We start from the raw sequence: 144,179 nt of genomic DNA on the forward strand, positions 1-144,179 counted from the left end.
AGTGCCAGACACTTGAAATCTGAGGAAAGCAGAGCATCACCGCCCATGCATCTCTAAGGTGCCTAGGTTCCAGCCGCCGAGATTTAGACAGGCTTGGCCTGCACATTGCCAAAAGCTGATATTCCCGACTATACATTGAACGGATGAAAGGACAGCGTTCAGTCTGTGGCCTTAAGGTTGCATGGCAATTTCTGCCAAAGACACATTCATTAACAGACAGAGGTAGCTTGATAACAACCACGCCCCCCAGTGTAAGACAAGAGGGCACCTGTGGGTCAGACCAAGGGCGTCGGCCACCACAGGCAGCCAACAAGGACCCCGGCCCATCACCGCGCACTCACAAAGAGAGCACGCAAGCTCCATATCAGCCGAGTGTGTCAATGGCACAAGGAGTGGACTGTGAACCAAAAGTGGCCCTGAAAATGTTTTTCGAAGTGGACCCATAATACACCATGCAAGCAAATGTAGAGCAAATGATTTCGTTTTAATTCTCACAATATGTTGCGGGGCAAATTTGAGCAGGGGTACCATCATGGGATACAACTGCCTAAATGTGATTGATTCTCCAGGTGCAGCATTGTAATTGCCCTCGCTGCTCTGCTTCTCCCTGCCCTGTCCGGTCTGTCCCACTGGCAGAACCTTGCATGGCCAAAGGGCTCCACTTTGCCCGTAAGGAAATGTTTAGTAGGTTTGCAGGCACGCTGCACTGCTGGGTTCAGACTCTGATACTGCCTGGAGGTTGCACAGCCAAGTGCCTCTATTCCAATGAGCAACAAAAACAAGGAGGCATTCGTTATTGCCTTTTGTGTATTACCTCACGGCTGCATCCTACAGTTACATGGAGGACACATTGTGTCAGGGGAATACTAGAGTAGCTCGACGAAATAGTGAAGGGCAGTGGTAAAGGAAGGAACACAAACTGCTGAATGTGATTGCTTTTTCTCCCTCTCTCACACCCACACTTTCTTGTACAATGCCGCTATCATCCTCTCTCTGTCTCACGTCCACACTCACTGGCACCCTTACTTACACACAGTCTCTCTCTCTTTCTCTCCATCCCAAACTTTCTTCCCTGCATCCCTTCTTGCATCCATCCCTGCATGTTTGGTGTCTCCCCTTGCTTCCAATGCCTATAAATGCAATCTGCAATGGAGATTAGCAAACGCCAAAACTATTGGCTTTGCCAATGATTGTTTTATCTGTGCGGGCTTTTTATCCTCAGTTAGACCTAGAAAAAGACCGAGGAGAAAGAGGCGCTAGGTCAGTTGTGGCATCACAAGACTCTAAAGTGTCACTCATTTCATCAGAGGGCTGTCTCTCCCTCCTGAAATGGCAAGGGACTTTCAATGTTGCCCCCCAGAGTGGAAGGGGCAAGTGCCTGGAATGCCTCCATCCGGGTCCTTCAGTCAGAATTCCATAGCAGCTATGCTCTTCAGGAGGATTGGCAAGATGACGGGGTGGGATTAGCATTTGATGGACAGGTCCATCATGTAACGCAAAGAACTGTCCCCCGTAGGGGCCTGTGTTAAAGCAGAGACCACTCAGGGGTACAATACTGCATGCATACCTGAGCATCCCCAAAGAGGCAAGTGCCAAGCCAAGCATGGAGACCCCCTGTGCTGAGTGACCCACATTGGCAAAGGGTGCTGGGTCACTCCGCGAACTTTCCCAGTCTCTGCTGTCTTGAAATGGGTATCTCGGGTCGCTGCACTTTGTATCGTGTTTACGTGAAGACTGTATAAATGTGTGCGCATGTCTGTATTTAGAGTTACGCGCTTCCTCAGTCTGTGTAATGCAACCTATGTTGTTACGCGTCACTATACTGCACCTTCCCTTGACACTGGCCAATTAGTGAATCTTAACGGGATGCAACCTAGCAGTTCGGTCTGAACTGCCCGTTTTGGGGTGCAACCAAGCCTGATTTGCTTATAATTTCCCCCCTTTTTCAATGGCACGGAAGGTTGACAAACAGTAGTTTGGCGGGTTACCCAGTGCAGTGATGCTAATTCAAAGCCTTCCATCCATCACTCTTGAGTGGGTCGTGCCCTGTGAACGCCTGGAAGCCGAAGCTTATAAGGCGACCACCCTGCGCCACTGATGTAAGGGGGCACCCCTGGCACTCCTCATCCTGAGCGTGACAATAAGGTGGGGTCGTAACGAGACTAATTAGGCAATGGTCTTCTAGAAGTCACTCATGGGGTTCTGTTCCAGGGCAAGAGTCTCACAAGGCAGTGCCAGCCGAGCCTAGAGACTGTGTCAACACATTCTCAAATTCAAATTCAATTATCTTTATTTAGGCAGCAACGCCATAAAAAATCATAACAAAACCACAATAAATAATACAAACACACCTATTAAAAAGAGAAACAAAAATGTTAATTAGATCTCAGACAATAAACCCCCAAATCTCCCAAAGCACTTACGATATGACCCCACCGAAGCAATGTAAAATGATTGAACATTGCAAGACAAAAGACTTCTCCTATTAAAAACAGACCTCATGAATACAGTAACAGCTTTGACAGCTGGCAAAGAAGAACAGCATTTTAAAACAGCAAGGGCCAGGGGGATTGACATGACGTTTCGCTGCGCCCATAATGGCCTAAGCCAACGCAGCCTCTCAGCTCGATGAGCGCGACAAAGGAGAAAGGAACGCGCCTCGTCTTCGATTACATCAGAGCAGAAAGTACAGCCCTTATTCCACTTAGCAGTGAACTTGGCCAACGGGAGGCTACCCAAACGGAAATTTGCCTGTCAACTTTTAAGGATGGAGGACAGCTGGTAATCCAAGAATGGTTCCAACCCCCATATCTTTTTGAGATACAAATAAACCTCTGATTTCTTCCCCTGCAGGCATTTATCATTATGCTCCAAGTCCATTCAATAAAACATTCCTTAAACTGGGCTTTATACCCTGCCTCAAACCTTTTGGGATTTTCCCATAAATCTCCAAACCCCAGATTATTTAGCATGATTCTAACAATACCCTGTGAACTCGGGCCCAGACCCCTGCCCACCCAGCTGCATTCCCTCACTGCCGCCTGGCTACCCTTTGCACTTGGGTCTGTATCTGCAACCCTGCAGTCCCTTAACTGCACTTATTACACGCCTGTTGTCTGCGCTTAATTCTTGCACTTACCGCTTGTTGGCTGCACTTCCCGTTGTGGTCTTGATCACGTGTCCAGCACTTCCCACTTGCGCGTTCTCAATGCCACTGTGCCTAGTAAGATCGTTGTTTTGTCATCCCTTGTTCCCCTCCATTGCCTCATTGCGCCTTTGAAACACTTGAGTATGGGCGCGATATAAATAAAATATCATATCCTATCATGCCTGAACCATGATAAATATTTCCTGTGAATTTAAAGTATGACGTTTATTTCTGTGGAGCCCCTCTATGTCCTCTTACACTCCTCCCAACAATATTGGGTCAGTACTATTGAGGAGAAGTGACTCTTTGCCTCCTCTTAGGCAATCAGCGTGGTCCCTGTCGCAGTGCATGTGTACAAATACAAAATGGATTCATTTGCTATATTCCCTGTTCCAAGGTAAGGATCTAATTTTGAGTCGGGGTCATCAGCACCAAGCTCAGGTAGCAGCTTTTCTGACTCTCTCCGGTGCAAACATGTACGGCCCTTTCTATGATCTTTTCTAATCACCTTATTAAACTTTTCCCAGCAGGCCTCAAGGGAGCCGTGCCACTCCATCACTTGCTTCTGTAAATAAAATCAGAAAGCATCATCAGTCTACCTTTCTGGGGCATCCTGATCTTCATGGAGTCGCCTTCACATAGAGCATGTCTCTTCACTGATCTTCTAGCATTTTGAATCTCTTTTCTTCTTTGCTCTTCTTTCTCTTCGGCCCCCACTTTTTTCATGCTGCCAATGGACCAGATAACTATGTGTTTGCCTGCTTTGTCTTCATCAGGTAGAATGGTGACACACCTCTGACTCTATTGAGCGCCATTCTATTTCTTGCTCTACTTTTGTCCACTTCTTTGTTGCACCTCCCCAATATGTGCCTTGTATGATACCTTTCACATATCTGTTCATCCTCCCCACCTGTCTGTTGCTTTGGGGTGGTACAACGTGGATCTATTGTGCCTGATGTCGTTCTTTTTTTAGGAATCCCCACATTTCATCCGAAGTGAACTGAAACCAGAACACATATATATTCAAAGCATTGCACAGTCAACATTGTTGTGATCTCTCCCATGAAGTGCACTTATGTCTATTTTGAGGCATAGTCTGCTATCACTGTTGCATACTTTTGGCTGTGGGTAAGTGTTCCATTAGTTCTAGGAGGTTTACTCCGATTTGGATCCACACTTCCTCCCACCATTCCACATTTACTAGTGCTGCAGGTCTCGTCGTTGGCCTCTTGTCACCTTATTTGCATATTGTGTCATTGGCTAGTAGTCTAGAAGTCCATTTGTGGCCACCAGTATGTACCCCTTCTGACCCAGCCATATTAGTCAGTTTCAAAGATTGGAGGGAGGAATTAGTGCTTCCTACTCATGATGATCCCATTGTGCACATGTGCCTCCGACTGTACTTTGCAGTTGCTTTATAAACTCAGGGATGGTGATCTGCATTGTGGGGATCCCATCCACGTGCACACTAATCAGCATTTTTAGAGTTTCATCTGTTTCTAGTCCATTCCACCATTCTTCCAGGTTTATTGCTTGATCTCTTGTTCGGTATTGTGCGTTATTGTCGCCACCACACATCCCTCTTTCAGGTAGGTGTCATTTCCCCTCCTTGCCACTAGCCATCTGGAAAAGCAGTTCATTTGATGGTTTTGCATCCTGGCTGTGCTCTATTTTGTAGCTAAGCTGTACTCTTGAAATTTGGAGGCCAGTCTGACCAATCATGGAGTCTCATCGCCTGCAGTCCGTGGTCCTAGTATATTCACGAATGGCTTGTGATCAGTCCACAATGTAAATCTCCTTCCCCAAAGTACAGTCTAAATTGGTTCACTGCCCATGTACACGCTAGCATCTGCTTTACTGTAACTGATTAATGCTGTTTCATCACAGTCATTGCGAACGGCACTGTGAGGGCTTCTTGCCACAAAGTTTGTATTAGTGCGGCCCCCAGTCTATGCACTGGCATCTACCGCTATTATTTTTTTATTGGCTGTGTTCAAAAGTTTCAGAATGGGCATCCTTGCTATGCATGATTTAATTTGGTTGAAGGTATCTCGCAATGTGCCATCAGGCTGCATTTTTTGCTCTTTCGTAAAAACTTGAATTTGGCGTAATACTGTGTCATTCCCATGAATGGCTTTATCGGTTCTTTGGTTTGGGGTTCTGGCGGTAGCTCGATTGTTCGGATGAGACTTTCCTTTGCTTCTACTGCAGCTGAGGTGGTATAACCTAGAAAGTTGAATTTGTCCTTGCCTATTTCACACTTTTCTTTATTTTACATGAAAACCATATTCTTTCAATTATTTTAAATACTCTCTCCCGTGTGTCATAATGTTATTTTTTTGGTGGTCCCCATAAAGCAGGATGTTGTCCTGGAAATATTTGATCATTTCTATTCCTTTCAGAATTTTGGTCATTATTCTTTGAAATGCTGAGGCCGTGGAACACAGTCCGCAGGGCATTCTCAAATATTGCTATGCACCAAAAGGCGTCACAATTTCTGGCAATTGTTTTGATTTTGGGTGCCCCTTCACCTAATGAGAGGCACTGGCTAAGTCCAATTTGGAAAATCTGTTTGATTTTTACAGTGACTGAATCATTTTTGTTATGTTGGGCAACAGGAAGTTGTCACTCACAACTTCTTGGTTTAATGCCCCATGGTCAATACACATTCTCAGCTTGCTCAACACATTTCTCCTTGTAATTGGTACGGGGCTCAGCCACTCTGAGGCTTCCATGGTTTCTATCATTTTGTCCTTCAAGTGATTGTTTCTCAGTGCCTGTAGCTCTTCTCAAATCCTTACTTGCATGGGTCTCACCTTCCATTTAACTGGTGTGCCCCCTTCCACGAAATATGATTGCGTGTACTCATCCTTTGAGTATCCCTTTGGAGTCTTTGAAAACGTATGCATATTTCTCTAACAGGTCTTTGTTCTTGTTCTCTTGCTTTGGGGTCTAGTTTGATCTCTAGGTCTACTTGGCACGGCCACCTCAATAGTGCATCTCTGACTCTGTGCCATATACCTTCCCTCCTATCTTCCTGTCCTTGAATTGTGTGTGTGTCTCGAAGTATCTGATCAACTTGATTCCGTTACCTCTCAAGATTCCAGGTTTGGCTTGTGTCTCTTTCAATCGTCTCTCATCTCCTTTCCACATTTGCTCAAACTGCTCATCAGACATGAGCAGCCAACGAGTGGAATTCCTATAGAAAATTAAATCTCCATTTTCAAATCAAATGAAACACTGAGTTCCAGACCCGACATTCGCCTCAAACCAAAACAATACTCGAAGCTGAAATTTGGTGTATCAGCATTCTCCTGCATTGCGGCAAAACTTTGTAACTTACTCCTGAAGTAAATATGAAGAATATAAGAACACATAAAATTTAGAAAACGATTAAAAACATGACTCTTTAACTCACTGAGCGAAACAGGAAACTCCTTTAGAGGGAAACAGCCATCACACATCCAAAGCACTATAAGCGTAATGACCCAAAACCTGGGTACCCAATAAAATATGGCACTTAAACTCAGGCTACCATAGAAGAATCTGAGCCCTGCCAAACCAACATAATCCTTGAAGAGAAGGGCACAGACCAGCCTCATCACTAAGCCTACTAACAACTTTCCAATATTCTGCATACTCACCCTCAAACATCAAAACAAACACACACATACATCTATCGGAGGAGAAAACTGAAACCACCACAAACTGCACACATTCTGCAATGACAACCGCAGATAAACAAACCACACCATACACACTCCTACACAACACATTGTCTAACCTTTGCCGACTATAAAACAAACCCAGCACACGGTGACTGTTTTTTCCGAACTGAAGCTACTAACACCACATCAAAGCTCTCTTGCAAGGGAAAGGGTTGGGGGGGCGCTGTCGCACAGAGTGATGGAGTAGATGCGACATCTGCTCGCTCTACTCCAACGAGGGGGGCTGCAGTGTATAATAAACGTTGCAGTGACAACCGATATGATCAAGGTGGCTACTCGAAGGGGGGAACCCAAGAAGCAGATGCTGATGAGAGAAGGGACCTCGGCACATCCAGGATCGTGGTGAGTCATGAAAAGACCAGCTGAGGCAGGTGAGGGGGTGTTTGACCCTGCGCTGAGTGGTGCAGAGGCAGTGGGGAGGGAGGAGTGGGGCTTGGGTCGGCATAGAGAATACAGTATTCCCTCCTCTCCACTAGGAACTAATCTGGGAGACAGCAGTTCAACCCCAAGGAGCCTGGAATCAGCGGGGAACAGTGTGGACCTACCCACACCATGCAGAACACCATGCATTGCCGCGACGGGGGAACCAACAGGCAACGCTTCTGCCATTTCGTCTGGCGGGGGGGTCACACCGCCCCAATCCCAGATGGGTGGTCAGAAATTGGTGCCACCTGGCACATGATAAGAGAGGGAAGAGCTACCGGAAGAAATTAGCCTGAAGCCCAGCAATGGTGGAGAAGGCAGGCCGGTACGGGTACTGATTGGCAAACATAAATAGGAGCAAAAAGAAGAGAACTGGGAACAAAGCAGAGGTGGAATTACCCCCCCGACCCCTCTTCCCGCCCTGGAGACATACTACAGAGGGGGCTGGAGCTTAGGTTGAGTTTCCACCCCCAATAATAACATTCAAAGACAAATCGTAAGTGACAAGGAGGGAAGGAAGAACATTTAAGTCAGGACAATAACAAGATATAAGGAGGAGCACAAAAATCGAGCACCCAGCCCAAAATAGACACTTACACCATGAGCGGACCTAGAGGCCCACAAGAAATGTAGGTGAGTAAACTGGCATCTCGAAGCGAAGGGAAGAAGGAGGCAAGCCAATCCACGCAGGACACCCTGAGAGCGAATACAAGAGGCAAGAACGATGCTAGAGCAAAGAAATGATGCAGTAGGTTTGGTCGTCAGACTGCTGAGACAGGACTTGCATAAAGTGTCAGCGAGAGTGAGGGAAACTAAGAAAAGAATTTCTGGCATCAAGGATATGGCACCTCTCCTGAAAGCTGAGATACAGCTATTGCTTAGGCATGGGACTGGGCGGAGACTGTAAACCCGAAAATAGAAGGAAAACTGGGCCCACCTCGAAGGGAGAATAAGGAAGTCAAGGTGTGAGAGGGAAATCTACAAGATGAAGAGGGTGGATACTGCATTGGTAGAGAGGGGAAGCAGTTGGAAACAGCACGTGGCAAACAATGACAATTATCAACTGGAACAGGTGCTAGTTTAAAAAGTTTCAAGTCAGAGTGGGCACGATTGAGTGCACAGGCCCCCCACGTAGCTTGACCCTCATCCACGGGTGATATGGTCGGTCTTTGGTTTAAAAGGGAAGACAGATACTTCAAATTGGGGGGAAGTATAGGGAGGGGGGAGTTCAAAGGGGTTATTGGTTGTTGAAATAGTTTAAATGCCAAGAATCACATCATAAAAGGGATCCCCTCGTCCCCAGAAATCCAAAGTGGTTACAAAATCGAATGTGCAACAATGGGACACGATACATATGGGCAATGGCTGATAGTAATTGCCGGAGGGAGTTGAACTACCTCACAAGGATTATAAACGGCTTGAACAACAAAATAATGCAGGTGCTTATCTCCAAATACCTAAACAGGCATAAAGCAAATACAGTGTTACTACAAGAGACACACCTGATGGGTACTTCATGCGGTTTCTTAAGAAGGGGGGGCAATATAGAGTGGTGCAACATGCAGGATATTACAGGGGATCGAGGGGAGTAGCCATCATGGGTAAGAACACTATCCCCCTGGAAGTCAAAGAAATAAAAAAGGGACCCGCAAGGGAGATATATCCTGGTCACAGGGGCACTATGGGAGCAAAGCATAGCAGTGTTGAATACATAAGCACCGCCCCCAAATTCAAATTTCTAACTCATGGGGCAGACTTGACAATACTGGGTGGACTTTAACGATGTAAGGTGCAGGCGACTACAGTGGACGACACGGGGGTGAGGTAACCCAGTACTCCAACCGAACCACACTGGCGTTTGCAGAAGTGGTAGGAATGAGAGCTGTCTGGAGGGAACTGCATCATGGGGGCAGGGGATTCTTGTTCTACTCTGGGGCGCATGCATTGCTCTCCTGCATAGACTATGTTTTTCTCCCCTGTACGGGGCTGGGCCGGGTCACAGAGGCAGAATACCTGCAAAAGAGTATCTCGGATCACTCCCTGCTGCTGGTAAAGATAACGGGAAGAGAATTTAAGGGACAGGTAGTGTGGAGGCTTAATGCATACTATTTGGGGAATGAGGACATAATGAAGGAGTTAAAAGAGGGAACTGAAGAGTTCTTTGCAATAAATGAGGGAACAATGGGAAGTAAATGCACCCTCTGGAAGGCGTATAAGGCGGTACTCAGGGGCAGGGCCATGACAGAGATCAGTCATCACCAGACAGAGAGACAAGCAAATTGGTGGAACTGGAAAATGCAGTTAAAGACAAGGAAGAGATTTACGTGAAGGAGACAACATTGGGGGCAAAGAGGAATTTACTGAAGGGCATGGCAAGTGTTAGGAAAGATTTCCATTTATGTGTAATTTTCCCTCCAGTTGTGTACCCCCCAACTTTTTTTGCTGCTGTTTAACACCATAGTCTGACTTTACCAGGGGAGCCCAGCCTTCTGCTGCAATCCTCTGAGCTTTCGTTCACTTTTTATGGGGAAACTGACATGCCTTTAAGACAGTCAGTACTGGGAGACTTTGTTTCCCTTAGTCCTTTCCAATGTTGCAACTTTTCTGCAACATATAACAAGTGTACAATGTACCTTCCAGTACAGTACACTTGGGTCTCTTAGCCATTTCCAAAGGCCCTAGATACTCTGGAAGGATTTTTTCGGAGATGTGCAGATGTGTCACGGACAGGAATGATGGCAGCTTGTCTTTTCATGTAACTTTAACCCTTTCCTGCCAGGTAAACCGTGATTACTGCGTTTGGCACGAATAGATGGCCTGGCTCCAAAATGGCCATGCCACGAGGTTCTTTGTCCTGTCCTTTGGCCATCTTGCCCCTTTGCCTTCCCCAGGTCGAGCCGATCGCGGTCAGTCCTTATTTGTGCATGCATTTTCCCACGAAACGCCAAGCTTTCGCAGGTTCTGCATGCCTTGTGTGTGTGCCTCCAGGATGTGGATGGGGTGTCTGTCCCCAATACAGATCCTGGATGCCAGAGAGTCTGGAGTGCTGTGAATGCATTGGACCACCGTGGTCCGTGATTGGTCCACGTATGGTATGCCTGTATGTGAGCAGATCTCTGATTGGGTCCTCTTCGTTTTGGCGTGAAGGAGATTCTGGATAAGAGAAGCCCTCAAACACCCCTACCATGTCGATCTCTGGAGTTCTCACTGAACGAAGGATAGGATGCACGTATCCTGAAACTAAGAAGCCGAGTCGAGGAACCCCTGGTGACCCGCTGGAAGGTTTGCCACCCTGAGCCCGCTGTCGTCCCGTGGGACCCCTCTGCATCTGGTTGTCCTAGAGGGTCTGCGAAGATGCTTCAACCTACTGAAATAGTGGGACCAACTATTCTCAGCACCTTCATCAAACCCTGCAAGTAAGCCTTCTCGGAAGTGTCCCTGGGCCTACCAGTGGGCTGACCAGTTTACGCAGTACCTTTGCTCTGTCTCTGCTACCGTTTTGAGGAGGCCCTCGAAACTTGGTAAATCGCTAGCTCTGTGTTCATGGCACCTTGACATCGAATTTCGTACACTTGGCATTCCCAGGTCTGAAGTGAGACGAGTGCGCCAGAACCGGAGCATACGCGGTTACCATGTTTCCCAGCTGAGGTGACGACCTTTGCAGGTGCACTACATTTGTGTCCCTCAAGCCTGCTGCAGTGAAACTGGTCTGATCCATCCACCAGGAGCAGAGAAATCGACACTGTTCCGTTTGGGAATCATTGCTGTATGTTCGTCGCTGAAAGCCGCAGATCCGCCAAATTGCAGCACTTGAACCTGCAACCAAAGTGGACTCGACTGCTGAAGTTTGGTCCGGAGTGCGCCGGAGGTCGGTGAGTAATCACAACCCTAGCCGGTGGCCCCTAGCGCTTCCATCTATTTTTACGCACGAGTGGCCCCTGGCGGCCCCTCTCCTTTCCACTGCTATTGCGAAATAGCGAACTATTCCCAACTCTTGGAATTGACTCTGCCCTCAAGTGGAGACCCTCATCAAATAGTGGGAACCTATTCTTCATCGCTTCACCCACCTTCCTGAGTTGCTACAGACCCTTGAAGAGACCCCGTTTTGCCCAATTGAACTGCCGTGTGCGCTTGCATTGCATGTACATTTGAGCATTAGGCTCCACTCTTCTTAGGGATTGGACTGCCTCTTAGTTAGGAGTGTGTTCTTAACAGCTAGTTACAAAACGGTGGCGACTAATGATGCCAAACAGGCGCAGTGGGCATCCAAGGCCAGAGTATATGAAACGGGTGACGAGGTGGGGAAAATGCTTGTCTGGCTAGAAAGAAGAGAAGAAGACTCAAGGTGGAATAGAGAGGTGACATTGAGTGGGGAAGGGAGCATTGTATGGGACAATCAGATTGTTGAGTAATTTGCCCATAATTATCAAAGGTTGTACGGGAAAGTACAGGGGCCAGATAAGAGGAAGACTTTGTAAAACCTCTGAAGGCTGAACCTACCACGGATAGGAGACTGGGAAAGAGAGGACATGCATAAGGAGATCTCTACAGAGGAACTGCAGGAGGTTGTCGGGCAATTTCAAGCTGGGAAGACCCTGGGACTGAACAGGCTCCCACTCGAATATTGGAAGAGATTAGGGGAGGACATAATGAAACAGATGCTGGAAATGTTCACAGAAAGCAGGGATAAAAGGAGCTGCCGGAGGACTTGAGATTGGCCACTATCGTGGTTATCCACATGCAAGGGAAGCCAAAAGAGCTATGTACCTCATACCGGCTGATATCTTTGCTGAATGGCAAAATGAAGATGCTGGCCAAAATTCTGGCAAATAGACTAATGCAATGGGATGCCAGGGGGTCATCACCAGATTTTCACTGCTTAGGGAGAACCCAACTGTTTCAGAAGCACATAAATTGGGTAGGCAGTGGAGATGGTCAAATAGCAGAATTATCAAAGTGGGAGACATCCTGAATGAAGAGAGACTTGCAGTATTTCCAGAATTATGTGAAAAATATGGGTTGACGCAAAGGGACCTGTACATGTACATTTGCCTACAACATGCAATGCAGACCATAGCCAGGAGGGAGAAGGACATGCCAGATCACACACTCCTAGAAGTTAACCTTCTCAATGATCAAATGGAAAAGAAAACAATCACAATATTGTACAACACGATTAAGAACTTTACGTCATTGAAGTTGGTCAGAGTTAGATCGAAGTGAGAACCGGACCCGTGGATACTAGAGGAGGAATGGGTGGATGCACAAATAGCGCTGAGGGAGGCCAATATGTCCACAAGACTGCGACTAGTGTAACTCAAGATAATACACAGACTGAACTGTTCTAGGGTTGGCTTGCACAAAATGGGGAGGACGGAGGATGACGTAGGTATGAAATGTAGGCGGGAGGTGGGGTGCTTCTTCCACCTGCTATAAATATGCACAAAGGTCAGAGAGTACTGGGAAAGAATATTGATAATACTGACCTGGTTGGTGGGGAATGAGATATCATGATGCCGCAAATTAACCCTCCTTCAGATTCTGGGGAACGATCTGAACTCAGGAGGAGACAGAAACCTCATACACACTGGACTGGTGGTTGCACAAAGGGATGCGGCGACCAAATGGGGGGTTGCAGAAGGGCAGACGGTGGCCAAGTGGAAAGAGGGGATGGATCACTGCAGAACAGAGCTCTAGAAGAGATGGTGTATAGAAACAGGGGCTGTCCAATGAAATCTCAATGAATCTGGGATAATGGGACGTGGAGAGTTGGCACAGGAACACACACCAGGCACTCTTAGAGGGAAGGGAAGATTTCACACGGAAGGGACTTCACATCAGACACTAGGAAGTAGCTTGGGGGAAGGAATAAGAGGAAGAGCGGGAGGAGAATGGGGGACGGGGGAACTTAGAGGGGAAAGGGACATGACTATGAATACTGCCGCCGTTATTGTTGGTGATGTACTAATCATTTTGAAATTTGTGTTGTGTTCTATTTTATCTCATTAAAAAATCAATACAAATGGTTTATTAAAAAAGGACTCTTGAGCGCTCTGTCTGGATCCCACTAATTGACCCTGCCGAGCCTTCCTTCCTTTTCAGATCTGGCAGAGCGCCTGGAGACCATGAAAAGGGCATTAGTGCGTGCTATAAATAACACCAACATAACATAACACAAGGGTGAGATTTGACCCTGATTCATCTGTCGTTCTCCTCTTTTTCCCATCCACCAGCACTTCGCAATATGGTTTCTCTTTCTATTTCTTTCGTTTGAGTCATTGTGCACTCAATACTCGTACTGGTCTTTGTTCCGATTCTTCTCCTGATTCCTCACTGTCCTTTCTGCTAGCTTCACTGTTGCGCTCTTGCACGCTCTGGCCAAGTGGCCCATATTTTGGCATTGGGGCATCTTTTTATTCTCTGTCGCTCACTGCATGTAGTGTATTCCGCACCAGAGACATTCTCTCTGGTAACTGCTTTCTTCCCCATGGTCATACCCTTTTTTCCTTGACTGTTTGTCGTCTTGTTTTTACATTCTAGTCCCTCTCTACTCAATGTATTTTTTTCTTGCATGTTTCCTTTCTCAGCATTTTGCTTGTGTTCCTTCTGTGTATGCAGTGTGCTTTCTTCTACACTGTGTGTTATCGTCAATACCACTTCAAGCGTGGGATTCTTACATTGTAGCATTTTGTGTTGCATTATGAAGCTCCACTACCAAAGAATCCCTAAGCATGGCGCCCAGCGCCTCTCCAAAAAAGTATCTTTCTCATCTCTTTGCGTTCCCTTAGCTCTTTTACCTCTGACCGTGATGCAGTTTCACTTTGTGTGATTTACTCTCCCTGGATCCCATCCTCAGTCGCTGTTAGGGAGTTTTACACAAGTTACTGTGTGTGACAGAACTTGGAAAAGCCCGCCTTAGGTGATAGGGCTGTACCCCCTAGGTTTAGCCTGAACCACCCAAAGGTTTAGTTGCAATGGCTGAGCAGCCAGGCTTAGTCTAGGAGGGAGAAGGGCTATAGCGAGGCACACAGTACTTAGAGCATACAATCAGTTCAAGGAAACACTGACACACTAGCCGGTGTATAGAAAATAGTCATTTATTTTATATACACTAAGCCTTTAGAAATAAGTCATGTAAGAACTATTCACACAATAATATCACAGTTAAGGGGACACTGGGATCCAGTGACCGAGGGCTTGGTAGGAAAGAGGCGTGTAATTAACAGACTGAGAAGAGTCGAGGAAGGTTGTCTTCAGGTTTGAAGGTAACAGTTTGTTAATTTAGGGCCCAATTGGTCGTTCACCCCAATGGGTCACAGGGTGCCCTGGGGGGTGGTGCAAGTAACAGCTTACCTGCAGCCCTCCAAGAACCCAAGAACAATGCAGCAAGACCAAGGTAAGTACCTAAGCTCGAGACAGTACTTTATCAATCAAGAACTTGGTCCATCAGGCTGGTTCCCAAGGTGAGGCAACAGTTGTCTCTGGTTCAGGTTTCTTGGCCTGGGCGGCTGAAGAAGGAACTTTGGAGGGATCAGATGGATGCACTCGAGCAGTGGGATGCCCAGCAGTGGATCTTTGTGGCACTGGTGCATTGGAGCCCTTCACAGGTTTCGAGTTAGTGACAGTTGTCTTTCGGTAGACTTCTCTTCGGTTCTTGGTCCATGACTCATCTGAGGGGATGTCTAGGAGCCAAACAGTGTCACTGTAGACCCAGAAGGATGCCCAAAAGGTTTCAGCTGGAATCAGGCTTCCCACGATGTTGTACTGCAAAATGGCACAGATCCCAGGGTATTGGGAGTTTGCAGCCCAGGACCGTTACAGCTCTATGGAGGATGGCACAAAATGCAAGAGATCTTTCCTGTCGCTCGGAATTCAGGGTTGGGTCTTCAGCGGTCACCCAACGGCTCTGGCGGTCGCTTGGAAGTTGCTGCAACGTCCTTCTATGAATTCCTCTTCAGATCTTCAGTCCAGTGGTCAACTGTGAGGTTCAGCCCCAGAACCCTTGCCTTTTATGTAAGGAAACTGGCTGAGCCCACCAATCACCATTCAAGCCTTTCATGCAAATCTGGGGTTGGCAGTCATGTGGAACAGACATGGGGATTTTCGGTTACCTCCCACACTTCCTGTACTTTCAAGCACTCAAACATCCTTGGCTGGCATTCCAAGGGAAGCCCGGCAAAGTCAAAAGACCTATCAAGACCTCCCCCACACAGGAAGGTAGAAGAAGGCTCAAGTAAGAACAATTCATCATGAACAGAGCTTTAAAAAGTACACCCACCATTTTAGGCAAATGGTGACCCCTGTCTCCCCTACTGCAGCGACAGCCTGTGGTAGAAGTCCACAAAAAGTTGTGCAAAAAGGTATCCTGTCTCCAGCCTGTCAGATGTACTTGTAACGGTAACTAAAAGTTTCTAGAACATTGAGAAAAGGGAGACAGTGGGCCTCATTGTGGGTCCAGCAGTAACTGTGCCAGTGATACCAGCGGGTTGCCGCCGGACCCTTAAATATTTACCGGCATCTGACTTCCTGGTAAAACTGAGGGATTACAACCCTGGCGAACAGGAAAGTCAGGCGCTGGCAAAATGTTGTTCCGCCACAGAAGCACCGGCACCTTTAATAATGGTGCCGGTGCTTCCATGACGGTCAGACCTGTCGGCCATGGCGGCTCCGGCAGGCAGGCCTGTAGTATGCCGGTCTGGAGCCAACAGTGCCGGTAAGCTTACCAGCACCATTGTTTCCAGACCGGCATACTTGTAATGAGCCCAATGTTTCTCCTCAGCACTCCACATATGGTGGGGTGTGCTGACCTCACAAAAGGGTGTTCTCCTGCTCTGGTAACAGTAGTTAACCCAGGTAAAATAAAAAGGAAAGCTACAGGAGCTTCTAGAAACACTGCACAGAAAGTGCTGGGTGCTGCAATAGTAAATGGTAGATGACAGAAAAGATGGAGGAAAGCATAACTCCATTAAAGAGCATCAAAAAAAGGTAAAAAGGGGTTCCCAAGGTTAGAGTAAAAGAATGAGTGAGTGTGGAAAAATATGTTCCCACTCACTCGGGAGACTCAGTCCAAAAGTCCAATAGTCCAGCAAAAATTTCTGGGGGGGGGGGGCTCCAAAAAGTGGGGAGAATTTCACTCAAGAAGGAAAATCTATCTAGCAGTCGCTATTGAGGAGCTGGTTATATCTTTCATACAAATGTGCTTTATTTACATCGATTCATTAATGCGCAGGAACATGCTAATGTTGCAAAGCTCTCTGACGCTGCTGCTCACTCTTGACTCCCCTTTTGGGCTGTCCATGCTCCACCTCTCTTTGCATACCCATTCCTCACGCCTGCTCCCCATGCTGCATGCAGTGTATGCCTTGCATGTGTCACTACATAGGCCAATGCGAAAAGAGACAGAGGATTGATGGCAGAAGGGGATAGACTGAAAAGAGAGATTGCGGGACACATAAACTCACTGAAGAAATTTGAGAATGGCCGTTTCAAACAAAGAGAGGGGGAAATTATGTATCCCCAGGAGGTAACTGCAGGTAGTAAGAGGGTGCCCCTGCCTGGCACCCTTTCAATAAATGAAATTTGTCTTCACAGGGTCCCTGTAGAAAGCACATGGGAGAGGGTTAAATGAAGGGTGAGGGGACAGGAAGGCCAGGCTTTGGCAGAAAGTTTGGTTTCTGAAACTCGAGGAGAAGGTATACAATATATGAAGAGAATGCCTGTGGTGTCAGGCAGCAGCACCCGCGATGAGGGCACCTCTCATACAATCAGTAGTGAGAAGTTGTGCTCCATTGGAGAAAATAAGGGTTGATTTTGGTTCCACAGGTGCAAACAGACACTTTCTGGTAGTTGTCAATCAGTGGTCAGGGTATCTGGAGGTTGAATCTGTGTCCTCCACGACTGCTAGTGATGTCATTCCTGTCCTGGAGAAGGTTTTTGCAACAGATAGGTATCTCACTGAGCTGTTATAAGATAATGGACCACCGTTTCAGGGTGAGAATGTACATATATTACTGAAAGAGAGGGTGATTTATCATAGGAAAATAACTCCCATCTGGCTACGGGCAAATGGCCATGCAGAAAGGTTTATGATGACAAGGTCTTCAGGATTGTCCACTGACAAAACGCCAGCCTTGACCGAGCACTGTACCAATTCTTGATGTCTTAAAGGCTGACACCTCAGTGGTCAACAGGAAAAGCCCCTGTAGAGGTGCTTTTGGAGTGTTGTCCCTGATGGCTCATCCCACATCATGAGTCCAGAGAAGCTAGAAAGATTGAGGATGTGGAGGCTGGGCAGATAAGAGAACACAGGAATGAACAGGAGAGCAAGTGCAGGACACTGCGATCAGAATATTCTTTTACACAATGACGTGCTGGTACGGACATGTATGCCGGCAGGAAAATGGAGTCTCATGTATAAACCTCACCCGTTTCAAGTGGTGAACCAAAAAGGGTTGATGATTACCTGCTACTAATGGGAAACAGATTATGACTAGGAATACCAGTGTCTTCAAGAAGGTAGGTGGATAATTCGAAGTTTTTAGCAATACCTAGGGGCTTCTGGTGAGGGTGATGACGACATGATGGTTGTCCAGAGTATACACCAGTAGAGGGTTCTCCAATGACTCCTATCTCAGGACAATGGAAGCCAGCTGAACATGCCAGAGCTTCCTACAGACATGTGGGAAGTGGAGGCGGCCGACTTCTTTGGCCCCATCGAGGGCAGAAAATATGTGCTTGCCATAATGGACGAATACTAGCGCTTTCCCGAGGCGCAAATAGTGTCATCCACTGCAGCGCATCATGTCATCCCAGTGCTGGACTGCATTTTCATGGTATATGGCATCCCCAGCAAGTCAAGACGGATAAGTACAAAACACAAAGTGCTATTAAGGGAAAGATTGCATTAGGAGACTAGAGGAAACACATTTTACATATACCATTAAATATGGAATAAGGAGCTCCATACCCACTTGACAGCACCCACTTATAAGCCAGGACTTCAAGACATTCAGGGAATAAAAGGGGTTCCGGCATCGTAAAATAACACCACTGTGGCCTCAGGCTAATGGGATGATTGAACGCTTTATGGGAAATCTGAAAAGAGCACTCCAAATTGCACATATCAAGGGACAACCCTATGAACATGTGTTACACCAAATGCTGCTGGACTATCGAAACACCTGCATGGATAAATGCCCTGTTGAGATGATGTTCGGAAGAAGCATCTGCACAAGGCTACAACACCATCAAGAGGACAGCAACCAATACAAGAACGATGGAGACCTGTGGGAAAAGGACACACAGGCCAAGGAGAAAATAAAAAACTATGCAGATGGCAAGAGAAGAGCCCAGGATTGCTCTTTGAGAGTGGGGGATGTAGTGATCGTAAAACAACCGCAGAGCAGCAAGCACATGACTGCATTCCATGAAGATCCACACAACATAACGGCAAAGAAAGGATTGATGGTCACTGCAGAAGAAGATCAACTGCAAATTACAATAAACTCCTCACATTTCAAAAGATTTCAGTTGATGGACCTTGCGAGAAGATGACACTCTAAGGAAGGGCTAGATAGTTACTCTTCAAAAGAATTATACCATGGTAACGGAAAAAACTCTGACATGGAGGAGTCAAACCAGCTGTTGTGTTAGGAGCCACATGCACTCCCAGAGAGAGGAGGCACAAGGCCACATCGAGCGAAGAACAAGACCCATTAGACTTATCGAAGAAATTAATAGCAACAATATGAAAATGTTTAATTTGGGAGAGGGGTGTCATGTTAGACAGCACAGGTCTAGCAGTTTGTGAGGGGGCGGGAGGGAAGTGATATTTAAGGGGGGAGCAGTCCGGGTTGGTGTAGGAATAAATACGTGTTACCAAGTTTCTCCTGCTCTGTGTCTTTTGTTACGTGCTCAGCTTGGCGGACTCGCTGTCGGCCCTGGGTGCCAGAACGATACAATTAGCAAGTTAAGACCAAAATATCCAGAGCTCTCAAGTTTCTCATGACCATGTGTGAGAGGAAGCCATCTGTGAGGTTTCTGGGAGGTCGGGAGGGGCGTACTGGGAAGGCACATCAGCATTGTGCTAAAGAGGTGACCGGACACCATGTAGGTTAAAAGGGATCTACTTTATTGGTGTGCGATGCACGCCCGCCTTGCCCCGGTCACCTGACCTGGCTCATGCATCAGCGCGTCCCAATATGGTGACATTGAGCGATGCTACTTCTCTCCCCAAAATAAATGCAGTCCTACCCCATTTCCTCAATCCATCATCGAGGTCTCCTGACCATGCGGCATGGTCTTCCTTGTCGGACGACTTAACATTTTTGACAGACGTTCCCCCACACATCTGTGTTCTTCTCTTTCTGGTTCATCTTCCTCCGCCGAGTATCCTGATCCTCCTCGTATCTTTTCTTCATCTTCGCTCCATTTTTCACTTATTCGAATTGTGTCCTCTCCTGCTTTTCAGAAGAAAGAACTGTTTCTTGTTATGACCCCTGTGTCTTTTTCCACCGTGACCATGGACCCTTGACATGGGAGACCTTCATGGGCCGTGGGTCGAAAGGTGGCATGTCCTTGTGGACTTGCGTTTGTCATACCAGTATTTGTTACCCTGCTGCTAGCTCTGCAGCTCGTGCTCTTCTTCTTTTGTTGGCGTCACCTGACCTGTGTCACGCATTGGCGCGTCCCGACATGGCGACATTGCGCGATGCTACTTCTCTCCGCAAATTAAATGCAGTCCTACCCCATTTCCTCAATCCATCATTGAGGTCTCCTGACCATGCGGCATGATCTTCCTTGTCGGGACGACTTGACATTTTCATCCAGACGTTCCCCCACACAGCTGTGCTCTTCTCTTTCTGGTTCATCTTCATCCGCCGAGTATCCTTATCCTCCTCGTATCTCTTCTTCATCTTCGCTCCATTGTTCATTTATTCGAATTGTGTCCTCTCCTTCTTTTCTGAAGAAAGAACAGTTTCTTGTTATGACCCCTACGTCTTTTTCCACCGTGACCATGGACCCCTTGACATGGGAGACCTTCATGGGCCTTGGGTTGAAAGGTGGCATGTGCTTGTGGACTTACTTTTGTCGTACCAGTATTTGTTACCCTACTACTAGCTCTGCAGCTTGTGCTCTTCTTCTTTAGTTGGCGTATTATTTCATATTTTCCTTTGCTCGATAGTCCTTTTCCCTTGATTCTGCCATTGCTTTGCTCTCTTCCACTTCCTGGCCCTCCTGGGGAATCCTCGTCCTGACGGGACGTTCAAAACATTAGTTCTGCAGGACATTTCCCTGTGGAGTCATGCACTGTGTTGCAATAGTCCCTGTTTAATAGGCATGCGTGTGATTGTTGCGATGTGGACGGCCCTCTTGATGTTGGCCATGAAGCATTCCACGACTCCATTCGCCTGGGGCCAGAGCGGTATGACCTTTCAGTGTTGGAAGCTAAGGTAATTAGCAAAGTCTCCAAAGTCTCTGCTGGTGAATGGTGGGCCATTGTCTGATTTGACCACCTTCAGTACTCCGAACGACGAGAATATGTGGTCTAATGGTGGTATTACTGCGGTGGCAGCCGTGGAGGTTACAATTTGTACTTCCAGGTAGTGTGAGTGTTCGTCTAGTACTACCAGCACGTTTTCCCCTGATCTGAGAGGCCCAAAACAGTCTATTGCCACTTCCTCCCATAGTCCTTTTGGGAGCCCTGATATAAGTAAGGGTTCCGGGAACACTGTACTTTGTAGGTTCAGGCAGATATGGCAGGATTTCAGTGTTTTTTCTATTAGCTTGTCCCTGCCTGGGAACCATATATTGCTTCGTAGCATGCATTTTCTGGACACAATTCCATGATAACCTTCATGTGCTATCTCTAGGATTTGTTGATGGAGTGCTGCTGCCATGATTATTCTGTCCCCTTTTAGTAGCAGGGATGACGGTGTAATGGACAATTCCTCCTTTGACCGTGCAAGCATTTTGAAAAGGCTTTCCTCCATTGCTTGATTTCCTTGAATCGCCTCTCCCGCTGACCTCCATCTTCCATTTCTAATGCAGGACGCTAGCAGGATGAGTGTGGCATCTTCAGCCATGTGTTTTGCAATGCCTGTCATGGGAACAGCAGGTGGAATTGCCTGGTGGATTATGTAGTTTAGTAAACATCTGGTCTGTCGCTTGAGGTCGTCCCTCCGGCGAGCGGATGTCGAAAAAAGAAGTCCGCTAGGTTTTCATATTTACCTGGTTTGTGCAGTATGAATTTGTATTCTTGGAGACTTAGTCCCCACCTTGTGATTTTTGCCAGCATTTGTGCTGTCAGTTTGCCATAGATTGTGATGAGGGCTTGGTTGTCCGTAATTATTGTGAAGGGCTCACCAAACAAGAACAGATGAAAATGTTCACAGGCCCACATGACTGCCAGGGCCTTCTTTTCATCCTGCGACTATCTCTGCTCTATGTCTGTGAGACTCCTGCTGGCATACAAGACTATTTTTCTTTGGGCATGTTCACTTCCCGAATGTTGTGCAAGTTGCCCCCAGTCCTACGGGACTGGCTTCCACAGTCAGTTCTGTTTGTAGATTGGGGTCAAAATAGGACATGCACACTGCCCCAGCAATGTCTCTCTTGATCGTGTTGAAACTCTCTTGTTGCAATGGTTCCCATTCGAATTTGGCGTCTTGCTTTGTGAGTGCACGTAAGGATGCGCTTGTGATGGGGAAATCTGGGAGGTATCTGATGCAATAACTCGCCAGACCCAGGAGTGACCGTACTTGGGCCACGTTTACAGGTCGGCGCATCCGTCAGTGCTTTTATCTTGTCGGGGTTGTGTTGAATTCCCTTCGGAGAGAAAATATGGCCAAAGAATTTAAGGGTACTTTTGTTGAAGTCGCACTTGTCTCTGTTCATTGTGAGATTTGCATCATTCAGTGCTGCGCATACTTTCATCAGTGTGGCAGCGTGAGTTTCCTAAGAGTGTCCAAGTATCAGAATGTCATCACTATAGTTGATGCAATGTGGTCTGTGACGAATGATCTTCCGTATCTCCTCTTGAAAAATGTTGGCCGCTGATGAGATCCCGAAACGTAGGCGTTTATATCTAAACAGCCCGAGGTGCATAGTGAAGGTTGTTATGTAGCGTGACACTTCACTGAGCTCGATTTGGTGGTATCCCCTGTTCAGATCAAGGCAGGAAAACACTGTTGCTCCGTTTAGAAGGTGCATCATGTATGTGATGCGGGGCGATTGATGGTGTTCCCGCAGGATTGCTTGATTCAGGGCCCTCATGTCAACGTATAACCTGATTTGGCCATCCACACTCTTCTTCGGCACCGAGACCCATGGTGTGGGCCCTGAGGCATGCTCTATGATGTCTCCTTCCATCAGTGATAGTAGTTCCTTTTCAACCTGTTGCTGAATGTTGGAGGGGATCCCTCTAAAATGTTGCGCGATGGTTTTCACCCTTGGGTCAATATGTAGTTTTATTTTGTGTCCCTTAAGTTTCCCTTTACCCTTGAAAAGGAGTGGAAAATTTGCTGCCACCTTGGCCGTCGGGCAAATGTATTTTCCTGCCATTATTTGGTATAAAATGTGGATCAGTCCCATTTGGACCACTGATTTGAAGCTTAGGATACAGCCACTTGTGGCCTTTGTTGCCAGGACATGCACTGTTAAGCTATCTTTCTTGTCTTTGTGGTTGCACGACGTTCTAAATGCCCCTCAGCACGGAAGGGGTTCTTTGGCCCCATATGCTTAGCTGTCCACTTGTGCCTTGCACAGTCTTGGTTTGCACTTGAGCTTCAGGTATTCCGACTCTGGCATAGTGTTGATTGTGTCTCCAGAGTCTACTAGGAATTCAAATTCCTGATTTTGCATGGTCAAGATTAGTGTGGGACTGTGCTCTGAGGCGGTTGGGTTGCCCAGAGGGTATATATAGCCTTTTTTCCATCTAACGGTGCTGGAGTGTGATTCCGATTCGCTGGTGGATGGCATTCATGTGTACAATCTGTGTATTCATCTTCGCCCTTTTCGCCGTCCTTCTGGGGACGGCGAGTGCTTCCCTCTGGTGTGGCATCTCTCCTTATGGTATCTTCTCTCTGTTCCTTTCACCCTGTCTTCCTTTGGGTACCTGGGTGGGGTCCTTTGACGGTGTAGTCCTCGATCCATGGAGGCGACCTCAGTTGATTTTGGATTTCGGCACATCACTCGATGGTGATCCTCGCCCACGCATGCTGAGCATATCTGACTGATGGCGGGCATGTTTCATCATTCGGAAGGTTGTATCCAAATCGGAAACACTGATGTTTTTCCTGCTTGGTGTCATGTGGCGTAAAAGGTTATGACGTCACCTTGTTTATACACTCCTCGTTGATGACTGGAGCCGTGATTTGTGTCTTGCTCAATGTGAATATCTGTAGGTCCAGAGCAGAAGATGTTCTGGCCAACATGAGTATTTCTGCCATTGAGTGTGACACCTGCAACAGTTTCTTTTTTAGTACCAGTGACTCACACCCTGCAATCACCTGTGATTTTATAGCCTCTTTGTTGTTATACAGGTCGAATTTGAAGTGCTTTACCCTTGCTCTTAGGCATGTGACAAATGTGTCCATGCTCTCCCCTTGGAGCTGTGTAGTGGTATGAAATATATGCCTTTCATAGTCAACGTTTCAGTGTGGCAAAGTGCTACTTCAGTATCTTTTTTAAATCATCATATTTATATTTCACATCCTCTGGCAATTCCAAAATGATATCTTGTACCTCTGGGCCGGCAGTGACTGAGAGTAGGCCGATGATACGCTTGTCCTCTTGTAAGCCCACCGCATCGAGGTAGGCGTCAAACTCCTTCATCCACCTGGTCCACCGTGGACCCAGGCTGGTGGTGTCAATTGTATCAAAAGGCATTATCAAGGGTACAGGGAACACATCTCTCCCTTTCTGACCTTGTGCGTGGACTGGTGCAGCCGGATTCTGCTCCTGTTCTGACATGATCCTTTGGCGCAGTGTGCGTTGGGCGTGTCGTGTGACTTGCTGTGGCCACTCTTAGCTGTTTGGCGGGTTCTTGCAGCCTTCCTGTACTGCTGCTCTCCAGTGGTGTCCCTCTTTCCAGGGCCGCCCAGGCACTCTGGAGGTGTCGTATGGGGCTTTGGGCCATGGCTGGGGTGAAACACTTGTGTATAGGCGCGTTATAAATGCCATATCATATAGTATCATTCAGGTGCACAGTGCACTCACCCGTGGGCCCACAGGCCTTGTCGGTCGTTTCCTGCTTTCCTTCGCTTATCGCTCTTTCCCCACGATAATTAGCATGCAGCGAGTGCAGCGGATGCTCTGCTCCTCCAGAGCAAGTCGGTCCGTTATTCTCGTCGCCAGTGTGAGGTTTCTGGGAGGTCGGTAGGGGAGTACTGGCAAGGCACATCAGCAGCGTGCTGAACAGACGACCGGACACCATCTAGGCTAAACAGAATCTACTTTATTGGTGTGTGACACTCGCGCGTACACCATCCAGTTTTGTTTTTCTTCCCTTTTGTCTTTCCAATTTTACAAGTGCCAGAATTCCAAACAAAAAGGGGACAGGGTGTCATTCTCACAGATGGCCACTGGACACTCGATAACTCTGTAAATGAGCCCTTTGAACCATCCCCAGTCCGGTGTCTCTGCTTACACGCCCTGCACCGAAAGAACAGTAACCAGATGCCCATGCACGCTCCATCGTTAGCCCAGCGCGGCATGATTTAATCCGTCCCGTATAAACCCATGGGAATAGAGTTGGGAGGGGACGAGTGTGCAAGACCGTTGCAGATGCAGAGCGCCTCTGCTTTGCCGTGGCTCAAACTGGTCGTTGAACCTTCTAGAACTTGCAGCATTAGATGTGATGGAGTGCAGAGAGTTCGGGTGGGGCACGGGGTGTTCTGCGGGTGTGCGAGAGGCTGCGCAGTCGCATGGCAACATGCTCCCCCCCCCACTGATAATACAGTAAAAACATGACATTGTAGAGACACACGCGGTATGAACATTAGAAAGCCTATGGCACTGATTAAACCTTTATCCTGATTGCTTAACGGGCGATATGCTGCGTCTGTGCACGCGATGCCGCATAATATAACCTAAAGTACGCTATTGCCGTGAGAAGTTCGACAGGTGTTACCACTGTAACTGTATTTTTTGCGTCAGCAAGGCATGCACTGTTCCTTTAAACATCTTCATATTCAGCAACTGGTAAATCCTCGCCCCTCCCCCACCTCCACGCCTGACGTCAAGGGGGAGGGAGGACCACTTGAAAAGATTAGATGCACAAATCAGTGAGGTGGAGGGGGAGGAAGGGAAGGGGTGGTGGACGGTGTGGAGGAAGAGGAGGAGGAGGGGGGAGGTGCAGGCAGGGAGCAACTGTGTGTTTGGCTGGTTCTGCAGTCGAGTGTGCCTGAGTATTGGAAAGAGCTTTTGGACCTGGCGTGGAGGAGGAGCTGTGTGCGCGCAGTGTCTGCTCGTCGCATTGTTGTATTTTGGGAGCTTGCCTGAAGGAATCTCAACTTTACTGCAGGGAGCGATCCTTGCCTTCGCAGGCTGAAGATAGAGAGAGCCTGTTCCTGACCCCCCTCCCCCACCCCTCAGATACCCAGCCAGGCCTGGAGCTGAGCCCGCCCACTCTGGGAGCCCAGGGAGGAAGAGGAGGAGAGAGAGGAGCTGGGCTTGGGATTAGTGCCCAGATACCGAGGGACGGAGCGCAGAGCACCAAAAAGCGCACCTCTGGTGAGGAGCACACACCCCCCGGAATATCCGCTAGGATCCAGGGAGTAACGCTGGGCCCGCTGATTGCACGCGCAGATATTGGATGGACGGAGTGTAGGGGGCACAGGCGCAGCACGGTGTCCCAGGAGCCGCTACCACACCCCAGAGCACCGGAGGACTGCACTCTATCGCGGCGTGAGGGAGCACCCGGACCTCGGCATCGGGAGGTATGATGGGATCACGAGCGAGTACCCGTGCGATGGTGCTAGAGTACCCCCACTCCCTCCCAGTGCCATGCTTCTCTGTGCTGGGGGGTGACCTGGGGAGGGTGGCCCCTCCCAGTGCCATGCTTCTCTGCTGGGGGGTGACCTGCGGTGGGTGAGTGGGGAGGGTGGTCGCACGCTCACAGGAGTATTTCCTGAGCCTGTGTGTATGTATAGGTTTATCCACTGAGCTGACCCCGTCCATCATCAGGCATAGGCGCTTAGACCAGGAGCTGCTTGTGGGTCCTGGTGTTGGTGGTGTTCCGGGGTTAGGATTAAGCTGCATTGGCATAGCTTCCCTTGGCCGGGTTTGTTTTGGTGGGAACTTGCGTTGCCAACTGGTGTTGAGGTACCATGGCGGAGCAATATGCGGGCCCTAATACTCACGTCAGTGCTGTGGTACGAATTGGTACAAAAACAGCACGTGCATTATTGTCATGGAGTGGGCCCCTGTGCTAAAATAGCAGGGCTTGGGGGGGCTAATTGGTTTTTTTTGATTGTTTTGAGATAGCACAGCGAGTAGAGCACTCGCTTTGACATCTGTGCAGAGCATGCTGACGTAGGTTCGAATCCCGACAGGGCCAAACTCCGCCTTTCATCCTTCCGGGGTTGGTAAATGAGCACCACACACCGTGGGTAATAATAAGCAGCGCTAGCGCTACAGAAATGCGAAATTATTATTATAGCGCAACTGGGGGGGTACCTTAGGCTCCGTGGTCTGTTTACGATGAGCTACAGGTGTTCTGTGGCGCAGTTATTTTGGAGGTTACCTGTGTGTGTGTGTGTGTGTGTGCTGAGTGGTAGACCCTCTGTCTGGTGGGTTATGTGTTTAGTGTTCACTGGCACCTTTTTTGTTTTCTCGCTGCCAGTGCTGGGGTAGTGATGCGTGCTGCAGGTGGGGATTGGAGTGCATTGGTGGAGCTGTGTTTCTCCCTAGAAAGGAACAGTTTAGGTTATTGCCATCGCAGTTGAGGCGCGTTGACAAATACCTGTGCACTCCACATCTGGAGTAGTGGGGACGCTGTTGTGCCGGGTTTATTTTGCAGCGAGGCTCTTGTACCAGAAGAGCATGGTGCGATTGTGGTTTGGTGGCTTAACTGTCCACAGTCCGAGAAGCACAGGACTGTCAGCGCACCACCGGAGTCTCATAATGTAGGTGCTTCGGGAGAGCGCTGGCATGTTATGGGGCGCCACGGGAGTCTCATAATGTAGGTGCTTCAGGAGAGCGCTGGCATGTTGTTGGGGGCCGAGGTCAGACCCGAAGTGCATTTGTTATTCCTTGTGACGTTCTGTGGTTTTGTGAGGCGCGATTAATGGCGGCCGCGTGGTGCCTGTTGTGCTGGCAGGGATGGGATGTTGCAGGTCATCATTGGGGCGGTTGGCGTCGCCTTTGGGTGTTGGTCCCAGTGTTGTTGCTGCATTCAGGGGCTGCATGCAGGTCGGGAGTAATCTGTATTTACATAGTGGTGGGTGTGTCCCTCAATCTTCCGGCAATGGGAGTTGTTGGCCAGTACTATATCATGCAATCATTTTCATTAGCTTAACATGCACAGATGGATCAAACTGAATTACACATGTGTTCGAAACATCATGATTGTTCAGGAAGTCGTGCAGGGTTTGGTTGCATGCCTCTGGTCTCCTGCGTGCCTTATTTTGGATTCTGCCTTTTCAGCTGTTCCGCGGCTCTCGTTCAATGAGATGCCCTCTAATGTAGGGACTGCTGGTGTCTCCAATCTGTGTGAGGTGGCAGTTGGTGTGGGGGTGAGAGGCGGCGCGCGAGGTTCATTGGTGGCGCTGAATGCTTGATTAATACTTCTTTCTGTCTGGCAGTTATCATGACTCTTGGCTCCCGGCCCCCTTTTGGGGGAGGGGCGCCGCGTGGCTCTAAGCCCAGGCCCTGCCCTGTTTGCAGATAGTGCTGGCAGAAGAGATTACCCCTGTTTGCACAGACTGCTTGGGCTGGACAGACTTGGCAGATAAACCAAATCGTGGCTACACGAGACATGTGTGCTGCGCCTGGAGGCAACTGCCCTAGCGCCTGAGATAAGCGATAGGGCGGAGCGCTCACTCTTGCGGGTAAAGTGGGGGAGGGCACAGACACAGAGGGTGACTGACTTTCGGGTTGGGAGATTTTTAATAACCCAGTGAAAACGCTTCTTTGGGCTATGCATCAAATAATGGCACTAAAGTACTCCAAATCGGTGTTCCAACACACGATACGCGTGCCAACTAAGCCAAATACATATGGCAATTGAACATCCCTCCCAATGGGCATTGGCACCCTACACCAACCCAAGAAGCCACAGCGGGTTGAGCTCTTGCTGCTGCGATCTGAGTGTGATCTGCAGGTCGTAGGTTCGGCAAGGCCAACTCAGCCTTTCATCCGTCGGAGGTCGATAAATTGAGTACCAATTTCGGTTGGGTGATATTGTATGTAAATATGTGCTCTGTAAAGTGCTTTGGGTTAAGGTGCTATATAAATACACATCATTATCATATTTCACAATCTCGACCATTGGATCCCTGCATTAGGGGCACACCGTGGCCTTAACCACATGGAAACAACCCCACACGGGCACTTCAGAACTGCATGTATCTAAAGAACAGCAAAGCTACATGGTTCGAAATTGCCAGGAGCTGGGTGCTTATTTAGTGCCTGGTTCACTTGAAGCTCCCATGAGCTAATTTTGACCTCCTTGGGCAAGTGTTGCCTTTCAAACGCAGCTGGGCGATATAAACAACGGTGTATCTTTAAGAATGTGTATAAAAGAGAATTAAGGACACACACAAGGGACATTTAAAGGATATTGTGTAATGGACAAAATGTTAGATTTGCTGCACACGTATGTACTAGCTCCTGGTACCCCAGTGGTGGCTCCTGCCTTACGGGTGATGCCAGGTACCCAGGAGGCCCCATTTCCGCATTTTAAAATCCGAATACGAAAAAAAGATTTTGTTTTTCCGGTCGTTTTTGTGTCGGCTTTAAAATGCCGACATATTGCATACTAGCCTGCTCCCTGCAAGGTGATCCCGCTCACGCCGGTTGTCTTGATAATTGAAGGGGGGTTAACCCCCCTCCCCATTCCCCAACCCGTTCCAAGCCAAACACACATTTACCCCCACTCCCCCTTCACATAAACCCTCACACATGAAAAACAAACATAGCTCCCTGGGTGCGCCCTTCATCTCCCGCACGCACTTGCTCGCGCGTCCTGCCTGTCACCCCCTGCACGCACTCGTGTGTGGCAGGGGCGTGGCGGTTTTTAAAGAGACCACTCTGCAGTCGTTCTACATTTCTTGTTTTTAGAAAAAGGTCTTTTGACCTAATACCTACCAGGAACTGCTTTTTGCTCCTGGTCAACAAATCCTCATTTCTAACCCTGAAGCTATCTTTCCCCCTCCTTATTTTCTCTACTAACCCAACCCCAGCTGCTTTTTTCAGATCTGCAGGAGCACTAGCAGAGCTTGCAAATGGCACCAGTGTGTGCTACAAATCCCAATAACCTAACATATTACAAGTGCGTCGTTCCGTGGAAGAGCTTGCAGTGTGAGGCTACTTAAAGGTGCACGTCCTCTTCAGGGCATTATGGCGCTAATTTCTGCAAGGGGCCGGCCATAATGAGATGGGCCCTGGGGAATGTAATGTAATAAGCGGGTAGAGGGAAACCAGGCTAGGGTTAATGTTCAGGGACGTGCCATTCAAGAGTTAATCAGGTGAACGAAGCTCGGCTATCGATCAAACTCTGAAGAGAAGCGTTCATCGGTGGTAATATTCCCGGAAACGAGGCAGCTTTTTACGGGTTCAGTCGTGGGGGCGTATAGGACGCAGAGACAGTTTTCGATCGATGGCGCTTACATTTCCTGATTTAAATAACGACAGAAGTGTCGATACACCACTTTCCATTGTTATGCACCCTGAACAAAGGCTATATTACTAAACAAAAGGAAAACTCTAGTCACGTTGTGAATCACGTTCATACTTTGGAAAAGACCTAAGGTATGCCTTTGACATGAATATAGACCTATAGCCAAAATAGAATGTTAAAAAATATACATTCTCAATTTTATCAAATAGTTTATAACATACTTAATATAAAAAATCTTCCAGTGGCTAAATGCCTGGACGAAACATGGCTTCCAAACGTTAAAAACACCTGCAAGATGGGTTTCTAGTTGGGCACCTAGAGGAGACCTTGTGTTCAGGTTGTCGAGGATTTCCGTGGTTAAAAGTGAATAGGTGGAAGTTCATTTTGTGTTTTTTGTTTTTATTTTTTTTTATTTGTTTTTAAAAAAATGTTTGCAGTTCTTGAAGCTTCTGACTAGACTCGGTTTAAGCTAATTCTTAGCAGGTTCTATCTCTAGAGCTTAATTGGTTCTATCGCTAGTAACGGAGCAACGCAAGCTCAAGTTTTTCATGGCTACCGTTTTATGATTAAACGGTGGCGGATGGATACTCCATCTTTCTCTGGGTGGCTGCTGTCAACTATGTGGGGATGATTTGGGCGTTAGGCACTGTTAGACTAGACGTTGCTTGGGTGGTGGTCTCTTTCTGTTCTGCTATTGGCCTCGCACTGTAAGGGTGACTGTGGCCGATATTGTTATTTGCTTCTGCACTAAAAAAAAAAACATAAAGTTGATGGGGGGAGTGTTTAGGCGTAGCTTTAAAAGTACCAAGGAAAGTTCTACAACAAGACTGCGTTACAGTTATATAACCCATTTATGTGGCGCTGTTCATGGAACATGTTTACATCCAATTATCACCTAACCAAACATTCCATTTATCGACCTCAAAAGAGGGAAAGGCCGAGTTTGCCTTGTCGGGATTCGAACCTCCGACAGACCGCAACAGCGAGCGCTCAACCCACTGAACTAGCCTAACCAGCACAAATGGCAAGAGAAGACCAGCATTTTGATTAACCACCCCGATTGCACTGCTTTTAAATGGTTATATCGTCAAAAGGATAGATGGCTTTGAAGGATTAAACACCTGAGGGGTCGTAGCATGTAATGGGGACGAGGCTGGGCCCTTCAGTGTTTAAATGCTAAGGGGAGATGGGTTTTCAAAAGCTGAACGTGTGCATGGCTGCACCGCATGGGTGTGATAAACCGCGCATGCTGCTTCTCCTGGCTGCCTCGAAGCTTTAATCGAGGACCTATTGTGTAGTGTGGGTCATGTTGACGTGGCTGGGTCTTTGCGATCTTCAAAGCCCGTTAAGGTTTTAATAACCCAAAGAAGCAAACTTTTTAAGAGGTGGGCACCGTTCAAACAGTAAAACACCCTTCGCGGCCAGTGCGTTCAATGGTTAAGTACTCGCAAAAGAGGCGAGGTAAATGTGGGCCGGTTTGATGAATTGGTACAGTGCAGTTTGTTGTTTGACACATGTTGCTGACCCAATGGGATTTAACAATACACTGCCAATTATTTTTACCAAACATGTACTAAAGATGTCAGTGCCTTAAGTGGCACTACAAAATGAGACGAGGCTCATCAAAGGGGCGTGGCCTAACGGTGGGGGTGATGCTGGCCCGTTGGGCGATCCCCCCCTCCCCCCACGAGCCCAGGCTCAATGGTCTACTGGCACCCCTGCCATGCAGCCTTTTGTAGGGATCAGCACCCTCTCCCCAGGGGGAGAGGGTGCTGATCTCTGCATTTATTTTCTATTGGCTTGCCTGGCCAGGGACAGCGCCTCGTCTATTCAGTCTTAATGGTGGCACTGCCCCGCCTCGCCAGGTGGGGAGGGGCATCTTCACCATTAAATCTGAAAGGATGAGGCCGCTGGAAGCGAAGAGTTTTCATGATTACTGAAACTCCCGCAAATGCGTGAGAGCTTCGGGATTTAGGAAACAAGGCTTCTTCTTCCAGCGGCCTCACGTTTTCTCCATAATGGTGGCACCGGCCCACGGGCATCTCTTGCTTAAAGTGATGCCTCGCAGGAGTGGCGACACCATTATGGCTGAAAGTCATTTTTTTCTGAAGCCTGAAGCTCTCGCACACGAGCGAGAGCTTCAGGCTATAGAAAAAAAAGCATTTTCATGTAGCGGCCGGGGCTGCCAGGGGAGATTAGTGGCCCCTGGCAGGGTCCCGCCTCAAAACGAGATTTCGGAGACTGCCGGGGTCCAGGCCCGGCACACTTAAAGCCCTGAAAGATGTACATAGAAACGTACAATAACCTTTTTGTTGCTGCTCCCGCCTATTGTGGCGAATGCTGTGCGCGCGCATCGTTGGTGCGCAGACGCAGAAAGAAGACACTGGAGCAGAGTATGCGCTTCTGGTCCGGGGTTTGGCCATACAGGGAAATATATACACACTAGGCCATGGGTGGAGAGAAAGCAACGAAGATAAAATGCTGCAGGGTTAAAACGCAAAAGAATATTTAATGGACAGGGCCGATCCTAGGAATTGCGTGCCCTGGGCGGCATAAAATGTGCGGGGACCCCTTATTTGCATAAATGGTGACCCGTGATATTACAGAAAATTATTTCACAGAATGATTCTTTAATATACAAAATATCATGGGCAGTTACATTGCAAACACATTGCCATTATTAAGGCAGTAGACAAGTACCATGTGAAGTTCAGTATACGATTTGTCACTGTTAACATTTACCTATGTGTCAATACCAGGAGCGAGTCTTTATTTTGTAGTAGCAGACATGAGAAGGGAGCCTCATCAATGTACCCCCTGAACCTTCCTTGGAGGGAGGGGGTGAGCAGGTTATAACGATTTGGGCGGGTGCAAGAATTTAAAGGGGAAGCAGGCAGGGATCCTATAACAGAAAGTTGCAATGGCAACTGAGCAGGTTAGGTCACTGTTGCTGAGATGATATGTTTGTCTTCCTAAAAATCACATGGCTTTTTTCCCCATTGCTGCTGCAAAATGTGCTGTGAAATGTAGTGTTTTGACTATGGCATGGGTATGGCTCCCTCGCTGAAGGTTTCCATCGTCCCCCGCCGGAGACCGCGGGATAGAAGGTAAGTGGGGTGAGGAGGGAGGAAAGGATTGGGGAAAAAAAATACAAATCTTACCCGAGTCCCCGGCAGGGGACGAAGGAAGCCTCCAACCATGGGGAGGCTCGGAGCGGGGATTGCCCCATTTCAAGCCTCCTCATTGGCTGAGGTGCTGCCACGCCCCTCGCCTGGAACAGAGTAGCCAGCACGCACGGCAATACCGTGTGGTATGGCTCGCAAATGAGCCAATCACCACAGAGTATTCCTGTTCAGCCGCGGGTGCTGGGTACTAATTATTTGTAACCTACGAGACATTAATTCATAAGTGCACACGATAAGTCAAAATAAAGTAGAAAGTAGGAATGTGAACTAGTGATCTCCTTCGTCCTACTACGCACATTGAATATCTGAACCGCCTTGGTCCATGTCCTAATGAGCTATTGCCAGTGTTGGCTTTGAGATATTGCCGGAGCAAATGGCTGTGTAGTTCCGCCTGAAAGCTTTTTTTCTTGCGATTTAAGAGGTCTGTACCTGATGGTTTGTACGGGTGGGGTTAAACATTGATGGCCCTTGCGTGTTCTCGGTTGCCTGCTCCTCTGAGAAGCTACGAGTATTATTCTCAGCCATATTGTTGTCTGAGATATGGGGGTCAATCCCCCCATACTTATGAAACAAATAAGTGTCGTATAGAGTCCAGGTCCTGGAGCCCGGCATGCATGTTGCGCGTGCAGCAGTGTTTCATCTCCGGAAGCACTGCTCTGAATACACTGGCGACACATGAGCTTGACCCAAAGACCTCTCTGGAGAGAATCTCATCAGCTCCCAACATGGCAGAACACACACCCAGTGTTTAGGCTATCTGCAACCTAATCTCCGCACTCTTCCAATCTCCCCCACCCCCAGTGGCAGTGCCTATGCCAGTGTCCAAAAGGGCCGAGACCTCTCCTACCAACCCCAGCTTGCACAAAGCTCCTGCTCAGAGTACTCTGGCCCCCACTACATCTCCGGACAAGTGTGACAAACGCTACATTGCTTCCTCTCCCTCCTCAGCTGGTGCAGAGCCCTGCGGTGCGAGCAGGGGACTGGACGTGGCTCTGAGTCACACAAGGATGGAACCACTCCAGCCCACATCCCCAGAGGATGTCTGGGATCCGGTGACATCATCCCCGCTGTCAGTTGCAACCTGCCTTCCTCCTTTCCTTCCTTCCTGGAAAGCATGCCCTGCAGCGGAATCCACAGAACCCCGCTCACCAGGGCAAGTCTGCTCTTTCATTGGACACCCAGCTCTGGATGAGCAATTACGGACCACCACCTCAAGGGTGGACATCCACTGGGCTCTGGTGCATCAGATACAACGGTGGACTTCCACTAGAGCCCCAGTCCACTAGGCCCAGGCCAGGCCACCACCTGGTACCAAGCCGAATGGAGCACCTGACGAATCCTGGCTCAGCAGCTCACAGCATCTGGTGGATCCTGACTCAGCAGCTCACAAGGCTCGATCACACAATTCAGCATCCAAAAAGGCAACTAGCCTGCCTTAAAAAGTCACTTGCCACCTCAATCCTACAACATTTACCAATCTCGCTACTCCTAACCTAGCCCAAAATTCAAACTGGAGCGATTCTCGTGTAGAGCGTTCTACAAATTCGATCTTGACTGCCAGGTTTGGCTCTAGTCTTCTCAAGGTCAAAACATAACGAGGGTTCAACTTCCCAGGTTCGATTTTTTTTATTTTTATTTATTTACAAATTGTGTCACATCATACCACATGACCAATTAACTTTTAAATTGTAAGAGCTTCGTACAAAGGGACCTCAGTATTTTCCCACTCTATAAAACCCATGTCCATTTCATCTTTTCACCACCCAGTCTTCTTTTTTCCCCACTTGACTACTTGTGGCTCGATTTTTATATCGCCCCTTAGTTCTAGCTCGATGTTTATCACCCCCTAGTTCTAGCAGGAACCCAGTCTTTTTGTACATCTTACACCACTAATTTTTTTAGAGCACATTTTTCCTTTTTGCCACAAAATGCAGGATGGTTTTCGGGTATGGTGTAAGCAATATGGAGCAGGTGGTATAAAGGGGGAAATGGGGTGTCCCCCCTGCATTTTGTGGGCAAGACAGGTAGTCAAAAAGAACAGTGTGCAGCAGAGAAAAAAAAATAAAAACCACACACTGAACCATTCCAGCATGCTCTGTATTATTTTCCTGTATCATTCTCAAGACTATTTGCTAGAGTACATCGGACATCCAGTTCTAGCATGCAATGTTGGTCTTTGAATGCCTCTTTGCCAAGGTGCTTAGGAGTTCTGACTCCCAATGCCAGCATGCAGTTTCTAATGGTGCTCTCCGAGTGTGGTATAGGAACTCGCATTTGCATTCTCTCCACTCTGGACTCTGGCATCCATCTACAGGCTTCCAATTCCATTCTAGTTTCGGGCGCCACCTCCTTGCTCTCAAGTTTGGGAACTATTGTTAGGACTGGCTCAGGTGACTTTGCTAAACCCCTACAGTGCATGCCTCTTTTGCTTCCCACTTTTACCTTCTCTCTCCATTGCCCCAGTCTTCTCCACTCGAGAGGTTCTAGCGTAGTTCATGCTGCTGTAGTCTCCAGGTCAGCCATTTGCCCATTTCACAAAGCACTGCTTCCATGCAAAAGGTCTCTGCACACCTGCTTATTAGCGGCCACTTGGACTGCCACAGCATCGGATGTTCCTTCTGCAGCAGACTCCACCCTGATAATGCATGGGGCTTTTCTTCCTAGCCAGATCAGCCCCCAGACATGATATCCCATAGTTGGCGAAGGGGACTGCATCACAATTCTTAGTCCACAGGAAAGTTGTTCCTAGTCTTTGGGACTATCGCCCCTCCCCCACCCCAACACTGCTTTTTCACCAAACCGATGTTGCCAGTGGTTTAGTCCGTAATGGACACTGTCACCACGCGCCTCTGCGACCAAAGGTTAGTGCAGAGTCCAATAAGCTCCCTACATTTTGGCTTTGTGCAGAGAGTTGTTTGCAGGTATTTAATGCTTGCATAGCACAAAAACCTCGCGGTCCACATAAAAAAACAGACAGGCAACCAAAATCCAATACCAGAGGGCACTAAGGGAGCCAAGGACTGCATTTAGAGCTGATGCGTCAATTTCTCTCAAAGTGTGGTCCACCTTATTTGAAGACCTTGTGCTCACTGATGATAGTGAGTCTATAGAGGTTTCCGAACTATACCCTGTCGGAAAAGGAGGAGAATCATCTAGTTTTGATACCTCCGATACTTCTATCGGGGACTCATCTCCATTGCTTGGTAGAGGTAATCTGTCCCCGTTCATCCACTGGATGGGTGGGTTTATGTTCGAGTCTTTAATCAATTTTAAAAAGCTATTATCCTCAATATAGTAACTTTCCTCCTGGGTCGCATGAGTGTCAACGGCTCCCCGTCGTATTTCCGTGTTGCATTCATATTCGGATAAAAATCTGTTATGACTCGGCATCCTTGATTATTTGCTGCTGTTTTCATCAAATGCTTGTCCTGCGGATGCAGTGTCTAAAGTGAAAGAAGGCATGAATGGATCTACACTCCGCCTCTACCAAAGGCGTTGTTTGGTCATCAGACTGCTGCGACTCTTTCGGTTCACCAACGGCTGGGACTATTTTTTGGTCATGTACTTGTACCACAGAAATGTTGTCCTCACTTTCTTCCCGGGGTAAAGTGCTAGGATGGTCAATACTGGAGCAATCGCTGGGGTCTGACTTGCTATGCAGCCCTTTCATAGTGCGTTCGGTTAGTCCTGCCGATATGAAGACTGGCAGGATCTCCGTGTCGCACGCACCTCCTGCTGCCGCCACCAGTCTGGCAGTTTCTCCGATGTCTTTTCACAACCTCCAGCACACTGCACACGCCTGGTCACACTCCTTGCCCATGGCCACTATGCACTAGCTCCTCAATATACACAGATGGCTCCTACTTACTGAGGATGCCCAGTAAACACAAGATGTGTTTAGCTTCTGCTCATCTACCTTTCTTTTGACCCCTGCAGTCTTAGTTCTTTGGAAACAAGCGTCTTTTTTTGCTGCATGGTTTTATAATAATGGTAGTTGCTTCAAAATTGTACATAATATTATCAAACCCTGACGGCACTGGGGCAAGTACTGGAGATCTGAGGTGGTCTACTTTGTGCCAGAATTCAAAGAAGGTCCATTTCTTCTTGAGATGTGTCTCGGAGTGGTCATTCTGTGCGATCGCATTGAGCTGGCACTGGCGTTTAGTCCAATAAGAGCCCTACATGTTTGGCTTGTGTATAAGTGTTGGTATGATCCCTAAGGAGCGATGCCCGGAGGTGGGGAATGCGCCGGTTTGGCAGCACCAAAGAATGGTAGCTATATCCAAGACATCTGATTTCCCTGAACCCTAGTGAAATGAGCTGCGAGTGGGGGGCCTAGACCGAGTGAAGTATGAATCACGGAAAGTTAGGAACTCCGTCCGCACCCTTCTGCGTGACCCTGGAGTAACCTCAAATCGTAGGGCTGTATGGGCAATTCACAACATTGTGCTGTGAGCAAGAACGGTAAAGGACTGTCAGAACAGGAAGCTGGAAGGCAGGCCTGCCAGCACGGGAAGTGGGATTACGTAGACAAGGGCTCGGGTTAACTTCATGGGTCACTGAACGCAGCTTTAGGCTTGTCAATAATTCTTATGACAATTGGGCTTTTAGCCGCTTCTTCATAGATCCGAAATCTGCATAAGTTGCTTGAAGCACTTGCTAGGCAAAAACATCACAGAACCAAACAGAGGGCGCCCCTGAACTAGGCAGTCAAAACGCAGGGGTAAACTGCGATAGAAATGAGGTCTTCAATAGTCCGGGCAAAGCGGGAACGTGATAGGCAAAGTTTGTATGCAGTACCCTCTGGGAACACTACAAACAACTATGACTAAAGGTATAGGCAGCCCAACCTTTGGTATAAGCTTGTACTACACAGTTTTGGTAGAGTGTTGAGCAGCCAGGCTTATCTCAAGTGGGGAAATGTGAGCTGGAGTGGAGTTACACAAAGATTCAGTTACAGGTATTCAAATAAAGTCTTACACTCAAGGTTTCTTGCATAAACAAATAAAGTATTTATCAGTCAGTTATAAAGCCTTCTTCAGAAGGGAGCAATATAATAGTAACACAAATATACTGAGTTTCTGGAACAGACGAGGCCCTTTTCGGATGGCCCACAGACATAACCTACACCCACAGGTGACTTCAGTAACAAGGGTGCTGGGGACATTAATACCTTACTGTTGGCATACAGAATACTCAATAGTTTGTAAAAGGCAAAGGTTATCTGAACACAAGAAATTACAAATATTCTTAAGCAGGGCAAATACTCAGATAGCAGAAGAGTCATTCAATTCAATAGGCTAAGCCAAAGTCAATGGGCAAAAGTCTTTGTATAGGATGCATCACTTCAGGTAAGTAAATGAACAAGTCTTTGCACACGTTCTTAGGAGTCTTTGATAAAATAAGAACCAAATGTAGGGCCACAAACGGATTAGACTTGTGAGTTGCAGAAGTTACAGGAACTTCCACAGTAAGAGGAAAGTTCTCTTAGGCTAGTTTTACAGTACTTTGGTAAAGAAGAAAAAGATGCAGCTGAAGACTTCTGTTCCTGAACACTCTGTAGATCTCACTGTTCCTGGGCCTCAGTCGTGGGGAGAAGAGAAAGGACGTCGGGGGACTCCTGCACTGTATTGGCACCGTCAAAACTGGCAAACTTTACATTCAGTGGCTGTTCGCATTTCTGCTCCTTGGGGTACAATAAATAGCAATAAGCGTGGTTCCTGGCTGTCAAGATGGACTTTCCTCACATCTGAGGACCGGCACTCAACTGAGAGGGGGGGCAGAGGGGAAAATCGGGCTTGGTCAGTCCTGCTTTGTGGGAGTCCGGAGGAGCTTACAAGCAACTCCAACAATCTAGTGTCTCTCTACGGTTTCCTGCAGCACTGAAGAAATGCAACCAACTCCAAGATGGGTGTCCAGATGGCTTACTTGGGAGTTGATTGGTCCCACCAACTCAAAGGGAGAAGTCATCCTTGCAGGGCTTCTCTGTCGATGCAAAATTGGCAATTCGGACCGGCAGCAGGGCTTCACCGGGCAAACCAACGGTCCAGGAGTTTTAGCAGTCATTCTCTTCAAGCTCTTCTTCGGTTCCTTCGTACAGTGGTGGACTCTGCCTTCCAAGCTAATAGACTCGCCTTTTACTCAGTTTTCTCCTATTCATTCCAGCCTAGCTGCCACCCACCCAGCAGGGTGGCTGTCTTCGCCGGACAGTCAGCCAGCCAATCGTCACAGAGTGCATTTGGGTCTCCTAGGAGACTAAGCACAGGGAGTCTCGGGCACCTCCCTCACTTCCTGCCTACCCCAGACACTTAGGAGTCAGAGGCGGGTTTCACTCCTGAAGCCTGTCAAAGGCGAATGAACAAAGAAACCAAACCTGGTTTGGCGCACAGAAAGAAAATCGAGAAGGACCTTCCCACAAAGAAATGGTGAAAAAAGAAGCCCGGGGACCATTTTAACAAAGGAGGCTCAGTGCCATTTTGAAAACCATGGCTCCCGCGATTTAACATTACCGGAGCTGCAAACAGTTTGCGGTCAGGGTAAATCATGGTAGTTCATTGCAAAACCACTGCCACCAGCCATTCTGAGAGGAAAGGGTAACATGTGAATGCTACATGAGTAACTAGACAAAAAGGATAATAAGTAAACCCCCCAGCACTTCTATTGTAAGATAGGGCGTGCTGGGTCTAGAATTTTACAGGACTCAGTGAAGTCAATTTCACTCCACTACTTCAGGAGACAGTAGTTGATCCCAGAGAAGGTATTTAAACATGGATAAATCTGACAAGACTCCCCTGGGTCACTGCACTGAAGGTGTTTTGTGACAATTGTAAAAGATGATGCCTATGGAGTTTGTTAGACTCCATAACCAAAAAGGCAAATGGTGCATAAAATCACATTAAAATACATGATAGAGTGGGAAAAAGGGTCTCACTCTACAGGTTAAAAAAAAATCAAGTCCTCCAAATCCAGCAAAGTTGCTGGGGGTCTCTAAGGAAGGGGGAATTAGCACATGTTTGAGAATTCTCCCTAACAGAAAGCACAGCAAAATAGTCAAGAGGCAGAAAAATAAAGTGCTGGTCTCATCTACACATCTACAGAGACAGGTGAACACGGATAAAAATAGTACAGGCCCCCATCAAAGACAAAATACAAACAAGTATGCACTTGCGTGATCTCAATGTCACCTGGCCTAGTAAGATCGTTGTCTCAGTCTTCCCGATGTTCCCCCCTCCCTGCGCTTTGAAACACTTGTGTATAAGCTAGTTATAAATGCCATATCTTATCAAGTACTGCCAAAGTTTGGCTGTACGTTATTGTGGGGCCAGCGGTGGTCACACGGCCGGCCTCACAAGTACTGTGGGTGCCAGCACCTTGGTAGATTGCCAGGATCACACAGACTTACGGTCATTGCAGGGCGGGACCCCGATAGCCCATGGGGAGACAGTCTTGGTGCCAGGGGCACCATGGTTCCCGGGAGAATCCTGGATGGAGGGTGGCCTGGGCAGACCAAGGGCACCAGGCTGATCCAGGGGGCGCAGACCAGCAGGACTTTGATCACACAGTGTGGGCCTGCAGGCCTGAAATGAGAGACAGAGTCGGCAATTCCATTGTTGGAGTCTGCAGCCGTTCTTAGGCACCTGCATGCAGGGGCTCCCTTTATTAGGTCGGGCCATGACGCAGTCATGGTCCATCTCAAAAGGGCAATACACTTGGGAGGGTCACACACAACATAGGCGACATTGGTTTCATATATTCACGCTAAGGTGCAGGGGGGGTGCTTAACGTAGCAAGGAATGCCTTGCAGATAATTGATGAGTCGGGCCCTCTTATTGTATCTTATCTGGTCCTTTGGATGCGTCATACTGTGGCGCTCCATATTCAGCCAATCAGGTTGGGAGGTAGATACACACCAGAAGTAAATGTTTCAAAGACGCCAGAGACACCGGAAGTAAACGGTCACTGACGTGTCAGTGACAGGCAGATACAAAATATACAGAACTCAAAGGCATTAACTTCGATGGTACAGCCTTACCAAACTTCTAAATGCCTTGAGTGCAGGACTCCGCTGACACTGCCCATTGAAGACAGGACTTGTGCACAAACACCAACAGGATGACAGAAATACTGCCTTGGCGACATATAGCAACAGGGGAACACAAGACACCAGAAGTGTCCCATCGCGAACACCCACTAACGTGGGCAAGATTGAAATACCGTTAAGCGCAGGCTTCACATATATTCAGCAGCGAAATGCTGAGTTGAACCACCAACAAAGAGCTGACGTATAAAGACGCTAATGAAACCCCTCTTGCTCTCAGACAGGAAGCAGCGATAAAACAATGCAGTACAAGCACAGGTCAAAACCTCAACAAGACATAGCTAGAGACCCTCCGTAAGGACTCGTCCCGCATACATGCTTAATGGCACAGTTACATTGCGGACGTGAAGTCCAGTCATGTTCTTTTCTTTGCCTTTGGAGATTTGTAGTTCTGGATGTCACCCGTATTAATAAATCCTGTAGTACAGAATGCAAAGTTAAAAAGATGACTGGCAGGATGGTGCGGGGGTAACGGGGGGAGGGGGTAACAGAGCCACAGAAGAGGTGCAAGCCCATGGTACAGGCAAGCCCTTTATTTAGGATTGGTGCTCCGCAGCATGGGAGCTGCATTGCGTCTACACACAGCCACCTCTGGTGTCACTACTGTTTCCTCTCCCACCCACCGTGCAGAGCATTCGAATGACACTCTCCATGGAGTCAGGTACAACACGGGCAACAGCGACCCAACCGACAGTGTAGCTCCCACAATCACATCCAGCTCCCATGATCACATCCAGCATGGCCCAAGCGCCACATGGGAACCCACTACACCCCTTAACCAAACAAACTCAGTACAAAGTCTTTGAACTTAGATGGAATGTGTGTTCCTTCTCCTCAACGAACTGCTCCACACCAATAGTTCAAGGATACTTGGTTTGAACATGACAGGCAGTTAAGTGAGCAAAGCCGGGCAGCTGCAGGCTGGCCTACACAGCGGCTTGAGGTCAGGAACATCTCAGTGCTGGTCGGCAGTTCTGAAGCACTGGCCGAGGCATCTCAGGCAACATGAGCGACTGCGCCAAAACAGCATTGGTGCAGTCGGTTGCAGCTCGAGGGGCTCGAAAATGTTCTTTAATGTACACATTGGTAGAGGCTTGTCAATGCACTCCTCCTAGCTTCTTCACCGGGCTCCTGTCGTCCTTGAAGGCGGACAGCCCAAAGCCGAGTATAGTGTTGCAGGCAGCTGCCCCATCCTTGGTTCAGACTCTCCGGCACTTCCCACCTAGGAAGCTTGCTGCAGAGAATAGCAGGGCAAGCCGTGTACTGGCTGGGTATCAGAGCTGCTTGGAGGATCCTCTGGATTCCATATCTCTCTTTGTTCCCTGGGAAATGTTTAGGGGCAGGATCTTGCTTCCCTTTTGGAAATCCTGGCCTTCCTTCTGGTGGAAGATCTAAGGGAGACTGTACTTTTCAGCCAGGGTACAATGCAGAGTTCTTCCTTCCGCTGATGGTGCATCTTTCCTCTAGCCTAGCTTTTAAAGCAGGAGCAATTTACACGTCATGGCTCATTTAAGAGGCCATTGTTTTGGGCAAAGCTTTTGTGTTAAGAAATGCAAAGGGTCATTTTTATTCTAAAAGCACACATAAAGCACCACTCAGCTGCCTAAAGTTACAACCTCCTCCAGACCACCCAATTATCTCACAGGGAAGTTTCAAAATAACATTTTCAGATGTTCATATTTTCATCACACCATTCATAACGCCTGTATTTGTCAAACATTGAAACACAAACAGGTAACCTTTTCTCACAATAGTCCAAGTCTTGAACGTGCATTTTCAAAAAAAGACTATGGTTTGCCTTCTGCTTAATTGCATTCTGGTATTTGTAGTCTCCCATTCAAGAAGAGGAGAATAATGCCACCATTTTATTTGTTGTGCCCAACATGTTTCTATAAGGATTTATTTGTGCGAATACCTTACTATGGTTTGAATAATGTTTAAGTCATATTTCTTTTTAAAAAGACAGTACTGTTCGAAGCCAAACATGGGAGTATGGGCAAACGCTGAGCAGGCAAGCAAGTCATTTATATATGTGCCCAGGGTGTGGTAAGAGGTCACAATGCTGGAGATGTTATTTTCCCTTATTTTGTCTAGGTGTTTTTAGGGCATATGTAGAGGATACTTTTTTTTAGTCTGGCAAACTTGCTCAGGCGTTCGGCTACAAGGATTTCACCCAGGTTGTCCAACTGCCGCCCTTACCCACACAAACACATAAAAGTCGTAAAAAGGGATTTTGTTTTCTTGGGAATATTTCACAATAAATTGTCAGGATTAAAAGGTGGCCACATTTTACACTTTGCCAGCATATTTATTGGAAAATCTCCCCTCACAGGTCATTTTTCTAGTGTTGATTCATGTTTTTTAAATGCAATGCTCTTTTGTCTGGTGCACTTTCTTCTAAGAGGAAAGGTCAATTTAATAAAAATATGTACACACACGGTCTATTCATAGGAGCCAGCTTTTAATTTTTGCTATGGGGCCAGAAGTTCCCACACCTATTGATGCTTGTGGAGCCGTGTGGAGACTCGGAGCGGGGCCAACCCCGCTCCAAGCCTCCACACGACTGGAGGCTTCCATCGTCCCCCGCCGGAGACCGCGGTAGGTTTATTATTGATTTTTTTTAAAAAAATGTTTCTTCCTCCCCATCCCCTCCCTTCCGCCCTCCCGACCCCACTTACCTTCTTTTTTTCTTCTGGTCTTGGAAGCGAACACGCTGGGAACACTTTTGTTCCCAGTGCGTCCGCTCCCGATGGCCGCCATTTCCCATTCCATGGCGGTGGGCATTTTATTTTTGCCTTTTTATAATTTTTTTATATTTTTTTTCTGTTCCGAAACATGTTTCGGAACAGAAAAGAATGCCATTAGCACCCCGATCCAACGGGCAGGGGTACTAATGGCAATAAGACTAGAGGCGGTGGGCCAATTCCGCCGCAGGTAATGCCCGGGGGCTTCGTTAAGGCCCTCGCTATGCTCAGGCCTATAACTACGGCCCCGGGCATTACCTGGGGCGGTACTAGCCTGCCGCCTCTAGTCTTATTGCCACAGTATCAGTACAGCGATGACTTCTCCATTTCCCAGGACACTTTGCAATCTTTTACGTTTCTTGTTTCCTCTCTCATTTTCTATTCTGAGGCATTTTAGCGCTATTCACCATACTTTGGGGCAAACACACGTTGGCTTTCAAGCTGGGAACTTACTATAGCCAACTCTGTAATAGGCCACACTGGTTGGGCAATGTTGTGATTTTGATTGCCATCTGTCCATTAGCCTCTAAATGAAATTTTAAAATATTTGTTCAGCATAAATTAAGCGTTTCTGAAAATGGATTTGTGTGGCAATGCCGTCCTACAAATAGGAGTGTAGGCATGCTTAAAACTATTTCACCGTAAATGGCAGGTCCAACTTTGGTTGCATGCCAGGGGCACCATTTGTAGTATTGCGTGTGCAACATTTGAGGCAGCCATTAGAGAAAAGGGTCCCGTTCAATCCGACACTGCAACAAATATGAGAAACCGAAGCCAGAGGCATGCGGCATGCCACTCGCCCCTCCTCTTTTTGGAAAGTTGCAACCCTCTTGGAACCTGATTTGTCCTCCGTACAACTTGATGCCGCCCCTTGATTTCAATAGGAGGGTCCCTTCCAGGAAACCTTCTCTTGCCTATAAAAATGTTCAATGCGGTCCCCCTCCGCTACCTCGGTGTGACCCTGGACAGCAAACTCAACTCGGAAAGCCACATCGGGAATACTCATCAGAAGGATGGCAGCGCTGTACCCACTCCTGAAGACCAAGTCCATGTCCTCTGGACAAAGATCAACGTCCACAAGGCGATCATCAGACCAACCCCTGACGTATGCCTCCCCAGCATGGATCACCTGCCATGAGCGACACCGGAAGAGTCTTCAGATAGTCCAGAACAAGACCCTGCGGATATCATCTGGTGCTCCATCTTCACAAGGATAGCAGACTTTCACAGAGACTTGGACATCGAGACGTTGGACGAACATCTAGTGAAGCAGAGTAAGAACTTCTGCCAAGGACTGGATCAGAACCCGAACCCTCTGATCAGAAGCCTCACTGCAAACCCCTTTGACCGCTACCCATGGCCCATCACTGCGAAGACCCTGTGAAACCAGCCCTACTGTGACATGACCACACAGACCAAGAAGAATACTAACCCACGACTGCATACTCAACCCGAGAAGATGGAGTAATGAGGCTCAAGCCTCGGTATCCAAAAATCACTGCTGATGGATAAAATCTATCAGTAAGAAGAAGAAACGGACCCTCCAAACGAACTACTACACCCTGCTTGAAGATTCGGTTGCGAGGTATGGTATGCCTGATGGGTGCAGGGGGGCTTTATCTCGGTTACGAATGCTGCTGAAAGGCTGTGGCTTGGGTGGTGCTCAGTGCCTCTATTATTCACTACAACCCCTCCCACCCACCCCCCGACCCGCCCCCCCGGGATCTTTGAAACCCACTGGCTTTAGGTTTGAATGCCTGGATCATTGCGTTATGACTGCAGCGGAAGAGGTGCTTGGATGCCGTGTGGGTGGAGGACTGGTTATATCAGGTGCTACTCTTCTGCCCAGTAGTTCCCCTTTATCGCCCGCTTCTACCCTGTAGAGTCCTGTTAGTTGGAGCTTTCTCCTGTAGCCTGAACAGTGTGAGCGTTTGCCCTGCAGTGCCCTCATTTTTGCTCTCCTCCCACCAATGCATTTCACTGTAAGCTGTCACCAGCAGCAGCACTTTGTTAGTGATGGGGACAGACTGGAAAGCAGAAATAACATAACATAATATAGCTCCTGGGCAACATGGTAGTATGTGGGCCAAGTGCTGGCCCAAGTCACATGGTTGTCTGGCAAGGGTAGAAATGTGATCTTGATATTTTGTTTTACAAGTGAACCGTCCCTACCTCTTTTCTATCCCCAGTGCCTCACACTCAACCCTCCGCCTTCTTTTTCCCATGACCTTGCCAAAGGCCGGCATATCCCCTTTCCGAGCCTGGCCTGCCTGCACGTCTCCAGTGGCGTAATTTAAACCCTCTCTCTCTCTCTCTCTCTCCACAGGTGTACCAGGCTCTCTACACAACGCATCCAGTTGCGTGGCTGGAGGACGAGACAGGAAAGTTTGCCCCCCCCCCCCCCGTCATCGCCTTATCTGACGTATAACCTATTTGGCGCCTACGGATTGTTTACTTTGCTGCTCAGATCTTGGCTTTGGAGAAGCGCTATATTTTTACCCTCAGACATGACCCATTTTGCAGCACAAGCCGTTCTATAGTTTGAGCCTTGGATCCACCAGAGTTTAACAAATGAACGATTGCCGGAGTCTGATATTTGGGAATTTCTGATGTTCACCTCTCTGGAATTGCTGTAGCGTGAGACCTGGGAATTGCCAGTGTGTGGCACGTGGGTTTTGCAATTGTTAAGTCTTCAGCAGTTACTGTAGTTTAATCCTTGGGGATTACTAGTCTTACGCTCTTTGTGGTTGCTGGACTTTGGGTCTACAATTTGAAGCCGGATATTAAAGATGCACTGGGGCCCACTTGACCTGTATCTTTTGACTGCATTATTGGGGCTGTCGAGGTGCACAGAAGCCACCTGGTGGGACTCACTGGCGAGGAAGACTGTTCGCTATCACGGTGAGTTTGATTTCTCCACCTGTGCATCTTTGTCCAGTTGCTCAGTAATTGAGCGGTGGCTGGGAGAGGTGGGCTGACACTGTAATGTTGGGGCTTGTCGAGTGAGTTGGGAGGAGTGTAATGATGTGTACGGAGTTGAGCGCTGTGGAATGTATATGTTCTCTTGCAGCTGGAACACACTCCTGACAGAGCCAAATTCTTTTGTACAGCTGCCCAAGTGGGCCATGGTGGCGTTAGGTGGGACACGGCCAGTGATCTCAATAAGGATGAGTAAACGCCCTCTTTCTGCACTGCCAGCATGGAGAGCAGCTGTGCCACTGGAGGTGATGTAAGCTGTTTGTGCCATGCCAGCGCCGTCCCTTGGTGCCCAGCATAATGATCTCACCCGATGACTTCATCCCCCTCCTTAAACACCCTACTCCCCAGGAATTACCACGCCATTCACATCCCAGACTCTGGCTTGCTGGCAGCCCACAGGGACCCCGCCAGCCTGCACCTGGGGAGTGGAGCTGAATTTGGCATCTGACGCTGCGTGCTGCCGCCTGAGGTATCTGTGCAGTCTGCCCGTGTAGAATCTAGTATGTTTCCGTCTCTGCACTCCTACTCTTTTCTGGGCCTCCAGTTTCTGCAGAAAACGCTGATTCCCCTGTTCCGCTCTCTGTATTGAGGTTCAGGAATTGAATGGGGATTTCTGTCCCTTTATGTTTGACTGGAACAACCTCATCCTTCCTCTCCGTCTTGAGTTGGATCTCCTCAAATTTTGGAAGCTCCTCAAGACTTTCCTTTTCACATCCTCCTTCCCCCTCTTCCTCTCTGGCTAAACCCCACATTCACTGATATTGGTGACCAAGGCCCTTATGTGGTGTTCTGGGTCCATCTTGAAACCACAGCAAAACCAACAGTAAAAACTAATTATCAGGGCGATGTGTCAAGCAGTCTTCCTGTGACGGTGCTGTTTTTAAGTATGAAAGTAACGACCAGCCCACTTGGCCTATCTTGTACAACGCCCATTTCCCTTAATAATGGTTGTTTGAGTTGTTTTCTCACCTGTGCATATGCAGGGCAAAAGAGAATCAGGTGTGCCAGGTCCTTGCATGGAGCTTTACTGATTGGGCAGGATCGGTCTGCACCCACCCTGGCCCATGCTGCCACCACAGCCATTAGGCGGATGCAGTTAAACCTTGCCCTGAATACGAGGACACAATCCTTGGGGAATTCAGCCCATAGTAAATGGTGCTGAACACCCAGGGACATGATGGTCATCAACACTCGATTCTTTGGCTTCATAATTTCAATGCTTTCTCTGTCCAGGTACACAGGCTCGTAGAGACAAGCAGTCCATCGATTAATTTCTCCCCTGGCGAGCAAGCTACTGGGTTGGTACAGGTGTGTACAATTCATCCCCCTCAGCTTTTTTCCTGATGTAGGCCAGCCACTGGATCTTATCTCCCGGCACTGTAGCTATCAAAAAGATGATCAATTCATGGGTAAGGGGTGCCCTACCAGCTGCTTTTCCCTTGTACAACTGAAGCAAAGGGGCTATTGGCTTTGTTTTGAACATGCCCATGGCCCAACGAACCCCACCAGAGCCTGCTTGAACTGCAGGACCTGTTTGTTTACGTGGGCTATAGTGCCCATGTTAGCGGAAAATCTAACTCCCAGACAATCAAAATGGTCAACCCTGGGGATAACAGTATTCCTACCATACATGGCCCTGAAGTTGATCCTTCGTCTCCCCTTGCAACAGGATATCACCACAGACTTAGCTGCATTTACCACCAGATCCAGGCCCTCCATAAAAACAGCGTATTCCGAGATGAGGGCCTAAAGGGCCCTCTGAGTACGGGCCATCAGTACGGAGTCATCTGCATACACCACGACTGGTGAAAGCCGGCCACCCAGTTTTGGGACATCAGGGGAAGGATTGGGGCACCAGCACACAACCCTGGCAATTTACCCCCCCTCCCCCCAGTTCAACTTTGAAGAAGTTTGTGCAGCGCCTGTTGCCACCACTCCTCACATGCTTGCCTGATACCATGCAGCCTCGCCATGAGGTCCACCAGTGCCCCAGGGCTATTCATGGACCTGAGCATATCCCAAAGCTTGGCACGGGCGACTTTGTCAAATGCCGTGCTCACGTCCATGAATGCCAGGTATATGGGCTCCTCCTTCAGATAAAGTGAGTGTGCCTGTAACAGCTGCTTGCAACTTACTCCCTAGCACTTCCCTCGACGGCACTCCTAGCACTTACCCCCCTCTGACCCACCCGCACCACCCGTCCACCTTCCCTTGTCTCTCTGCAGTTGCACATTCTAAATGCTCACAAGGCCTAGTAGAACCGCCTCTATCTTTCTTCATTGTTATTTTATTTGCCTTTCTGTCCTATGTTCCCTCCCCCTTTCCCTGTGTGTGCTTAGAAACACAATTTACTTGCTGTTTAAGCACCTTACAAATAGTGTTTGGTCATTGTGGGGAGCTGAGCTTAGTTTTGTTGAGCCTCATTCAATTTGGTGCAAGTGAAAATTCCAACAGCATTCAGCCGTGCCTGGCATCCAGGGCGATCACTGAAACCTCTTGAAACCGGCGTTGGGGGGAAGATATATGACGATATAATGGGAATGTTCTCCAAGGCCAAATACACTGTAAAAAATAAATAACATGAAAACGGGCTTGTTCTAAACAGGGGAAGGGCGGGTTAAGCAGGGGATGTTTGGTGACCCCTGTTTTGTTTAATGTGCACATGAGTGACCTAACTATAGCATGGGAAGCTTTAAACCTGGAGTCATCCCTTGCGGATACGGGCGGCCTCCTTCATGCTGATAATTTGGTCCTTCTGGCACCCACACAGGAGACTACAAAAAAGCCTGAATGTCCTAGAAAGATCCAAAGTAATAATCTACCCCAAAATCCCTTCTATTGGAATAAGGAAACCCTAGACCACACAGTACCGGAGAGCGGCAGTACATTGTTTACAGGCCTCTAAAGCACTACATGAGAGGGCACTTCAGGTATATTGTGCCTTAACATCCAAACTTACTGAACTGAACCCACCTGTAAGACTCTTGACAACTTCATTTGATATTAAGCCAATGCTCCTGTATGGAAGGGAAGTTTAGTGACTGACTTTTGACCAAGACCGTCTAAATCAGCAAAAGTCTCCCAACAAAAACTGGCACTTCCTATTTTGCTGACACATATGCTAGCAGACACATACGCTAACTAACTCTGCCCCTCCACACCGCTCACAAAAATTCAAAAAAGCTCAATCGTCAAAACCGACTCGGTCCACATGTGCTCACCACCTTATCACACAAAGATTTAGACCAGATCGAGCAGGCGGGACGAGTTTCCCAGTCGTCGCTGCGAAGCACTGGAGCTCCCTACCACTGACATTGAGGTCTGAGCAATTGTACTGGATCTTCTCAAAACACTGCTCTTCACCTAGGGGACCTCCCCTGTTAATCACCTAGCTGTTTTCAATGGCCTAACCCCTTTCCTGTAACCTACCACCTACTTTGCCACCAGCGCCTTGATGCACACGGGCTTGGAGCGCTTTACAAATGTAAAATAAATACAAATAAGCTCTCCAGAAACATACTCGTCAGTAAGTCATGCAGAGCAGAATTCCGAAAACCCCTCCTACTACCAGACCTAGAAAAGCAATCCATGAAGTTCTGGATTTTATTTTCGTTTTATTTATTTTTTGGTTACTGCGCCAGCTCATCACCGTACGATGTTGGTAAGGTGCAGTCTCACCCAGGGACAGCAGGACCATAGTTTGGATTGACTGGAAAATGGTGCAATACAATAAGAGATGTGTCTAAGTGAAAATGGTGTGGTGCGTGGGATTGCTTGCAGCAGGTGCTCTAGAAGGTCTCGAAGTAAGCAATGCAAGACCATTTAATTGTATAGAGAACGTCGATGCGAACAGGCAAAAAGCCATCATGTACAACCCCAGCTTAAAACGCACTATGAAATCCAGTGGCAAACCCATATAGAGATACATATATAACAAACAAAAAAGGTGTTCTAGACGATTGAAGAGGACAGGACATACGATCTTGCAGAACGCTTACTAACCATCACAGATCTCAAACCATGACCATGCAGCGGGTGAGCCATCGCAGCGTGGAGATTGGAACAGGCACAGGCAAATTGAAGCCTGCGGACGATGGTGGCATTTTGAAGACCGTGAAAAGATCTCAAACTTCCTAAAACTAAAAGATGAACATAAAATGCTAATTCTTCTTTTCAACTTGGCCAATACTTGTTAATTTTGACTATTAGGAGCGTCATCTACAAGGCGACTATTGCATTGGAGTACAGCCAGGGGAGATGGCATTCAAGGAGGGATGCAAACGTTATAGGTGTTGTTGTTCGGTTAGTTACTCACCAGTTCACTGCCCATTGCCGTGCTAATCCCTATGGTCATTCCCACACACTTCTTCCCACTCTCTGCCCAAAACACATCCTACAAGCCGTAGTGTCATAGTTTTCACACAAAGTGCCTGTCCGTGTTCTTCAAAGCAGTCTTCTGCTTATTTAGAGCTGTAAATGTGCTACTGCTGTAATACAAATGCCTTAAACAGGTATGCATTCAGTCATTTTGCAGCAATGTGCGTATCCTTCGGTGGAGTCCTGCAAAAACAAGCATTGGCAAAGCCAACAGTTTTGGTTTGTGTGTAGGCACTCGCCATTACGGCAATGCCTGGCAAATTACTTTCCCAGGCCTACACAAAAGCCGAAACGGTTGGGATTGCCAATGCTTGTTTTTATTTGGTTGTGCGGATAAGACCTTGTTGTGTTTAGTATGGCGTCTCTGGCCGCTTTTCAGAGGGGAGCTCCGCTTACTTTCGGTCCTGTGAACGCAGGGGCCTTTGTGGCCCTAGTGATGGAAAGCGCCACCTGCTGTTGGTGACCGTGGGGAGGCAATGCCACAGAGGAACTCGGCTTGGTGTCCTTGAGCGTGAGGCCTCCCTGCTGGTCACAGCCGGGACAGTGGTGGGGCCTTTTGTCAGCAGCGATCTGCGCATTTACTTTACCTGTGGCGTTTCCTCTTCGCTTCCTGGCAAACTAGCATCTGTTAAAAAATATCTGTTGGTTCGCAGGATACTGTCCTCGGGCCCCTCTCTTTGACCGATCTGTTTTCCCGCGTAAGTATGCATGTTAATGGTGTGTTGGTTCTTTCTTTTATGTGGACTGTCGCCCTCCCTGGCAAACACGCTCCCGCCTTCCAGCCATCCTTTTGACACCGAGTTGCGAAATCACAGGCCCAGGCGCGAACAGCTATTCCACATTCCTACGGCAGGCTTCGACTTGACTTCCTGAATTCATCTCTGGGATTTAACAGCAGGCCCTTCCCCTCATTTAGCTATCCTGGGATACGTCGCCACAGCCCCCCTCGTCCCAGACAGGTGAGAACGGCAGGTGGTGTTACCCTTTCATGCCACTGGCGTTAACGACTCTTTAAAGAGCAGTTTTTTGAGGTTATGTATGGCGAGCTGTGTGAAGATTTCCAGCTTTTAGGGTCGTCGTCTGCCCCCGCCCCCCTCCCTTCCTGCACAGTAAACCACCTGCCCACCGCGCCCTTATTTCTAACTCGCACCATCTCCCCTTTCAGGCCCTGGGGCATGAGGCGTGGAGCACACCATAAGACAAACCGTTAAGACGGAAAGTAAAATAAATATCTACTACTAGGGAAATACTGTGTCAAAAAAGCTCCCAAAAATCGAGTTCTGTTCTCTCAAGAACGGCTGTGTCCACATGGCCTGGCCCGCTCGATGAGTCATCACGCCACAAAATAAATTGCATTTCTACTACGCCAGTACCCACCGCAGTGAGCGATAATTGGCTTGAAGCATACACATACTGTGCCCACGCCTGGGGTTTTCCAGTCCTGGGTCTAGGATAGGAAACTGAATGCCACACTCCAGAAGCTAGAATTTGCCACGTTACCGTTTCCTATCTCGTTTAAGTTGGTGGAATAATGCAGTTTTACATCTTAGATTTGGTTGCGTTGACTCCTCCTGAGAGGTCAATCAATACAAATATTTATTATATATCGTAAGAGCAAAGTCCAGATTTTGTTTGTGGTATACCATTAAGTTACGAGTCCAGATCGAAGTACATTTATTTTGTGTGTACTCGGGCTGTGTAAAGTACATTCTCCAGCATGGGTTCTTGCATGGATTCACATGCTCATGAATATTCCCCTGTCGTCAGGCCGTGAATCCTTGATAAAAGAAAAAACAGTTTCACTTTCACTTACAAACTGTATTTCTCCTCTAACCCATTCACTGAACTCTGGGTCATACTGCCCCAGCCAATGACTGCCCGCTCCCTAAGCCCCTCATCTGGCAGCCATCTTCAGATTTTTACCGCACATTCAAGTGTTGGGAGTCCTCGATTTTTGCCCTTTGAGCTATTCTACATTTTTTGTGCTTTTTCAAGAAAGTCCTATTTTTGTCAAATGGAGCCCATGTGCTCTTTCTTTCCATTGGCTGACAAGCGGGGATCCGTTTGTGGGCGAATTTCAACGCCCCTCAAGGGCAAGGCTCATCGAGTTTCATTGAAGTTTCAAGAAGGCCATCGGGCCTACTCCGCACTCCGGACCATGTCGGAAGAGAAGAAAGAGGGAAGCTCCCTTTTTAAACTCTGCTCCAGCTGCGGACTGCGGAACGTGTTTGTGAAGGGCAAAAACCTTCAGTGCCTCTACTGTCTCCGACCACAAAGGAGGAGATTGCCAGATCTGCCTCAGGTTCACCAATATAACCATGATTAGATTGGTGGCGTGGCTCAGCACCAAGGCCTCTGCCCCGTGCAGGGGCATGCCTCACCCAGGACCGGTTAGTCCGAGGAGCAGGCTTTTAAGACCTTTTGAGGGCGCCCCATCTGTGGGGGCCCAAGACAAGGCCAAGCACTGCAAGTCTGTTTCTGTCTGCGTTGCCGCGCAAGCAGTTCCCACGATGGGCAGGGCACGATATACCTCCCCATCTGCCTCCATCTCCAGCCATCGATCCAGATCCTCAAAGAGGAAATCCGCCAAACCGGCTAAGCTGTGGGAGAAGTCTGAGAAGCCCAGGGTGCAAGAAAAGGCAGCTGACCTGCTGAAGAAGGGCCAGGTGGCGCAAGACAAATCGTCTACGTTTGCGATGGTGGCGGCTGCTCTCTCGAAGGCCGAAGGGGCTGACCCTGTGAAGGTAGCCCCGGCTGCGCCCAGAGTTGTGCTACCCACGAGGTGGGAGGCCTCGGCCAGGGTGGTGAAGAGGACACCAGAAAAAGGATGCCGTCTCTAAGACCAAATCCGACCCCTCAAGATGCAAAGAGGGGGAGGGGGCGATGCGGCCTCAGGGAAGGCCATACTCCAATGCACAGATGTTTCTTTTTCGGACGAGGAAGACCAGGCATCCAGACACACGATCCATGAGGACGTGGGAGACAATGATGGTGGAAACGACGGCGAAAATACAGACGATGCGGGGCTAGTAGGCCTACCGCTCCAACTCTGCCCAGAGATGTTTCGTTGGACATCCTGTCGACCCTGCACACGTTGGTGTCGGAAATTCGGAAAAGGATGCTGGCAACCCAGATCAGCTGCCGGCGAAAAAGAGGAAGCACCACCCAACACTGCCGCATCGCCACCCGCGCCACGTGCCTTTTCCCCTGTGAGGGACCCAGACAAGGGGACAGACACAGCGACGACAGACATCGTCACAGCGGGTGGATCACCTCAGCCGAGGGCGTCCCGACCTGATGAGGTGGGGTCATTTCATTCCATGGTCGCCAGAGCGTCCGAGCTCTTCCAGCTAATGCAGGAGGAGACCAAAAAGAAGGGTTTCTTTTACCAGAGACACAAGGTGAAAAGGAAAATGGTTGTGCCTCTCTTGGACGGCGCGTGGGAGAAAGGCCTGGCCCTATTGAAGAACACAGCCCCAGCTCAGCGGGATAGGCTGGAGGAAAAAGTACAGGGTGCCTGCAACCAAGTGCCTACGGTTGCACCCGTCGCCGGACTCAGTGGTGTCGGCGGCTGTGAGGAAGAGATTGTCTAATTCATTGTCCTCAGTCAGGCTAGGGGACCGGACATTGAGGGGAAGGAGGTACAGGCCTTGCTACGAAAAGGGGCGATAGACCTAGTTCCAAGACGACTCCAGAGTCTACTCCAGATACTTCTTGGTCAAAAAGAAGAATTGGCTGGAGGCCCATTCTAGACCTGCGACGTCTCAACAAGTACCTCAAGTCCCAAAAATGCAGGATGCTCACGTTGCAGCACATGCTCCGCCAACTGGAGGAAGGGGATTACTTGATGTCACTGGATCTGGAGGACGCATACTTCCACGTCCCCACCCACAGGAAGCATTGGAAGTTCCTACGCTTAGTGTCTACCTTGCACCACAATCAATTCAAGGCCCTCCCTTTTGGCCTGAAGTCGGTGCCCAGGGTGTTTACGAAGTGCCTGGCACCAGTGGCGGCCCATCTATATCTACAGGGGATACACATGTACCCGTACCTTGACGACTGGCTCATCTGGGCCAAGTCAAAGGAAGTAGCCGTCGAGCACACAACAAGGAGCGTCGAGCTGCTGACGGATCTGGGATTCTCTGCGAATTAACCAAAGTCCTGCTTGACTCCAGCGCAGCACTCCCCTAAATAACTCATCATTATCTTAACAAAACACCACGCTACCAAGTAAAGATGAAAATGACCTGCAAACTGATCTCCCTCCTGAATCCAAATGTTTCCACTGACCTACAAGGATGGATGAATTTCATCAAACTTGTTTTCCATGGAGCTGAATCGGAAGTCCTCATCCTAGCATCAGCTTGGCCTGCATGAAATGGCCACCGCTAAAGATCCATTTCACTTGGCTTGCAAAATCTTGTAACTATTTTAAGGATCTGACCTGTAACCTTACACCCTAAATAACTTTCTCACATGGAGCCACGCTTTTCTGAGCCATTGTCGCTAGACTTGATTATGCAAACGCCCTATGTAGTCCACCATTTGCCAACTCTATCAAGTAGAAAAACAAGGCAACCAGGCTACTCTACAATGACGATCACACCCTACAAAGCAGTGTCCCAACATCAGTGGTTCTCATCCTCCAGAACTAAACTCCGGATTCTCTGCCTCAACAACAGACTATGCATGACCATTGTCCGACCTGTTTCTAAAGGTCCGTCAGTGCCCATCGACCACAAAGATTCCCAATACCTTCCTGCGTCTCGCTGCTCTCGATCGCTACATTCTTCATGAAATGTCTGGGTAGTTGTCAGTTCACAGTCCAAGCGGCCTCTTTGCCATTGCGTCCCCAGCTGGTGGTAACCAATACACCTTCCGCTGCACCCTGGTGTTACACCTAATTGTTCCCCATCTAAGGAACGGTTTTGTCGGTGTGCCATCTTTTCCTTTACTTAGCCCATTCTTTTGCTGCCAGCCTTTCCTTCAAACTGGTGCACCTTCTTTGTAACCTGTCCGCTTCTGAAAACCATTAAATAAAATGAACGTGATGTTTAAAATCACGTGACCGCCTCTGGTCAGTGGGTGCCTCTCTGCATCTGCCTCAAAGCCGTGTTGTCATGGAGGCCCGCCTTTGTTGACAGTCTGCCTCGGTGGATAACTGATGAGCTGTAAACGCGTGCCTGCCTCTCAAAGCTCCATAGAACCCCCATGCTCGAGAGGGGTGTGTAGACCCTGATCTCACGGGGCCAACGTTAAGACCCTTCTGTTGGGCGAGTGTTCGATACTTAGGCCAAAAGTTACAAAATAGTTCATAATTCCACTAAAGTTGCGTTTTTCCCCCTCTTTTGGGTTGGAGCTTTTGAAGTCCCTCCTGTCGGCAGCTGGGACTAAGATGCTTACACTTTCCCTTGTTGCGCCAGTCAGTCACCCGGAGAGTGAAGGTGTCGTTTTCTAAATTTCCTGCAATCAAGGGTGCTAACACTGGCCCCTTTCATCCCTCAGCAAACACTTCAATCCTGTGATCTGACACGTGACACTGTTCTTGGGGATTGGTTGCTTCCTCTTGGGTCCGGAGTCCCGCCAGTCAGCATTTTAGCACAGGGAAATTAACTAGTTATCCTCAAATACCCTCCGCCCCTCCCCTCCAGAGGATACAGCCATCGTGGCAACGCCCTGCAGCCCCAATGTATGACCCTTTCGTCCGGTCGTAAAGTTCTCCACATTACCGCTCCCCTTTGCATGGACATTGCTGTGGGTACTCCAAAGAAATGCTCCTCACAGCGTCTGCTTTTAAAATATCCCTGCTCACTGCAGCAATCGCCTAACCGTATATGGGGAAGACTCAAAAAACTAAAAATCGCTGTAGGAGAAAAATAGAAAACCATGCAAGTAAAAAACCCTTTCAAACCGCCTTCGAAACCATTTGAAACTCAACTTTGATTAAAACAACCCCAGCGAATTACTATGGCTTCGTGATTTCATACTGGGTTTGTTGAATTGGCTAACTTCTACAATGGAGTTAAAAAAAATAATATTTTTTGGGCTTCATTTCTACATTGTTATTTTTGTTAGATTGGATCGTCTGGAAGTGACACAGAATGTTAATGGGCGTTTTTTGGTTTGGATTTCGTTTGACTCTTGAAAAGAATTGCCCAACCCCGCCATCTGATTGAAGAAATGTCCCACTTTTGTAGGGCTGTGTCAGTGGCGTGACTGGAAAGCCCACTGCAGCATGTTGGGCAACGGATGTTTGCTGCATTTACGCATGTACTTCTGGTGAAAGGTCATACTGCAGAGTCGGTGCAGTCCGTGCAGAAGCTTAATTTGTCAACACAAATTGATGCCTTTAAAACTTACAAAATAACTTAGGAATGATTGCAATTGATGAATTGCTATAGATTTTTCTTTGAGGCGCGTGAGGCTGTGCTTTTTCCCAAGTGGCCTCGCTGGTTGAAAGGATTGTCTGTTTGTATTCCTCCTGCCTGGTTTCGTGACCTGTTCGAATGTCTCTGAATATCTTTTCTGTTCGTGTGGAGAAATATGTAGACATATGTATAGATGGGGCTGATGTAGGCCAGGGATCTGCAATCTTTGGCTTTGAGGTACCACTCCCCTCTCCCCTAGCCAGCGTTGCCGGCGACGGGGGCGCGTGGGAGTCCTACTCCATAACATCTGAGAAATAGGTCGCAGTCTCCTGAAGAGGCACACCTGGTTGGCAAGGCAATAGAGGCGAGCCTATCTAACTCTACAAAGTGGCAATGTGGCCAGCTTCCTGCAAGCAGGTTCCAACGTGACTTCTTGAATTAAAAGGGGGGTTCAAACGGCCGGCGCCTCTCTCCTCAATCGTCCAGGCAGGGAAATGTTATGACCACCCTCCCTGACTCAACCTTTTAGAAAAGGGAACCAGTTACTGAGGGGCATTCCCGTGTCAAAACTAGCTCTCCCTTTTGCCCACGGCTTCCAGTGAGTTGGAAGGTTTTTAGGGGTCTGCCTTATTTAATGCAGTGATGCTGTGGGAGAGAAGTAGCTGGGGAGAAGTACCTGGGATGCTCCTATTGCATGCAGTGACAAAAAGGGCTACTCTGATGTGTTATTTATTTATTTTTTCACGTGTTAATCTTGGAAGATGGAAAGGTAGAAATATATGGGTTGTTATTAATTCCGGGTAGTGAGAAAGAAGGTGATGTTATTGCATACAATGGGCACAGATGTCGTGCAATGCTTTTTCGTTTTGGCTATAAGCAGACGATTGCATTGCAGCACAGCTAATGTCCTATAAGGGACACAAAGCTTACAGGCGTGACTGCCCATGGCCATGCTAACCCCTAAGGTCATTCACGTCCCCTTCTGGCCCCAAAAACACATCCTTCTCGGATCTCTTTGGTGTAGGGTGACCAGACGTCCGGGTTTTCCCGGGCCAGTTCGGGGAAATCGCCCTCGTCCCAGGGTCCCGGGAGTTTTTTCATTTTTGAAACCCAGTCCGGAGTTTGCATGTTTGGGGGGGCACAGTAATTAAAACCGTATTTTTACAAAACTTTCAGAATTTTGAAATTGGAGGTTTGGCTCGAACCCCCAATGTCTCAGGTACAAGTCAGAACACTTACTGACTGTGCCACAGAGACTGGCTTGGAAGTTGTTGTAAAGCAAGCCATGTAATATCAATTAGAGCTAACGCTCGTTTTGAATTGACATGCCACGATTCACAGACAAAACTGCACAAGTGAGATAATATACAGTTTATAGAAAGGGGAAGTGCTGGAAATATGGTTGGGGTAGTTGTGGGGGCGTGTTGGGGGAGGGTCGGTAATTGGTGGGCTGCGGTGGGGTAGTCCCTCTTTTATGTTGTTGGCCGTCCCGTTTTTTTGTTTTGAAAATCTGGTCACCCTACTTTGGTGTAGTTTATCAAGCTGTAACGTTATCCTTTGCATTTAGAGTGCCTGACTGTGTCATTTCAAAGCTCTCTCTTCTGAGAGTTAATGGCTTAATTGGAGCTGTAAAAGCGCAACTGGTGTAATAACTGCCGCCAGCCACTCCCATGTGTAAGCAGCCTGCACATCCTTCACTGAAATCGTGCAACATTTTGCAACTGTCAATAACGACCAGTTAGTACGATTACGGCAGTGCCTGACAAATGTTCCCAGGCCTACACAAAAGCTGAACTGTTGGCATTGCCAATGCTTGTAATTCCATGCTCTGGCCGTGAGATAGGAGGGTAGAGCTGTCCGTGGATGCTCTTCATTGCGTGCAGTGGCTCACAGGCTCAGTGGGGTAGGGATCTCTGGAGATGACCTTTATTGCAGGCAGTGAGATAGGACAGAGTGGCCCAGTGGGGGTGGAGATGGTTGGAGATGACCTTTCTGGCTTGCACAGTGAGATAGAAGGGTAGAGAGGCCCAGTGGGGTAGGGATCTCTGGAGATGACCTTTCTGGCATGCACAGTGAGCTGGAAGGGTAGAGCGGCCCAGTGGGGTAGGGATCTCTGGAGATTACCTTTATGGCATGCACAGTGAGATAGAAGGGTGGAGTTGCCCAGTGGGGTAGGGATCTCTGGAGATGACCTTTATGGAATGCAGTGGAGTGGAAGGGTAGGAGGCCCCGTGGGCTATAGATGTTTGGAGATGTACTGCAGGCAGTGGGGTAGAAGGGCAGAGATGTCAGGAGATGCCTATGTATTCCACGTCGCCATGCAGTGACGTTGCCTGGTTAGAAACGCCTGGGGTTCCACGAAGCGACACAGCAGCGGAGAATGCTAATGCACGGGATGTTGTTTATCCCATGCAGCGAGAAAGGAAGCCTTCAAATGCTGGGGGTGGGGGTGTTACCCAGTGCATTGGTGCAAGCACGGCGGCAGAGCCCCGATATCTGTTGCGCGCGCCGCCTGCTCCCCTGTGCAGGGGTTGGTAGCGTCCTGTCTGGCTGTGGCGGAATGGGTGCTGCGCGCGCTGGTTAATCCCGCCGCAGGCTCTTGTCAGCACATACGGCGGCCTCCACGCAGCTGGTATTTATCCCACGTCGAGTGCCTTCTGCTGAATATTCAGATTTTAAACCAATGTCAGCAGAAAAAAGGAACTTCTTCTGCTTCGTGGCCTGCTCGACCTGCGGCCTACTCGTTCCTTCTTCTACACAGTCGCACAGCAAACACTCGAGCGTCGGCCAGCAACCATCACCGTGAGGCCGCACCTCCAGAGACACCCTCTCACTCAACTGCACTTCCAGCCTTGGCGCCCCCTCTCCAGGGGCTTAAACCAACACTGCCCGAGCAGCTTTCTACAGCGCGTCTGCTCGAGGGGCGGGCTTAGGCTCTCTCTGCAGACTCCATGGCACAGGGGCCACTGGCATAGCCGTGCTTTGTTTCTCATCACTCCAAGGAACCCGCGGATTACTTGAAACCTTACAGGCTTACCTACCTTGCACCCTAGGTTTCGAGTGTTCTAACTTCCTGGCTCCCCCGGGAGAGAGCTGAGATTCACATGAACGTTTTGCCAAACGACCATGTGGCTTAAAAGTTAAGAGGCAGGGCAGTCGGTATCTAGCAGCACCGGACCCCCCCCTCCCCCCCGCCCCCTTCAAAAGCCTATCTGCCGGAACTGCTCGTCCTGGCCTTTGTAGAAGGGGGAATTACCTAGGTGTCCCTCCCGCGTGCTCTGTGCATTCAACAACAACCCCAACTCGGACCTCAGGTGCAACTCAGTCTCCACCCCACTCCCCCTCTCCACAGAGCAATCCAGGGTCCTTGTAAAGCAGATTTATATTAGCCCTCAATGGATTGTCCCTTCAACAGCACTATATCATCCTGTCCCAGGATGCAGTGGTCGAAGTGTACCCCAAAAAAAGCAGTGGAACGACGTTCCCTCTGCCCCAGCCCCTTTGCTCCCAAATACCCACTGCTAGTACCCCCACTCCGTGCCCTCTTCCACCCCCTAAATTCAAATCCCCAACCTGGGTGCCTCCTTTCCTCCCCTCGACCATACACCACGCTGTTTTTTAACCCAGTTCTCGCGCGACTGAAGAAAACGTATGCATTTAAATGACGACTACTGGTGTCATTGTCTACTACCCCGCAGCTTTATGCGGGTTCTCCCTCCGATTCACCCACCATTCGCACCTCCCAAATTCCATGCACAGGACTATAGCCACTGAGGCACCCCTCACACTACCTGTAAACCCTTCTACACACACACAAGCATCCCAGCGCCTACAGCAATTCCCAGATTGCTTCATGGCTGCTTGGGAAGGAGCTTCATGCACGAGCAGTCCATTGAAATAAGCCAAGCTTAGCCAGCACTTGTGAGATAGCACAGTGCAGTTTAACACAGGCTTGCTACCAGCAGAGCTTAGGTTCAACAAATCCCCAGCTGCTAAGGGGGAAGGCTGGGGGAGGGGGAATTATTGTCTTTTCTCCAGTCCTGGAACGGTACTCCAGGTCACATAAAGTAAGGGAACCTTGGCGGATTTCCCTGAGAAGTAAGGGAACGTCATACCCTTTAGTTCCCTCCCACTTTGACCTCTGCTATGATGTGACCTAGTCAATACCTTCCTCTCTGCCTCACGGGATGCCTTACTGAAGGAGTACCCTTAGCACTAGCATCAGGAAGCACCCGTTTTGCACACTTTCTGTGTCACCCTTCAGCCTGCTGCAAGCAGCTGGAGCGTGATCTACCCCTAGGGCGGCAGCACTGAGGCACGCCCTGTCGCTAGCCAATAGCACAGGCTGCCATGATGGAATGTATCACATTTGCTTGCTTGTCTGTCATGAATTCCAGTTGCTTTCGCTTTTGGGTCCTTTCGCGAATGCACGTGCTGCAGTCTGGCCAGCACCTGACCTTTCACTTCGGAGGCTGGGCTACTGTTGGGACGTCCTTGAGCCCTTTAGGTAAAGTAACTTCTGAGAGGGAGGCTTAAAGCAGTGCCGCGATATTATCCTCTGGGCACGAGTAACTCGGGACCTGAAAACGTCGTTTTGTGTCTTTGGAAGGTGAGAAGTTCCACTCACATAATCTTGCCGGTGTGTTTAGATAGCATGTTAAGCATTCCTCCTCACCTAGAGGCCACATCTATACACTTGACCTCCATGCTGGAGATGGATGTTTGGGTGTCATGTCGATTAGCCGTCGTGATTTTCTGATCTGTCAATTGCCTGCTTTGTATAGAGTTGGAAGAAGAGTGACCAGCAGATCCTCCCTTCTCTGATTGGCGTTGCCTGGGACCCAGGGCCCTCAAAAGAGTTGGCGCTTGCTCTAGGGCCTAGGCCTTCAGGAAAGAGACAAACCTATGCTTCACTTTTCCTCTGCGCCAAAAGTAGTAGTACTTGGACACTGATCGCTATTAAGGGCTGCGACAAACCTCTGCATTAGTATACTTCCAGAAACCTAAGGATGACATGCCCATACCTTATTGCACAAGTAGCCCTTATCATTCATTCTCATGACCCCCTCTTCCCTCACACACCTGCTGCAGTGCTCGAAATTGGGCCTGGATGAGCAGGAGCTACAAGCTGCTCATGGGTAACTAGCGATAACGGGGCACCAGGAGCTACCGCGGGGGAACGAGTATCCAGTGACTAGCGTTACGCAAATCTAGCTTCCACATAAAGTTCAAATATAGAATTGTATCCATTATTTATGACCCCTTATACTTTAAATGTCATATAGATGTGTCCTAATGTTTATTTGTCTATTGTCCTAAATGCACAGATTTAAATTCACGTAGTTGTGTTTATTCAGCACATGTTGGCCTGGGGAGCCAAAAGTAGCTCCTGGTAACTGTTGGTTTTAAGATAAGCTGGCTATATAGCTCTCCGCTCCCCTCCATTTCGAGCCTTGTGCTGGTTTGTTCTCCTGTTTGACTGAGACGTTCTTGTGAGTTCTTTGTAGCTTGCTGGGGAGGGACTGGCCACCTGTGGCTATCCGGGTGTATTGGGTGAGGAGCTTGCCTCTCTATGGACCTTCATTGCCCTCGGATCTCATTGAGCTAAGCATGTTCTGTCCCCTCTTCCTGATCCTAGGTGTTTCTACCTGCCCCGGAGTACATAGCTGCCCCGCCCACCCTTCTGCCAGTGTGCTACTCTCCCCTACCAGAGGCTGGGCAGTGTGACCATTCCTCAGCCGGGATGGGTTCTTCTCTTTTTGGACCTGTTAATGTATCCCCCCTCCCTGAGCTTGCATATTGTTATTCCTCCCTCCACCCCCACCCCTGTTTAGGCTAACTTGGGGACAAGCTGAATGCACTGCCTGTGTGCGTCTTTTCCAGGACCTGTGTGCTTCTCTGCTCTAGTGGGCCTGTGTGCTTCTCCTCTCCAGTGGGCCAGTGTGCTTCTCCTCTCCAGTGGGTCTGTGTGCTTCTCTTCTCTAGTGGGCCTGTGTGCTTCTCTCCAGTGGGCCAGTGTGCTTCTCCTCTCCAGTGGGCCAGTGTGCTTCTCCTCTCCAGTGGGCCCTTGTGCTTCTCTTCCTGGGCCTGTGTGCTTCTCCTTTTCCTGGGCCTGTGTGCTTCTCCTTTTCCTGGGCCTGTGTGTTTCTCCTTTTCCTGGGCCTGTGTTTTTCTCCTTTTCCTGGGCCTGTGTTTTTCTCCTTTTCCTGGGCCTGTGTGTTTCTCCTCTTCCTGGGCATGTGTGCTTCTCTTCCTGGGCATGTGTGCCTCTCTCCTCTTCCTGGGCCTGTGTCCTTCTCTTCCTGGGCCTATATGCTTCTCTCTAGTGGGCCTGTATGCCTCCCCTCTTCCTGGGTCTGTGTGTTTCTCTTCTCCCTGGGCCTGTGTGTTTCTCTTCTTCCTGGGCCTGTGTGTTTCTCTTCTTCCTGGGCCTGTGTGTTTCTCTTCTTCCTGGGCCTATGTGCTTATCCTCTTCCCGGGCCTGTGCCCTTCCCTTCCTGGGCCTATATGCTTCTCCCTAGTGGGCCTGTATGCCTCCCCTCTTCCTGGGCCTCTGTGTTTCTCTTCTTCCTGGGCCTGTGTATTTCTCTTCTTCCTGGGCCTGTGTGCCTATGTGCTTCTCCTCTTCCTGGGCATGTGTGCTTCTCTGCCTGGGCCTGTGTGCCTCTCCTGTCCAGTGGGTCAGTGGGCCTCTCCTCTTCCTGGGCCTGTGTGTTTCTATTCTTTCTGGGCCTGTGTTTTTCTCCTCTTCCTGGGCCAGTGTGCTTCTCCTCTTCCTGGGCCAGTGTGCTTCTCCTCTTCCTGGGCCTGTGTGCTTCTCCTCTTCCTGGGCCTTTGTGCTTCTCCTCTTCCTGGGCCTGTGTGCTTCTCCTCTTCCTGGGCCTGTGTCCTTCTCCTCCTGGGACTATATGCTTCTCTCTAGTGGGCCTGTATGCCTCCCCTCTTCCTGGGCCTGTGTGTTTCTCCTCTTCCTGGGCCTGTGTGCTTCTCCTCTTCCTGGACCAGTGTGCTTCTCCTCTTCCTGGGCCAGTGTGCTTCTCCTCTTCCTGGGCCAGTGTGCTTCTCCTCTTCCTGGGCCTGTGTGCTTCTCCTCTTCCTGGGCCTGTGTGTTTCTCTTCTTCCTGGGCCTGTGTGTTTCTCCTCTTCCTGGGCCTGTGTGCTTCTCCTCTTCCTGGGCCAGTGTGCTTCTCCTCTTCCTGGGCCAGTGTGCTTCCCCTCTTCCTGGGCCTGTGTGCTTCTCCTCTTCCTGGGCCTGTGTGCTTATCCTCTTCTTGGGCCTCCGGATTTTCTCTTGGGTTTCCAAGGGACAAAGCAGCTCTGGTGAACCAGCGGTTTTCAGTTTATTTTAAATTTAAAAAAGGATAAAAAATAAAGGTTTAAAATACAACCACCCATCTGTTAAAACTGTCAGACCGGGCCGCGAATGCGCGGATACCTGACAAAGTTGCAGCAGCGGGAAAGGAGATTGCGGGGGCTAAGGTCCTTTGAATGGGCGGCGTGTTCTAGAGGTACTGCAGCCTATATGGAAGCAGCAGGGCACCCCGGATCATACCTGGACCACGTATGCCAAATGAGGCCTGCGGACCACCATACTTTTTCTCAGGCTGTGTAATTCGCTGCCAGGAGTTGAGGGTGGGCCTGCCAGAGCGAGGAAGTGAGTAGGTCGAAGGAAACTGGAGGCTCTAGCGTTGATAGATGGGCCCCTGCCTACTGGAATACTCTCCCTCTTGCACTTAGAACAATTTCTTCAATAGCACAATTCAAAAAATGTTTTAAAACGTTTTTGTTTGACAAAGGTGTAGATTGATTCTAGACTTCGACTGGAGGGCTGTCTCTTTTTTGTTTTCTGTTCTTCTGTCTTGTGAGCGCGCCCTGCGACTTTTGGGTGAGTGGCGCAATATAAAAAATCTATAGATAGATTCCTTTGGTACGCCCCCTCTTCTCTTGGGGCGCCACACAATGAGCCCAGGCAAGGCTTTTCTCGTCTGTGCGGCACCCCGCTGCAGATTCTGGGTAGGAGCATTCCGGTATTGATAAAATAAGCGCAGTGCACCAGCTCGACCTTCTAAAGTGAGGGTCTGGTTTAACTGTATGGCGCTCTCCTTGTGCATATTCATATATCCACAATTGTTTTTTATTTGATTATTATGGTGTTTATTGAGCGCGGACCTGGCTTTGAGAAGCAGTGGAGTGCTTTACAGAGGAATACCACAGTACAGATGCATAACCAAGCACTTTTCAGAGGTAACGGCAGATATACAGCGGTCGGTAGGATACAGAGGAGAGGGGTACAGCTGTACCGGGTGGCGGGGAGGAGAGTGACGGGCGGCGTCTAGCGAGTCGGGTGGCGCAGGGGAGCGACGTGATGGCCTAGGAGATGAGAAGCATTGACTCCTTGAAGAGGTGCGTCTTGAGTTCTTTACTGAATTGTAGGAGCGTGGCGGCGAGTCTGATGCTGGCGGGAGGAGGTTCCATAGTCTTGGGGCATAGGCGGAGAAGGCTTGTTCTCTGGTCCTTTCCCTTTCGCTGCACACATGCTGAGGGACCCCCTGGCTGTACCTCTTAGAGTTTTTTGTTTTGTATAAGGATCTACCTCACAGAAAGCCCCTCTACCCCTTTTTAGGGGGGCAGGGGTTATAAGAATGTAGGTTGTGTCGTATCCAACTAATTTCTTGCATATGTGCGTTCCATGTGTATGACTGCGTCCCCCACTTTAGCTCTGATTCTGGTAACACCCCAAAGACGTATGATCAATAGATTTTGGGGCTCGTATTTTGACTGGCTTTAGGGGGGCTGTGGTCTCCTGGGTGAACTGGTGGATGTCAAAAGTTAGTGCTAAAGGGTGTACTTTTCAAGCTGATGGAGGCAAGTTAAGTGTCCATGGTCATGGCTGTGGTGTGTTTAAAAGGTTTTGTGTCCGCATTGCCAAGATGGTGGTCCAGTTGTCAAAACCAGGAGGCATTCCCAGGGGAGTCCCTAGGTTGGGTGGTGGATTTGGTTGTATTGCCACGTTTGGAATTGGGTTGGAGGGCAAGTAGAGGTAAAATTTGCATCGGCACTATCATAGTGGGGACAGGAAGTGTTGACCGTGTTTCTGCCTCCCTTGTTACCGCCCCCTGCTGTCGCCCCCGGAGATCCAGGTTAACCTGATAACTGGTGCAAATCGACCACAAGTTTAGATTTCGGCCCTGGTCAGCACTCAGTCCTGAATTCCTGGCTCTGGTCTTGTCTCGCCGCACCTGGGATTGGTAGCCTGTCCTCAGCAGCCCTGGCTAGAGGGTTGCTGGCCCTGCGTTTCACATCCTGGCTGGAGCGCCCTTATTGGGAACCCAAGTCACCAACTGTTATGTAAATGAGAGGAGTGCAGGCAGCACCAGGCTCCATCGACGTCTTTCCCATGTGCTTGTAAGGGTGGGGGGTGGCGGGGCATAGAGGTGACACAATGGCACACTTCAGGATTCCATGAATAACAAACACCCTGTTTAAATAAATGTAAACACTTGAATGGCAGCACACGGTTAACAGGGCCTGTGAGTTACCTTGCAGGCAGTCCCAAACCCCATAAAGATTTTCTTACGCAACTCTTAAGCTCCCTTACTGATCTTCTGCTGGGTCGAGCAAGTGCTTCTTGGACTTGAAACTTCTCGGTCATGCACTTACCTCTGGCATGAACTCTTCCGGGTCAAAGGTTGATGGCCTTTTAACCCTTTCACTTTAGGCCAGCCCCCACCATTTGTCTGTCAGTCTTTAAGGTCTGGGTTGCTGCCATGTTGGCGTCTAGGCCCTGTCGTAATGACTCCTCAATGATCAAAGGTAATGGATCCCAGGTTATCTTGGTGTAAAAATCGGCCTTCTTCCATGGGGTTCACCCCAGAACCAGTGGCACGTGCCACTACTAAAACCAAGATCCTTACCAGGGCTGAGAATGGCCACGAATGACCTCAGCCTCTCTAGCACCCCCTACAGGCTCGGGAGGATAACTCGGGGGCAACGGGCTCACCTTGGAAGCAAGACGACATGGAGCATCACGGGTTCGATCCCTGGGTCCGCGCTTAGAAACCTTTGGGTATTAAGCGGGTTATAAATAACCTATATCATATCATATACAGGCACCAGTGCAGAGAAGGGGGCAGTTTTCTGGAGAGGCACCATGCCGGGGAGGGCAGGGCAAGTTCAGGAACATTCATCCTGCATCCCTGGGCATACATGAAGTGTTACCATTTTGGAAGAAGTCTCCCATCACCCAACAATTTGTTAGCATTTTATTTCATGTGCTTAAAGAATGCTCCCCTCCAAACGCTCCATCCACGGGCTTCCTGGGTCTTTCGTCCGTCTACCCCAGCACACCCTACTGCATGCTAAAGACTGTTGCCTTTTAGAATGCCCCTCACTGGTAACCAACGTAACACTACAGCAGAGGTGGACATAGGTTTGCAAACACCATATCGTTCAATGTGGTTTCATCCTTCTCGTCCTTTCTCCCTCCCCTCCTCCGAGCCACACATACCTGCAGCAGAGCACCCCCGGCTAACTCCCAACCGATTCAATGTACCTTCTTATCTGCCTTGAACTTCTGATCCATGTACTCGCCCCCTGAACATATCGAAGCAGATACAGCAGTGAATAAGCACTCCACGTGATAAACCACCAACACAACCTACACACTTGCCAACATTCTCTGACCAAAAACACGTAGGATTTTTCAAGTTTAAAAAGAATACTTAGCATAACAATGACATCACAGGAAAATACAAAACATACATTGTTGGCACCACTGGAGCATTCTAAAATGCACAACCCATCAAACGGCACAACATGGAAAGATGCTCAGATTTAATAAATGTATAATTCTGAATAACACCGAATTCAGTAACCTAACTTCACAGAAGGTTATCGCACAGAGCTGGTAGGCAACTTTTGCCACTGCTCTGTAGCAGCAGCCTGGTTAATACATATTTATTTCTGCAGTGCAAGTTGAACTGAACGACATGGAGACTGATACCATCATTTGCATTTGTTTATTATTTATATCGCGCACCAAACCCTGAGGTAGCTGGGTGCTTACATGAGAAGGCAGGAAGATGCAATCAGAAGTGAAGACAGTAAATAGGGTTACATACATGAGTAGGCAGGACAAAAGTAGATAGGACCCTGGTTACATGTGGGTCGGCGGAAGCCTTGGGTAGCAGAGAGCGGTTACATGCAAAGCATTGGTAAAATACATATTCGATAAGTAGCAGTACAATAGCCGCATCTTAGTGTGATAGGCAGATGCTGTGTGATGGTGGTACACTCTGCCACTTCCTTCACCGAAGGCCTGTCCCTGCAAGAGTGCAGGGCAGAGTCATGTAGCTGTCAGGTCAGTGGATTGGTCTGAGACCATCACTCAAAGTAATCACCAGCCCACCTGACAGACAGACTAAATGTGCTGCGTGCTTTGTCCTGTGCCCAGTCTAAAGCAGCCTGCCCCAGAGTCACATAAATTACCTGCCACTGTTAAAAGCAGTAGGATCCGTCATCCAAATCTGTAGGTGGTAGGACTGCCTAAGCAGCAGTAGCCTACTGCCTAAATCTGTAGGGTTGGCATGTATGAACCTATTGGGGAACAGGTTGCGCATTCGTGGTCTCTCGGGCCACGTGGCATTGCCATCGCTCGTATAATGAGGCTTGCAATTGCAGCAAAGCTGGGTTTTCCCATATTGTGAAATGGAAAGGGAGGGGAAGGTGGATTTGGCGTGATAGAGGAAGGGGGGTGTTATTTGTCATGGCGAGGGGAGCTGAGACCATGGCAGGAGGCGGATCTTGGCATTGCCAGTGTGGTGTTTTCGTGGGATGTGATCCGTTTGAAATCCTGGCCGAATCTGCAGCGTTTCTCACAGACGTGGCCTCGGTTTCGGAGGCGGCTGCTTTTCCTCCTAGGCTTGTCCCGTGCTGACCGCTCGGTGACTTGGTGGGTGCTTGTCAGTGGGGGAGGGGCGCGCTAGGACTGCTCGAATACAGTGTATGCATTGCACCCCCACCCATGCTCCGAAATAGTCTTTTGGTGGTGGGAGGTGGACAAGACATGTTGAAAGAATCATTGAGCCCCCTCACGCTTCAAAGGCTGTCTCTTTTCCTTTGTCTGCGGTGTGACGCTGTCCCTCCTGAGGGCTACCTCTGCCACTTCGTGTGGTGGGGACGGTCCTTGCCAGGCCGCTCTGTGCCAAGCCACGCCCCGCTCCTTCATGTGGTGAGGGCGGGGGTGGGGGGCTGTGGGAGCGTGCTCTGATGTTTTCCAGATGTTGGGCCTCAGCCCAGTGCTTCTCTGATTCCCCTGCTCTTCAGCAGAGCCGAGGACCCGAGCTGTTCGGGGAGCGATGGAACAGGGTGAGGAGCGCCAGGGTTTCAGAAAGCCCCGTCCCTCTTAAGAGGAGGCCCAGGGGCAGCAACTCCCGCAATAACTACTCGCAGCAAACCCGCTCCACGGGGCGCCGCGCACCTTCTCTCCTCGGTGGAAGGGGAGCACACCGGGTTCATAAGGAGCAGGAGGGCGGCAGGCCTCCAGGACCAAGCAGGACACAGGAGAGTTTTATTAGAGGTTCACACGAATAATTTGGACAGCTCCACTTCCATGTGCAGTCACGGGATGCGTATGACTAGTCTCTCCCAAAACACAGGAGAGGTTCGGTGCTCGTAGGGAGCAGTAGGGCTCGCTATGCACCATAGGAACGACTGGGTGTTTCCTAGGCTCCTGGGGGCTGCCCTTCACTCCCTCACTCTCCAGGAGAGACCACTCAGTGCCTGCGCTGTCCTGGCTGCACTTACTCAGAGCAATACTGCCGTTTGCACTTCACCCTCCCTCTCCCTTCCCACTGCACTTTGCGTTCTCGCACTTGCACAATTTGAATGACACCAGACCTAGTAAGATGGTTTGTCTCCCCACCACAGTGTCTTTCCTCCCTTGTTTTGTCCTGCCTAGAAACACCTGTGTACCATGAATGGCCTATCATATCCAGCGACTCCATGGGCCAGGCTCTGGACTCGTGGCTGTGGTGATGCCATGGGAGCCTGGTGTAGATGGGAGAAGGAGCTCGAAGGAAGGAAGTCCAGGAGAGATTCTACAAGTTTGGAACTGTAATGGAGAGAGGACCCAGCCACTGCCGCCCTCTCCAGCCCCACCTATCACAGCAATTGGGTTCTCTATGACCTTGACCCCTGAGCGCCAAAGAATTCTGAGAATCCTTCCTGTGTGTCCTCTGCTCGCAGAGGAGTGGCAAGCTGTCCAAAGGGAAAGAGCCCTGGCATGTTCTGGGTGGGGCTGTAGCTGGGCCCAGGGTGCGAAGCTACAACCCTGCTAGCCCGTTTGACCAAGCCCTCAGTATCAACCTTTGGGATGTGTTTGCTCCTCTTCTCCAGTGCCAGGGCTCAATGAAGGAAAAGTGGGGGGGTTAGGAGGTCACAGGCAGTGAACGTAAAGTGAAGGAAAAGGGCATGTTTAGTGTTAGGGGGACTTTCCCAACTCGGTGTACAGGACAAATAGCATTTGCCAAGATAACATGCTTTCTTACAACATTGACTGCTAAATGGAAAAGGTACACACCACTTGTCTTGAAATATGTTCGAAGCCCTATGAGTGTTCCACTGCATTCTGCTTGGAGTTTCTCGTGGTCTCATGGCGGAGTTTCTTGACTGTGAAGCAAGGGATCTGGGTTCGACACGGCTTTCATCAAGTGGCAGGAGTGCTTTTTAAACATTGTTTTCTTTAATTGAAAGCACACAGGGAGGGCGGCGTCCACCCTCTGAAAAAAGTGGCCATTTGCCATCCACCTGCGTGTTCCCTCGGCGTGAGCCCTGCCAGTCGCCGCACACCCAGACTGTTCCCCTTTCTGTTAATTCCAGTTTTTGAATGTCTGCTCTCTTTTTCTGTCACTTTCGACCGAGAATATTCCTCGAGGGAAGAAACTTTTGCATTGATGTTATGCTGTGTTACTGGTACTTGTGCAGGGATCGAAACAAAGATTTGATGAGCAGGAGATTAAAGCATCTGCTTGGTGTGGGCGTCATCCAGTAAGGCAGCGGTCTGCAAACCTTTTAGGTCCACTCCTCCACCCCCCGAACAAAATGTGGGGAGGGTTGGGCCCCCCAAAAATGCTAAATGGACAGTAAGTCCAAATGGCTATGAACTATCACGCCCATCACCGCACCCTGCTCCCAGGGGCTCCCACCACAGTCCCTGGGCTCCCCCGCCCTGCTCCCAGCACAGTCCCAGGGCCAGTGGTGGCTGGTGAATTTTTTAAGTGGAGAGGCATACATATTTCCATCAGATATGCCATAGCGACCGAGGGCAGCGTGGGAGCCCGAACCAATCAAGGTGTGGTTCCGTTTTCCCCATGAATTTATTTTAAATAAGGGGTTAAAATGTTTCATTTTAGAGCATATTTTTAATTAAAAAAGTGTAAAAAGCCAAACAGTTTGCAATTGGCGCTGGGGGGCCGGCGTGATAATTATAATTTTTTTAAAAATGTTTTACTATACATCTATGTTAGATATCCTGTAAAACAAATACCATCCCTGTCCCCTGGGCTCTGCAGCGCCTCAGAAGGAGAGCTGATTTTGGCAGGTGGGTAGGGGGATTTTGCAACAAAGGCATTTTTAAAATGCCTTTGTTGTACAACCTTCCTTCCCACCTCTACCCCGACTCGCCAAAATCAGCTCAACGGACCAAAACACACACACATTCACACAGCAATCACTCTGTCATTGACACGAGCACCCATCACCATACACTCACTCATAACACAAGCATACACACACCCATACACATATTTAAATAAAAAACAAATGAGCACAAACGTACCTTCTGCAGGGGCCTGCATGTGGGTGCTGAAACGCCGCGCTCCAGGCTGCTCTGTCCGTATGTGCGAGGAGGCGCAGGAGCTCTCTCCCCCTCGCACATACAGACATGCAGTGCCCCAGCCAGCATTTCCAATGAGCAGTGCAAGGCTGGCGAAGCAAAACACCCCCTGCCTTGCATGGGTCAGTGAGCATATGTGGCCGGGGAACTGAACTGAACTGTCAAAGGGAAACAGTGTTTCCCTTTGACAGTTCAGCAAGCCCAGGAGCACTCCCTCAGCTGGAAAAAGCAGCAGAGGGAGTGCTCAGTGTTTCACTGGGCTGGCCCCTCGGCTCTGGGCAGGGGGCCACTGGGTGGACACCCCCTCACCCATTATGTATGAGCCACCTGGCTCGGACTGGGCAATAGGGCAATGCCTGTACCAAAAATGTAAAATGCTATTGTGGGCCAGTCAAAATGGGCCAATTGGGCCAGTTTGATGAGTTACTTCACTATGCAGCTAGCAGTTTTGACCATTGTTATTGTTGCTGAATAAATATTCTTTAAATATCACAATTTGCTTACATTTGAACAAAATACACCCACTTGGGTACTATTCAAACAGTCTGTGACTAAAGGAATGAATATCCATTTGCAACTGCGGGCCACTTTTTCATTGGTGCCTGAGTCAGTTTTATGCTCCAGTCCTCCAAAGTAAAACAATCTTTTAAAAAAATAAAACATTTTTTTTACATTTCATGCTCCCTTTTCCGGGATGCTGCTGCGCCCCACAGTGTGAAGACCTCTGCAGTAGGGCAAAGCTATCCCTGAGCGAGAACCTAATACATGGCACGCCACTGATTTAGCCTCCACGTGAGATGCAAACTATATCTTATTGCCCCTCAGGTATGACCCAATATGCTTTAAATGTTTTACCGGTGTGCTCTGGTGCTCCTTTTTATACACGTTCCCAAACACACAAAGTTAATGCCACAAACGTATCTTTCATGGGCGCCAGTTTGCCTGGTTGGTCGTAATCTGCTCCTGGCAAAACTAATGGAGCACTTTAAGGCTACGAACAGGAGTTAAATGGCTCAGAAAAATGGCGACCCATGTTGTATAGCGCACACATGACTTTCTTATAGCCTTGTATCTCTTTTGCTGTCTCTTCGGCGCCTCACTACCGCTTGCATGCCCAAGTGCATGCAAGCACACCTAGCATAGGTGCCTAGTTGCCAGTGTGCTAGATGGAGAATGGTGGGTGTCTGTGTGCTGTGCCCGTCTGTAGGTTCTATTTCGCCACTCTCGTTCTCTAGTTTTGATCTATCTGGCCAGTTGCTCTGATGACCCATTGTGTTCCTCTCCCTTCATTTATTTTCAGAGCTGACAGATGTGCGGTTGTTTTCGAGGCCCGGCATCTCCAACTACTCGACGCTGACCTTAAACGAGAGCACGGGCGTGCTGTATGTCGGGGCCAGGGAGGCCATATTTGCCCTGAGTGCGAGTAACATCGCCAAGGAGCTGAAGCCAATGGTAACGATTTCTCAAAAACTAAGGCTTGTAGGATTGTGCGAAGACTGGAGACCCCCTAGTATTAGTGGTGTTGCACCAGCAGGGGGTCTGGTCTGGAGGGAAGTGGTGCCTTTCCAATCCTGGTGCTTGCTGGGGGTGGTGGCATGGGAGAATACTTTGTGTTGCTTCATGAGTTGGAACGTGGATGGTAACACTGTCTTTTCTTTTTAGATCCTTTGGGAGGCCCCATCAGAAAAGAAGGCACAATGTGTCGTTTTTGGAAAAAATAACCAGGTACAGCTGGTGGGGGGAATATTTGGTGAAGGGGGCTCCTGTTGTGGGAGGGTAAGGAATTTTCTGAAATGTGGGCATGGGGCATGAAACTAGCCTCCTGTGTAGGACGCAGTCTATTTGCCTGAATGTATTGATGCTGTGAGGTCTGAAAGCCCCCTGCAGCTCCTGGTTGCGCCCTGAGATTTGTGGTCCCCAAAGTGATGTCTGGTCCAGAATCATCAGAGGTATCTCCATTTTCCTTCATATCCGCAAACAACCTGTTCCATACCCGTCCCCTTTCTATCTCTGGTTACAGGAAGCACTTTGCAACCACAGTTTGCTACATGTGGAAATGTGCCAAAACATAGGGGAAAAAACAGTTAATTGACTCTTGAGGGAGTCATCTGGGGATTCTACAATGAGCGCAGTTGTTTTGTCTTGATAACCCAGCAAGTTGTAAAGCGCATTATTTAAAAATGTTGGTTCTTGTGCACCTGGGTACTTATATTTTCTGCAGTAGAAAAAATGATGTTCTTTCGTAATGTGTTCCGGGAGCGGAGAGGGGTGTTTGGGATCTGTTTGGATATTTACACCTTCATGTTCCTCTCCACAGACCGATTGTTTTAATTATATCCGCTTTCTACAAACGTACAATGCGTCGCACCTTTACACCTGTGGTACCTACGCCTTCCAGCCAAAGTGCGCCTACATTGTGAGTATGAGTTGCGTTTACTCCCTTCTGGTTTCAACATTGGTTCTTTCAGCCCCACTATGGAGCCTCTGACAAACTCTTGGACAGTTCCCCTGTCCTTGTCGGCCACCCCCTGTGAGCAGGTTCCTGATCCTTGTGACCACCCCCTGGCCATTGTGATCTGCCTTTGTGACCTGTGCCATCGCTCTTTTGGTCCATGCCCTTGTCTTTGTTAGATACCTGAGCTTGGTACTAGCCCCCTTGCCCCATATTGTTTACCCCATGTCTCCAGGCTGGAGACCTGTACCATTCCTTACGGTTTCCTGTGCTACTGCACTGTTCCTTGCACCTTGGTCGCCTGCACTGTTCCCTGCAGCACTATAGCTGCCTCTCCTGCGTGTTTCCCCTGTGACAGCAGTTCTGTACCCTTCCATTCAACTAGTGCATTTGCTTCATTCCCTAGGACCAAAGCTTTTGCACTATTCCCTCCACCATGTAATCCTGCACTCCTGTGCTGTTCCTCCAGCTTGTTTCCCTGCCTTGAGCCCTCTAGCCTGCACCCCTAGATGGCTGTGTTTCTGCTGCTCTACTCCACATGCAGTGCTTCCGCTTGCTTTTTTCCCTGCTTTGAGCCCTCTAGCCTACACCCCTATATGACTGTTACAGCTCCTCTTCTGGTGCTCCTGCAGTGTTTCTTCTAGCTTGTTTCCCTCCACTGAGCCCTCTAGCCTGAACCCCTAGATAGCTGTTACAACTGCCCTTCTGGTGCTCCTGCAGTGTTTCCTCTATCCTAGCTTGTTTCCCTGCATTGAGCCATCTAGGCTGCACTCCTGGATGATGGTTTCCGCTGCTCTTCTGGTGCTCCTGCAGTGTTTCCTCTAGCTTGTTTCCCTCAATTGAGCCCTCTAGCCTGCTCTCCTGGGTGATGGTTTCAGATGCTCTTCTGGTGCTCCTGCAGTGTTTCCTCTAGCTTGTTTCCCTGCATTGAGCCCTCTAGCCTGCACTCCTGGATGATGGTTCCAGCTGCTCTTCTGGTGCTCCTGCAGTGTTTTCTCGAGCTTGTACCCTGCATTGATCCCTCTAGCCTGCACTCCTGGATGGTGGTTACAACTGCTCTTCTGGTGTTCCTGCAGTGTTTCCTCTATCCTAGCTTGTTTCCCTGCATTGAGCCATCTAGGCTGCACTCCTGGATGATGGTTTCCGCTGCTCTTCTGGTGCTCCTGCAGTGTTTCCTCTAGCTTGTTTCCCTCAATTGAGCCCTCTAGCCTGCTCTCCTGAGTGATGGTTTCAGCTGCTCTTCTGGTGCTCCTGCAGTGTTTCCTCTAGCTTGTTTCCCTGCATTGAGCCATCTAAGCTGCACTCCTGGATGATGGTTTCAGCTGCTCTTCTGGTGCTCCTTCAGTGATTCCTCTAGCTTGTTTCCCTCAATTGAGCCCTCTAACCTGCACTCCTGGATGATGGTTTCAGCTGCTCTTCTGGTGTCCGTACAGTGTTTCCTTTAGGCAGTGCTAATTCACTTTTTCCCTCTGGCAATCTTGCACTGTTCGGGGCGCTGACCCTGCACGGATTCTTTCAGGTAGCGATCTTGGACCATTCCCTTCTGCCAGCGCTCCTCCTCCTTTCCCAGTAGTCGTTCCTCCAGACCTCAACAAGTTCTGCTGTGTTTTCTTCCACAGGAGCTTCCTGGATTCTCTCTGGATCACGCTGGCTTGGAGGATGGAAGGGGGAAATGTCCCTATGATCCCTCGAAAGGTCATACCGGCCTGATTGTGGGTATGTCATCATTCTCCATTGTGATGCCTTGCAGGCTGGCTTTGTTTGTTGGGGAAGATGGGGTAAGGTCTTAAGGCAGTGGCTGGGTGCGATAAAGCTTTATTTCAGTGAATTCAAGCTCATTTTATAGCTGAAAAGATAACTCGGCGAGTTAAGGGCTTGCCTCCATTATCAGTGTTCTGCCTGCAGGATGCAAGTTGGAATCTTGCAAGGGTAGACTGAGCCCTTCCTCCTCCAGTTGTTAATGCATTGTGCTGTGAAAAAAATTAGTAATAAACCATTACTACATGAAGCCTCCAATATCTTTATAACAAGACGAAATGTTGAGTCTGGCAGCTACCCCACTACTCAACTGTTAAAACTGGCTGGCATGCACCCCTGTGCTGATTGCTAGTCGCCATCCTGAACGCCGTGCTGAATCCCACCGGTACAATTCGACCTTCCTGTAGGCATCTCCTTCTACCACCTGCTTTAATTTCCTGCCTGCTCACCACACACCCACTACAAGTAGTGCTTTAAGTGGGGTAAGGCATTTGGGGGCGTGGCTTGCATGGTGGGCGTGGTCTATGACTTGATAGGCGTCGCGTAAAGAAGAACATGTAAAAATGGTGTGAACTGCATATCGCAACACACTGCTTGGTACATTCCTTAAAGTATAACAAATCAAATCTCAACGTCATTTATTGGTCCTTTAACTGGGCCCATTGACAAAAGGTTAGGTGTTGAGGTACATTATCAGCTTCATTAGCATCCCAATACGTAGTTCGGGCAAGACAACCCTTCACAGCGTATACTAAGGGGGAGGGTGGGATACTATGTGCCCTCTAAAAAAAAAGAGATCTGACATGTCCACCCACACGTACCCTCAACTTGTGTCCTGAAAACCAAAACGGGGACAGAATTTGTATGCACGAGCCAAACCCACTGGCTTTGCCAATGCTTGTTTTTAACAGGACTTCAGTCTCTCAGACATCCCCATTATTCCCACGCCCTCGGCTCTCTCCCTGCAATGCATGCAGAATTACACAAAGCAAAAGTAATTCGTTATTATCTTTGAACATTTTTTTATGTGGCCTGGCTTGCTTATGTGCCACCAATTACATGTCATAAGTGCTTGCAGATGTGGGTGCCGTATCCAGGGCTGCCAGCTTAGTATGCAAGGGGCAGCCCTGCAACAGGAGCAGTTGGTATACCATGGAGGGCCCAGCTGTACCGGTCAAGGCATGAAGCAATATTTTTTGTGGCTGCCCCATAATAGATCTTTTACCAATGAAGGGGTGTGTTGTGAAACACCCAGTGCCCCTGCCTCTTCCTAAGCCCAGGCATGGCATTGTTGGGTGCCCCTGCATTGTTTTTGAGTGGGTTTGTAGCTGGGTGGCAAGCGATTACTGCTTGTAATACAAACTATGTACCACTTTGGCCCCAATTCGGATGGGGCAGAGGACATCAAAAACAGTGGAGCCATGCAGCGTCTTTTTATGAATCCTGCATCTTCCCTTTTGATGGAGCGCAAAAGTGCGGTGGTGAAGCCTGTGCGTTGCCAGCAGAGCACAGCGTGTGATTACCTTTCCAGGTACTGATTTGATCGTGTCCCATTAATGAGGCGCGGGGGCCGGCGTCAGGCCAGCAGTTAAAGTGTCTTAGGTTGCTTATTCATGAACATGGTAGTTTACTGGGGTCTCTTGTATTCCTGTTATCTTGCACAATTAAGCACATGGTAAAAACACCATTAGGTTGTTGATTTACACCTCCCCCTGCGGGCCCAGCAGCTCCAAATGAAGGCTTGGAATTAACTTATAGGTCGCCCTCCATACACTTATACAGAACGCTGCATTACAGTATTACATCTGAGAGATGGTACTGTGTGACCCTTTTCACAGATTATACAGCGGCGTCCTAGCTGACCTACAGAGCCGTGGCCTGACAGAACAGGGCACTTCTATCCGGCCACTGCTCTGTCGGTCAGCCGAGTGAACACAGCCCAAAAGCTTCTGAGGGGCTTCAGCCCGAGCTGCCCAATGGTGTTGTGCCACAGGCAACGAAGAGAAAGGAAAACATGTTGAGAGAGCGAACGGGAAAATGTGGGGTGCAGGGGTGGTGAAAAAACGAGAGGGGGGAAGAAAAATGGAGGCACACGCTGCAGAGATAGATGAAAGGAAGGTGCATAGAAAAGAAGAGCGAGAGCAACAGATGTAAATGTCTGTTGCAGTTTCAGCTGGTCGAGGCGAATGCTTAAGTGAAAAGTTTGCTTCGACCCGTTAAAACTGCAACGGCAGCCAGTGGCAGTCTGGAAGTTACTTAGCTTACCGTGGTTGTAGCTGTGGCTTCTCGTCGGGCGTGGCTTGGAGTCTTGGTGTTCGTCGCAGCAGTCAGGGGCTCATACTGCAGTGCAGCAGTTGAGTGAAGCAGACCAAAATGGCGCACCCTTTTTATCAGGGCTGGCCTGGCTGCCTGGGACTACAACTTCCTCTCGTGACCCCTCACAAGATTTGTAAGCCTCGCAAGGAAATTACAGTTTGGGGGCGCTTTGTGGCTGACTCACTTTCTGAAGCAGTGACTGACCGAAGTGCCAGCCACAAGATCACGCAAATGGCACCTTGCTCTAGCGACTCGTCGGAGGAAGTTGCAGTTTGCGCGACGCTGTGGCTGGCACTTCTGTCAGTCACAGCTCTCTTGATCATGGCGATGGGCGAGTGTCCCGCTGCGCGTGGTAGGACTGGGGGGCACTGGCAGAGCCCCATGTTTTGGAGACTGCCGGGGCTCGGCCCACTTACATCCATGCCCCCAGGTCCTCATCTGCATTTACCTGATGTCCTGACACCAGCACCCCTGCGTTGTCTGACTTTTTCCATGCTGCCACCATGGTTGGTGAGAAGAGACTCGCTCCTGAATCCCTCTTGGATATCCATAGCGGCCATCTTGAAATGGCCAGATCTTGCCTTTGGTGGATGGATGCACCACTGCGCGCACCCATCTATCAAAGGGAACATCTTGTTTTCACTTGAACGCTTTTAGCACCTGACAAAAAGAGTTGGGTGCCAGTACCATTAAGCACTTTGTTGCATGGCAGGCTTGTGCAGTAATTTTCCTCAATACTTGCAGGTCATCCTTTTGCTCGTGACAGCATAGCTCTGGCTAGCATATACGCACAAATTGGCCCTAGAACGTGGAGCTTAACGCTATATTACAGTGGAGTTGTGACGTCACAATACCTGCTTTTTGAGCCAGTGCAGAGCATAATTCCAGCTGCCACTGGAGCACTTGATTAGCTATTTTAGTAGAAGGGAAATGTGAACGTCTGTGACATTTTCCACCCTTTCATTGATAAGGATTCTTTTGTTGTAGTCGTTTTTATTAAATTGTATGCACTTCTGAAGTTTAGCATACGACAGCTATAAATCCTATTAGCATGTTATAATGTATTGTGAAACAGAAAAGCATTGTATTAAACTGCTTAAAATATTTGTGTACAACACGTGGCAATCTGCATATTGGTGTTTCTTCCCAATTGAACAGATTCTATCGTCTATATTGCAAGAGACCAGGTATAAATGGGATGACTGCATGCTAATGCATTGTATCGAGTACAATATCCCCGATCATTGGCAAAGGGATATGTAAAGTCACCTACAAGCAGTGTGATCTTCTAAATCGGGGCTGTCCAAGCCTCCAGGGCCGGATCCATTTCGGGTTTTCAGGGTACCCCTCATTAATATTCATGAGATATATTTGCATACAATGATTCCTTATGAATATTAATGAGAGGTCCTGAAAACCCATCAGGATCCCGGCCTGCGAGGCCTGGAGTTGGACAACCCTGTTCTAAATTAACTTTGTCTTCCAGCTGCATTCCTCAATTTAGTCGCAGAGCTCTTTGGGAACTAGCGATAGCCTTTAACGTGTGGTAGTGCACGTTTTATCCCATATGTTAGTAAAGCTCTCAGAATCTGGCATGAAGCTCTGTATACAAACAATACTGTTTATGTTTTTCTTGTATTCTGCAGATGGGGCTCTGTATTCAGCAACCCTTAATAACTTCCTGGGGACGGAACCAGTGATCTTGCGGAACCTGGGCCCACGCCACACCATGAAGACTGAACACTTGACTTCCTGGCTCAATGGTAAGCAGGGCTGTCTCCGTGGCGGGGAATTCTCTGGGCTCGGGAACCCATATCCCAATCACCTATGCTCCCTGCCATAGCACAATAAAAGGCGGGTTCAGGCAGCGGGTCTAGTCTGGACCTGCACCACTGCTGATATTGTAATTGGTAATTTATAACAAGGTTTCTAAGCGCGGGCCAGGGGATCGAACCTGTGCTGCTTCCAAGGCGCGTTGCCCCTGCGCTATCCTCCTTGACGCCAACATACAGTGCTCTTCAATCCTGGCCAGTGGCACTGCATTTGTTTGCAGCCGCTCAGTGCACCGCAAGCCTCACCTGCTGCACCTGCTGCTTTTTCAGAATTCGTTTAAAATTTAGAACGGAAAAGATTAAATTAACCAAAATGTCAAAGAAAAAAAAACTACAAAAAAACCTCGAATTTTTGAAAAGGCAGAATAAATATGTGGCGCCCCAGCTTAAACATCCAGAGGCTTGATAAGAGTTGTGAGGCGGCCGGGACCGTATTGTTGGGTTGAGGATGGGTGAGCGTAAATGGGTTCTGGGAGGCGACGTAGATCGAGCATTAAGTGGTTAAAAGGCTAATCACGTTCTCGTTTTTTTAATCCTCCGAATTGTGTTTTCGGTGGTCTTGTATTTTTAATTGATCAGTTTTGTCATTTCCTGTTTGACTATTTCAAATTAAAGATACATGCATTTTATCCTTAAGATTTTCGCATAGAAGCCGATTTTCTTTCCGGTGCCCTCACACCGCTGTAAAGAACCTCCAGTCCTGTAGTGGTCGTTGGCATTGGTGCCAGTGCCGTCATCTCTTGCCTCGCCATTCTCTCTCCACAGAACCCAACTTCGTGGGCTCCGCCTACGTGTCTGAGAGCGTGGGCAGCTGGGCTGGCGATGACGACAAGGTGTACTTCTTCTTCAGCGAGAGAGCCGTGGAGTACGACTGCTACACGGAGAAGGTGGTGGCACGCGTGGCGCGGGTGTGCAAGGTAAAGAAAGCAGGAAAAACTTAAGAAAATACCAAATATTCATTTCCAACTTCTTATTCTTATTCAGCGCTAGGATGAGTATTTATTCCTTAACATTCCAAATCTGGTCCCTAACAGCTTCACTCGAACATATTTTGAGGGGAATATCTATTCCACTTTAATACTTATTCATAAATCTAGAATCTAGAAATCGTTATTTTTTAACACATTCCCTTAAAAGAATACAAAAGTCTCCAAATAGAAGATTCCTCCAACTAATACAGAATACATTCAAAATGAGCAAAAATACAGAACAATTAATTTACAAAAACAATTGTGCATACAATAAAAATAATGAAACCATTCAACACTGCATTGGTTCATGTCCTAATTATTACAAGCACTGATATGATCGATTTATTTTACAACTGCTATTAGTACACGGCGGGGTTAGGGGTTGCGGCCTCACAACCAATCAGGAGGCTCAGAACTCCTTGGAAGCGGGAGGCCGCCATAATCCTGCACCCCTGCACTCTTTTTGCCACCAAGAGTACACATCGCAGTTTATCGGGGAATTCCACCTTGCAGTGCTGTATGGCACATTTTATTTGTCGCCAGAGGACCACAGCACACTGCATGTTTTCCTGTTACTCGCCTGTTGGATTTTACCGAGCAGCATTGTTGTACACACAGGCTGCCAAAATGGCAAAAGTAGGGCAATCCAGTCCGCTTTACATTACGTCACTTATAAACTTTGAACTTTATTCTCTACTACTGGACACTAGCCCTCCCAGAGTGCTGCCCTTAATGTGTCTCTCTCCTTTGACCTAGCTAGTCTGGCGTGCATTATAACAAGCTTTTCTCATACTGTAGTCAGTTACTTGTTTACAGGCTCCTTTTGTTAATCTTTCCTTCTATGTCCCCAGTTCTCACTGCACGCAGCCCATCCCTGCCTCCGACACCTCCGTCTGTGGGTTAGCTTTATCAGAACCCCATCCGGCTATCAGCAGGAGGGACTCTAATATGATTATCTGGTTAGGAGCCCTCGCAACACCTAGGCACATCCTCAACAAGACTTCATGCAATACCACCACCCTAGTAATGGCCTCAATGAAAGTTCTGCTGCCCAAGAAGTTCTCATTCCTTCTTTCGGTCAAAACACTGAAAGCTAATCATTAATCCCAACAATCCCAATGAGTCACCCTACATGTTGTTTGAGTGAAGTCTGTGCCTTGTTGTCTCCCTAACCTTTCCTACTCTTCCCCTTTCACTCTCTACTTGGCCCTATTTATGTTTGGCCCCAGCGATCACAGGTTGATTGCCAGGTTGGCGGGGACATCATTTGCCTCTACGCGGACAAGGCTCAGCACTTCGGCTGTGCTGTGCTCAGTATGAAAGACCATTAACGTGGCTTCCCATTGGCCTTTATTCTCTCTGCCTTTTTAAGGCTATTAATGGAGGTTGGGAACAGATTGCTCTGCGATGGTGACCAAATCCATCTATCCCACGTACCTAGGTTAGCCGTAGGTCGGACCTTGATATTGTATTATGCATTTTTGTTGCTTCTCTAACGTATGGCCATTGTGTATGACGTATCCTAGGGATGACGTATGTCACAATTTCTTTGGATTTAGCTGATTCCTGTATGCTTTTTATGGATCTACTTCTGATTGGAACTGAGCTTAACAGTGGTCATTGGCGCTAGTGCGGATGTGGAAGGTGGTAGCCAACTCTTGAGGTGGGTTGAAGGGACATTGTCTGACAATCTCTCGAGCACTATGCAAGTTGGGGATGGAATCCCGATCCAGGAGAGTAGGGGGCCCGCGTCTCGTTTGCATGGGTGCCGGAGTAGCTGCTCCTTCCAGCTCGGAACTAGAGTTCTTGGATAGCCGCCTGCATGGAAACGCTGCAGAGTGAAGATGGCGCTAAATCGTAGTAGCACCTCTCCAGAAAATCTCTCCCTGGTGGCATTTGACCTATTATAGGTATGGCCTCTGCAACCTCTCTGAGTGAATAGACTGCAGTGGCACCTCACCTGCCAAGGACTTGGCTGACCCCAAGGCCTTGCATGCCCTACTCCCCATCAGGACCCTTATTCACAGATTCCACACTGGAGAGTTAGGGGTTCGTGTTTCTGCAGCAGGGTCAGACGTTAATCCTGTCACAAAGAAGACCATCTGGACAGGATTGTGAATGCTAGCATGTGCCACACTTAGATGGAATTCTTAACTCTAGCTTCCGTCACATCTAGACAGGATTGTGAATGCTAGCATGTTCCACACTTAGATGAAACTGTGGATGATGACAAGTGACACACTTGGATAGAATCGTGATCACTAGCCTGCCTCACATCTAGACATGATATTGAAGATTAGCAAGTGCCACACTCAGATGGAACAGTGAATGATGGCAAGCATCACTCCTAGACACAATTGCAAGGACAGCAATACCAACTAACCAATCCACTAACAATTTCATCCCTCTTCATACACCTCTCAAACTCTAACCAAACACAACCACAAACCTAAAACACAGCAATCCGCACAAACTTCACTACACTGCAACAACAAAACAAATCACACATAGACTTGCACAACAGCACACAACGACTACCGACCGTAAAACACCCCAAGCCCAGCCAACGGACCCACCGGGCTGAGGCTGCCAACAGCACATCACTGCTCTCTTGCACTTTTCCAGCTTATTCCCACTAACTCACCCCTCCCCCCTTCTCCTTTTTTCAAAGTCGCCAGAGCGCAAGGAGACCACTCCGGTGGTGATAGTGCACGGTACAAATATCCTTTAACATTAACATCTAGGGTTTGGCCCGAAATGCCATCCTGAGTGCACTGCATGTGATGGTGTGCATTGTTTTGCAGTCACTTAAATGCACCCCAAGGTTGGTTAAGTATCAAAAGTTATGATCCCACTTATGAAGTAGTTTGACTCTTGAATTCATTGGGGCACTGGCCTGCATCTTCGGCTACCTCTGCACTGCGGATGCGGAACCAGGATGGCCATTGGACCCTGAGTGCTGCAAAGGCCACCTTGAACCTCCATTCCCCTCTAAGAGCTGTTGGGCTGGAAAACTCTAGTTTATCAAGTTTGACTCTAATCATACGGGCTAGTTTTTTTCTATTTATTTGCTTTTTATCAGTAGTTTGTTTTTACAATGTATGAAACCATTAAGGTACACGAGGTATAGAAATGTATTGTCTTGATTTTTCTACAGAAGCATTATAAGACTGCATTCATTTAATCCTATCTCCTTGCAGTCCTTCTTGTGCATCCCATGATGCGTTTAACCCATTCACAATCTATTTGTTCGTTCCTTCCCCAGCACAAAATATTCAATGTGCACACTGCGTAAGTCAAAGCACATAGTTAATTAAATTAGCCCCATATATATTAAAATGGGTCCCCTCTGTTTGCTTCATGTGCAACACAACCTTCACATGTCAACCTCCTTACAGCTGATGCACTTGTCCTGCCGCCAGATCGGATCGATCATTCAAAATAGGGGGGGGGGCAGACAGTCCCTTTCTCTTCACTTTCTTGATCATTACCACATCTACTCTATCCTGGACGTCTTTCCAAAAGCCTGTCACCCCACTACATTAACATAGCAAGGGGCCCAGCATACCTGCCCATCTACCCATATCCCCAGCATCCGTTGGTCTTCGCTGATGCGTTTCGCCCGATGGCCATGTGAAGTGGTAACCTGTTTTCTGCATTGTGTGTCAGGATTAGGTCTACTTAGTATGTGACGGGATCTCTTCCATGCTCCCATGGGAATATCCTGTGCTAGGTCATTGATCCATGGCTAATCTACAAACCTACCAACCCTCTCTTACCTTTCTCCCTTCTGCATAAAATGTAGAAACATTGAGGTGTGATGAGACGCCAGTCTAAACCGTCTACAGAGGTTTGCTACAACAAGGATAATGTATTCCAGCACCTTTGCAACCTTTTCCAATAAACCGTTTGGGCGAGAAGATCTTCTGAAGGCCGGTAAATTGGTCACAAACTTTGCCCTCAACTTAATTGAAAGGAATTCTAAGGCAGTCTTCCAAACCTCTTCCACATTCAGGATCATTGCAGAAATTAGCCACTTACAAAATAGTTTTTTGGTTAATTTGGAGGCTAAGGTTATCCCAAGTTGAACCGTTTGGTATGCAGGGCAGTGTCTTGACCATTTTCCATTAGCCAGCTTCTCAAGAATTTCCTGGTATTTCTTATCGGAGGGGATGTACGATCCGTAGAGTACATGGTGCCAGGCGTAAAGGGCCTCCCCAAGTGTACTTCAAAATCTTCCTACTCTGGTCATTCCCCTCCGCCACTGATACTTGTATCACTAAATCGGCTTTATTTAAAACGAGTGCTTTGAGGATTGTCTGATCTGGAAGTCCAAAATCCCCCCTCTGCCCTTCTCTAGCACTTTCCCAGAAGAGAAAGTGGGGAATCTTGGTACTGTTGCCCCTCCACCCTCAGACAAATCTATTCAGAGCTACACTTAAGGAAGTGCTTACATGCTTTTCTGCTTCTAGAATTTGGTAAGACATTAGGGACCTTTTACTCCCCAAGTATTTAAACACCCCACCCCCTCTGTACATTTAGCCCCCATATGCATAGTCCTGCTTGGTGCAAATTGTCAATAGTTGGAGCACCTCAGAGTTTGCTTTATGGCCAAATGTCTGCTCATATTTCGATATTCCCGCAACCTGAAGACTTCACACCCTCGCCATGTCTGCATTCATCATCCTTCTCTCGTAGATCGGTTGACCCCATAAAAGGATGGGGAGTTCAGTCAACTTGCCACAATGGCCCAGTGATAAGGGACCAGCTCTCGCGTGATAGTTCATGAGATCCCTTCACCTGACAGTCCGATCTGCACATCGTCCACCGTAGCCTGAAGAACATTAGCATTTAAAACTCCTGAGGGCAAACCCGGTGCTTGGAAGAATAACCATGTCAGCAAGTCTTTAAAACAAGTTATGAGAACATCCTCCCAACACTAACTCCATTGAAAGTTGTTCCCTTTGTCCTAAAGCCCACACGTGTTGTGCCCTATCCCATCAGCTCCTACCATTTAATCTCCAAATATTGCGCAGTGTGACTGGCAGGACTCCTCGGTCCCAATTAGTCGTTCATTCCCGCTCACGTTCACCATCTCTCAAGTGTACAGAACCACCTACACATTTCCACTTAGTTCCCTCATACAGCGCCCGTGCCTGGCTGCATATGGCACTATTTCTAAAGGCTTGCATTGTATCACTCGCTCCCTCCTGTCCGTGTGCTGCTGGCTCTCGAGGATGGGGGAAAGCCTGAGTGCAGAGTGCAGCTGACCCTCGGTGTCTCTTTCCGCGCAGGGAGACGTCGGTGGTGCCCGCATCCTGCAGAAGAAGTGGACCACCTTCCTGAAGGCCCGTCTCGTCTGCTCCGATCCCGAGCAGCAGCTGCACTTCAACCATATCCAGGCTGTGTTCACGCTGAGCGAGGATGGCTCCAACGGTGCCAACGGCACCAGCTTCTATGGCGTGTTCCAGGCCCGATGGTAAGGCGCGCTCTACCCAGCCCCTCTCCTCACACGGGGCGAGTCCCAGTCATAGGCGTGGGGGAGGCGGAGGCGCGTGTTGTCATTTCCTGAGCCGCGTCGTTTCCGTGACAGTGAGGAGGGACGATTGTTCTGGTTTTCTTTTCATTTTTTGTTTGGCTACCAATTTATCCTGCTTTGTTTAACGTGAGGGCTATGAGGCTAGACTTCCTTGCCGCGTAGGTCTCATGCCAAGGGGTGCCACACTTCCTGCAGTGCGATGCTTTCTTTATCAGTGTCCGCCTGGTCTCATCACCCCCTTATTTGTCCTGCAGGGGGGGCGTCAGTGTGTCTGCGGTGTGCCGGTACCGTATAGAGGATTTACAGAAGGTCTTCGATGGACCCTATAAGGAGTACCGGGAACAGGCTCAGAAGTGGTCAAGGTATTCGGACCAGGTGCCCAGTCCAAGGCCAGGGGCGGTAAGTCTTATGCACAGGGCTTTACACACACACCCACCCCGACCCCTCCTGCTTATCCGTACTGCTCACTTCAGACAGCCACGCTGTGTTATAGGGTGCACAATTAATGATTTCCCTCACTAACAAGGGAGGGGGTTTAGATTCTATTAAAGAAGGCGAGTATTATGCAAACTATCTTTACTACTTGACACCCCAGCAGCAAAGAAGCAAGAAAAACAAGTTTTGTTCAAATAAATAAATAAATAAGGTTTTGCTTGTTAGCATAACTTAAGGGCTTACCCCAAACCAAAATTGAGTACAGGTCATGCCCTGGCAACACCCAACCCTTTCCTCTAAGGTAACATCCTCTTTCTTTGCTGGAAGTTTGTTTCTTGTTTCTTTGCTGCTTTGGTGTCAAGTAGTAAATATAGTTTACATAATATGAAGCCTTGTGTCCTGAAATAGAATCTACACTCCATGCATGCTCGCGGCCTCCTTGTGGCCTTTCCTCAACATCTTGTGTGCATGGTGACTCAAGTCGGCTAGCGTCGGCTGGCTGCATATTGTAGCACCACACCCAGAGTAGCCCGTGCCACCCAATGTATCATGCCACCTCATGACCCGCCCCATGACTGCAACGACCCCTAGTTGCACTGCACCTCCTACAACACCAAACCACTTGACTTCCTGGCAGGAGCCCCGGCTTCCTCCGAGACTCCTTATGGAATGGCACCCGGTGAACACCTATGCAAGATGCCTTTGAGTTCACAGTACTTGGTTACCAGTGGCATGCTGCCACCAGTAAGTGCTCTTTGCCCCGGGAGTGCCTGCAGATCCAGACGGCCATTTCTCCACCATTCCCTGATGCACGGTGCCCCTGATAAAGCAATGCCCCCTTAGCCCCGAACTAGACAGTGCTCCTCTCTGGCGCCCTCTGATTTTCCCTTTCATCTTGACAGTGCATCACGGCTGAGCACCGGCGGAACCTGATGAACAGCTCCCAGGACTTACCCGACATGACCCTGAACTTTGCCAAGAAGCACCCTTTAATGGATGGGCTTGTGCTGCCGCACCACAACCGGCCCCTACTAGTGCGCAAGGATGCCAACTTCAGCCAGCTGGCAGTACATCGTGTGCGGGCACTGGATGGAGAGCTCTACGAGGTCCTGTTCATCGGCTCAGGTGAGGCTGCAGGGGTGGTCTGAGGAGCAGTGGTGTCTGGTCCGAGCAGGTTCAAGGGCTGCATGCCTGACTGTCTGAGCCGGCCCACACTGAATAAATTAAACCAGACTGGCACCCCATGAATCCTGGTATGCACTTATGGTTGTGTATTGTGTTTTTGAAAGTATTATTCTGTTATAGATTCGTATGTTTTGCGTAATCCTGCCATCTAGTGGCCGGATCAAGAAAAAGTTTGAAAGTTTCCAGACTGTCTCCAAGCAGATTCACCACAATGCTCAGCATCTTCAGAGTTCTTTGTTTATGGTGTTCTGTCCACCCTGTTTTGTTGCAAAACAGAGGTGATGCCTGGAAGGTTTAGAATTCATCTTAAACCTCTTGCAATTGCTTTGGGCAACCACAGAGGTGATGCCTGGAAGGTTTAGAATTAACATTAAACCTCTTGCAATTGCTTTGGACAACACCCCAGACCATTTTCTTTGCCTTCCAAGTCATTACAGAAAGGGTAAAGATGCATGCAAATCAAGCTTGGCCCTACGCCCAAAGGGGCAGTCCAGCCCGAACTGCTAGGTCACATGCCTTCTGCACGTGACCACAAGCATCCCCAGACATGGGTCCTGTGCCTGCTGGGCCCGGTGACCCAAGCTATTTCTCACTGAAGGCCGAAACATGTCTGGAGATGCTTGTGGTCGAGTGCTGAAGGGATGGGATTTGGCAATTTGGACTGGACTTCCCTTTTGGGGACGGACCAAGCCTGATTTGCATATGGCCTGTCCCCTTCTGTAATGGCTTGGCAGGCGAAGAACAATGGCCTGGAGGGTTGCCCAGAGCAATGCCAGACGTTAAGATTCATTCTAAACCTTCCAGCTATCACCTCTTGTGTTTTGCTATAGTCACCCAGTTCGGTGTCATGGTTTTTGGAGGAATGCAATGTCCCAGAGACTGTATAAATCTTGTTTTAATGTGAAACCTAGCAGTTGCTCACTATATCGGAGCGCAAGAACCTTGGTGGTATGGTTCAGCATGTTTTCCGGTATACCCCAGGTGTGGGCACACTACGCCCTGCAGACAGGCCTCTGTGTACGGAGGCCACTACGGTGTGCCCTGCTATGGAATAAATGTCGGCAATGTTTATGTCTGCAAGGATCGCTTATGGAACAGGGCTTCTTGGCGCTCAAGTGAAAAGAACCCGAACACAGCAATGAGCATAATGATGATATTGAGGTTCTTCTAAGGGGATTACACAAAGCTATTCTATGATTTGGAATATTTATATATACATCATGTCCCACTGAGCTACACAGAGGACCCGTGTGAATGCAGGCAGAATGAATACCACGAAAAGACCATAAGACACAAGAAGTCATAGCATTGAAGAGTTGCTCAAACAGTCTGGTTGCCATCAAAGCCCTGTTGTCCTCTTGACTCTGGGAGCGGATTGCTCTCGACTGTTCCCTGGCCTTCTCTGCATCTCCTTCTTGCTTCCCAGGCTTTGCGGTCTCTCGTCCTAGTTGGCTGCGTTTCTTCATCGGGCAGTTCTTATTTGTCCTTTATCGCGCAAGCGGGACCACGCCTCCACGGATATCTGTACCACTGCAGTTCCTTCTTGGCATTGTTCTTCATTGCTCCCGTGTCCCACCTCGTCCCGGTGCTTGGGGTAGCTATGTTCTTGATGTTCTTCTTCGTCTCGGTACTTTCTCAGATTTTGAGGTAGTTTACCTTGCAATAACATATAGACCTTGTCTCTACATAGGGATTAGCAGAGGAAGGAGAGGCTAGAGTGTATGTGTGGGTGAGATGTTTCAATGAGGGCTACACCTTAGATGGTCGTCGTCCTTCTCTGGGGCGGGGGGATAGCAGTGCATCATGATTCCAAATCGACCGGGACTCGCTGTAGAAAGGGATGGAGGGGAAACAATCTTCTGTAGAGAGCCATGAAAGAAAACTATACTGATAACCTGGGCAATTTAAGGGGTCATGATCTCTGAGGGCATATTGTGGGCCATCCAGATTTGGCTTCAACACAGTTTGTAAAATTTGTCAAAGAGGAAGTCGAATTTTTGATGGGGAGGCGGGGGATCCAAGATTTACAAGGAGCTGCATGTGACCCACCCCGTGACTGTGCACCCAACTAAGAATATGACCGACCTGGAATGACTGGACTCTCAGTTGGTGTAAGTCAAGTGGGGCATATGTGACTCATATGTACTTTGTGACATTTGTATGTATTTGGACAGAGAAGAGCTTCAGCAAGGAACACTATCCATACGTATGTATAGCGGAGTGGCACATCCCAGGTTGGGACCTTGCGGGTGAGTGAGATGCTAGGACAGATGCATCAACCAGTTGTAGTAGACGCTTTGGGGGAGCAAGACGGGATAGCACTGACACATACAGTGATTACACAAAGCTATTCTATGATTTGGAGTATTTATATATACCTCATTGTTCCACTGAGCTACACAGAGGACCGTGTGAATGCAGGCAGAATGAATACCACAAAAAGGAGACCATAAGACGCATGAAGTCATAGCATTGAAGACTTGCGCACATGGACACATTGACAGGGGCTCAACCTATGCGTGCTGTAGGACATTCCAACTGTGGCATCTGTGTTTCAAACGAGACAACAGAAAATGCGGAAACTGCAACTAGATACCCATGGCGGCTTGCTCCAGAATACCCTTTTTATTAATTGGTCAAAGACATCTGTGCATGTTTGTTTTTACTCACCTACTGCTAACTAGCCTGTTGACTTTCCCGTGAAAGTGGTCAACCAGATTACAACCACAGTTGCTCCAGCACCGGGGAGGCGATCATGTTTCAGACGTCCCGTTCAACAGTTGGTGTACCCCTGCTGTAGAGATCCTCCTTGGGGCACCCGATGAGCATTGTTGGCAGGATTCCTCACCTGAGGCCGAATATCCGGAACTTTTAAAAATGTCCTACCTAGCCCTAGACAAGGTGATGGCTGGAAGGTTTGGAATTAATCCCGACCTCTGGCATTGCTCTGGGAAATGTTTGGAATTAATCTGGACCTCTGGGGCGGGATCAAGCCTGATCTGCATATGGTTTTCCTCCTTCTGTAATGGCTTGGCAGGCTGAAGAACGATGGCCTCGAGGGTTGCCCAGAGCTATATCGGAGGTTAGGATTAATTCCAAACCTTCCAGCCATCACCTCTTTTCTTTTGCATACTTTAATCTACCACAAGAATATATTGGGTTGCCCGAGATGCCAGAAGGGCATTTATTTAGAAAAATGCACTCCCTTATATGGGAATATTTTAGTGTACAGGGAATTTCTGCTTTGTGTAAACTATCTCCCCACACCTCTCCAAATGGACTTTCCTATTTTATGTACTTTACTTGGTGCATGTGGGGCTTTAGCTCCTATCTGTACAAATTGCTTACAGAAAGCCCTAAACACAATATTTGCATATAAATCTTGTCTCCAGGCTGGCAGCAAGCTCCATCTTTGTACCTTCATGTAGAAATGTTTCGACTTCCGATGTATATATCGGATACCAGACATCTGTATCATGTTCTGCTGCATCAGCATCCTCCCGCTTCTCCCGTTGTACCCGTTACCTGTATTTCGGGGAATGTTGCAGGCCATGGCATTCGCTCGGGTGTTCCTCTTCAATAGTGCCTTTCTTGTTCCGCGCATTCGTCGCTCTCTCCCATTACAGGCTTCCCTTCTGCCGTATACAGGGGTATACCGGGAACTGTTTGCTCTCCCACTTGCCTTCTCTGATTGTCTCAGCGTGTTTCGTCGGGCGTCCTGCCCACCACCATATGGATATGGTCTTGCCACCACCTGACACAGTACTTTGCTTTCCTGTTTCACAACGGCTCCTCCGTTGTTGGGTTGTCGGGCCGGGCCTCCAGCATATCACTCTGGCGTTCTGCACCTCTTCGAAAGCCGTGGGCTCCGTTGCTCGTTTCAGGTCCACCTCTCCAAGGCATGAACACTTCAGGGGGACGTTGGGGGTTCACCTGCATACACTACCCTCTGCTTTTCCATGATAATGCACTCATCTCAGTTAAGTATGTCTCCTCTTAACAAGACATTCTCCTTTCCTTTTTCCGGCTGGTTGGTTTCAACATGACCTACAGCCAAATATGCAGATGTTACATTAGTCTTTGTAGCAGATAGTCCCATACATGCTACTATGCTGTGTGGCATAAGGAGTTCCTCGCAGGAACTGAAGTCCTTGTCCTCTGGGGGCAGGGGGCTGGGCTCTCCTTCCTAGCCTCAATGGGGGATGCTCACCCTTGGAGAGAAGGGACGAATACCTTTGATTCGTCACATATGTCACCACCCATCATTTATGCACATGGTACTTTTTGATTGTCGTATAACTGACTTCATTGAGCTCCCTGTTTTCTTTCTGGGGGGATGAAGCCAACGAGCAAAACTATTTGATCCACACTGGATGTTAGAAAGACACCATGATTCTACATGGCCCTTACCATTCAGAAAAAATGTTGATTCTGCGCTGCCTCAGTCCCCTGCTGTCCGAAGGCAAGCACTTTTAAGGGGATGCTTGATAGCTTGGTGCATATATTCACTAGTGCTAACCATCGGCTAATTTTAATTCACCAGTGGGACATTGACTACAACTGCATTTATGGGTAATACCCCAATAACCTACATAGCAGCATAGATTCTTCACTACTGTTATGATTCTGTGACCTACATTACGCAGCAAAATTAGTGTTAGGTGTAAGTAATGAGTGTCTTGGCAGGGTAGTTCTCAGTGATTTGCCCGTCATTGGTATCCCCAGTTCTTTGGCCATCATCTATGTGCGTCTCCCACACTTATCGCCACTTTCAACTTAGGCACTAGCCACCACGTGCCTGTGTATTCTGCTGAAGCACCAGGAAGGTATGAAATTGCTTAATTGGTTGTACTTACAATCACAGTTTTTCTGTGTATGGCTGGCAAATAAATAGTGCAGCGGCTGGCTCCCCTTTTTGTGTTGCGAAAGGCCTTTGTGCTCTTCGCCTCGCCTGTCATCTTTGGTCACTCTACCTCACTCTTGATCATTGTTCATTGTCCCTGGTCTGTAGTTTCAGTGCTTTGTGTTTATCCTGCTTGCCGTTTACCCCACCCAGCCCAAATCCTGTGTTTGTAGGTACTGAAATTCTTTACTTTTTTTTGCAGGGGATGGCTGGGTGAGCAAGGCGGTGAACCTAGGCACGCGTGTTCATGTGATCGAGGATCTGCAGGTTTTTGACCAGTCGCAGCCTGTGCAGAGTCTGCTCATCTCCCAGTCTAAGGTATTGAACTAGTGCAGGAAATTGTGGGGTGAGAGGGGCACAGCTGCTCAGGGGACACTTGAAGGAATTCACAGGGTGCTTGGGCTAATTTTTGGGAGTACCAATGGAATTTTATGGGGACCGGCTGGAATTGTAGTTCATGGGGTGCCTGATGGAATTCATTTAGTGCATCTTTCTTTACTGGGAAATGCTGATGGAATTTTTAGCATGCCCTGGTGGAACATGTTGTCTTTGACGTCATTTATGGTGCGCTCTCAATTTGATGGGTCCTCTTCTCTAGCTGCCATGTATTGCCGATTCCCACTTCTTCTCTCCCTCTTGTTCTGATGAGCCATTGTTGCCTCGCTTGCATTGATGTTCGTTCTCTGTTCTGATCATGTTTCTTTCTTCTTCATTGCAGAATATGATCTACGCTGGCTCTCACTCTGCAGTGATCCAGCTCCCACTGGCTGACTGCAGTAAGTACCGCTCTTGTGCGGACTGCATCTTATCTAAAGACCCATACTGTGGTTGGAGCCAGAACCTCAGCCGCTGCCTAAAGGCTCAGGAGCATGATGGGTAAGCGGAGTAAATATTTGTGGGAATAGCGGACCGGGAGAAATGGGTGCGTTGCTTTGGATAGGGCTACGATCGTAGGGGAATCTTGCCACACTTGTGCCGGCCTTCAAAATTAATGGGTTGGGGGAAGAGCAAGGATTATTTTTTGTTTAATATGATTTTGGGTGCAGAGGATCTATGGATGAAGTGTGGAATGGGGTATGCAGCTCGCTGTAGAATGACTGGTTGGTGTTTTCTGGCTATAGTTCTGGTCCCTGTGGCTCACTTCTGGCTGCAGTGTGATCTCGGGATGACTTATGACTTGTGATGGGTCTCATTCTGTGGCTGGAGCTGGAAGGCCCTGGCTGTGAGTTTGTCTCTACAAAGGTGAAGTTTGAGGACATGGCCTGTGGGAAAGGGGGCCGAGGGGCGCTGTGGCTGCTTCTAAATGACCTACAGGTGGCCTCTGGCTACATTTTCGCCTGAAGGTTGTCTTTGGCTGTATTGTGACTTTAGTTGGAGGCTCTGGCTATGGGATGGTTTCTGACTACCTAGTCGGTCGCACCGTCTCTAGTTGAATGCCTGTGTTAATGTCTGTTTTTGCTGTTACTGATCTTGCAAGTTCGTTTTCAGTTTTATTTTGAAAAAAAATGTGTATAGCCCCTTGCTTGCTATCTCATCATCTGTGTTGTGTTCTCCATGCAGGTTTCATTTGGTCCAAGATATCCTAGACTCTGATACAGCACGCTGCAACATTCGTGCTCCAAAACCAGGTTAGTGTGTGGTAGCACACATTTATTTTTTGCATTTTTAAAGCGCTCACACAGCCGGAGGCTATCGAGGCGCTGTTACAGGAATATGTCTTAGTTGCGTATTTATAACGCGCTTAATACCCAGAGGTTTTTAAGTGCGGACACGGGGATCGAACCTGTGTTTCCAAGGCGTGCACGTTGCCGCTGAGCTAGTCTCCTTCCAGTAATGCATCCCTTAACAGCAGGTCTCGGAGTGCTGCAGTATTACTTGATTGCATGTGTGTATGGAGGCGGTGTTGAAGCAAGCCTGGTTTTGTCCATGCCATGGCACGTTCAGTGAAATTATGATATGCTGAGGTCCTTAAGGCATTAGTAGTCTGAAGTCTGCGTGGGGCACAACGTAAAGGCGGTGGAGGGACAAGGCCTAGCCGCACCATGTTGCTGTAGGCCAGCATGCCCCACTAGTTCAAGTACACAATAGATTGGGTGCAGCCGTTTTCAGTGGGCAGAATGCACAAGTAGACTAAAAATGCAATGTGTTCGCTCTAAGATCTTTACAGCAGGAGTGTCACTACTGGGTCTCAATCTGTTTTCTTTTTTCTCTCATTTCTGCACAAATAGCTAAACCTCTGCCCAAGAACCTTACAGCGATGGGTGGCAGTATTGTGGCACTCCCCTGCGAACTCACCTCCAACTTGGCTCAGGCGCGGTGGACATTCAATGGCAAGGAGCTGACGCTGGACCGCGACTTGATGTGGTATGATACTGCCCTGAGGGCTTTGGTCATCCGCAGTGCCGACAGCAGGCACAGTGGATCTTACTGGTGTGTGTCGGAGGAGCAGGACACCCGGCTGCTTGTGGAAGGCTATCACCTGAGCGTAGTGGCCGGGCCAGCAGTCACACTGCCGGCTCGGGCTCCTTTGGACACCATGGGGTTGGTTTGGATGCTGGTGATTGCACTGGGGGCTCTGTGCTTGCTGCTGCTCCTTCTTGTCGTCTACCTGAGGCATAGACTAAAATCTGAGACCTCCAAAGGGCCCAAGGAGAGCACCCTGGTGTACCCCATTGAGCTACCCAAGGACCCCAAAAGCCCAAAGTTCATCCCCAGCACTACCTCGGATTCGGACGAGAAGCTCTGGGATCCGGCCAGCTACTACTACTCTGATGGGTCACTGAAGATTGTGCCCGGGCACGCAGTGTGCCAGAATGGAGGCAGCTCGCCCTCGCCACCGGCTAATGGCATCCCCAATCAGCCCATGCCTACAGCCGCGTTGCCGTCGCCCAACCGCATAAGCCTGGGAAACATTCGAGGCTCCTCCAGCAACGGCTACATCAGACTTAACCTGGGTACTTCCGAGGAGCGGCCGGATTACACAGACCTGGCGGAGGAGCTGCGATGGAAACTCAAGCAGCGGCAGGCCCTGCCAGACTCCAACCCTGAGGAGTCCTCTGTCTGACGTGGGTGATCATGTGTACAGCATCAGAAGTTTGCACGGATAAAGCTACCTCATGCCTTCCAGCAAAGTGTTGGATGGTATTGCGAAGACGCAGCTGCTCCTGTGGCCCCTGAAGGGCTTGTTGGACGGAGCTGAACAAGGGCCAAAGCAGGCGGGATGTGAAAACCCGTAAAAAAAATGTACATTTTCCGGACTCTTTCCAGCACTCCCTGGAAGGGTTCAGGAGCTTATGCTACAGTATTGGTTTCATGGAGTTGGACGGAGACCCCAGGGACCATTGAATTCTAAGCAGTGAGGCAATGTGGACCTCTTGTAAATGGCCTCGATACTGCAACACTGGGTGGGTGGGAGGGTGGGGGAGCTCGGTTCTTGATGACGCTTTGTGACCAAACGAGCATGACTGTCGTGTTGTGTCCTTCTGGTGGGGAAAGACTGTGGCAGGGAAAAAGTGTTCAGCTCTTTACTCTTCCAATCCATTTTTGCAATGACCCCATTGCGTTGGCTTTCAGCTACTTTTCCGGTCAGCTGTTGCATGACCATAAGAAGCAGTTCGGCTGTTTGCAGTCAGACGTCTACGCTTGCAGCACCCTGGCGCATCTATAGGCTGAGGCAGATTTGGTTGAGTGCAAATTTGCTTCTATCTAAAACAAAAATGCAAATTGTGCAAACTGGGTCCATGGGATGGCTCCCCCTTGCACCATACGCTTTCCACTGGTTAAGGGAGGATGGGGTTGGGTAGAAGACCTCTTTCTGTCCTAAAGGTTGTAATGGCCGTTGCTTGTGCTCCTGCTTGTGGTGGTCGGTCCTGCGTCTGCTCCTTCTGTCGGCTGCGTGCAGAGTGTGGGTGCAGCAGGTAATGAAGGCGGATGGTCAGGTTTGGTGCTTGCCTGGAACATTGCTATTGTGAGGCTGGTTCCAAAGCTTGTAGCGACTGAAGGGGTAATGCATATCCTAGCTCACTTTCAGGTCACTTGTGCACAAGGGAAGTGGTTCTGGCATACATTGCCTACTGACTTCTGTGACCGTTGCCTGCCTCCTTCTCCTCCCAGTCCCCTCTTCCAGCCCACCCCCAAGTGAAGCCCTTCCGCCTTCACCCCTTGTGTTTCGGTAGCTCTCTAGGCAGGGTCGGACTTGCCTGTTTTGGGGCATTCAGCAGCATATCCTAAAGAGTTTAGGGCCTTCCAGGAGCAGCAGCATTATATGAAATAGCCAAACCATTAAATCTTTCCAGCGCTTTCGGTGAAGGCCTATGTTTCTTCATTTCAGAGAATGCCCTTCAAAGACTGTACGCCCCTGGTGCAGCCTACATTCCGGCATCCCTCAAGACTTCCACAAGCATTCACCATGCCTTAGGAGTTCCTTTATGTGGTCCCCCGGATCTTTCTTGGGAATTCCTCAGGGGCTGTTTGGTGTTCCCTCAGAGACTATGGAATGTCGTTGTTGGTTACTTGGGGGTTCCCTCTTGGTTATCCCCAAGAGTTGCTCATGCGTTTGTTCATTTGGCATGCTTTTGGGGGTTCCTTGGCCATCATACATGCGTCCCTCAGAGTAAATTTGCCTTTCTTTGGGGGCTCGCCAGTTCTCCGAGTGATTCACACTTTGACCTCTTTTCGATTGCTTCCTAGTGTTCCTAGCCCACGCTGACCCCTGTCCAAATCTGTAAATGGAGGGGCTACATTTCCCATCTTGTTATATGACCCCACTACCAACGCAGTGCCCCATTTCAGCTGTGCATTGCTGGAACCCTCGCTGTTTGCCAAGTTGAACGTGGAATTGGAATATAGGCATCTCACACACACACACAATGGAAGTGTCCTGTCATCTGGAAAGTGGGGAATGTGAGTGGTTCACATATCTGAGAACAAAATGGATGCATCTGTAAATTCCATGTAACATGTCTGTTCATCCAGGGCTGCCACCTGGATGGCTGCGAGGGAACTGGGCTGGGTCTAATGACTCTGCTGTCTGAGATTGTTTGCTCTGCTTTTGTGTGGAGGGGGTGGGAAGGGGGCATGATGGAGCTTTGGGGGAAACTGAGTGACTGTGCAAAGAAGCGCATGAAGGTGGAGGCTCCAAGTACATCATAGGCCCAGAGGCATAGCAGGATTGTCTAACAAGTGGGGCCTGAAGCTAATGTGGTTGGGCCCCCCGCAGTGACATTAGCATCTGTAAGTACCCACACAGAGCTGCATTTGCAGTTTCTGGGTGGCCTTGCTCGGCCAGGCCCTACCCTGTCTACGCCTTTTGGTTAGGCTGCATTTATGTAGCACCCCGGAAGTTGGGGAGCGGTCCTTTTGATAATCATTCCAGGGCATGAGCTTTGCAGTGGCAGCCGGACAGGATTCATTTGCTGCCCCAGCGCTGCCCTGCATCGCCTGCAAGATCACAGTTTGCCTTGGGTTTCATCCACCTACAGAGTTCAGGAGTCTGTGGCAATCACTTCCTTAAAGGCTGAATGGGGGGTGGGTGGAGGGTCAAACTACAAGGTCTCGGTTAAGGGTGTTTTTATTGGAGTGCAGCTGAAGGAAATCTGCATGTAAGGTGTGGGATATCCAATTGGTAGGGTTGGGTTACCGCCTCCAGACAGACCAATCTGAGCTCTCTTTTACTGCCGGTGTTGTCTGGTCTTGCACCTCTTGTGCAAATGAACGAATTGTGGGACCAGAAAAAATACTGTTTCGCGTGCAAACTGTGTTTAAAAACTCCCTTGATCCGCCCCAAAATATCCCCGATTGTTGCTCGGAAACGGACACCCCTAGCCTGCTGCAGTAGCAGGCTCCTGTTAATGCATCACACTGAATGTCTTGGCTTTATTAAAGGTAAACCTTTTTTTTCTGAGGACCACCCCCTCCTTGAGAGGGCATGTAGTATCACGTATTACTCACGGGTGCCTGGGAGCTGCACCGCTTTCTAGCCAAAATGTCCAGCCTGGTTTCACATGCCACGCCAGTGTTTTTCCTCCTTATTCGCACAGTGTGTATAACTCACGCAGCTCTGGCGCTGTGTCAAGCATTTTCAAGGTCCCGTTTTTTCAAACATTGAGTGTAATTTATTTGTCTTGGTGGAAATAATATTTATTTGTTGTAAATATTTTGAGTATTTTTATATAAATAAAATAAAAACCATGAATTTAAAATTCCCAACTCTTTGCATCATTGGGATGTGGAGACTGATGAGCAATTGGTAAGTGTGTGCTATTGGCTGAGACCTCTTGGTCCGTCCCACTGGGCGGCTTACGCACGTCAGAGTTCCATGGTAAAGAATGCAATGCATCCTGGGTTTTATAAAAAATGAAATGCCTGTCCACCACAAACAGAAATTCATTCATACATTTCCAGAAGAGCACAACGGAGGAGGTGCTAGTGAAACCTCTCTCACCAAGTGGCCAAGCCATTTCTTCACCCCAGGCAGGAGGGAAGCCTCGTGGGCCAGCTCCAGCCCCCTACCATAGCCGAATGCTGCAGGAGCAGCGTGGCCATTCCCATCAACAAAGGTAAGCCCTGTTGGGCTTTGCAGAGAGTTTTTTGCAAAAAAGAAAAAAAAAAGGAATTTTCAAGCGCAAGCTCTCTGCACCTTCTACATTTAGCAAAATGTGGTTTTTCATTTCGTCTGGTGCAGTGCAAGTGTGCGGCACTATTCATTAAGGTGCACAACCCTGTTATAGCCGGTTGGCTATCTGTTTTACTTTGGACCAAAATGTATTCCAAGATGGCCGTCGCCTCCTTGTGTAGGGGAGCTCTTGCATTGCCTGGCCAGTCACCCCTTTGATTGGGCAGCCTCACTTACAAGAAGCCAATCCTGGTAGTCGACAGGCAAATACCGGCCCCCTCGCCAAGGCCCATCACTAAGGCGCCTGTCTGAAGCTGGATGAGCAACTCTCCTGTAACTACCTTAATATCTCCCCTAAAGGGTTCCTAAGGATTTCCACTTGCCCTGATAAGCAGCCATTAAGCACATTTCTCCATCCTCCTACCTTGGCACTATCCCTGTTGAAACTGTTGCCTGCTCCTTTCCCCACTGCCCATCTGTAACTTCTAATTTAGCACCAACAGTGTCACCTAGATGTTATGCCTCGTAAAGTCTGCTCATCTACTGCTCTCTAACCTCCCTACTCCAAAAGAAGATCAATACCTTACCTTTACTATACTCTCTACTTCCATCTGCGCAGTAATTTTGTTTTGTATGCTTTAGAGTGCTTTTCTGCATAATTAGAGTGTAGGTACGTTTACAAACTTGTCATTGATCTGTAAATTTGGGCACTTGCAGCGCACATATTTTCTGTCTGATTTAGCCACCTGGTGCGATCCTATTGTTGCATAGTGCCTCTGACCCTCCCCTCACTCCTCCCCCTGCCATCCTCTGACCCCCCCCCTCTTGTTCCCTTCCCCCTTGGTGCTCTCCGACTGCCCTATCTTTGCTAACTGTTTCTCCATCTCCTACCTTCCCTCTCTCACAAGGTCTGGAAGGAAGAAACTATAAAAAAGGAACTCATAGAATCCATCCCTATTCTGTCCATTGTAGAAACCTACATCAATGCTTCCTCCAGAAAGACTATCACTGACATCCTCTTTGCTGTTCCTTCAACTAACCGATGGGCCACCCATATGGTCTCTGTCCTCTCCCTTTTCTCCTCCTCATCCATTACTGGTGGTACTAGATGGGAAGTGCTCTTGCCTCTCTTTGCATCTTCCAAATGAACCATTCATGTCTATCACAATGGTACTATCGTGGCCCAGGGCTCGCAGCCCAACCCTCTCCTTCTGAACAAACCTCTTCCTTCCCTCTTCAACTTCCCAGCATCTCCTTCTTTCCTTCATACCCCACATACCCCCCAGGGGTAGCTCTGCAACCCTGTAACCCCCTTGCAAATCTTGACTTATCTACTTTAAATTCTCACTCTGCCACTAACACTCCTCTGACATCTGTCACCTCCTTGAGGACCTTGGCCTTGACATCCTCGCCCTCACCGAGGCATGGTTCAAGGCTAGCTCCATCACTGCTTTTGTCACTTCTTCTTGACTACTACAAGATCATATCCAACCCCAGACCATCCCGATCTGGTGGTGAAGTGGCTCTGATCTTCCCTGAGCGGGTTCCTGCCTCCATCCTCCCCACTCAATCCTATTCTTCTTTTGAAAGCCTAGTCTGCATGTCTCCCCTTCTTTCTCTTTTTCTCTCGCTACCATCTACAGACAAAGTCCTTACCTCCCTCTTACTCTCTGAATCGGCCAACCTCTCCTCCTCTCTTCTTGCCTCCTTCCACAAACCTATCTTCTTCCTTGGGGACTGCAACATCCATCTCAAATCCCCTGATGTGGCCACTGTTCTCTTCCGTGACCTCTGCAACACTCTCCTTCACTATCCTCCCCTCTGGCCCAACCCACTCTGCAGAGCACACCCTGGATGCTCTCATCTCAACCAACATCGCTCTTTCCAATCCCCTCACTACCCCTCTCTCCTGGTCCGACCACGTTCTCCAATCTTCCTTCTTTGACCTCTCAAGTCTCCTTCCCCCCCGCACTGCCATTCTTCTGTCATTCGACCGATGAAGCGTGTGTCAGTTGCTGCCTTTGCTTCACTCCTTCATCCCTCCCCCGCCCTCCTCTTTGGACTCTACTTGACTCTGTCCTAACTAACCTCCATCTCGCAATCACTAACACCCTGGACATCCTTGCCCCTGTCACGAGGATCCGTATGAAGCCTGCCCCCCAAATGCAACTCTTGGTATGACTCTGACTTAGCTGCTTTGAAACTAAAGTGCAAAGCAGCAGAGCTGAATTGCAGACATCTAGCTCATCCCTTGAAAAACTGGCCTGCCACTCCAAAGGCAATTCTGTCTTTCCATCTGCTTCAAGAAAAGAGCTCATGTCCAAACTCGCATCTCTGGAGCCTGAAATAACACTGCTGAACTAAAATCTGCAAGGAATTTGCCAATCCTACCGCAGTCTTCTCCCTCCCAGGCCTTATGTTCTGCACGGGCCTCCCACATTTCCTCCAAAACTCCTAACATCCTGACCTCTCTGTGATCTACCCAACCACTCTTGCCACAGGCTCTTTACCTCAACTCCTCAAGCACTCTCTTGTGCACACTCTCCTAAAAAAAAAGGCATCTGCTGACCGCTCTTGTCCGGCTATCCATTGACCTATCTACCACCCCTTTATTCGGAAAACTCATGGAGAAGCTGGTGATATCCCAACTGACCCTCCACACCAAAATGGATGTCTGCCTCCATGACCACAAGTCCGGTTTCAGGGCAACCAGAGTCACTGAAACTGCTTTCCTGAATACCAGAGACTCCTTCTCTCCTCCTCAATCTTTCCTCTGCTTTTGACACTGTCAACCTCTCCATTCTCATAAACTGTCCCTGTGATACCCTAGGCATCACTCCCCCCTCACTCTCCACCGTAGCGTCCCTCAGGGATCTATCCCATCGCCATGGCTCTTCAACATCTACCTGGCCCACCTGGTGTTACGCAGACTACACACAGCTCTTTCCGGCCGCCTTCCCCTACCTCTGCCTCTTCCTCCCTTATACCTGACTGCTATTCAGGCATGGTCCTCTGCCAATGATCTCTGCCTCAACGACTGCAAAAGACCGAGATCCTTCTCATTGGGACACCTGCTCCTAGTTTCCCCCCTCACTCTCTGGCCAGACTCCTTGGGTCCCCTGCCCTCCCCTCACCAACTTGTGAAGCAAAAAACCTTGGGAGCATTTCTTTATTATTTATTTTTGCATTTGTTTCAGCGCACCAATCCCTTGAGTATCTAGGCGCTAGTTACATTGTGAGAAGTAGAAATACAGAGCGGGGAGAAAAAAACAGAACACAGATAGGAAATACAGGAAGCAAACGTGAGTGCAAAGGGGTAGGAGGGGTGATGTGTCTTATCTTGGTTCGAGGAGCAGGGGGAGGATGGGGAGACCAGTATCAGAATGTCTTAGTCTGTTAGCTCGTGGAACTTTTAGTCCAGTAGGAGGATTTCTTCCTTGGGGTGATGGGGAGATTGCTCCAGAGATTAGCGGCCATGACAGGAAAGCTCTGTCTTCCTGCAGGCTTACTGGAGAAGGTGGGCCAGGGTGGTGCACTTGTGTGCGATGGTGAGGGTCTTAAATTTAATCTGTTCCCGATGGGCGTCTTTCCTGGATTTTGTGACATGGTCGTGCTTGGATAAACCTAGGGCTGCTAAGAAGGCATGGTTTTGGATGGTTTGCAGCTTTCAAAAGTTACTTTCAGATTCCTGCAAAGAGAGCATTACAGTAATCCAATTTAGCACTGGTGATGGCTCTGGCTATAGTGAGGCGGTTGGTTGTGGTGAAGAATGGCTTGCTGGTGTTGAGTAGTTATGTGGTGTGGGCAGCGGAGAAGACAATGGTGTTGACCTGGCGAGAGAGGTCAAGGGTTGCGTCTAGGTAGATGCCCAGGGATTTGGCGGCAGAAGATGTTTTGATCCGGTTGCCGTCAATGTCAAATGCTTTGTAAGCCGGGTCTAAGCTGTGGATGGTGGAGTGAGAGCCTGCAATGATGATCTCAGTTTTGTCGTTGTTGAGGCATAACTGGTGGGTTGCCATCCAGTTTTGGACAATGTCATAAACTTAGTTGAATGTTGAAGCGTCAAAGTGGTAGGACCCAGAGATAGGGAGGAGGATTTGAGTGTCGTCAGCATAATTCGTGTAGAATATGGCAAAGGCATCCAGATGATCAAAAAAGGGTTAAGAGTAATTGTTAGACAGGGTTGGGGAAATGCAAGATCCTTGTGGGACTCCACAGGTTACCGGTGTCGGCAGAGCAGCATGGTTGTCCATGAAGACATGGGAGGATATCTGCTAAAAAAAAGATATGATCCAGTCTGTTGCTGCAGAGGAAAAGTTTGCTGTTGTGGTTGCAGAGTGTCTGATGGTCGACGAGGTGGAATGCTGCTGATGGGTCCAGCATGAGGAGTAGGGCGAGTTTGCTTGAGTCTTTGATATCGTCTGTTTTTTTTTAGATCCAGTAGGGCAGTTTCGGTTCCATGCTTTGGTCGGAAGCCTGATTGGCGGGAGCCCAGGATGTGGTTGAACTCTGTATTGTTGGACCTGGGTATATGCTGCGCGGTGCAGGGTTTTAAGGATAAAGGATACAGTGGTGATGGGGTGGCAGTTGGTGGGGTGGGGATGGTGGGGTTAAGGGAGTTTTTTTTTCGTTTTTTTTTTTTTAAAGAAGCGGGAAGATCTAGGCTTCTTTCAGGGCAGTTGGCACAGCATTTGTAGCGAAGGAGGAGTTGATGATGGATGTGAAGAAAGGAGTCAGCGTCTCCTCTCACTCTTTCTCGCCACACATCTCAGACCTTGCCAAGAAGTCCACTTTTCTGCTTCCATCTCCTTTGGGGCATTCTACCTTTCCTCACCTTCTCTGAGAAGCTCAATGTCTCCAGAACCCCGGTTCTCTCTCGGCTTAACTGCTGCAATAGCCTCAGTCTTCCTCTTTCATCCCTTCACCCACACTAATCCAGAATAGGACTGCAAGACTTATCCTTGACCACAAGCCCGAGGACTGCATCTCTCCAGCCCTAAAATCTCCCCACTGGCTCCCAGTGACTTCAAGGATAAAATTCAAAACCCTTTGCATCATCCACAAGTTTGTCTGGGGTCTCGGACCTCTCTACATCCAGCTTTCTAGCCCGAAATACCTCAGAGCCAGAATCCTACAATCTTCTGGCTCCAACTCTCTGCAGGTCAAATGTTTCTCGAAGCAGAGAGTGTGGCCAGCACTTGCCCGCCCCCACCTGTGGGGGTACCCCACTCCTGCACTTCTCCCTCTACCTCCCCATCCCCTTGCACTCTTGTCATGCACTTGCACAGTTGGATTGTCACAAGGCCAATATAACAAATTTTCCTTTCTTTGTTGTTGTATACCTCTGATTTCCCATGTCCCCCCTCCCCCATCCACCATCTTGTCTTGTGGCTCCTGAAAACACCTGTGTATAGGTGCCATACAAATGACCAATAAATAAATAAATATGGCTCTTGGAGCTTCTGGCTTATCCCGGTTTCTCTTTCTCTTCTGTGATCCCCCTCCCCCGAAGGGCACCCTGCATTCACTTTTACAAGGCCAACGTTTCGTTCTGGCACTTTACTTCTGATTGGAAAGTCCACATTATCCTTCGGTTACCAAATTTGATATTAAAATGTCATCTTCTGAGATTGTATGCCTCCACCCTTCAATGGTATGCTTGAGCACATCTCTTTTTCAACTCCAACAACGTGTTGACTACCACGCATCATTATTTTACTTTATTGCATTTGTTACACGGCCAGACCCTCAGGTATCACGGCAAGGTTACATTGTATATTTTTCATGATGGAATACAGAATAATCACATGGTTACAGGTTCCATAGGATAATTTACATGATTGATTAATCCCATGGTTACAAAACATTTTTCATGATTGCATTCAGTATTATTGCATTATAGTAGAGGCTGCCCTCCCTGATGACTTTCTTCCTGATCAGCACTATGGTGATCCATACCAAGGATTATCACACGCATGCTTAATAACCTAATCGCACGCCCTCCTTTCACAACTTTATGTACGTTACCTGCCCTCTCCCTTCCCCCTCGCCTCGTCCCCAGACTAAGGTCTCGTCACACATGGCGAGACGCAATGGGTCACTCTCGGGACAAGGCTGCGCCGCAAGGCCCCTGTGGTGGTGATTGGAGCAGTATAGAAGCAGATGAACATAACTGAGCCCAGTGCTTTGCAGGTGCTCCATTGGGTGCTTGCAGGAAAGTCTGTTCCTGAAGGCCTACTTCCTCTTATTTACAATCGCCTGACGACCAATTCCGTTGGTGACAGTGCGCTATATAAGTACCTTTAACATAACAATCCATGTCTAGGACATTTTTCTGCTGCCAAGTATAGTTGTGGGATCCTAAGAGAGACGCATGGAGGCAGATAGATGGTGTGGGGACAGACTGGTGGCCAAACGGAGTTGTGGGGAACACAAATGGAAATTAAAGTGGTGTAAAGACCAGAAAAAGGAAGTTGGTGCATGTAACAAAGGCCGGGACAAATGACGAACAGGGAAAGGAAAGGCGTGTGGTAAACAGTATTGCCTAACCTGCGGCGATTAAGTGTGCATATATCGTAACTTGGTTATTTGTCTTCAAACCTTTCATAACTGTGCATATTGTAACATAAATTAGCCTCTTAATTCAGCCCATCACTTAATTTAATATATGTATAATACAAAACGCATTTGCAAACCATTTTCCATAAAATACCCATTTTAAGAACGTTGTTAGTAATTGAATAATACAGTGCTTCTACCCAATTGCAATGGTTTGGCCAGAATTTCACTACAGGGTGGATGGGCCTTTATCGAATTCGGGTGGCTCCAAGTTACGGGTCCGCATAATCTGGGGGAGATGTATTAATTTGAATATTTTATTTTTGGGCTCTCACGACCAGGTCGAAGCTTAAATTTTCATAGACTTTCTTCATTGCATTGAACATGAAATATGCTACTATTGCCCAGCTAAATGGTACTCCTTTTGATGACTGCAAGGATGAAAGGCAGAACTGACCGTGCAGGAATTCACATTTCAATAGGATCCACATGCTTTTGCCGCTAGTAAGTAATGAGCGAACAGCAGGAAAGAACAGTCTACTTCCAGGGGAGGAAGGCCAAAGAGGAACAGAGGATCCAACCTCCTCGAAATGCCACCCAAGTCAGGACTTCTGCCCAGTAGTCTTGCACAATCCCACCATATATGCCATTTGAAGGCACACCTGTTGCAATTTCTTCAACACCTTTAACTACACCCTTAGAAATTCTAGCTAGTGCAAAGGTAGCGAGCTGCCATCTGTGGATGAGTGTAATTCTATACTTTCTATATTGATTTGAAATTGACACGCTATAGCTTTTATCACAAACAAGTGACCATAGTTCGTCTGGCAACACCCCAAATCTTTCTTCCGTTTGTGCTTATTCTAATTTCAGTGGGCCTCAAGCCATTCCCAGGGATACGATATGGCCTTTGTAACGCGCCTGTACACAAGTGTTTCTAGGCGTGGATCTTCTAGATCTTAGGCATCAACCCTCTGCTACCGTCCTGTTGATGCAAGAGAAGGTAAAAATCAGAGTTTTCTGAATAGGTTTTCTTCCATTTATCTTGCAGTAGGACTCCTTTCAATTGGCGGTAGAGAAAAACGACTACTTTTACATACCGTCTCCTTTCATGCATACTTTTGTGACATCCCATGGAACCTACGGCTAAGCAGAATTTAGAAGATTCCAGCATTTACCGGCACGTGACAGCGGACACGCACGTCACCTCCCCTGCCCTGCCCCCTTAACCTTTGTGTCATAAGCGATGGACAATGCTCTGCAGCTGTGCATGGTTGCGCCCACATTTGTTTATATGTCTCCTTGTCTCATTGGTTCAGAGACCCGCTCAGTGGGAGGAGGCCTTTGGGATCCCTCCTCCACAGGACATTGACTTTAATGGTTTGAAGATCAAGGTAAGTGGTCCAGTTTTTAACAGGGCATTTCGTGGGGGACATCCACCCATATGGCTGTCCAAACGAGATGGATCCATATGACCCTCTCCAACCCGTTCAAGTGGGATACTTGTGCCGTGCTCTGCCCCACCGCACACTCAATTTATTATAGCACCAGCTGTGCACCATGTGAGAAACCAACCGCACAACAGGTCTACACCAAACTGCCAGGACTGATGAGTAACCAGGAACACACTAGCTACAAACAACCCTCTGCCACCAAACCCGCAGGGGAAGTCACACTCCAGGCCTGGAGAGGAGGAAAGATTGGCCAATGAACCACAACCAAAAACGTTGGTAGATTCCAACGAGCGGCAACCAAAGACTCACACCAGAGGCCTCATCAAACCGACCGACATACTAACCCACCTTCCTGCTCCTCCAACATAACCGACGCCACTATACATTATAACTAGAGGCTAGCCACTCTACACATAAACACACCAATATCTAATCTAATGTTTGCATCCTACCAATCTCTCTGAGAGTCTGGAAACAAGACTAGAGGGAACACCCTTGCACATAGACCATAAATCCATCAACATTACACAAATGCACAGCAACACAATATATTCATACACTTTAACAGCCAGGGGTAAAATGTGAAGATGCGGTGTGCACACAGGTGTACTTTTACACCTCTCCTCTGCATTGTCCACAAGGCCTTCTGGGGCCTGGGTCCTAAATACCTTCAACTCTCTCTTCCCAAATATCTTCCTTCCCGAGCCCTTCGCTCATCCGCCTCCAATTCCCTCAGGGTTAGCCGCTTCTCGAAGCAACGAGCTGGGGGTAGATCTCTCTCCGCGGCAGGGGCCTCCCTCTGGAACAGCCTTCCTGCCTCCCTGAAACTTGAGGAGAACCATCTCCGGTTCCGGAAGCACCTCAAAACCTTCCTCTTTGCTTCTGCTTTCTCTCTCCCTCTCCCCTGCTGAACAGCTAATTTAATTCCTCACTGAAACTGCACTGATCCTGCAACTGGACCACTCTAAACGGCCTCGGCCCTGGGCCCTGCCACTCTCCACTTGCACTGATGCCCTGGAACCCCTTTGCACTGCGGGACTGTCTCTGTATCCCTACAGCCCCTCCCTCCCCCAGCACTTGTTCTGCACTTACCTCACACTTGCCACCAGCTGGCCCTATTTATTTATTTATTATGTTACGCCACTTACCTTGTACTGCACTTCCCCCCCTCCCCTTCCCCTTGCACTTTTCCCCCTCCCCCACCCCTGCACTTGCGCGATCTGAATGACACCTGGCCTAGTAAGATCGTTGTCTGTCTCCCCTTGTCCCCCCCTCCCTGCCTCGTCGCGCCTTGAAACACATGTGTATAGGCGCGTTACAAATACCATATCATATCATATCTGTAACTCTGGACCCCTTCAGTGCTCGCCACTGCAAACCCCACCCTAACATCTCACTGCACACACAATCGCAAACACTAGCACACGTCTGAGGCACAGAGTCCTACCCATATGGTTACAACACAAGGGTCCTCCAGAACCAACACTCTCACACACTTCAGTTCCTCCTCGTTCTAAACCTGTTTTATCCCCACTTACGCATCCAGCCCTCTTCTCTTGCAGAACTACGTGAGTGCCTGGAGACTGCCCTTGGGTAGTAGCGGTGCATGGTATATATCAACATAACATGTACCTCCCGCTCAGGAGGGAGCAGCCTCCTCAATGCGCAAGCTTCGTAGAACCATGAATCGGCACACACCCGTGCTCTCTGACCAGGAGAGATGACAACCCTCCATGCAACATGCATAAAAGAAGGCTGATAAAGACTAGCCTGTGCTGCTTGTCCAGACACCGTCAGGCCCTGGGCCCATCGTTGGGGCTTAGCATGCGCGTTGCTACACCAGAGTCTTGCCATTGGACATGATGCTGCGTGCCACTCTGGGGTCGAAAGTTTCTCCAGGACATCGAAGCTTGAGGCAAGCTGTAAACTAATGAGGCTCTAACCATGCGACGCGAGAACCGCACCACAGGCCTGGGGAATTCACATACCCAATGTTGTAATAGGGGAGCCACGTAAAAACACAGCATCAGGCATACTTCTCCAGCATTGGATCTTTCATGGATTCACATGCTTAGAATATTCCCCGTCGACAGACTGGGAACCCTTGGTAAGCTTATATAGCCTTTTCCTATAGGAAAACTTTCGACACTTTAGTGTCCTATCTACGTCGTTTTGGGCCGCGCACGCACGCCCTACCAAGACGTAGCGGTATAAATGCCCCGCCCCCGCGGCTCCTTCCAGATTTCGACCGTCTCCAAAGTGGGAACACCTCGTGTATTTTCTACTTGGTTAGGTTGCACTCTTCTCCTGATGTCAGGAAAAGCACTTTTCCGCTCGTGCGCTACGTGCGGCCTAAAGGTCTACGAGGGGGATGCGCATATGGACTGCATTTACTGTCTGCACCCTCACCACTCGGCTGACGACTGCAACATTTGTAAGGGCTTCTCCCAGAAGACCCTTAAGGATCGGAGTCGCAGACTTGTCGCATGGTTGAACGATGGAGCAGGGGCATACCCGCCTTCAGAGGTGGGCTCAACACGCAGCGTGGCCTCAGCATCGAAATCTTCAGGGGCCCCACGCTGCTCATCGTCATCGGAGCCCCCGGTGAAGAAACCTAGACCGGTGGGCAAGGAGTCATCAGAAGGCCGCTCCAAGGACTCGGCGTCGAAAGGTGCCTCTTCGTCCTCATCTTCGACGAGAAAAGATAAAGACAAATCAAAATCCTCCTCAGGCGATCGTCATGGATCGACCTCGAGTCGAGAAAAAGAAAAACGCAGGTCGAGTTCAGAAAAGGCGGGAGCAACGCATAAACCTGCACGACCACCACCGTCGCCGAAGGTTGGTCGGTCGTCGACGACTTCTCTGCCATTGACGCAGTTAACATCTACCGCACCTGCATTGCAGACGTCGACGACGACGCCGACAGGACCAACTATGGCTTCGTCGACGGATATCCCTCAAAGGGCCTGGTGCCCAGAGGTCTACGACCCAGTTTTACCGGACACACTCCTACAGCAAGAGGCCTTGTCGGTGTCTTCGGGGGACAAGGTCGAAAGGGTAGCTGCCCCAGCAGACCTGGGGTTACAACTTACCAAGCCTGTCTCCGAAAGCTGTCCGGGTTCTACCCCTCTGCTGAATCCACAATCGATTCTATCGTTGGAAGTCTTATCCATGCTGCAATCTCTGCTACGGACACTGGACGATAGACTGCCTCGAACATCCCCGGCCGGGTTGGTTGTCGACCCGGGCCCGTCTCGCCGTCCTCCACCTGCAACCCCCGCTGCAAGGCCTCCGGAAGCAGTGCCTCTCGGTTCCACGCCGCGAGGAAGGGGAGCTGTTGGATTCGGAATCAGGCAGCAGGGCGTCGTCAATAGTCTCACTTTCCCCCTCCAGGGATCCGACCTGGGAGTCCGATATGAAGTTGGAAACGCTGAGGAGCCCGGCTCAGCCGTCTCCCCCAGACGATATCGGTCATTCCATAACATGATGGCTAAAGCCTGCAAGGAATTTGGGCTGGCACAAGAAGAGGAAAAGAAAGATTGCTTTCTTTTCGACCACATGGGTCAAAGGAGAACGTCAGTGTTTTCAGCACCCATCCTAGAACACGTGTGGAAGGAAGGTCTGCAGACCATGCGTCACCCTTTCTCAGAGCCAGCGGTTAAAGGTCGTCTGGAAAAGAAATTCAATGCCCCGGACTCTACTCCCAAGTGCCTTTCCTCACAACCGACACCTGACTCTGTGGTAGCGGCGGCCAGAAAGGCGAGGGCTCAGCACAAGTGTACGACCCCCCCGGAAAGTGATGCTAGACGCCAAGATGCGTTCGGCAAGAAAGTCCTGACGGTAGGTGCTACCATGGTTAAAACGGCCAATTCTCTTGCCATAGTCGCTAATTACGACAGGGAAATGTGGCACCGGCTGGCACCCATACTCGAACACCTTCCGGATGAACATCGAAAAGCGGCTATGTTGCTAGTCAGGGAAGGTGAGGAAGCTTCAAATCATGCAATTAACATCGCAGTAGATCTTGCAGAGTCGGGTTTCAAGCAGGTGAACAACGGTGTGGTCCTCCGACGGCAGGCGTGGCTGAAATGCACCAACTTCCGACCCGAGGTGCAGTACAAGGTACTGGATATGCCTTTCCAAGGGGACCTCCTTTTTGGCGAGAAGGTTGACAAAGCCCTGAAGGGCATGAAGGAGGACTTGGACACTGCGCATTCTTTGGGAGCTCTCGAGTGGTCGGGGTTCCCGGTCTTTTCGTCTCTTCAGAGGAGCTTCGGGGAACTCCAGGTTCTCTTCCAGGGACCGTTCCTTCAGTAGATCAACATATTCCTCTCAAGGATACAGACGAGCTTCACAAGCAGCTAGACAGCGCCGGGACTACCAAGCCCCTAAGAAAAGGGCAGGTTTCTCGTCGTCGACGAGGGATAAGCAAACTAAGAGTCAGCAATGACGGGCATCGGAACGTTCTGGGGGGCAGAGTATCATGTTACATCAAGGAATGGGAGCTGATAACCACAGATCAATGGGTGTTGGACACCGTAGAATACGGACATTCCCTGTAGTTCAAAAGCAACCCTCCGCATATTCCACCAGTGCGTGTAGCTCATTCCCATCTGAGCGTGTTGCTGCAGGAAGTAGCACTTATGCTACAAAAAGGGGCTATAGAACAGGTCCCGTCGTCGCAAAGGGGTCAAGGGGTTTACTCCCGGTACTTTGTGGTTAAAAAGCCAAATGGAAAATGGCGTCCCATCCTAGATCTGCGAGAACTGAACAAGTCGTTGAAGAACATAAAGTTCAATATGCTCACGCTCCAAGAGGTAATCAGGTCAGTTCAAAAAGGGGATTTTCTGGCGTCTCTGGACCTGCAGGACGCATACTTTCACATACCGGTGTGTCCACGACACAAGAAATACCTCAGGTTTGTGGTAGAACACAATCACTACCAGTTCACAGTTCTCCCTTTTGGACTAAAATCTTCCCCCAGAACGTTCACCAAATGCCTGGCTCCGGTCGCAGCCTGGCTGAGGAGGCAGGGCAACCATGTATACCCGTATCTCGACGACTGGTTGGTGAGGGGATCTTCCCCGTCGTCGACGCACGACAGTCTACAGGACACATTGAAGCTATTGGAACGATTGGGGTTTGCGATAAACTTCGACAAATCCTCATTAACACCGTCCAGAAGCTTGCTGTTTCTGGGTGCCCAGTTCGACACCCAGCTGGGATTAGTCAAACCATCCCTCGACAGGATCACCAGGCTCAGTCGTTTGGCAGGCCAGCTGAAGATCAATTCCAGGTTGTCGGTGAGAAAATATACGTCAATCCTGGGAGCTTTGGCATCCTGCATTCATCTAGTGCCCAACTGTCGCCTTTTCATGAGGCCAGTTCAACAGTTTTTGGCAGATCGTTGGACGCAGTCTCAGGGCCTTTGGTCAGACAAGTTGACCGTCGACGACGTCGAGCTCATGTCAACCCTACGGTGGTGGAGGAATCGTCGGAATATTTCCAAGGGAGTGCCTCTACAGGAACCGGAATTCCAGTTCACAGTGGTGACAGACGGTCCCTAACCGGCTGGGGAGCGCATATGGGCATTCTGCAGACGCAAGGCCGCTGGTCTCAGAAAGAATCTCTCCTACACATCAACATTCTGGAATTGAGAGCAGTCCGCTGGGCCCTGAGAGCGTTCCTGCCTCACATCAGGGGATCCACAGTGAGAGTTCTGACGGACAATACCATGACAATGTTTTATTTACGAAAGCAAGGCGGTACGCGGTCCAGGACCCTCTCCATCGAGGCTCAGAAGGTGTGGCACTGGGCGCTGAAGCACGATGTATCCATCATAGCCCATCATCTGCCAGGAGTGAAAAACGAGCAGGTGGACTCGCTCAGCACAAAGATGGACCAGATTCACGAGTGGGAAATAAACAACGATCATTTGGCGAAGGTCTTCAAGAAATGGGGACAACCGACACTGGACCTCTTTGCCACGAAGGCAAACAAGAAGTGCAAAATGTACGCCAGCAGATGGCCACAGGGAAATTCAGTGGGAGAAGCTTTTTCCTTCCCGTGGACGGACAAGTTCCTCTATGCCTTCCCTCCGTTTCCCCTGATACGGAGGACTCTGCAGTGGATACGCAGGTACAGGTGCCGAGTCATCCTGTTAGCGCCATGTTGGCCGAGGCAACCATGGTTTTCCGACCTCCTTTATCTGTCAGCGGACCACCCGATAACATTCCCAAAAGAGCCCAACCTCTTGTCCCGGAACGAAGGAACGGTGTGGCATCACGACTCAAACAGTCTCCACCTCACGGCTTGGCTCCTGACTTTTCGGAGTTTGGGGCCTTGACCATTCCATCGGACTGTCGAAAAATATTACAGGCTGCGCGGGCCCCGCCCACCAATAAATCTTACAGGTGTAAGTGGAAAAGATTCTGTGTGTGGTGCCAAGGGCAGGCGGAAGTGGAACCTCTGAGAGTTACTCCGGAACAGATCCTCCCGTATCTGTTGCATTTGGCGAGGAGTAGCTTGTCTTTTTCATCTCTAAAGGTTCACCTGGCGGCCATCTCTAGGTTCACAAGAAGGAGGAACTCTACGCCTTTGTTTAGTGACAGATTAGTTAAACATTTCATGAGAGGTTTGTTTCGGACGTTTCCCCCGGTTAAGCGTTTTCCACCAACGTGGAGCCTTAACTTGGTACTTGCAGGGTTGATGAAATCACCTTTTGAGCCAATGGCCACGGCGTCCATGAAGTTTCTATCTTGGAAAGTGGCTTTTCTAATAGCCATAAGGTCAGCTAGACGAATCTCAGAGTTACAAGCATTGGTCATAGACCCTCCATATCTCAGATTCTTCAAGGACAAGGTGATCTTGTCGACGAGTCCTTGTTTCATCCCGAAAGTTCCTACGATTTTTCATAAACACTCTACCATGGTCCTACCCACCTTCTTTGCAACGCCATCATCGGCAGCGGAAAAGGTTCTGCAGACCCTCGATGTCAAGAGGGCTCTAAACTTCTACCTGCATCGTACCCAGCAACTTCGATCGACACAGCAGCTCTTCGTTGCGTATGGCCCTTCAGCAAAGGGGAAAGCAATTTCGAAACAAGGTCTGGCTCGATGGGTCTCGTCGACGATTGCTTTCTGTCACTCGAAAGCGGGAAAGCCGCTACAAGGGCGTCCGAGAGCCCATTCGACCAGAGCGACCTCGTCGTCGACGGCATTATGGGCGGTAATCCCGCTGGCAGACATTTGCAGAGCAGCAGCATGGTCAGTGCCCCATACATTCACCCCCCACTACTACTTAGAACGACAGCATGCGGACGAAGTTCAAATGGGCCGAGCAGTCTTGCGGCATCTCTTTCAATAAGGTAAGCCCTTTCTCTTCGAGAGGGTTCTATGCTGGTTGGATATGTGTTTATACATGCAGATATATGTATATATATGTGTATATATATATATATATATATGCTTTTAATTATATGCACGAACATGCCTGTGTGGTTCCAATGCGTGCTTTATGTATCCTGTTTTAACTTATGTATATTGCGGTATACAGTACGGTAACAGGTGGTTAATTTCGAATCTTATGTATCTTAGGTTTGTTTTCTTTGGCAGAATGGGGTGATTGCTCGATTGCAGTTACACCTCCTTCATTGTTTCACGTTCACTGCTGTGCATTCTATTCTAAGCATGTGAATCCATGAAAGATCCAATGCTGGAGAAGGGAATAGTTTCTTACCTGTAACTCCTTTTTTCCAGCATTGGTATCTTTCATGGATTCACATGCGCCCTCCGGCCTCCCCGAAATGCAATCTTTGCATTTTTTCTGGTTTCACCCCGTTCCACTTGGAGGGGTCGAAATCTGGAAGGAGCCGCGGGGGCGGGGCATTTATACCGCTACGTCTTGAAGGGGCGTGCGTGGCCCAAAACGACGTAGATAGGACACTAAAGTGTCAAAAGTTTTCCTACAGCAAAAGGCTATATAAGCTTACCGAGGGTTCCCAGTCTGTCGACGGGGAATATTCTAAGCATGTGAATCCATGAAAGATACCAATGCTGTAGAAAACGAGTTACAGGTAAGAAACTATTCCCTTCTGCCGCACAGGGGCGGGTGCCAGGTAGTGTGGAAGATGAACCTACAGTCTCTCAAAATAATGACAAGAAGTACCCATCCCACCTCCAGGTAGACTGTTACAGGCCTCTTTCACACACTACTTTCTGGCTGCCTTCAATGAAGAGCATCCGCGCAGCAACTCTTCTTAAGCTCACCCTTCTGGCCTCTTCCTCCCAGACAACAGGAGCATGGGTCTCCTCCCGGGGCTTCAGCTTTGAGTAGTGAGACCTTGCCATAACGGAAAAAAAAAATTTCTTCAACTGGAGAAGGACAAATGATACATTCTGGCCAGGGTGATGAGTCTTTCATGATCAGTTCCCATCAATTCTTAACCAGACCGGATACAAGCTTCTTTTTAAGATAATCATCTGGCGGTCCTGCCTGCGTCCTTGGCTCCTTCCACAGCACAGAGGCCACTGCAACTACTAAGACTTCTACATCCCCTCTGGCCCTTTCCTCAATAATTATGGGAATTTCTGCCGAGCAGGCAACGGGTCTGAGCCAAAGCACAGCAACTGAGCATATTTCCCCCCCTAGAAGAATTTGCACACCAGAGGTGGGCTGCATGCACAGCGGACAGCCATGCCTTCTTTAACCACCTTCCCCTCAGTGCCTTTCTCTGCATCGAACGCCTGACGCAGTTTTGTTTCGCCACTTCCCTATAGTATTTAACTTTATTTTCCCCGCTTACCTCTGCTCTTTTCCGTGCATGATGGGTAAAGCTGAATTTCTGTGTGCTTAAGAGTGTAGCAGGTTCTTATCAGTGGTAGACCTCATGCCCTGCAGTGTTTGGCCTCTTCACCACTGCGACACCAGCACACTCACACACAAGTCACTGAAACAAAATAAATCTCTTTATGTATATCCACCTCAGAATCCATCTTTAATTAGAATATTTTTTATCCAATCCCATCCAGATATAACAGAAACCAAGCAGTTCATGAAAGGACAGTCCATTTCAGTCTTTTCAAAGTTGAGGTCCTCCTACTGCTTAAGTGTCCCTCAATCAAAATAGAGCTCACTTTCGCTGCCCGATTCCTTGTGTATTTAGTTTCTTGAATTTGTGACAGTGGGGCATCCCAAATCTTTCCCTGGATGTCGCTTAATCCTTTCTCTTTCCAGGGCCTTCTGAGGTACCTTCTCAGGGTGGGTTTTCTCAGTAATCTCCAACAGTGACTGCGTAATCTGTGTTAGCTCATCAAGGTGAGGTACAGAATAGGATTCCTTGCCAAGTTCAAATATGTGAGCAAAGTGGATGCCCCATCTGTATTTGAGCCACAAAATCAGGAGACGCCACTCGCCTCATTGTTAGTGTCAGAAAAGATAGGCCTGGGAAAATATCTTCCCATTATACTCGGTTGAGTTGGTAGCCCCCATTCTATCTAGGATACAGAATATATCAGTATGATAGTGCATTGATTAATCTGTCTCGTTCCATGCCCTGAACAACCTTACGTGTTTGTCAATCCTGAACTTGCTCCCAACCCCCCTCTTCTTTGGATAGGTGATTTGCTGTTTCTCTAACCAGTTGCTCGACCTTGACCAGTGTTGTTTCTCCCTAATCTCTCCTGAGTCAGAAACATCAAAAAAAGGTAGATTGCATAACTGTGCTTCCAACATGGTCAACTTTTTAAGCTCAAGGTAAGTATTTGGTGACTACAACTTGGAGATTTTATGATTCGTACCTTAGATCTGAGATGTCAGCTGACAGCTGGTTGTTTTTGGCCGCTTCCAGCCTATCTTCCACTTTGCCTCTCAACTCTGTGATTGACGACTGCACCTGTGTCCGAAATGCCCTGATATCAGCTATAACGTACTTTATATCTTGAATGGTGGCAGCTGTTTCATTATGCCAATACATCCTGGTCACTTCCCTTCCCTTTTCCATTGTTTCCTGTAGCCCAGCCATGTTTGTGTGATTTGTGAATGTTTGGAGTTTAAGCCTCTGCGATGGAACGTGGCGGGGCTTGTCCATATGTGGTGAGCACACTGTTCAAAACGTACTTCTGGACGCCTCTGCTGTAGAGTGATCCACCAAGGAGGAGGCTGCAAGATGGGATCGTACTGTCTCCGGAAGTGTGAACATTGACTGACACAATTCAGCACACGTGGGAGGGGAGGACATGAGCTGCTCACCTGGGCCATCTGCAAGCCTGCTGACAGGGATTATCTTTACAGCATCAAGGTGTCACCCACAATCAATCAAATCTAGCTCTATCTCAGCCTCTTCCAGACCCTGGCCATTGTTGCCCAATGTAACTGGCATTCAATCCAGTGCCAAAGCGACTGCCATTCATAAGCGCCCTCACTTAGTTGAATAGCATAGCTTGTAGAGTTTTCCGAAAGGACATATGTGAGGTCTCGACCCTGAGGGTGTTCGGAAGAGCATTCCATTGCTTAGGAGCCACGTGAAGGAAGCTGGTGCCTCCTACGTTGGTCCTTTTTAGTGTGGGGATGCACAGTTGGTTGGCGTGACTAGCTCTCTTAGGCCTGGAAGATGTAGCTCTGACAATTTTCTCTGATAGGTATGGTGGGGCTGCGAGCACAAGGCACTTGTGCGTGATGGCTAGTGTTTTGAACGTGATCCTTTCTTTGACAGTGAGCCAATGGGCTGTGCGCCTTGCATGTGAGATGTGATCTCTTTTGGGGATGTTTTTACGGCGGCTCTAAGTGAATTGTTTGATTGATATTTTATTTCTATCGTGCTCGTACACAAGTGTTTCATCCTGGAATGACTTGGAGTCTATTCAAGTTTTTTGCTGAAGTGCCCACTACAAGGACATTACAATGGTCTAATTTGACCCCGATCCTAGCTCTGGCTATTGAGAGGCAGTTTTCCTTGGTTAGGAAAGGTTTAACTGCGTTTATTAGTTTGGTTGTGAGTGAGGAAGATGAGGCGATCGCACTCACCTGGCGTGACATAGAGAGCGTGGAATCCAAGTATACCCTGAGTGTCTTTACTGTGGGAGAGACTGATGATTGAGTCATCAATAGTGAAGGCGCTGTATGGCTTACTAAATTTGCTGAGGATTTCTTTAGGGCCAACTATGAGGATCTCTGTTTTGTCTCCATTAAGACAGTGCCCGTTAGCTGCCATCCAGGCTTGGATGGTGGAGTAGATCTTTTGGAGAGACTTCGCGTCTGATTCATAGGAGCCGGAGAGAGGTCTGAGGACCGGAGTGTCATCGCATATTTTGTATAGGCTATGCCGAGGAGTCCAGTTTTTCGAAAAAGGGTTTCGTGAATAGATTGTACAAGGTTGGGCCCGTGCACGAGCCCTGTGGAACTCAGCAGTGGATGGTGGTTGGTGCTGCACAAGCCTGGTTGGAGAAGACCTTCATGACTCTCCCTTCTACGAAGTAGGTGATCCAAGTGGTAGCTTGGTGTGAGAATTGAGCTGCGTTGGTGAGATGATTGCTGAGAGTCTTGTGGTCCACAAGATCAAATGCAGCAGATAGATCCAAGAAGTGCTGGTTTGCCTTCATCCATGATTGTGGTCATTTGGTTTTTCAGATCGAGCAGCGCGGATTCCGTGCCGTGACCTTGGCTAAAGCCTGATTGCCTCTTAACAAGTATGCTATTGGGCTTGAGGAAGTCCTGGATCTGAATGTGAGCTGCCTTGTCAAGGATTTATTGGAGAAACGGGACCGAAGTGATAGGGCAGTAGTTGTTCGGGGAGGTGGGGTCTAGGGAAGTTTTTTTTTTTTAGAAGAGGGCGTACCCATGCTTCTTTGAGACAAGGCGGGACCAGACCGGATGTGAAAAGAAAAGGTGCAAGAGAATCAGGACAGTCTTGAATGATGATTGCTGGGCAGGTGTCACCTTTGCAAATGTAGCGGTTTTAGGTGTTTTGAGGAGGTCAATGACTTCTGTTTCAGTGGCATCTCTGAAGGAGAAGAGGCTTGTGTAGGTGAGCGTGATGTTATTGATAGTTGACAAGGGTGGGTCGTGCTTGGGCAAGGCCTTGTAGTAGGCTTGAATTTCTTTCTGTAACAGGTCTATTTTATTGATCAAAGATGATTGAATACCTGTGCACCATGCTTTATCTTCAACAATGTCATCTGAGCTAGAGGTAGGAGTGATTAGGTCTCTGAAGATGGCAAACATTTCTTTAGAGTGAGACTTGGCATTTGTTATTCTAGTGTTGAATGAATTGGCCTTGGCTTGGATGATGGCTTTTTATTTTGGGCAGATAATATATTGAATTCTACTTTAGAGGCGTCACTGGGGTTGGATTGCCATTTGGTTAAGGTGTTGCATTTGAGGGTGCGTAGCGCCTGAAGTTCTGCTGTGCACCAAGAGTTAATGTGCATGGATTTTTTAGGCTTTTCTTTAGTTCTAGTTGGGCGATGGCATCAATAGATTTTATGGGTGTTGTTGTACAGTTCCGCTAATAGAGCAGGGTCATTACCGATACCGAATGGAGGTATGAAAGCTGGAGCCTCATAAAAGGGTAGTAGGTTGGCTTTAGTAGGTTTTTGTGCACTTCTAGCCAGTGCAGGTGGTGCAGGAGTGTGTATACTGGAGGCTGTGGCTCTGGGAATGGTGAATTGAATGAGGTTGTGGTTGGTCCAAGGGCATGGGGTGTTTGCGCTGATGGTGGCAGTGCAGTTATGGTCAGCTAACCAGTCTAAGGTGTGACCTTTGCAGTGGGTAGGATTGGTGATTCTTTACACAAAGCCCAAATCCTTGAGTTCCTTTGCAAGTGCTTTGGCTGGTTTATCTTTAGGGTCATTAATGCCCAAGTTTAAGTTGCCAAGTCAAAGGGTTTTAGTGGAAATTTTAAGGTTTGCCCTACGAGCTAGAGTAGGTTACCCTGAAAGTCTGTGGCCGGGCCTGGAGGCCGGTAGACGGTGTGTATGGTAATAATGCAGTTAGGGGATGTGGAGAGTTTGGCAGAGATAATGTCAGCGTTTCCTTCCAGAGATGAATTGACTATTCAGAAGGATAGAGCTTCTTTGTCTATGATAGCCACTCCCCCCCTCGGTTGCACCTCTCCTGTTGCCTGTTGGGGGAAGCAAACATTTCACGATTTGTTGTCCTGACAGTCCCAAAATTGGGGTAGCCCCGGATCTTTTCCATACCTAGCTACATCCCTGTGTGTTTATTCTCTTTGGGTGTTCCATAACCACCTCTGACAAGCACTGCATTCAATGGTGAGCCATCAAAGCCTAGGGGCGCTCACAATTCAGTCTGAGGACTCCGTTGTGTGCCTCAATCCTGTGTTGTCCTCACCATGAACAGTATCGCCAGTGCCTTAAGTGGCATGGTAAAACGAGCTGGATCAAGGGGGCATGGCCTAACGGTGGGGAGGGTGCAGAGGGGGTCGCCTGCTGGCTCGTTAGTCTACACCCCCTTGATGAGACCCGGCTTAATGGTCAACAGTCAGGCACCCCCGCCAGGCAGCCCTTAGTAGAGATCAGCACCGATGTTTAGCTGCGACCGATTCGGCGCGGGAGGTTTTGGTGTGGCCGTTTCGCTGTGAGTCCCATTTCGGCCCTTTCGGCGCACCCTGTAGGCTGCAGTCGGCAGGGTGCTGGGCCATTTGGGCACAGGGAGGTTTTGGCGCGGAAAGAATTAACATTAAAATCCTGCACCTGTAACATGAATGAGTTACAGGTGCTGGTTCATAAATAAATTAACAGGAGCGCCAAATGAGAAAAAAACTAAAATAAAAACATGCAGACCCTGTGCCAAATGATCGCATTATACACAGTAGATAAAATCAAAAATGCAGTCTTGAACCCTGTTCCCGGAGAAGCATAGTTTCTATATGAGCAAAACTCATATTATTGTTCCCAACTTTACATAATCAATTGCAGGTCCATATGAACCTTGTCAATGTTGAAACCTACAGTTCTCTTTGTCCCAGTGGTTACATGCTGGGCCTTCAACTCTGCGCGACCAGGATTCAAGACTACCTGATGGTTTTTATTTGTTTCTCTCACTACACGGAGATTCCAAATTCCTGATGTGGAAATCGATGTGCACCAAGGGATCTGCTGAGAGGTTCCCCTCTATCACATATCAGTGCTCCTGAGCAGAGCTGGTGCTGTGGCATAAACATTATGTGAGCACTACTGACAAGGGCCATATACTCCTATTAAATGCACATTGGGCGGATGAAAAGGGCTGCTCTGCGGCAGAGCTGAGAGCTGTTCGCTCCTATAAGTGGCGCAGCAGCCCCGCCGAGAGATGATGCTGTTGTTGCATTAGAATCGTGGCAGCTCTTCTTTTGAAGGGAAATTACAACAAGCACCGTCGTGATATCATAAAGACTACTTTCCCAGTTATACTCCAGTCGCCTTGTGGAAGAGGATGCGTACTGTCCAGTAAGAAGCACCCCATCTGAGCGGGCGTGTCAGCACAGGTCTATTGAAGAAACTGCATCCCTGCTGAGAAGTGGAAAGCTGTGAGCAAGCATTCAACAATGAGAACTGCAGTTCACACATATCTCTGCAGCAGGTGCATTGACCTTCCAAACCATTTTACCCACATTGGTGAAATTGAGCGGAAGGCTAAAACATTGATTCTCTGCTGCAGGTGCTTTAATTATCTCAGATATATGTCCCCGGTGCTTCTGAAAAGGTGAAAGGGTTGGGTCAGTCTCTGAACATACAAGGCATACCTGCATACCTGACATATGGATGTTCTGTCACAGAACTACCATTTTCTGCAAGTGCCATGCTACTAGGAAATCATGAGAATTGAAAACCGGCTGGTAGGGCTTGCATAATGTAAGTCCCATGTAAAGTATGGGAAAGAGGGAGGTCATCAAAGGTGCCGGAATCGGAGCCCTGAGGCTCCAAGCACCCTACACTAATACAGCTATACCACACCGCCAGCCAATATGCATAATCCTTGCTCAGCAGGCCCATGGGGGAGTTCAGATACTGCCCATTCATTCCTTGGCCTCTCTGCTGAGAATGGCAATCATTTCTGGTTCTGTAAACGAATAGCAGCTCTTCTGAGACATGCGGGCCAGCGTGCGGGTGGTGCAACACTAGCATTTCCCTGGGATACTAACCTTACACCTGCCTGAGGTTACTGTCCCATTGCTGGGCGGGCCTACTCGCACAGGCTGGCACAGTGCTTACGATAATCGCAGCCCTTCTGTGAAGACCAGCTGCTGTGCCATAAGTATTGCAGCACTACTGATAAACGACGGTAGTGTACAATGAAGGGCATGGCAGGCCTGCTGCAGGCGTTCATGCAAAGTTATGGGAGCCCTGCTGTTAGCCTGTCGCATCAGCAGGCTTGGACTGGCCGATAGGGCAATGTCCAAACCCAAAACACAAAATACTAGTGTGGGCTCGTTTTTTAGGTCAAAGTGGCCCACTTTTTTACCGAATGTGCGCCAGTTGGATGAGTTACTTCACCATGCGACTAGTAGTTTTGATCAGGGTTACTGAATAAATGTTCGTTAAAATGCACAATTTGCTTCACATTTTATCAGACATGCCCTGGGGTACTACTTAAACAGTCTGTCACAAAAGGAATGAATTGCCATTTGCAACTGTGGGCCACTTTTTCATTGCTGCCCGAGACAATTGTATGCACCAGTCCGACCCGGGTCACATGGCACACCAAGGTACCATATACTAGGAAGTAAAATGTGGAGATTACACTTCATGCCCAGCAAATCCTTGCCCTCTCTCCTGAACCTATCAACAAGCACCTGTACCCTTCAAACACATGGTGGAACACATTATGGTGTATCACCCCTTCCTGGGAGCATGGTATCTCCCAGGGCTCGTGCCGTGGTCACATGGTGATGACCATGTGACTATCATAATAAAAGCTCGTCAGTTGCGACCATGGATCCCTGCCTGCTGCGTGTGTCATTGCAGCACGATGCTTGCGCCGCATAGCAGGTGGACGGTGCCGCTTCTGGGCAACACTGCCCGTGATGGGCTCACCCCCCATGCTGGGCAACTCTACATGGTGCTGCTGCAGAGCCCTTGCTGGCAACCCTGCATGCAGGCGCCAGTGCCCCTGATGGGCATCGACTGCGCCGTCTTTTGGTGTTGGCCTGGGTGTCCCAGGCCAAGGAAGAGCCTATGTACTCATGGGCTGGCAGGGGGCCCCCCTGTCAATCTGTGTTAGCTAGGTGCTCCCAGTATGTCGACTGGGGGCCCCCAGCTTTGGGCTGCCTGGCCTGCATGACCGCAGGCCAGGACATAACATTGGCTGTGCCCTGTGGTGAACCGCTTGTGGAGGAGGAGCCTGTGAGACCACTGTGACTGTGCGGCGCCGAGTGCTGGGCCCTGCAAGGGGTCTGTGTGGTGTTTTCTCCCCAGCACCCCTAAAGGAAAGGAGACGAGGTGCCGACGTAGAAGAACAGGAAGTGGCGTCGGCTGCCACAGAGGAGCGGCATAGCCGGCGTGATCTCGAGGATCTCGGTCCCACTGGCGGTGATGGTAAGAGGAGCCGCGTGGGTGCCGCCCCGGGCCCTCCCCCATCACACCTGGGCAGGGCCATCACAAGGGTAGTGCAGGGGGGGCAAACTGCCCCAGGCCTCGCGCTTGTGGGGGGCCTCACGGCCCCCTCTCCTAAGAAGAAGGCAGCACAGACTCCCGTGTCCTTTATTCACACAGGGGACTGTGCTGTCTCCTCTCTGCCCCTGCAATGATTTTGCTGTTTATTGCGAAGCCGGCTTCCGCAACAAACAGCAAAATAATGGGAGACAGCAGGGCTCAGAAGTGAGCTCTGCTGCCTCCTGCTATTCAGCTGACAACGTGGACATACTGCCTAACAAGTCAGTGTGTTCATGTTGCTCAGCATGACCACGCTGACTGATGGGAGAGGACTCCTCTCCTGTCAGTCAGTGTGTTCATGTTGTCAGCGTGATCATGCTGACTGATAGGAGAGGAGTTCTCTCTTGTCAGTCAGTGTGTTCACGTTGCTCAGCATGACCACACTGACTGACAGGAGAGGAGTTCTCAGTGTGTTCATGTTGTCAGCGTGATCACGCTGATTGATGGAAGAGGAGTTCTCTCTTGTCAGTAAGTGTGTTCACGTTGCTCAGCGTGACCACGCTGACCGATGGGAGAGGAGTTCTCTCTCATCAGTCAGTGTGTTCACGTTGCTCAGCATGACCACGCTGACTGACGGGAGAGGAGTTCTCTCTTGTCAGTCAGTGTGTTCATGTTGTCAGCGTGATCACGCTGTCTGTTTGGACGGGAGTTCTCTCTTGTCAGTGTGTTCACGTTGGTCAGCGTGAGCACGCTGACTGATGGGAGAGGAGTTCTCTCTTGTCAGTCAGTATGTTCATGTTGTCAGCGTGATCACGCTGTCTGATTGGACGGGAGTTCTCTCTTGTCAGTGTGTTCACGTTGCTCAGCGTGAGCACGCTGACTGATGGGAGAGGAGTTCTCTCTTGTCAATCAGGGTGTTAACATTGCTCAGCGTGACCACACTGACTGATGGGAGAGGAGTTCTCTCTTGTCAGTCAGTCTGTTCACGTGTGTGTCAGTGTGTTCACGTTGCTCAGCATGACCACGCTGACTGATGGGAGAGGAGTTCTCTCTTGTCAGTCAGTGTGTTCACGTTGCTCAGCGTGACCACGCTGACTGATGGGAGAGGAGTTCTCTCTTGTCAGTCAGTGTGTTCACGTTGCAAAGCATGACCACGCTGACTGATAGGAGAGGACTCCTCTCCTGTCAGCCAGTGTGTTTATGTTGTCAGCGTGATCACGCTGACTGATGGGAGAGGAATTCTCTCTTATCAGGCAGCATGTCTACGTGTCGGCTGCGTGGATGCTTTTTAAGGGTGCATGGAGGAAAGGTGTTTTTTTATATTTTAAATTAGAAATGTATATGTGTATTTAAATTAGTATGTATATGTGTATATATGAATGCATGTGTGCATGTTGGTGTTTGTGTCAATGCTGTGTCTGGTTTTATAAATACATGCATGTATGGAGTTGTGTAACTGGTGGATGAATGCATGGGTGAAAGTGTTTTTTGTGAGTGTGTGGTCAGCACCACCCCTAAATGTAGCCACCCTGGGGGCCACTTCATTAAGAGGTGGGTTCATGGCATCAGATGTGCACCTAGGCTAAAATGTCAGGGGGGAAAGGGGACTAGCACTTCAAATGTTGGGAGAGGCGCTAACGTCAGAGGCTGTGAGGAAGGGGCAAACTTCCTTGCGTGGGGGCACCTAACATCTTTCCACATTTCGAATGAGACTATTGTGGTGAAGCTTCAATGTAACAAGCAGCTACCTCTTGCCTTCATTTCTGAAACGTCACACTTAAGGACTGCTGTGAGAATGAGATGTCTCATGTCACCACTTCCCTTCTAATCACTCCCCTAGCATGCAAGTGCTAACCCCACATCACGATTTGAATTACCTAAAAATGTATGGATATGAATGCAGGTGCTAACAGTGAAATGACTTCCCATAGCCATGCTAATCCCTATGGCAATTCTCACTTAGTTCTTGCCCTCCCCACCCAAAACACCTCCTCATTGGAACTCTTTGAGCTAGCTTTAAACATGCCTTGCCATCAAACGTTGCCTTCCATGTGCCTGCAAGTGTTTCCTCAAAGGAGTCTTCTGAGAATTCATGACTTCATTGGAGTTGTAAACACGTAACTGGTGTAATGAAAATGTCTTAATCAGGTCTGCCTTTGGCCACTCAATTTAAAAACACCCTGCGTGTCTTTCTCTGAAGTTCTTTTAAAAATAAGCATTGGCAAAGCCAACAGTTTTGGCTTGTGTATAAGTATTAGACATTTACCAGGCACTGCTATTAGCTGCTCAGGTACTCAAACCATTTTGCACTGGCACCATCAATGGCCAGCTAATACCAATGCAGAAGTGCCTTTCCCATGCCTACACAAATGCTCAAACTGTTAGCATTGCCAGTGCTCTTTTTGCTTTACCCTTGTTGCACAGGACTATGCATCAAGGTTAAAGCAAACATACTAATTGGATAAATTGGCCCATATTGAATGTAGGCCAATCTAGCCAGTAATAACACTTATGGTACACAGTCAGCCTGGATATACTTTCTGTGGCATGGCATTTTTACTGGCTGGGGGTCCGTACATGGTAATAATGGCATATATTGATGCAGCCTGCATCGACATAATTAGAACAACCAGCATGAATATATTTTTATACTAGCATATCTCGCGTGGAAAGGCAGCATGAAATGTATCGGAAAATGTTCATATGCACAATTTGTGATTTGCAACTATTGGGAATTTCCATGTGCTTCCATACAAAACCAATTGCAAACTGTATGGATTTCTACCCAATTTTGCAAAGAAAGTGCTGTAAAATGCATACTTTTAACCCAATGTTTTCAACATTTTCTTGGGAGTGAGAACCCCCCTCAAGCAACCCTTGTTTGGTTTGGGCTCCCTCATTGTGCTCTGTTGATCCTGCCTAATTGGCACAAACATTTAAGCTTCTTAAGTTCAGAAATGTACCAGCCTCCACTGTACATCATTTGTCACTGTGTATGATGTGTGTTTTAATGCGCACACAGGGGCAGGGTGCTCCTTAATGATATGATATGGCATTTATAACGTGCCTGTACACAAGTGTTTCTAGGCGCGACAAGGCAAGGAGGGAGAAACAAAAGAGTAGGACAAAACACAGATCTTACTAGGCCTTGTGTCATTCAGATTGCGCGAGAGCAGCAAAGGGGGGAGGGGAGAAGTGCCGAGGGTGGGGTAGAATGCAGAAGTGCAGTAACAAAGGAGAAACAAGAGTGCAGGCAACGGGTGGCAAGTGTGGGTACTCATAAGTGCAGCCAATGGCAACGGGTGGAGAATAAGAGCAAGAGTGGGGACTGTACGGTTACAGATACAGACCACAAGTGTAAGGGAGCCAAGAGGCAGTGCGGGATTGCAACAGGACAGGCAGGGACCTGGGCCTGAATTCAGAGCTTGACCAGGTGACCAGTGCATGGATCAGGCAGGTGATCAGCAAGGGAGAGGAAGCGAGAAGGCAGAAGCAAAGAGACAGGTCTTGAGGTGCTTCCAGAACCGGAGATGGTTCTCCTCAAGTTTCAGCGAGGCAGGGAGGCTGTTTCCAGAGGGAAGCTCCAGCCGAAGAAAGAGATCTGCCCTCAACTCTTTGCTTGGAAAAGTGACTGACCCTCAGAGAATTGGAGGTGGCTCAGTGGAGAGCTCATGCCATCTTACATATATTCATTCATATGATAAAATAGTTAGTCTGGCGTGAACATTTCTTCAGTAGAGAAATCTAACTTTGCTGTAGTTGATTTGGAGTTGTAGTAATAAACCATATTTGGGATCCTGCACACAAACTCAAGGGTAGATTTCTCGAGTCTCCTGTTTGCGGATGTGCCACTGCTGGCCCAGTGCAAAAAATGTTAAAGGGGCCTCACCAAATGTTTTGCCCCAGGCCTCACCACATCATCTGACAGCCCTGCACCTGGGCGGGGCAGCAGTGAGTGTGCTGGTGCTCCAGGGTGGAGCCGCTGGCCAGCGGCTGTCAGCACCGCCCTGAGCAGAGGGGGGAAGAGCCGCCTGGCTGCCTGCGTCCCTCACCGGCTGTACTCGGACCACCAGGCGCTGAATGTTCAATGTGCTGCGCGATCGGAGCTTGCAGGCAAAATAACGAGGAGCGAGAATAAAATGCTGATGTGCTCCAGGCCGGAGCTAAATGGAAAGTAAAGCGCTCCATCACAGTGCTGTGAAAGTAAATGGTACGCTCCATGCCGGGGCATGAAGGAGGGGAAGATACAAAGCCCTCTGAAGAACCAGGGCCCATCGGCAGTGATTTGAAAAATAAACTGATGAAGGTGCGTGATCGCAGCTACAAACCCCCTGCAAGAGGTGTGAAAAGGTAAAGTGTAACCAGTGGAGGGTTGCAGCGCCACAGGAGTGCTTGTGCGCCCTCAGCTGTAGTGAATTGAAAACAACGTCACTGCCGCATAGGCAGTGGCAAAAGGATGCAATCTGTGTGGGCGAAGTGCCATCACAACCTTATGGCCTGCTGAAGCTCCTGGGCCCATTAGTGGTGACAGTAAAAGGGAAATAAATTGGGAAGGTGAAGGGGAACGATATGGGAGGGTTTCAGCTCCAGGTGAGTGCTTGTGCACCCTCTGCCGCTGTAGCATATGGACAGACTCCTGCCTGGAGAAGACCTGCCCCAAGTTCTGCCCCGCATCTCCAATGGACCAGACTGATGTGGTCCCTAGTGCCCCCTGGTGCTGTTTTGCCGGCCCCTGAACTGTAAACTGAGCTGTCCTGAATAGATGTCAACAGAAGTCGGACTGGTCTCCTGCGGACCCGCAATTGCGTAATATGAACTCAATAGCCGTCCCAATGATTTTGGAGTATATTTAAAAAAAAATAGCTTTGTAACTGCTGGATATGGGTGGCTGTGTCCTAAGAATCATTTGCCGCAGACCCTTTCTTTCACCTTCGTATCGTGCCTCAAACTGCCATTACGTCAAGTTGAAACATGTCCAGATTTTGCAGCAAGAAAAAAATAAGCATTGATCTGAATAATAAAATAATCATCAGTGGTTTGCTCCCCGGACGCAGCTTAATGAAAGCTGCAAATGCAACACGTTAGCAGGCACAGTACCTGTCAACGCGCCCATTTGCGAATAATTATGCTTTTAAATTTGGCGTTAGGGCGTTTAGGTGTGGCTGCAATGTCAGCCACGTACAAGCTTTCCTCGTGCCAAATCGTCTGCGCCAGAAAGCCTTCTGTGCAGAAATGGGTGTGCCAAAACGGCCGCTGCAGCGAACTAGCCGCGTCGAAACGGCGGCGCCAAAAGAGGGTGTGCCGTGCCCAGCGATGAGTTGTACCAATTTCAAGACCTCGGCACCCCCTAGAGGCTGTATGGCAAAGTCCCACTTGCACAGTGTTTTTTTTTGGGCTCCCAGGTGTTATTACGTTTGGGACAAAACTATTGGCACGAGAGTGTGGGTAGAGGAGATCTATACAAGTAGCAGTGCATTGCACTCACACACATGAATACAGACTGTCCCCAAGCACTGCACATAATGCTCCTAGCACTGCACAAATGCACTGCCCCAGCATTACACCACACACAATCTAACCCCAGCACCACATTGTGAAAACACACCATCTCAGGCCCAAGCACATTGCTCTAAGTTCAGCTCTGCAGACAGACACGCGCACGGTGCCCCAGTACTTCATACCCACACCCCCACTAACTAAGTGCTGTATTCCCACATCACCCCTGCACTGCATACACACGTTCCAAAGCAATAGACACACACACACCATCACTAACAATGCCCATATCACGGCACATATTACCCTGCAACACAAACGCGTAAACATTCACTATACAATATAATCCCTAGAATGTAAATTGGCATAAAAGTTGAACCTGTGATAACTATGCTTTCTGACATACTGATAAATGATTTCCCTATTTTTTGTATAATAAACTTGATATGTGCAAAACAAACTGGCGCAGATCCACTTGAGTGAACTTTGGTTCGCTATGAATATTAGAAGGTGGCTTTAATCTGCTTCATAACGCAATATGGCACTGCAGTTGTAATTGGGCTTAATAGTATCTGGCCTTATCACGCCATTTGTGCGAAATTAGGTATTCATTTCCTTATTGGGCATAATGGAATCTAGCCTATGCTATGCTGACAGGGCATATGCAATAGTCCACATACTTGGAGTATGATGGCAAAACTTGCCAATGATGTAAATCATTGGGCTTTTCATATCAAAACCTTGAAATGGTATGAATACCTGGCCCTTTGATGGCTGCACCTGGTATATCACAGATACACCCAGTGCTTTAAGTGGGCAGAGGCCCGCTGCAGACGGGTCCCGGCAGTCTCCAAAAAGTGGGGCTGAGCTGGGACCCTGCCGGGGCACCCCGGTCCCACCACACCACTGCAGGACACATTATGGGGTCGATTCATGGAATTAATGTGCACCGAAAATTCCAGCGCAGAGTTGCCAAAACGTGCGATTTGCAGCAATAGTGCGAAAATCGCAGTGCAAGTGCGAAAATCGCAGGGGAAACCAGCGCACATCGATTCATGGAAGTCCGTGCGCGAGAAAAACATTGTATGTGCGCTAAAAATGTGCGCCGCGCACGCCGGCGCACAGGTCATCCAACAGCGTGCGCCATGGCCACTGCGAAATGGCACATAGCGCGGCGCACATCACAAAAGTAGGCGGAACACGGGGCGTAACACTCGGAATGGGGAAGAACGCGTGAAAATATGGGCGTCACGGGGGAAGTACAGGAGGCAAGTGCGCGGAACGCCCACACGCTCGCCTACAACCCGTATTCATGGAATCGAATAGGGCAAACCAGCGCACGGTCAAAGACGCGCACAGGGCCAAACAAGTACGCCACAAGAAAGCAGGCGGTAGCGCCCCTGCGCCTGAAAAAAATGTGCGACAAAATGTGCGCTAACAAAAAGCACCCATATATAGCCATGATGAATGGTCCATACAGTGGCCCTGTAGGACAAATGAGGTGCAAAGGGGTCCCGACAAACACGGACACCCGCTGTGTGAAAAATAGCGTGTGCGTGTGTTCCTGGGTGCGCGGGAAGTTCCACACGCGATTAGCCTGGGTACGTGTGTTTCGGGGTGTGCGGGAAGTTCCACACGCGATTGGCCTGGGTACGTGTACTTCGGGGTGCGCGGGAAGTTCCACACGCGATTGGCCTGGGTACGTGTACTTCGGGGTGCGCGGGAAGTTCCACACGCGATTAGCCTGGGTACGTGTGTTTCGGGGTGCGCGGGAAGTTCCACACACGATTAGCCTGGGTATGTCTACTACGGGGTGCGCGGGAAGTTCCACACGCGATTAGCCTGGGTACGTGTGTTTCGGGGTGCGCGGGAAGTTCCACACGCGATTGGCCTGGGTACATGTACTTCAGGGTGCGCAGGAAGTTCCACACGCGATTGGCCTGGGTACGTGTACTTCGGGGTGCGCGGGAAGTTCCACATGCGATTAGCCTGGGTACGTGTACTACGGGGTGCGCGGGAAGTTCCACACGCGATTGGCCTGAGTACGTGTACTTCAGGGTGCACGGGAAGTTCCACACGCGATTGGCCTGGGTACGTGTACTTCGGGGTGCACGGGAAGTTCCACACGCGTTTGTCCTGGGTACGTGTACTTCGGGTGCGCGGGAAGTTCCACACACGACTGGCCTGGGTACGTGTATTCCGAGGTGCGCAGGAAGATTCACACGCGATTTCAGCAGGGTACGTGTATTTCGGTGGTGCCGGGGAATGCTACACGTGATCTGGTCGTGTGGGTCCTCCCAGGTGTTCCCTCTACACCCTCCACGGCCCCTGCAGGCAGCCCACACCACAGGGGACTTCCCTGCACCTCTGCTCATGTCCCACAGGCAACCCATCCACCATGGCCATGCCCACCAGCCAACCCACATGTCACCCTGCACTACTGATCACCAACACATGTCTCCCAAAACCCCCACCCCCCAGTATCCAAGGGCACCCTGCACCAGGCCCCCAAACATGTCTACCACCACCCCCACCCCCCAGCAGTGCAGGGCACCCTCCACCAGGCCCCCACACATGTCTACCACCACCCCCACCCCCCAGCATCCAGGGGCACCCTCCACCAGGCCCCCACTCATGTCTTCCACCACCCCCACCCCCCAGCAGTGCAGGGCACCCTCCACCAGGCCCCCACTCATGTCTCCCACCACCCCCAGCATCCAGGGGCACCCTCCACCAGGCCCCCACTCATGTCTCCCACCACCCCACCCCCCAGCATCCAGGGGCACCCTCCACCCGGCCCCCACTCATGTCTCCCACCACCCCCACCCCCAGCATCCAGGGGCAGCTTCCACCAGGCCCCCACTCATGTCTTCCACCACCCCCATCCCCAGCAGTGCATGGGGCAGCCTCCACCAGGCCCCCACTCATGTCTCCCACCACCCCCACCCCCAGCATCCAGGGGCACCCTCCACCAGGCCCCACTCATGTCTACCACCACCCCCACCCCCCAGCATCCAGGGGCACCCTCCACCAGGCCCCACTCATGTCCAACTCATGTCTCCCTGCGCCCTGACCCCCACCAGTGCAGGGGCAGCCTCCACCAGGCCCCCACTCATGTCTCCCACCACCCCCACCTCCCAGCAGTGCAGGGGCACCCTCCACCAGGCCCCCACTCATGTCTACCATCACCCCCACCCCCCAGCAGTGCAGGGGCAGCCTCCACCAGGCCCCCACTCATGTATCCTACCACCCCCACCCCCCAGCATCCAGGGGCACCCTCCACCAGGCCCCCACTCATGTCTCCCACCACCCCCAGCATCCAGGGGCACCCTCCACCAGGCCCCCACTCATGTCCAACTCATGTCTCCCACCACCCCCACCCCCCAGCAGTGCAGGGGCAGCATCCACCAGGCCCCCACTCATGTCTCCCACCACCCCCACCCCCCAGTAGTGCAGGGGCAGCCTCCACCAGGCCCCCACTCATGTCTACCACCACCCCCACCCCCAGAAGTGCAGGGCACCCTCCACCAGGCCCCCACACATGTCTACCACCACCCCCACCCCCCAGCATCCAGGGGCACCCTCCACCAGGCCCCCACTCATGTCTCCCACCACCCCCACCCCCCAGCATCCAGGGGCACCCTCCACCAGGCCCCCACTCATGTCTCCCACCACCCCACCCCCCAGCATCCAGGGGCACCCTCCACCAGGCCCCCACTCATGTCTCCCACCACCCCCAGCCCCCAGCATCCAGGGGCAGCCTCCACCAGGCCCCCACTCATGTCTCCCATCACCCCCACCCCCCAGCAGTGCAGGGGCAGCCTCCACCAGGCCCCCATTCATGTCTCCCACCACCCCCACCCCCCAGCATCCAGGGGCACCCTCCACCAGGCCCCCACTCATGTCTACCACCACCCCTACCCCCCCAGCATCCAGGGGCACCCTCCACCAGGCCCCCACTCATGTCCAACTCATGTCTCCCTGCACCCCCACCCCCCAGCAGTGCAAGGGCAGCCTCCACCAGGCCCCCACTCATGTCTCCCACCACCCCCACCCCCCAGCATCCAGGGGCACCCTCCACCAGGCCCCCACTCATGTCTCCCACCACCCCCACCCCCAGCATCCAGGGGCAGCCTCCACCAGGCCCCCACACATGTCTACCATCACACCCACCCCCCAGCATCCAGGGGCACCCTCCACCAGGCCCCCACTCATGTCTCCCACCACCCCGACCACCCAGCATCCAGGGGCACCCTCCACCAGGCCCCCACTCATGTCTCCCACCACCACCAGCCCCCAGCATCCAGGGGCAGCCTCCACCAGGCCCCCACTCATGTCCCCCACCACCCCCACCCCCCAGCAGTGCAGGGGCAGCCTCCACCAGGCCCCCACTCATGTCTACCACCACCCCCACCCCCCAGCATCCAGGGGCACCCTCCACCAGGCCCCCACTCATGTCTACCTCCACCCCCACCCTCCCAGCATCCAGGGGCACCCTCCACCAGGCCCCCACTCATGTCCAACTCATGTCTCCCTGCACCCCCACCCCCAGCAGTGCAGGGGCAGCCTCCACCAGGCCCCCACTCATGTCTCCCACCACCCCCACCCCCCAGCATCCAGGGGCACCCTCCACCAGGCCCCCACTCATGTCTCCCACCACCCCCACCCCCCAGCAGTGCAGGGGCACCCTCCACCAGGCCCCCACTCATGTCTACCATCACCCCCACCCCCCAGCAGTGCAGGGGCAGCCTCCACCAGGCCCCCACTCATGTCTCCCACCACCCCCACCCCCCAGCATCCAGGGGCACCCTCCACCAGGCCCCCACTCATGTCTACCACCACCCCCACCCCCCAGCAGTGCAGGGGCAGCCTCCACCAGGCCCCCACTCATGTCTCCCACCACCCCCACCCCCAAGCAGTGCAGGGGCAGCCTCCACCAGGCCCCCACTCATGTCTACCATCAGCCCCACCCCCCAGCAGTGCAGGGGCACCCTCTACCAGGCCCCCACTCATGTCTACCATCACCCCCACCCCCCAGCAGTGCAGGGGCAGCCTCCACCAGGCCCCCACTCATGTCTCCCATCACCCCCACCCCCCAGCAGTGCAGGGGCATCCTCCACCAGGCCCCCACTCATGTCCCCCTGCACCCCCACCCCCCAGCAGTGCAGGGGCAGCCTCCACCAGGCCCCCACTCATGTCTCCCACCACCCCCACCCCCCAGCATCCAGGGGCACCCTCCACCAGGCCCCCACTCATGTCTCCCACCACCCCCACCCCCCAGCAGTGCAGGAGCAGCCTCCACCAGCCCCCCACTCATGTCTCCCACTCCCCCCACCCCCCAGCATCCAGGGGCACCCTCCACCAGGCCCCCACTCATGTCTCCCACCACCCCCACCCCCCAGCAGTGCAGGGGCAGCCTCCACCAGGCCCCCACTCATGTCTCCCACCACCCCCACCCCCAAGCAGTGCAGGGGCAGCCTCCACCAGGCCCCCACGCATGTCTACCATCACCCCCACCCCCAGCAGTGCAGGGGCACCCTCCACCAGGCCCCCACTCATGTCTACCATCACCCCCACCCCCCAGCAGTGCAGGGGCAGCCTCCACCAGGCCCCCACTCATGTCTCCCATCACCCCCACCCCCCAGCAGTGCAGGGGCAGCCTCCACCAGGCCCCCACTCATGTCCCCCTGCACCCCCACCCCCCAGCAGTGAAGGGGCAGCCTCCACCAGCCCCCCACTCATGTCTCCCACCACCCCCACCCAGCATCCAGGGGCACCCTCCACCAGGCCCCCACTCATGTCTCCCACTACCCCCACCCCCCAGCAGTGCAGGGGCAGCCTCCACCAGGCCCCCACTCATGTCTCCCACCACCCCCACTGCCCAGCATCCAGGGGCACCCTCCACCAGGCCCCCACTCATGTCTCCCACCACCCCCACCCCCAGCATCCAGGGGCACCCTCCACCAGGCCCCCACTCATGTCTCCCACCACCCCCACCCCCCAGCAGTGCAGGGGCACCCTCCACCAGGCCCCCACTCATGTCTACCATCACCCCCACCCCCCAGCAGTGCAGGGGCAGCCTCCACCAGGCCCCCACTCATGTCTCCCACCACCCCCACCCCCCAGCCACCAGGGGCACCCTCCAGCAGGCCCCCACTCATGTCTCCCACCACCCCCACCCCCCAGCATCCAGGGGCACCCTCCACCAGGCCCCCACCCATGTCCAACTCATGTCTCCCTGCACCCCCACCCCCCAGCAGTGCAGGGGCAGCCTCCACCAGGCCCCCACTCATGTCTCCCTGCACCCCCACCCCCCAGCAGTGCAGGGGCAGCCTCCACCAGGCCCCCACTCATGTCTCCCACCACCCCCACCCCCCCAGCATCCAGGGGCACTCTCCGCCAGGCCCCCAAACATGTCTACCACCACCCCCACCCCCTAGCAGTGCAGGGCACCCTCCACCAGGCCCCCACACATGTCTACCACCACCCCCACCCCCAGCATCCAGGGGCACCCTCCACCAGGCCCCAACTCATGTCTCCCACCACCCCACCCCCCAGCATCCAGGGGCACCCTCCACCAGGCCCCCACTCATGTCTCCCACCACCCCCAGCCCCCAGCATCCAGGGGCAGCCTCCACCAGGCCCCCACTCATGTCTCCCACCACTCCCACCCCCCAGCAGTGCAGGGGCAGCCTCCACCAGGCCCCCACTCATGTCTCCCACCACCCCCACCCCCCAGCATCCAGGGGCACCCTCCACCAGGCCCCCACTCATGTCTACCACCACCCCCACCCCCCCAGCATCCAGGGGCACCCTCCACCAGGTCCCCTCTCATGTCCAACTCATGTCTCCCTGCACCCTCACCCCCCAGCAGTGCAAGGGCAGCCTCCATCAGGCCCCCACTCATGTCTCCCACCACCCCCACCCCCCAGCATCCAGGGGCACCCTCCACCAGGCCCCGATTCATGTCTCCCACCACCCCCACCCCCCAGGATCCAGGGGCAGCCTCCACCAGGCCCCCACACATGTCTCCCACCACCCCCACCCCCCAGCAGTGCAGGGGCAGCCTCCACCAGGCCCCCACTCATGTCTCCCACCACCCCCACCCCCCAGCATCCAGGGGCACCCTCCACCAGGCCCCCACTCATGTCTACCACCACCCCCACCCCCCCAGCATCCAGGGGCACCCTTCACCAGGCCCACCACTCATGTCCAACTCATGTCTACCATCACCCCCACCCCCCAGCAGTGCAGGGGCACCCTCCACGAGGCCCCCACTCATGTCTACCATCACCCCCACCCCCCAGCAGTGCAGGGGCAGCCTCCACCAGGCCCCCACTCATGTCTCCCATCACCCCCACCCCCCAGCAGTGCAGGGGCAGCCTCCACCAGGCCCCACTCATGTCTCCCTGCACCCTCACCCCCCAGCAGTGCAAGGGCAGCCTCCACCAGGCCCCCACTCATGTCTCCCACCACCCCCACCCCCCAGCATCCAGGGGCACCCTCCACCAGGCCCCGATTCATGTCTCCCACCACCCCCACCCCCCAGGATCCAGGGGCAGCCTCCACCAGGCCCCCACACATGTCTCCCACCACCCCCACCCCCCAGCAGTGCAGGGGCAGCCTCCACCAGGCCCCCACTCATGTCTCCCACCACCCCCACCCCCCAGCATCCAGGGGCACCCTCCACCAGGCCCCCACTCATGTCTACCACCACCCCCACCCCCCCAGCATCCAGGGGCACCCTTCACCAGGCCCACCACTCATGTCCAACTCATGTCTACCATCACCCCCACCCCCCAGCAGTGCAGGGGCACCCTCCACGAGGCCCCCACTCATGTCTACCATCACCCCCACCCCCCAGCAGTGCAGGGGCAGCCTCCACCAGGCCCCCACTCATGTCTCCCATCACCCCCACCCCCCAGCAGTGCAGGGGCAGCCTCCACCAGGCCCCACTCATGCCCCCCTGCACCCCCACCCCCCAGCAGTGCAGGGGCAGCCTCCACCAGCCCCCCCACTCATGTCTCCCACCACCCCCACCCAGCATCCAGGGGCACCCTCCACCAGGCCCCCACTCATGTCTCCCACCACCCCCACACCCCAGCAGTGAAGGGGCAGCCTCCACCAGGCCCCCACTCATGTCTCCCACCACCCCCACCCCCCAGCATCCAGGGGCACCCTCCACCAGGCCCCCACTCATGTCTCCCACCACCCCACCACCAGCATCCAGGGGCACCCTCCACCAGGCCCCCACTCATGTCTCCCACCACCCCCACCCCCCAGCAGTGCAGGGGCACCCTCCACCAGGCCCCCACTCATGTCTACCATCACCCCCACCCCCCAGCAGTGCAGGGGCAGCCTCCACCAGGCCCCCACTCATGTCTCCCACCACCCCCACCCCCCAGCCACCAGGGGCACCCTCCAGCAGGCCCCGACTCATGTCTCCCACCACCCCCTCCCCCCAGCAGTGCAGGGGCACCCTCCACCAGGCCCCCACTCATGTCTCCCACCACCCCCACCCACCAGCATCCAGGGGCACCCTCCACCAGGCCCCCACTCATGTCTCCCACCACCCCACCCCCCAGCATCCAGGGGCAGCCTCCACCAGGCCCCCACTCATGTCTCCCACCACCCCAGCATCCAGGGGCACCCTCCGCCAGGCCCCCAAACATGTCTACCACCACCCCCACCCCCCAGCAGTGCAGGGCACCCTCCACCAGGCCCCCACACGTCTACCACCACCCCCACCCCCAGCATCCAGGGGCACCCTCCACCAGGCCCCCACTCATGTCTCCCACCACCCCACCCCCCAGCATCCAGGGGCACCCTCCACCAGGCCCCCACTCATGTCTCCTCCCACCACCCCCTGCCCCCAGCATCCAGGGGCAGCCTCCACCAGGCCCCCACTCATGTCTCCCACCACTCCCACCCCCCAGCAGTGCAGGGGCAGCCTCCACCAGGCCCCCACTCATGTCTCCCACCACCCCCACCCCCCAGCATCCAGGGGCACCCTCCACCAGGCCCCCACTCATGTCTACCACCACCCCCACCCCCCCCAGCATCCAGGGGCACCCTCCACCAGGTCCCTACTCATGTCCAACTCATGTCTCCCTGCACCCCCACCCCCCAGCAGTGCAAGGGCAGCCTCCACCAGGCCCCCACTCATGTCTCCCACCACCCCCACCCCCCAGCATCCAGGGGCACCCTCCACCAGGCCCCCACTCATGTCTCCCACCACCCCCACCCCCCAGCATCCAGGGGCAGCCTCCACCAGGCCCCCACACATGCCTCCCACCACCCCCACCCCCCAGCAGTGCAGGGGCACCCTCCACGAGGCCCCCACTCATGTCTCCCACCACCCCCACCCCCTAACAGTGCAGGGGCACCCTTCACCAGGCCCCCACTCATGTCTACCATCACCCCTACCCCCCAGCAGTGCAGGGGCAGCCTCCACCAGGCCCCCACTCATGTCTGCCACCACCCCCAGCATCCAGGGGCATCCTCCACCAGGCCCCCACTCATGTCTCCCACCACCCCCACCCCCCAGCAGTGCAGGGGCACCCTCCACCAGGCCCCCACTCATGTCTACCATCACCCCCACCCCACAGCAGTGCAGGGGCAGCCTCCACCAGGCCCCCACTCATGTCTCCCACCACCCCCCAGCATCCAGGGGCACGCTCCACCAGGCCCCCACTCATGTCTCCCACCACCCCCACCACCCAGCATCCAGGGGCACCCTCCACCAGGCCCCCACTCATGTCCCCCTGCACCCCCACCCCCCAGCTGTGCGATTTCCCTGGGTACGTGTATCCCTGGGGTGCGCGGGTAGTCTTCCATGCGATACCATCAGGGTACGTGTATTATGGGTCCGTGTGAACTTCCACACGCGATACCAGCAGGCTACGTGTTTTACGGGGTTCGCGGGAAGTTCCACACGCGATTGCCCTGGGTACGTGTATTTCGGGGTGCGCGTGAACTTCCACACGCGACTCGGCCTGTGAGAGTGGGGTACGTGTATTCCAGGGTTGGGCGGGAATATTCACTCGCGACTGGGCCTGGGAGAGCGTGTTACGTGTATTCCTGGGGTGGGCGGGAAGATTCACACGTTCGCCTACGATGCGCCGAAAAATAAATGGTCCAATCCTGAAACACGTACGCCAGCATGAAGCAGGCGTACGTCGACCCGCGCAGCATAAAAGTGCGCGCAAACAACAAACAAGCTCAGACGCCAGGATGAATATACCGTTCCTAGCAGCAGTGGCCGTGGGTTACCAAAGGAGGAGGAGGATAGTGAGGGCCCGAATTTTCACTCCCAGAACCAGCCTTTTTGGGATGCCTGATGACCAGGTGTATACAGGTTTCCACCACACATAATACTGGACCTGGTCATTGAGTGGGAGGATGACCTCACATCACCCACCCTGTGCTCCCAAGCACTCAGCCCCCTGGAGAAGGTCCTCAATGTTCTGCACTTCTTGGCCACTGGATCATTTCAGCGGACAAGTGCCATAGTGGGTGGGGTGTCACAGGCCACGCAGTCACGCTGCCTACACCAGGTCTTGAACATCATCACTGCACGCCCATCAGTCCGAAGGCACATATACCTGCCCATGACACCTGCAGAAAGGCAGGCTGCCGCCCTCGATTTCTACGGTGTGGCACAATTCCCCAAAGTGCTAGGTGCCATTGACTGCACCCATGTGGCACTACCATCTATAGGAACCGCAAGCACTGGCATTCCATCAATGTGCAGGTAGTATGTAATGCCAAGGGAATCATCACCTCAGTATATGCCAACTATCCAGGGTCCACCCACGACAGCTTAATTTACCGAATGTCTACCCTAAGCCGGGACCTAGAAGCTGGGCGGCATGGCGATACATGGCTGCTTGGTGAGTATGAATGCCACAGCACATGCATGCATGTCAGATGCAGAGTTATGTCACTACCCCACTAATGATACCCATCACCTCCTCACCAGGGGACAGTGCCTACCCTCTGAGCACCCACATGATGACGCCAATTCGGAACCCCATCACGCCTCCCGAGGTAAGATACAACACAGCCCATATTGCAACCCGAGGCATAGTGGAGCGCACATTCGGAGTGCTCAAGTCACGCTTTCGCTCCCTTGACCGTTCTGGCGGGCAGCTGTTATATGCGCCCCCAGTAGTGTGCAGGATCATAGTGGCAGCATGTGTCCTGCACAATGTTGCAACACGCCGGGGCCTGGCTGTGGACATGGTGGTGCCCCCACATCGCCAACCACATGCTCGCCCGCTGCGCATGGGAGGAGAGAGGGCACGGGGTGAGGCAGCCCGTACGCAGCTGGTGGCTAATTACTTCACATAGAAATCACACCCCTGTGGAGTGCACACAGCCCTGGCACATACCATCTGATAAGCAATGATGACTCGACCTGACAATTATGACCAACAAAGGGACAGTCAACTGTCAGAACCATAGCAGCCTGAGATTGTTCATGTGGAAGTGTCACAATGTGTGCATCCCTACCTACACAAACACCACCAATGCAGTTTCATCAAAAGACACACTTCCATGCTGCAGAAATGAATACCCACTTGCAAAATACTACATGAAAACAGTGCCATGTCACCCAACCCTCCCCGGCACGGCCACACAACACAACACAACACACCATGGCATGTCATGCAATGTGAGAGCAAACAAATTAATCCCCACAACATGCCCCAAGTGTCACCAGCTACAGTGTCCCTAATGGAAACATGGCCACACATGAAATGCTCACAGTAATGTAGGACCTACAACCCACATTACCAAATACTTACCAAGAATACCAATCACCTACACAACCTCCAACCTACCTTAAACATGACATTACAGACTTAAAAATTTGCTAGCCTCACTACCTGATGATGCCAGCACTTCGAACACTTCCAAGTATACAGTGTTAGCGCCACGCAAGAGTGTAGGTGCACTGCTTACAACATGGACTCCAGTTCCAAGGTGGACCGCCTTATGAAGACATGAGAAATGGACCTGCAATTAGGAGGATGAGATGGATGCAGAGGCACATATCAATACACCATGCAGTGTACAATACAACAACAATATGCACTATGAATGTATACACAGTATTGACTACAGACTGCCCACACATCGAATGGGAGTCCAATGTCACCATGTATGTCAATGTCACTTGGGCACACCCTTTGCAAGCCCATGGAAACGGGAAGCAGGAGGGGTGTGTGTCACAAAAACCCAAGCATCTGAACCAAATTCATGACAAGCCTGCATGTGCCCAGCCACAATGCAGCGTATGCCCACGGGAGCCACACAAGGCAACACACTGTCCCAAAAAAAATAAAAAATAAATAAATAAATAAAAAGAAACTAAGAAATGGCCATTAATGGGCCCGGTGGGGGTGGGGGAGGCCACCCAGGAGGTCCGAGGACAGGGTGCACACCAAAACCCACCTGTGTGGATCTTGCGGAAAAAAAAACGCCTCCATGGGCTCATGGCCTACACGGCTACCCTATTGTGGGAGAATCACTGCTGTTGCTCTCCTCACCCTCTGCAGCTGCATCAGGAGGTGGTGGCACTATGGGATGCAGCCCACGCAAAGCCCTAGTCTGTTCCTCCATGGCAGCAGGCATGCGGGTGTGGTAGGTCTCGTTCTGGAGGATAATTGTGCGGAGGTCCCCATGCAACAACTCACGGGATGCCCGGACCTCCGCCCTAGTTGCCTGCATCTCAGCTGAGAGCGTACGTGTGAGACGCTCCAGCTGCTGTTCTGTCCTTCTGTTTGTTGAACCCTCAAGCTCAACAAGAGTCGTCCTGAGGTGAAGGAGTTCCACCCTCAGGGCTTCCCTGTGGCCCTGGGACTCTATGGAAATGGCTTCCCGCAGAGTCGCCAGTGCCGCCCGCCTGTCCCGGTCAGACGCCAACATGTCCTCCCTGTGTGATTGGCAGATGGAGTCTGTTGCCTGCTGTAGTAGCTCCATCAGCCTTTCGGGGGGGACAATGGAAGTGGCCACCCTATCCATGGCCTGAGCCATCATCTCTGATGATGCTGCCTGTTGGGTTGCCATACCGTATATGGATTGCTCCCATGCGGTATTGCCAGGTGGCGGACGGCCACCACGTCGGCGGGCACCACACCTGTCTGGGGCAAGGCGAACTGCGCCTTGCTGTGCCGGCACTGCCTGAGGCTGCAGGACTGCATTCCCCCTCTGATCTGCAGGCCCAGGAACAGGATCAGATGTCGCGGAGTGTGACCCTGCATCCGTAACCACCAAAGGTGTACCTGCCA

The 144,179-nt window shown here is 50.1% G+C and overlaps 1 protein-coding gene across 1 annotated transcript; it reads left to right on the forward strand.

The window, feature by feature from the left end:
* Positions 1 to 25,622: 25,622 nt before the first annotated feature.
* SEMA4C (semaphorin 4C) lies at positions 25,623 to 100,374 on the forward strand. The gene is made up of 15 exons (XM_069619066.1): positions 25,623 to 26,237; positions 46,493 to 47,067; positions 74,084 to 74,235; positions 74,446 to 74,508; positions 75,101 to 75,199; positions 76,855 to 76,951; positions 80,956 to 81,072; positions 81,907 to 82,058; positions 87,407 to 87,591; positions 87,906 to 88,050; positions 88,989 to 89,211; positions 94,377 to 94,492; positions 94,893 to 95,050; positions 95,735 to 95,802; positions 96,403 to 100,374. The coding sequence occupies exons 2-15, from the start codon at positions 46,956 to 46,958 to the stop codon at positions 97,236 to 97,238; spliced, it is 2,523 nt and encodes an 840-aa protein (XP_069475167.1). The 5' UTR covers positions 25,623 to 26,237; positions 46,493 to 46,955; the 3' UTR covers positions 97,239 to 100,374.
* Positions 100,375 to 144,179: the final 43,805 nt, after the last annotated feature.

The sequence above is a fragment of the Ambystoma mexicanum genome, chromosome 10 (genome assembly GCF_040938575.1).
Source record: "Ambystoma mexicanum isolate Mex_15411 chromosome 10, UKY_AmexF1_1, whole genome shotgun sequence".
Classification (NCBI taxonomy): Eukaryota; Metazoa; Chordata; class Amphibia; order Caudata; family Ambystomatidae; genus Ambystoma; species Ambystoma mexicanum.

Bases quoted from the DNA above. Each gene is read 5' to 3' on its own strand.
- SEMA4C (XM_069619066.1), top strand. From the start codon at position 46,956: ATGCACTGGGGCCCACTTGACCTGTATCTTTTGACTGCATTATTGGGG. The intron at 75,200-76,854 runs GTGAGTATGAGT...TTTCTTCCACAG, and splicing joins AGCCAAAGTGCGCCTACATT to GAGCTTCCTGGATTCTCTCT. The intron at 95,051-95,734 runs GTAAGCGGAGTA...TTCTCCATGCAG, and splicing joins AAGGCTCAGGAGCATGATGG to GTTTCATTTGGTCCAAGATA.